This window comes from Rhinichthys klamathensis, unplaced genomic scaffold, assembly GCF_029890125.1.
Source record: "Rhinichthys klamathensis goyatoka isolate OS25496 unplaced genomic scaffold, OSU_Roscu_1.1 h1tg000006l_1, whole genome shotgun sequence".
Classification (NCBI taxonomy): Eukaryota; Metazoa; Chordata; class Actinopteri; order Cypriniformes; family Leuciscidae; genus Rhinichthys; species Rhinichthys klamathensis.
The window spans coordinates 1560435-1685205 of record NW_026606559.1 but is presented as its reverse complement, the minus strand read 5'-3'; the positions used below and the strand labels follow the sequence as shown (position 1 = coordinate 1685205).

The 124771-nt window shown below is 40.2% G+C and overlaps 8 protein-coding genes, 1 long non-coding RNA gene and 2 pseudogenes across 9 annotated transcripts; 1 reads left to right on the top strand and 10 right to left on the bottom strand.

Moving 5' to 3' along the window:
- Positions 1 to 25285: 25285 nt before the first annotated feature.
- Positions 25286 to 27427, bottom strand: LOC130090985 (serine/threonine-protein kinase pim-3-like). Its single transcript, XM_056258641.1, has 7 exons — positions 27403 to 27427; positions 26852 to 26956; positions 26416 to 26520; positions 26226 to 26308; positions 26061 to 26111; positions 25613 to 25985; positions 25286 to 25485 (listed from the first exon to the last, which is right to left on the bottom strand). The coding sequence occupies exons 1-7, from the start codon at positions 27425 to 27427 to the stop codon at positions 25301 to 25303; spliced, it is 927 nt and encodes a 308-aa protein (XP_056114616.1). The 3' UTR covers positions 25286 to 25300.
- A 3663-nt stretch (positions 27428 to 31090) lies between these two features.
- On the bottom strand, positions 31091 to 33217 carry LOC130090975 (serine/threonine-protein kinase pim-3-like). Its single transcript, XM_056258627.1, has 7 exons — positions 33193 to 33217; positions 32642 to 32746; positions 32206 to 32310; positions 32016 to 32098; positions 31851 to 31901; positions 31403 to 31775; positions 31091 to 31275 (listed from the first exon to the last, which is right to left on the bottom strand). Exons 1-7 carry the CDS (start codon positions 33215 to 33217, stop codon positions 31091 to 31093), a joined length of 927 nt encoding a protein of 308 aa, XP_056114602.1.
- A 3362-nt stretch (positions 33218 to 36579) lies between these two features.
- On the bottom strand, positions 36580 to 38994 carry LOC130090968 (serine/threonine-protein kinase pim-3-like). The gene is made up of 8 exons (XM_056258617.1): positions 38970 to 38994; positions 38419 to 38694; positions 37793 to 37875; positions 37628 to 37678; positions 37180 to 37552; positions 36879 to 37052; positions 36699 to 36794; positions 36580 to 36600 (listed from the first exon to the last, which is right to left on the bottom strand). The coding sequence occupies exons 1-7, from the start codon at positions 38992 to 38994 to the stop codon at positions 36703 to 36705; spliced, it is 1074 nt and encodes a 357-aa protein (XP_056114592.1). The 3' UTR covers positions 36580 to 36600; positions 36699 to 36702.
- A 6245-nt stretch (positions 38995 to 45239) lies between these two features.
- Positions 45240 to 47212, bottom strand: LOC130090959 (serine/threonine-protein kinase pim-3-like). Its single transcript, XM_056258606.1, has 8 exons — positions 47188 to 47212; positions 46643 to 46912; positions 46453 to 46535; positions 46288 to 46338; positions 45840 to 46212; positions 45539 to 45712; positions 45359 to 45454; positions 45240 to 45260 (listed from the first exon to the last, which is right to left on the bottom strand). Exons 1-7 carry the CDS (start codon positions 47210 to 47212, stop codon positions 45363 to 45365), a joined length of 1068 nt encoding a protein of 355 aa, XP_056114581.1. The 3' UTR covers positions 45240 to 45260; positions 45359 to 45362.
- A 3273-nt stretch (positions 47213 to 50485) lies between these two features.
- On the bottom strand, positions 50486 to 51872 carry LOC130090826 (serine/threonine-protein kinase pim-3-like; annotated as a pseudogene).
- A 4773-nt stretch (positions 51873 to 56645) lies between these two features.
- LOC130090950 (serine/threonine-protein kinase pim-3-like) lies at positions 56646 to 58787 on the bottom strand. The gene is made up of 7 exons (XM_056258599.1): positions 58763 to 58787; positions 58212 to 58316; positions 57776 to 57880; positions 57586 to 57668; positions 57421 to 57471; positions 56973 to 57345; positions 56646 to 56845 (listed from the first exon to the last, which is right to left on the bottom strand). The coding sequence occupies exons 1-7, from the start codon at positions 58785 to 58787 to the stop codon at positions 56661 to 56663; spliced, it is 927 nt and encodes a 308-aa protein (XP_056114574.1). The 3' UTR covers positions 56646 to 56660.
- A 3459-nt stretch (positions 58788 to 62246) lies between these two features.
- Positions 62247 to 66206, bottom strand: LOC130090941 (serine/threonine-protein kinase pim-3-like). Its single transcript, XM_056258588.1, has 8 exons — positions 66191 to 66206; positions 65430 to 65471; positions 63798 to 63902; positions 63362 to 63466; positions 63172 to 63254; positions 63007 to 63057; positions 62559 to 62931; positions 62247 to 62431 (listed from the first exon to the last, which is right to left on the bottom strand). Exons 1-8 carry the CDS (start codon positions 66204 to 66206, stop codon positions 62247 to 62249), a joined length of 960 nt encoding a protein of 319 aa, XP_056114563.1.
- Positions 66207 to 81980: 15774 nt separating this feature from the next.
- LOC130090823 (uncharacterized) lies at positions 81981 to 82802 on the bottom strand. The gene is made up of 3 exons (XR_008807735.1): positions 82692 to 82802; positions 82231 to 82331; positions 81981 to 82044 (listed from the first exon to the last, which is right to left on the bottom strand). It is a non-coding gene; the product is annotated as an uncharacterized LOC130090823 (long non-coding RNA).
- A 247-nt stretch (positions 82803 to 83049) lies between these two features.
- Positions 83050 to 84109, bottom strand: LOC130090812 (uncharacterized). Its single transcript, XM_056258419.1, has 3 exons — positions 83723 to 84109; positions 83352 to 83603; positions 83050 to 83229 (listed from the first exon to the last, which is right to left on the bottom strand). Exons 1-3 carry the CDS (start codon positions 84048 to 84050, stop codon positions 83138 to 83140), a joined length of 672 nt encoding a protein of 223 aa, XP_056114394.1. The 5' UTR covers positions 84051 to 84109; the 3' UTR covers positions 83050 to 83137.
- Positions 84110 to 88889: 4780 nt separating this feature from the next.
- Positions 88890 to 96189, bottom strand: LOC130090933 (HEPACAM family member 2-like; annotated as a pseudogene).
- A 1022-nt stretch (positions 96190 to 97211) lies between these two features.
- Positions 97212 to 112224, top strand: ptpn23a (protein tyrosine phosphatase, non-receptor type 23, a). The gene is made up of 24 exons (XM_056257314.1): positions 97212 to 97449; positions 99002 to 99076; positions 99242 to 99369; positions 99448 to 99524; positions 99669 to 99718; positions 102487 to 102618; positions 102736 to 102816; positions 102958 to 103089; positions 103183 to 103230; positions 103701 to 103816; positions 103913 to 103992; positions 104423 to 104537; positions 104791 to 104856; positions 104930 to 105075; positions 105232 to 105537; positions 105621 to 105775; positions 105880 to 106031; positions 106140 to 106319; positions 106460 to 109085; positions 109176 to 109360; positions 109463 to 109567; positions 110522 to 110660; positions 110753 to 110866; positions 110960 to 112224. Exons 1-24 carry the CDS (start codon positions 97366 to 97368, stop codon positions 111551 to 111553), a joined length of 5886 nt encoding a protein of 1961 aa, XP_056113289.1. The 5' UTR covers positions 97212 to 97365; the 3' UTR covers positions 111554 to 112224.
- Positions 112225 to 124771: the final 12547 nt, after the last annotated feature.

Genomic DNA, 124771 nt, shown 5'->3' with positions numbered 1-124771 from the left:
TATTCAACTATTCATTTTCTTCTGTGTGGGCCTCTGACATGAGTTCACGAGAGCGCCACGATGCATGACCGATGACGCTCACGATCATTTGATGGGAAAGTGTGAAAGGTAAGCCATTCATGTTTTTTTTTATGTTTTCTCGTTGGTTTCTCACGATTCGGACATCCAGGAAATACACACTTTAGAAGCATTTTAAACACTACATCGAGACGCTTCTGCGTCATCTTCTCAGTTCTCGCGCATGCATCGTGGCGCTCTCGTGAACTCACGTCAGAGGTTCACACGGAAGAATATTAATAGTTGAATAAAGTCGTTACTTTTTGTGCGCAAAAAAAAAATATATATATATATATATATTTTCGCCGATTGATAAACTTACGGTTGAGCCACTGTAGTCACTTGGACTATTTTAACAATGTCTTTACTAACTTTTCTGGGCCGGCAGATGCAATTGCCTAAGCCTATGAAGGAGTGAGAAAACTCTCAGATTTTATCAAAAATATCTTTATTTGTGTTCCGAAGATGAACGAAAGTCTTACAGGGTTGGAACAACATGAGGGCGAGTAATTACTGACATATAAATTACCTTTGGGGTTGATTTGACCCCATTCAGTGTTTAACTCCTCTAAATACATGATTAACACTTTTTTTTTTGCTTTATATTTAATGACTTTTCCTAATTTAATGGGGACAACTGGGTAAACATAAAATTAACATGATGATATGTTTTCAATGTCTTGTACACATTTTGTACCATCTGTGTTCTTTGGGGTCAATTTGACCCCAGGCTCATTTTGCTGTATACAACATATAATGCAGAACTTAAAAATGTGGAACGATAAAAGACATGCAGAAAAGGAATTTCTAAAATGTAAAAATCCATTGATTAGACGACAACTTAAAGATAAATATACACAAACTCAGATTATTTTTGATAAGAGGATACGGTTCTATAAAAGGCAATTTAGAAGAGGAAAAGCATTACAGTTGGATCGATTAAAAAATAATAACCCACAACAATTTTGGAAAGAAATTGGGTCCTAAGAAATTGAAAAAAATTCCAATGGAAATTATATTAGAGAATGGTGAAACAGAAAACGAAAAAGAAATAGTGATCAGAAATGGGGCAAAGATTTTTCAGATTTATTTTCGGGAAATTATATTTCGCCAGGTTTTGATGATGCACATTTAAATAACATTTGTGTTAAGAAATGTAAGTCTGAGATGATTATGGATACACCAGATTATTGTCCAACTATATTTTTGAATCATGAAATTACTATGGAAGAGGTTAAAAGGGCCATTGATAATGCAAAATTGAAGAAAGCATCCGGTATAGAGGGGATCCCAAATGAAGCTTTAAAAACTCCACAGCTATTAGAGATCCTATTTCATCTTTTTAAGACATGCTTTGACCATGGTATAATCCCGTCAACATGGCGTAAGTCTATTATTAAACCCGTTCCAAAGTCATCAAGAAATGATCCCAGAATACCCCTTAATTATAGGGGCATTAGTCTTCTTAGTACAGCCTATAAATTGTATTCCAATATACTGAATTATAGGCTTACACAGTACTTAGAAATGGGTCAGTATCTTGTTGATGAGCAGGATTCAGAAGGAAACGAGCATGCATCGATTCTGTATCGCCTATTATTAGAGCTAGAATTGCTGAAAGTAAATCCACCTTTGCATGTTTTATTGACTTTCAAAAAGCCTTTGACTGGATTAATAGAGAGCTGCTTGCTTTTAAACTAATTGAAGCAGGAGTGGATGGAAAATTCTATAAAACAATACAAGTAATGTATAGTGATACGTTTGCTAGTGTTGAGATTAATGATTTATTTATTGATTGGTTTGATACACCTTTTGGAGTAAAACAAGGTGATGCACTCTCTCCAACCCTTTTTGCTTTATTTGTGAATGATTTAGCTTTACAAATTAAGGATGCTAATTTAAGAGTATTATTTGATGGTACTATTGGGAATTCTATTATATGCAGATGATATAGTCTTATTGGCTGAGTCTGAGTCTGAATTACAGAAAATGTTAAATGTGGTTAATATGTGGCGTTTCAGGTGGCGATTAGCTATAAATCAAAGCAAAACACATGTAATGCATTTTAGAAAGAAAGGCACTGAAAGAAGTACACATATATTCAGCTATGGCTTAGTCAATTTGGACTATGTTAGTTCATATATATATCTGGGGGGTTTTCTTGATGATTTTTTGACCTATGAGGTTGGTATTAAGTCACTCGTTGATTCTGGCGGGAGAGCTTTAGGATCAGTTATCAATAAACTGAAAGTATGTAAGGATCTTGGATATTCTACATTTACTCGGCTTTGTGATGCATGTGTTTCTCCTATACTGAACTATGCTGCAGGGGTGTGGGGCTTGAAAGAATCCAAAACTGTAGATACCATACAGAATAGACTAGAGCCATACAATGTTTTTTGGGGGTTCATAAATTTGCTCCAATCCTAGCAATTCAGGGAGATATGGGCTGGGTACCAGGAGCTGTACAGAGAAAATGTGAAATGATACGATTGTGGAACCGTCTAATCCGAATGGCAGAGGATAGAGTAAATAAGAGAGTATTTAGGTGGAGTAAAGCTCACAGATCCCCAAAGGAGATCTATTCTATTTTTGAGGAGGTGGATATGTTGTATAGGAACAATCAACGCATTCTCATCCCAAGGCGTCATCTTATTCACACTTTTGACCATGCTTCAAAATCCGACGCACATGGCACCCTTTAGCGTCAGGTAGATGACGCTCATCCTCGGGCGTCATCTAACGCCTTTAGCGTCAGTGAGATGACGCTTCCGTTTTTAGCGTCAGTCACATGACGCTTCCGTTATGGGTAGGTTTAGGTCTGGGGAAGGGTTATCGTCTCATATTGACGCTAAAGGGTGCCATGTGCGTCGGATGTTGAAGCATGGTCAAAAGCGTCAGTTAGATGACGCCTTGGGATGAGAACGGGCTGGAACAATTTAAGCTGTAATGTCAATTCGCTTAAACACAAGTTGTTATTGAAATTTGAAGAACAATGGTTTGAAAATGTTATATTAAAGCCAAAATTAAGAACATATATGCATATCAAACAGAACTTTAGCTCAGAATTATGTTACATCTCGTTTATCTAGAAGCCAGAGATCCTTGGCTGCACAGCTGAGATGTAGGATTTTGCCTCTGGCCATTGAGGTTGGTCGATTCAAAAATATTCCAGAGGAAAACAGATTAGGTGTGCTGTGACCTTGGTTAAGTGGAAAGTGAATCTCATTTCCTTTTGTATTGTACACATTATGATGACCTAAGAGAATCTTTGTTTCTGGAAGGTACATGACAAATTTCTGAAATATTTTGGTATGCTGATGATCAAATTATTATGCTTGTTTAACTATGATGTATTCAAGTTCGCAAACTTTGTTTCTAAGACCTGGAAAAGAAGGCAAGCTAGTTTGTTTAATTAGATTTAATTTTGTTCTGTGTAGGATTATGGGTTTATATGGGTGGTTATTTGAATAAATGAGAATACATGTGTGTATGATTACTAGGGTTGGGTACCGAAACTCGGTGCCAATAGGGAACCGGTTCCGACGTAAACGGTAGTAACCAGACCGAATAAGAACGAAAATTTCGGTGCCTGATTTCGGTGCCTAACTTCATTATGCACACACGCACACACACACACACACACAAGGTCTCTCGCTCTCTCCCTCTCCGCCGTGCGTGTGCTACACAGTTTGGAGCACAGTTTCCTCTTCCTCGCATGCGCGCTCTTTCTCGCAAGGTTTGGCTGCATTTCACGTGTAAAATTACGTGTCAGAACGCCCTCTGGGTGTGCCGATAGTCTGAATCCCATATAGAATCAAGCCAATTCATTGGCTGATGGCGCGGGCGCCGCATCGACGCACTTACGTCGTCATATGTTGGCGCGCGCGCGCCATCTGCTCCTCTGATTTCTCTGCCGAAAAAGGAAGCTGGTCGGCAGCGCGAGGAGCTTGGCGGCGTCCCGTTCCCTTTTGAGAGATATGTTACACCAGTAACCAGAGATGTTCTCTTTCATAGGTTTACTCAACGCTGCGTAGCTAAGAAGCAGTGGATTTGTAGGCTGCCGTATCACGTGCCGTTTGAACTGACGCGCTACAGCGATCTGTCACATTTCAAAGAGCCAAAACGTTATTTATTGTGTGAATCTCGTAAAAATATTGACAGAATCTGACAGCTGTGGATTTGTTCCATATCAAAAGTAACCTTCTCTGTCTTGTCTGTCGGTGTCAGTGTCCTCTTTGTCCGCGATTTTTCTGTGTGAAAAGGGTCATTTGCGTGAGTCTCACGGTCAATGCGTGAGAGTTGGCAGCTCTGCCTGCTAGTAATCTCTATTAATCTCCAGTATTATTACATTGTTTGATACAATATTGTTTCATTTGATATTATGTAAATATTAATTTTTATTTTATATTGGTTTTATTATTACCATATGCTACTTGTAATTATATGGTTTAAAGATTTAAGTTAATATTGTGTCCAGTTTGGCTCTGTAAATTAAAGGGTATTATTTTTTGATAAAGTGTGTGCGGTTTCATTTTCTTAAGTACCGATTTAAGAACCGTTTAAGCACCGGAACCGTTTAAAAAATACCGAGTAGGTACTGGTATCGGATAAAACCCAAACGATACCCAACCCTAATGATTACATACATGCATGTATCGGAATACAGATGCACTATTACTATTATTATTTCGTTTCTAATGCTTGTCTTTATTTGGGAGCAATGTATTCGATGTACTCTGGACATGTCTATCTTGTATATTATTTTTCTTATTTCTGTATACTAATGTTGGTGTCTTGTAAGCCCATGCGGGCTGGGCGTAATCATACGCATGACACAATAATAAAGCTTTATTCATTCATTCATATAAGAAATAAAAAATTTTTTGTTGTTCACACATTGGTGATTTGACACAAATCACACATTTGTTTTGAATGATATTGAGGTCATTTTAACTTGAGATTTTATGATCTTCAAAAAACTTCCCTCTGCTTTAGGGCTCTAACCTAACATTACCATATAGGCCTACCTGAAGTATTGCGAGAACCACTGATAGTTCACACGATATAGTGGAGGGGGAATCATAATTCTCACAATAAATGTGATATTTCCAGTGCCAATTATATATTTCCATGGAAGGGAAAACATAATTCTTGCAAGAACTTAGATATTTTGTGCCGTGGGGGAGGGGAAAACATAATATAGGGGAGGAGCAAATATATGAAAGCTTCCACAGAAGCCTTATAAACCATTTCTCTTTGTGCTCTGTGAGCTCTCTCTCTCAATTGAAAATGACCTCTAAGCAAAGGTTTTCTGTCAATTAGATTTTGTCATAGTTCTTTGACAGTAACAGTGACAGAGGAGAATGTGTCTGAGATAGACGATAATGTCAAGGCTTATTATGAGGCAAGATTATGAGGCATCCTCCTCAGATGAGCATGAGACTCCTAGTGTTGACCCTCATGTTGTCTATCAGCAGATAAATTACCTTCCAATTTACCTTCCAAATGGAACGTTATTATGGTCCCGCTTCCCACTTGAATGACGGTACAGCTGTGGCCAAATTTGAAAATTTTGCTTCTTCAGTTATGATGTTGATTCACATTTTTCTAGATTATTGTGCAGAGTGATCAGAGGCATTTTACATATTTGCAAATAAAACTTTATCACAAAACCATTTGGTTTTTGTTCCTGGCACCAAATGACCAGCTAACATAATTTTACTAATCATATCATCAGCACATGATTGCTATAAAAGTCAAGTAACATTTATTTATATAGCGCTTTTTAAAAATACAGATTGTTTCAAAGCAGATTTACAGAGATAACAGGAAATGCAACAAAGTTTGTTTCCAGAAGAAAATAGCTTCACAGTTCAGCTTAAGTAAGTTCAGTGATGTTTATTTTTTTTGTAAAAAAGTTATTAATTTAGTTCTGGAGAAACCCGTGATGTCATCATCCAGCTCAGTTCAGTTCTCATATAATGGTGTCAATGCAGGCAGATCAATATTATTGTTGAAAATTTAATTAAATGTTAAATTTAATGTCCCCAAGCAAGCCAATAGCGACAAAGGCGACAGTGAAAAGGAACCAAAACTCTATCAATGACGAAAAAAACCTTGGGAGAAACCAGGCTCGGTCGCTCAGTTCTCCTCTGGCCAACGAACGAACGAACAGTGTATGATTATGATTCAGGCAGCATAAAAGGAAGGAAGAAGTGCTTCCAATCATTGTGTTCTTGTGTTAGCAATGGTTACCTCCAAAGAAATATGTGCAGCCATCATCTTTGCATCAAAATGCCCTCACATGTAAGGAAATAGCTGCAAAGAATTTTGCACCTGAAATAACCATTTACCAGATCATCAAGAGCTTCAAGAATAGAGGTCCGGCTGCAGTGAAGAAGGCTTTAGGATGTCCCAGAGTGTCCAGCAAGTGCCAGGACCTTCTCCTCCTGAGGAATCAGCTACAGAATTGTGTCACCACCAGTGCAGAACTGCTCAATAATGGCAGCAGGGGGTGTGATGCATTCTGCACACACAGCGAGGCCAAGACTTTTGAACAACGACCTGGTGTCAATAAGGGCAGCAAAGAAGCCACTTCTCTCCAATAAAAACATCAAATATGGACTGAAATTCTGCAGGAAGTACAAGGATTGGACAGCAGAAGACTGGTGCAAAGTTACAGTATCTGATGAAGCATCCTTCTGACTGTTTGGAACATCTGGAAAATCGATTGTCCAGAGAAGAGAAGGTGAACGCTACCATGAGTCCTGTGTCGTGCCAACAGTGAGGCATCCTGAGACTATCAATGGGTGTCAGATTGACCCCAAACCTATCCTTGATAACAGAAATTGTATATAAAGCTATTAAAACACCAAAAATATGTATAATTTTTACATTTTATGTAAATCTGTGAGATTGTATAGTGATTTGCTAATTTCTCCATAGTCGTGCAATAGGTATTCTGGATGTATAAGGGGCGGGGGTGGGGTTGGTGGTGTTTTATCTAAAGGGCTATTTAAGTATAGTCAAAGAAACATAACGTACCTGACTTAAGCCTTTGAAAAAAAAATCATATTCTGGGGGTTTAAATTGCTGGGTGTCACGGATGTGGTGCGGGCAGATGAAGAAGCAGCAGTCAACGGATCCAATTCAAATAAACTTTACTTTCAACAAAACTCAAACAGGTACAGGCTGGCAAAGGGTACACACAAGATAAATCTACGTGACACAAAACAAGAACCGACGAAGACAGACTGAAAATCGACCCCAGTGGGTAAAAAATGTTGGTAGATTTGAGGGTAACATGAGGGTTTCATTTTTGAGTGAACTAACCCTTTAAGTGTTTGATTTGTCTGTCACCACAATAAACAAACAAACAAACAAACAAGCTGATACCAGTGATGATGAGATATAAAACAAATATAAAAAAGGAAAATAACAAATATAAAACCGCAAACGTAAACCAAAATTACACAAGTATCGTCAGCAAAACTTGAAATGGCTCAGCAATTTATGTCATAGTAAGTACTGTAATCAATCAAATATTATATATAAATAATATCACGGTCACTTGATGGTAGCCTGGATGCCAGCTGAACTTAGCCCCGCCAAGTATGCCCGAAACCAAAGCTGTTCGGACCAATCAAATTGTCAGGGCGGGCTTTATACGATGATGGACAGATGATCAACAGTAACGTAATCATCCACGTCACCAAAGAGCGCTTGGGTTGAATTCGTTTACAACAAAGAATGGCTGCCGCTGGAGAATTTAGATGTGTAGATTCAGCCATCGCGTCTGTTATAGAAGATGTAGACAGCGCAATCATTTTAAAAGAGGAACAGAGAACAGGCCTGGCCCACCCAATCAGAAGCTTGGCCCACCCTGGCCCCACACCACATAACAGCCAATCACAAAATTGGTGCGATATTCAATAGGCTCTATGCACAGCTGCACTACTTCCTGAACTTCAGGCAGCTCCTTTGTTTCCTGTCTGCCATTATTGGACAAACTGTGCACACCTGAACTAATCAGTTTGTTCAATAATGGCAGACAGGAAACAAAGGAGCTGCCTGAAGTTCAGGAAATAGTGCAGCTGTGCATAGAGCCTATTCAGCCCGAGATACGTTATTTTCTATTTTCTACCCAACCCCCTCCTTTTTTCCCTCTGAGACAGACTTGGCTCATTCACTTCGCAACCTTTGAGGTAAACGGACGTGCTGAATTCTGAAGCAATATAACGACAGTAACAGCCAATGAACTTTATTAGAAGAACTATTAACATTAGTGAACTTGATTACCACACTCTAGTAGCCTAATAAAACACAACATGCACAGATTTATTGTTCCGAAAGGACAAAAGAAAACCACTTTAGGTCTCCAGGACACAGCTACCACCTCATTCATTTGCGGCAATGAGGTCGAAGAAATGGAGTCGAGTTCATCAGCAGCTTCTGTTGGTGTCAAAAGCACAAATACACCCACTCAAAGATTCAGCAATTCTGTCCCAAATGATTTATTAAAAAAAATAATAATAATTTTGATTTATTTATTAAAAAATTGCCAGATTGGCCATCTGGCGATTCTGGCACATGCCAGAAGGGCCGGTGTGATTTTCTATTGTTTTGGGCCTTGTATGGTGTGTCTCAGTGGGAAAAATGTTCAGATTCTGGGGACGTTTTTTTAACGTCATCAATTAGTTGGGCCGGTGAAAACCACAAATGCCACGGCCGAATTTTGGTCCCAGTCCGGCCCTGGGAGAGAGAGATGCTTTTCAGGCCGCTTGGTATCAGTCACGGCCGTGGCTTGAATATTCTGTAGATCGCGATGCATGCTTTTGTTTTCCGTGTCGAGTGTTCGGTGTTGCTTTCTCTGAAAATGACAAGTTCGTTTCGACAGGTTTTCGAAACTGGAAAGCAGCATTAGAACGTGACCGCGGTCTTCAAAAACATGCGTGCAGTCAAAGTCATTTACAAGCCTCGACCTCATGGACAGAGTTTTGCCGCCGACAAGTGTCGGGGGAGACCGTAGCATGTTTGCTCGGCCCCCAACAGATAGGAAAGAATCGCTATTACATAAAAAGCATGGCAGGTGTTGTGAAGTTTTTAGCAGTCAATGAGCTTCCACTACGCGGGGATTGTGAAACATGTGACAGTGAAGAAGATTGCATAGCTGCGGGGCTTTTTGCCAAGTTGTTTAAATACACGTTGGAAAAAGATAAATAGCTACCTCGCTGACATTACATCAAGTATCCCACAAAATGCAAAGTACACTTCCAAAACCACCCAGAATGAAGTGATTGAAATTTTGGCATCCATGGTTCTGAAAATTTTTTTAAAAAAAAATATAACACTGCTGATTTAGCTGCATTCTGTTTAAAAAGTGATGGCACAAGGGATCGGTGCAACACGGAAAATTTGTCCGTTATAATTCGTTTTGTGTGCAATGATGTGCCAGAGGAACATCTCATTGGCTTGTTAGAACTCCAGCAGCTTGATGCAGATTACATCACTACTGAAATATTACAACACATGTCTGAAACAGGATACAGTGCTGATAATATAATGAGCCAGTGTTATGATGCAGCATCAGTGATGAGTGGGGTGCGAGGTGGTGTTCAGGCTTTATTACAACAAAGGTTGGGCAGGCATATCCCCTACATCCACTGCTATAATCACCAGCTTCACCTCACTGTCATACATGCGATTCAAAGTGAACCTTGTGCCAAAAGATTCTTTGACTTGTCAGGCTCCCTGCACTCTTTTTTCAGGCATCATTTTGTCTCTCAGAGATACAGTTGCCCGTATCTCAAGAGACTGTTGGAAATCCGCTGGACAAGTCATTATGAAGTCACAAAATGTGTTGTGGATAATGAGGAAGTAATTCTTAACATTCTTTTTAAGGTTTCCAATGATGACAATGCATCAGTTGACCTTGCAAAAGAAGCCCCTGGGCTTCTCTCTCAGCTGAAGCGACGCCATTTTTTAAAATTGGCAAATTTCTGATACATCTTCTTGCCATTTTAAAACCAGCGAATAGCATCCTACAGTCTCACCATGTTGATTTGTGCAGTGCAGCTGAAGTTGTGCAGGGATGTCTTGGTAAAATATAAAAAATTAAAAAATTTCAGAGAAAATGACAATGAATTTCAGCAGTACTGCGCTGACATGTCTACAGTTGAGCCCTCACCAAAATGTCTAAGGACTGTGAATCCCTCCTATGGTGACTCTGTCATTTTTTCACCTTTAGGGCAAGAAGGGTCAGGTTCTGAATGTGCCACTGCAGCTCTAAGACGACAGATGTTGAACATAGTAGATACAGCTGTATCAGAGACGGAAAACAGGTTTTCCACGAAGAATTTGCAGCTGATGCAAGCCCTCTCAGGTTTAATCCCAAAATCTAACAAATTTCTTGACATCCAGTTGCTTGAGCCTCTCTGTAGTCTTGCAGGGGTTGCAAAAAAAATGAACTCCAGAATGAAATTCTTGTTGCCAGACCAATGCTGCCCAAAAAACTTCCATCTGATACTGAATGTTCTGCTGTTTGCAAACTCTTGCAGGATTACAAAGATGCATTTGCAGGTCTTCATAAATTGTATGTATCTGCAATGGTAATGGGTGTCTCTACTGCTTCATGTGAGAGCTCATTCTCTAGCAAGAATGGCAAGAATTTTGACACCATTCCGCCGAACAATGCTTCATGAGAGGAATTTTTTTTTGTGCTTTTAGCTCATGAAAAAGCAATAACACATGAGCTGGACATGGATGAGTTTGTAACAGAATTCTCTAAAATGAGTAGAAAGCTAATGCTGTAAATATTATAGTTATATGAGTAGATCTTTTTCAAGACCTGCCCAGTTTTCCTCAAAAACTGATACAAGTCTTGTATCAGTGATACAGTTACTAAACTGATACAAGATCTGTTGTGTGGTTAAAAAAAAATAATAATAAAAAATATTCTAAATATAGGCCTACATAAGATTGTAAAAATAAAAATGTAAATAATAACAATGGCCAAAAATCTGTAATGTTATACTATATTAACAGACGTGAGGATAAATCTTAAGAAAAACTGAATTTCAGATAAAATTAACATTTTTAGTTTGTCACAAGTTTGTTTTAGTTGATGTAAATAGTTATTTTAAAATACCTGCCCTTTTTTTTTATCAAATCTAGTTATTTAATTGATACAAGATCTATTAAGGGGTCAAAACAATATTACTGATGCAAAAAGAGAGAATGTAAAAATAAACATGTTAAACATGTTTATATAAAGTTACTAAATAGTTAAAAATAAAAATGAAGAACATGTTAACATTTCTAGTTAGTAACAAGTTTGTTTTAGTTGATGTAAATAGTTATTTTAAAATACCTGCCCTTTTTTATCAAATCTATAGTTACTTAATTGATAGAAGATCTATTAAGGGGTAAAAAAATATTACAAATGCAAAAAGAGAGACTGTAAAAATAAACATGTTTATCTATATATATAAAGTTACTAAATAGTTCCAAAATATATACAAAAAATATTTAAAATGAAGAACATGTTAACATTTTTAGTTAGTAACAAGTTTGTTTTAGTTGATGTAAATAGTTATTTTAAAAGATCTGCTCTTTATCAAATCTATAGTTACGTAATTGATACAAGATCTGTTAAGAGGTCAATATTACAAATGCAAAAAGAGAGAATGTAAAAATAAACATGTCTTTATTGTATAAGCTAACAAGCGCTGTGGAGATAGGAAGGTACGACAATGACGGAAGAAACTAAACATGATATGGAAGAAGAGGATTTAGAAATTCTGCGGCTCGAATCCGATGTTGGTGGCTATCTTTACGAGCCGCAATATAGTGAAGAGCAGCTGAGGCTGATGGAGGAACAGGAGGCGGACGAGGAGCCCGGACTGGCTCGAGCTGGGCGGACTGCTGGTGCCTGTGCTCTCGCTGTGCGCTACGGACACAGATAGAGTCCGTCTGCTGCAGAGAATTTCAACGATGGCAATTTCTCCTGGACGAAATCTCTGAATCAGACGAGCACACGGACGTTTGTGTTGTGATGTGAACCATCCTAGTTTCGCACCACAGATGTTCTGACTGAACGTCTCGGTTACGGATGTAACCCTCGTTCCCTGAGTAGGGAACGGAGACGTTCCGTCGGATGACGACGAATGGGGTTTCGCTTAGAAAGCCAATCGACTTCGAGTACTACAAAACGAGCCAATGGCAAAGAAATGCCATGGGTCTGCGGAATTTGCATAGCGTAACTCCGCCTCACCTCGTGGGTATTTAAGGAGAACGCTGGCAGCAAATAGGCATGTTTTCTTCGCTGAGGAGCCCAGACTGAGCTCAGGCGATCCCCGCGGTACAGCGGAAGTGGCAGGCAGACGGAACGTCTCCGTTCCCTACTCAGGGAACGAGGGTTACATCCGTAACCGAGACGTTCCCTTTCGTTGTCACTCCGAGTTCCGTCGGATGACGACGAATGGGGATACCAGTCTAATCACGCCACTTCTCAGCTGTCTTCCAGTGCCCTGCGTAAATCTGAGATCCCTGTCGTGAGACTAGCACGGACGAAGGACTCCTATTTAACACAGGAATACCAAGGTACACTGGGGAGCATATCCCAGATCTTTTAGGGAAGTATGCAATTACTGCCAACCCAGAGGGGGGGACTTAAAAATACACATATGACCCGAGGGATGCATATGGGGAATCACTGGGGTGTCCAGCCGCAGGTGGAATATTTCAACCCCAGGGGTGGCAAGGTGGCTTGCCGAGGGAAAGACACATGCTCAAAGAGGCTTACAGTGGAAATACACATGTGGGGGTAGCTCAGAGGAGGTACCATGCACACGGAAGGCACCTAGCCGACGCGCAGGCAATAGACACTGGCGCCAGCGTCAGCAGTGTTGGAGGAGCTCAGGGCTTTCGGGGAAGCTCACCTGAGGAGAATATCGCACGTATCCAGTCCGTGGAGTGGCATGGCGAGCAAGCGAAGACACCTAACGGACCCATGTTAGCTTGAAAAAGACAGTACACGGGAGGAGACTGGCTCCACTCGGAGATTGTAAAATCTGGCGAATGTGTTAGGTGTCGCCCAGCCTGCAGCTCTGCAGATGTCTGTTAGCGAGGCGCCATGCGCTAAAGCCCAAGAGGACGCGACACTCCGGGTGGAGTGGGCGGTCACACCAAGGGGGCACGGTCGACCTTGCTGCTGGTATGCCAAAGCAATGGCGTCCACTATCCAGTGAGACAACCTTTGCTTGGAGAGAGCCTTTCCCTTCAGCTTCCCACCATAACAGACAAAGAGCTGGTCTGAGGTCCTAAAACAAACCGTTCTGTCTACATAGATGCGAAGAGCACGTACTGGACAGAGCAGTGCCAAGGCTGGGTCTGCCTCCTCCGGGGGCAGCGCTTGCAGGTTCACCACCTGGTCCCGGAAGGGAGTGGTAGGAACCTTGGGCACATATCCATGCCGGGGTCTCAGGATCACGTGAGAGCCACCCGGCCCGAATTCCAAGCACGCTTCGTCAACGGAGAATGCGTGCAGGTCCCCTACCCTCTTGATGGAGGCCAATGCAGTCAGAAGCGCTGTCTTCATTGACAGGAAGTTAAGCTCGACTGACTGCAAAGGCTCAAAGGGAGCGCTGCGCAGGGCAGTTAAGACCACTGCGAGGTCCCAAGAGGGTACGAGAGGAGGGCGAGGAGGATTCAGTCTCCTCGCCCCCCTCAGGAACCTGATGATCAGGTCATGCTTCCCCACCGACTTACCTTCTATCGGGTCATGATGTGCGGCAATAGCGGCGACATAGACCTTGAGGGTGGAGGGAGACAGCCTTCGCTCCAACCCTTCTTGAAGAAAGGAAAGCAGAACACTGATCGAACATCTCCGGGGGTCTTCTCGGTGAGAAGAGCACCAGTTGACGAAGAGGTTCCACTTCAACGCATAGACGTGTCTCGTGGACGACGCTCTAGCGGAAGTGATGGTAGCCACCACCGCTGGTGGTAGGGTACTCAAACCTACCTCGTCCCGTCCAGGAGCCACACGTGGAGGTTCCAAAGATCGGGACGAGGGTGCCACAGGGTGCCCCGTCCCTGAGAAAGGAGGTCCTTCCTCAGAGGAATCGGCCAAGGAGGTGCTGTCGCGAGGAGTATGAGTTCGGAGAACCAGGTCCGGGTGGGCCAGTACGGCGCGACCAGAGTGACCTGCTCCTCGTCCTCCCTGACCTTGCGCAGGAATTGCGCAAGAAGGCTCACTGGGGGGAACGCATATTTGCGGCCCTGCGGCCAGCTGTGCGCCAGTGCATCCGTGCCGAGCGTGCCCTCGGTCAGGGAATAATACAGGGCGCAATGGGTCGAGTCGTGAGAGGCAAACAGATCTATCTGTGCGTCCCCGAACTGGTCCCAAATCAGCTGAACCGACTGGGGATGGAGTCGCCAATCTCCCGGGAGGGGCTGAAGCCGTGAGAGCTCGTCGGCTGCACAGTTCAGGGCTCCGGGGATATAAATGGCACGAAGCGACCTCAGATGCTTCTGACTCCATAAGAGGAGGTGGCGGGCGAGTTGCGACATACGGCGGGAGCGCAGACCACCTTGACGGTTGATGTACGCTACGGTCGTGGTATTGTCTGAACGGACTAGTACATGCTGGCCCCTGAGCACGGCTCGGAAGCGGCGAAAGGCGAGCTGTACAGCCAGCAACTCGAGGCAATTGACGTGCCATAGGCGGTGGGGTCCTGTCCAGGAGCCCGCGGCAGCACGTCCATTGCACATGGCACCCCAGCCCGTGGTAGAGGCATCTGTCGTTACGACAATATGCCGGGAAGCTCGTTCCAGGGGCACTCCGGCCCGTAGAAAACTGAGGTTCGACCACGGGGTGAAGGTCTGACGGCAGGTCGGAGTAACTGGTACTCAGAGAGTGCCGTGTTGCCATGCCCACCTCGGGACTCAGTCGCGAAGCCAAAGCTGAAGCGGTCTCATATGAAGTAATCCGAGCGGCGTTGCTACGGCTGCGGATGCCATATGCCCCAGGAGCCTCTGAAAAAGTTTCAGTGAAACCGCACTCTTGCCCTCGAACTGTCTCAGGCAAGTCAGCAGTGACAAGGGCTGCCTCGACGACCTTCGTGAAGACGCGAGGAGACAGGGCTAGCCCGAATGGGAGAACTGCGTACTGATATGCCTGCCCCTCGAAAGCAAACCGCAGGAACGGTCTGTGTCGAGGGAGGATGGAGACATGAAAGTAGGCGTCCTTCAGGTCGATCGCTGCAAACCAATCCTGGTGCCCCACACATTCGAAAACGCGTTTGGCGGTGAGCATCTTGAACGGCAGCCTGTGAAGGGAGCGGTTCAGAACGCGCAGGTCCAGGATTGGCCGTAACCCACCGGTTTTCTTCGGGACAATGAAATACGGGCTGTAGAACCCGGTCTTCATTTCGGCTGGAGGGACAGTCTCGATCGCACCCTTCGCCAGCAGGGTGGCAACCTCTGCTCTCATGATGGGGGCATTGCCACCGACCATAGTGGAGCGGACTCCCCTGAAGCGGGGAGGAGACCGCGCGAACTGAATCGCGTAGCCGAGCCTGATCGTTCGTGCGACCCAGCGAGACAGGTTGGGAAGCTCTAGCCAGGCTCCCAAGGACTGAACCAGCGGGGTCATGCGAACCACAGACTTCCCGTCGGTGGGGCAGTGAGGCGGTATGGCTGACCCAGACGTGGACGGCATAGCGGCCCGGTGTGGGGGTACAGCCATGGACAGAGGAGACCAGGGAAGGACGAACGTTCCACGGGGGTCTGCTCTGCCAGGGGTCTGGCGACAGAGGAGGATGAGAGCGGCACGGTCCGGGGACGCCGCGCACTGTCATCCGGCTCTGGGACAGAGGAGGACGAGGGGTGCACGGCCCGGGGGCGGCGCACCGTGTCGTCCGAGAACTCTGTGTGCTCAGGAATGAATGTGTCACTTCTTTCTTTAACCACATTAGGGTGCTGCCCACCCGAGGGTGAGCAGCGGGGAGTGGAGAACAAAAGATTCTCCCCCGGCCCTCCACCGGGGGAAGGAGTGGTCCTGCCACCATCTCCTGAGAAGTGCACATCATTCCTGAGCAGCCCGTCTCAGGAGCGCCGCTTGGCCCGGCGTTTAGCGGGGGGCGGGGCTGGAGAGGGCTGGGGCGCCTTCTTACGGCTTCCTCCGCGACCGGGCCCAGGTGAAGGCTGCTGCTTGGGCCGGGCGGGAGGGGCGGGAGCCGTAGGAGGGCGCCCTCGGCGGCGAACAGACTGAGTATTCTGCCCGGTCGGCTGGGTGGAGGCAGCAGCGGGCCGTCGGGGCAGAATATGCTTAATAGCCTCAGTCTGTTTCTGAGCAGTCGAGAACTGTTGGGCAAAATCCTCGACTGCACCGCCGAAAAGGCCGTCTTGTGATATGGGGGTGTCGAGCAGCCGGGACCGCTCGGCATCCTTCATATCAGCAAGGTTCAGCCAGAGATGTCTCTCCTGGACCACAGCTGTGGACATCACCAAACCCAGGGAGCGTGCGGTCACCTTCGTCGCTCGGAGAGCAAGGTCGGTGGCGGCGCGCAGCTCATTGAAGAGCCCTGGGTCTGTCCTGCCCTCGTGCATGTCCCTGAGCATCTGGGCCTGGTAGACCTGCAGAATGGCCATGGCATGCAAAGAGGTGCCTGCCTGTCCCGCAGCTCTGTAGGACTTCGCCACTAGCGTAGACGAGTACCTACAGGCTTTGGATGGGTGCTTAGGCTCACCACGAGAAGAAGCGCTCTGAGGACACAGTTGCATCGCAACAGAGCGTTCAACCGGGGGGAGCCCAGTGTACCCACGGGCAGCGGCCTCATCGAGGGGAGGAAAGGCGGATGAAATCATCGAGCGGTCACGGGAAGATATGGGAGTCTTCCAGGACTTCGAGATTTCATCATGCACGTCCGGGAAGAAAGGTATCGGGGCCTGACGGGGACGGGGATCCGCACCCCGACCCAAATACCAATCATCCAGCCGCGAGCGCTCGGGGCAGGGCGGAGGGGTCCACTCTAACCCGATGCTCGCGGCGGCTCGAGACAGCATGGCCGTCATCTCTGGATCAGACTCTGGCACAACTGTATTCACACCCGAAGGTGGCAGCTGTGATGAGTCTTCACTTCCAGAAGACTCAGACCCACCTTGTGATGCCGCGATAGACATCGCGTCCTCCTCTGGAGCGCCAAAGGAAACCCGCGGGGCACCCGAAGATGATCCCGCCGGAATCCCCTGAGCACTCACGGGTTGCAACACTGGAGAGGGTGCGGCTGGGCACGGACTGATAGTCGGCGCTTTGTTCCAAACCGTCACCCTCAGATCACCCTGGCCACCAGCCGAAGTACTAGCTCTATTTCTAGAGTCAGTAGATCGGGGTGTGGATGAGGGGGCTCTCACTCTTGCGAGATCACTGAGTCTTGATCGTAATGTTGCGATGGTCATGTTCCCGCAGAGAGAACATGAGTCATCCACGAGCGCTGCTCTAGCGTGATCAATGCCCAAACACACTATGCAACGCTCGTGCCCATCAGAGTCGGCAACGAGTCTACCGCAACCAGAAGTGCACGGGCGAGGCATCTTTAAAAAGACGTGCCGCATGCAAGCTCTTTTGTGAGAGGAAAAGAAACTCTGACTGTGTTGAAGCGCCCGGGGAGAAACACACTCGCTGTCAAACCACAGACAGATAAGCAGGAAGTGCGCGCTCGCCGGAGATCGCCGTCACACCAACACCAGAGAATCTCGCTCGTCTTGAAGAACTGACAGTACAGGAATGGCTTGTGGAACGAAGGATCACCTTGGCTCCGAAGCGAAAACATGCCTATTTGCTGCCAGCGTTCTCCTTAAATACCCACGAGGTGAGGCGGAGTTACGCTATGCAAATTCCGCAGACCCATGGCATTTCTTTGCCATTGGCTCGTTTTGTAGTACTCGAAGTCGATTGGCTTTCTAAGCGAAACCCCATTCGTCGTCATCCGACGGAACTCGGAGTGACAACGAAAGGGAACATCCAGGTATCATGCAATAATTCACCATATAGTAAGAAATACAAACGAGGAGTAATTCACTAATGAGTTTGAGTAATTTCTCTGATGTTTGCGCTGTTCTGGATTAGTGGGAGTGGCTTGCGGAGCTGTGCAATGTGGTGCATTGTGGGAGTTGTTGTCTTACATACAAATGCGCCCTAAAGTTATTTTCTGTCTTTTCTCGGTCAAGAGGGCACCAAATTCAAAAAATTATTTTTCATTTCGACTACATATATGACCCACTTTCAATAAAGATTAATGTTGAAATGGGTGAAGTGCTCCTTTAAATTCGGCCCTGCCCCATGTAGGCTAGTTTTGCTCAAACTCTGATCAAACTTACCTACCTGTAACTGAAGACCATGCGCTCTCACAGAATTACACATGCTGAGAATTGATTGAGAATTGAGAACTGATGCCATGGGCCAAATTTGAACAAAACTAACATATATTTATAATATATATATATATATATAAATGTCAGAATAAAAGGGCATTTATCTAGTCAGAGGCCAAAAGGGCATGTGCTTGAGCACCACTTGGGGTCTAAGGCCCCATCCACACTACTGCGTTTTAGTTTAGAAACGGATAATTAAAACGAATACGATCTCCGTCCACACCAGCGTTTTAGCTGCGTATTAGAATTGATCTCCGTCCACATTAAAACGACTGAAAACGCGGATCACGTGACCTTTCACCAACACTGGGCATGCGCGCGCCGGTGTAAACACAACTTCATTGATAAAATTATCCCACCATGCTCTGGGTTAACGCCAAACCGACGCTCCATGTACGGTCAACACCGCCGCTGCACACGGGAATTGTCACAGATCGCTCGAATAATAGCTTGACTCCGGCGCATGTAGGCAGTTATAGCGTTGTAAAATGCAGAATTTACTTGTACAACAGCTGCTAGCAAAGATTTACGCCATGACTGATGACACCCAATCATAGAGCCGAGCGTGAGCCTCTACTACGTCATCGTTTCTAAAGTCCTCCGTTTTGACCCGTCTACACTAAAACGCCCTCCGGAGATTCAAAACGAAAAACGGGTCGGCAGCGTTTCTAAACTTCTCCGTTTTGGGTCTCCGTTTTTGCCGTTTTAGTGTGGACGGGAGGTCCAAACGTAGCAAAAGGTCTCCGTTTTTAAACGAAAACGCAGTAGTGTGGACGGGGCCTAACTGTGCAAGTGCCTGATCCACAGCCCAGGGGCGTCACTAGGATTTTCATTTTAGGGGGGCTGAGCCCCCAATATGATTTTTTTTTTAAATAGAAAAAAATGTAACACTTTAGTTTAGGATCTAAAAATCACTATTAACCATTTTCATTACGATGCAAAGGCACCGAGAAAATTTTGATTTCTCTGATCTACATATGTGCATTTTAAGATGTTCTGAAGGCCAAAAAACTTGGATAGTGGGCAGCTGATTATTTTTCTCTCCTCATCAGCATCACACTCTTTTTCTCTTTGTTTTTATCTTGCCCTGTCTCTTCCCCTCCTAAAGCTGAGCTTTGACTGATATAGGCTTTTCATTTTTGTCTGTCAGTGAAGAAAGTAAACATAGGGTCAACTGATAGGTTGATTTTGCCTATGAATCATTTTCTCAGACGCGTTTATTTACTGAAAGCTACTAAAGGCAATTAAGTTTATTAAATACATTCACAATATGTAGGCTACAGATTTATTATTGATCTTATGCCTAATACAGGGCCGTGGACAGGGCTTTATAATCACAGAGGTCCTAAATTTGAGGTTGGTAGGGGGTTCAAATTTTTTATTTCTCTGATATGTGCATTTCAAGACGTTTGAAGACCAAAAAAAAGGATAAGAAATAGCTTTAAAACCTTGTCAGTGGGCAGATTATTTGTCAATACCTGCTCTCTTCTCATCTCCATCACTACTTTTTTTCTCAGTCTCTTCATCCCTTTCTCTTCCCCTCCTAAAGCTGAGCTTTTTTAATTTACTAAAGGCTACAATTTGTATTATATTCTCAATATGTACACATTCATTATTAATCTTGTGCCTAACATGATGAAAATGGCTTTGTTAATGTTTCTTGTAAACTAATTATTACATTACATGAGTCACGTTACATAGGCCTATTTTCAGTTCAAAATGGCGAAATTAGACAAAACTATATTAGTTTGCCTGATTATTTTTTGTCATTCGTTTAACATTTATGACCTAAAAAAAGTAAAATATGAAATGTTAAGTTTAGCTACTTACATCTTATCTCGCACTTGACCGTACCAAGGGGGTAATCCATCGACCGTAAGTTGAAGCCGGTCGGGTGCCGCCATCTTGTAGCAGAACTTCACTTGCGTTAGCATTTCCATTGACTCCCATTCATTTTGGCGTCACTTTGACAGCGAATAACTTTACATCTGAGGCGTTTAAAGACTCCATTTGTCCATTATTTATTTCTAAAGAAACACGACAATGTATAAAGGGCTCCATTACCTTCTATGTTACACTATCATGGCCCCGTAGAAACAGATATTGTAAAAATAGGCTAACGATTGCGTCATAACCACTCGACTCTCTGTCGCGCTGTACAGAAATTACCGTACAGACAGGAGGAGAAGCTCGCAGGCAATCGGGGGGACGTCCCGTCAAGGGAGAAGCCCATAGATAATGAGTCCATAAAAGCAACGGAATACTTACTCCTGCTCACTCACGCCAAAGAACTCTTTGCTCAAGTTCCCCGTCTCTGCAAGATTAACGTTGGCAATTTTCACGCACAGCTACTAGAAGATTAACGTCTGTCAGACAGGTTGCTCACGTCATGAAGCTTAGTTTGAGTCGGTTTGAGTCTGCGCGTCAGGAACGGAAGTGCTCAAAAATCGCTAAAAATGGGCTTCAACTGTCTCAACTGAGTTCCAATGAGATGACTCTGTCCACTTCTTATAGTGTCTATGGACCGTACGCGTCGAGTCGCACTGTTAAAATTCGCGCTCAACAGCGTCTGTGAACATAAAGCCTACCTACTTTGATTTGATTGGTCATCTCAAATATTCTGACATTGACGAGCATGTGACAGACCAATGAGGCTCAGATGAACACACACACATGAACACACACACCCTGTCCTCTGTTTCTGACGTGCTCTCTGCTCGGCGCCGCTGCGGATTGAAGACGAAGAACGCGCTGAATCCGATTATAACAAGACTGAAGCGAACACGAATTTGTGTAGCCTACATTAATCTCACATTTTTAGGGGGGCTAGGCAGAAGTTTAGGGGGGCTGAAGCCCCCCCTAAAAAGGGCCTAGCGACGCCCCTGCCACAGCCATTCAATTAGTTAAAGCTGCAGTCCGGCATTTTTCCTCTTTGTCGCCATCTCTGTTCGAAATCTGCAATTGCAGTCATTCGCGGAATTATCAACTTTACGTGAGTTGTAGTTCAACACCCTCGACACGGCACAGCGCGGATGAACACAGTGTTTGAGGAGAGTGTGCAGCTGTCAGTCACCGCGCCGATGTGGATATTGTCATTCAGAATCACAGATTATTCTTTTTGGAAGTATGACCAACATAAGAATTTTCACCGGGAAATGTCATCTGAACTAGTAAGAAACATTCACTTTTGTTCTGGTTCTGACATTGCAGTAAATCGCGCTGATTAAATCTAACAATTGCTGATAAGTTTTCATTTCACGCAAAACCGTGCAAAGTAGCTATACTATGTTCTCTAATTGTTAATGTTAACAACGTCAGCAAGCATTGCGTGACTACATCATGTAATGTCCTTCCGATATTATCCTTGTTTTCGCATGGGTCTGGTTGCAGTCTCTTTTTTTCTGTAGCCACTCCGAAGTCCGAACGAAGTCTTTTGCATTTTACAGCGGGTGAGTCTCTAGTTGTCACTGATGATGATCGTCGTTTGAACCTTTCTGGATCCGCCATCAAATTGATAAGTTTAATTATATCAAGTGCTGTGAGAAAAGGCTATAAATCTCTACCTCCAACATCCTCACACGCAATATAGCTTATACTAGCCGAGACTCCTTCTTTATGTGTACAGATGTGACGTAATGACGCAAAGACATGCTCGAATCTCCCGCGGAAATCCACCAGTACCACTAAAATTAAAAACATTATTACAAGCTTACCGTTTTGCATCGAGCTAAGGCAAGCAGATAGTTTTGAACACTGGCTGGTTATGTATTTTATCAAATATGTATTTTGGATAATTTTTAACCCAAAAAAAGCTACGGACAGCAGCTTTAAACAGTTTTCAAGCGTAAGAAAAGGCTGTGATTTCCAATAGCAGAAGAGATGCTGGACTTGTAGTACTTATTTTTCATAATACTATAACACTTTTAAAATAAACTTGCTTAAAAGATGTTTAATTAATCCAAATTTTGTCTGGGCTTTATTTACTTATTTTTTTGTTTTATTTTTTACCCCATATCATATCTTTAATGAAATTGGAGCTGGCCAGCATTTTATTGTAAAATATAATCATATTCCTAATAAACTGCCGCTCACATTATCTAATTTTCATCAGCAGGCTCTTCTTGCCTGGAAGTTAGGTTACATCCTCAATTTTTCACCACACAGAACTCTTTTCTGGAATAACTATTAAATTTGATTTGTTTCCTTCAGTTATAATCAGAGGAATAAATGTTATCCTTTCAGTATTTGATGATTCTTCTAATGTTTTTTTCTAATGTCCATTGCCACAGGCTCCATTCAGCTTGATAAGAGTCACTTATATAACCGGAGTCATATTAAAGAGTTTGCTTTGTTATTAAATGGATTTAGTATTTATGATAATAAATGTAATAATGAACATATTCAACATATTATAAATAAATAAAAAATGTAAAAGAATAACACATTGTCCGTAAAGGTAAATCCTATTTGAATGACTGGAGAATAGCAGTTGTTGTCCCATTAATACTTTATTCCCAACAAGACCAAACAAGTTCAATTTAATATATTGCACAAAATACACCCTGTCAATTTGACCAAATATGTTGATGTTCCTAGTCGTGATGAAACATTAATACATTTTTTCTTCTTCTTGTGAATTCATTCAGGGGATTTGTGTAACTTTAGTTAAACCCCCTTTTTTTGCCTAGTCTTTTATTTTAGTATTATTATTTTATTATTTATTAGATCTTATTTGCTATTATACTAATACCTCCAACAAGGCTAAGAAATATATATTCTCTCTTTTTTTATCCATAAACAAAAGTTTTTGTGGGCTCACTTCCTACTCTATTACTTTTTTTGATTAAGGTAGACTCTCTTCTCAAATCTTTTTCTTTTTCCTTCTGCTATGTAACATGTTTCCAAGTGTAACAGTTTCTTGAAACAATATGATACTTTCTATAGGCCTAATGATTGTTTTGATTAAGTTAGTTTGCTTTCTTGTTTTTGTTTAATAATTAGTATTTATCATTTACTCATCACGTGTAATTTGTTTTATTTTCTTTTTTTCCAATAATTTGTTTATTTTGTTCACGTTTACCCTTTTTGTGTATGTAGGTTTTTATATTTCATTATGTTTTTCTTCAGTTTGTTACATTTGAAAGTTTCTGTTGATTATCTTTAATGTTCTCCTGAACGTGTTTGTACATTTTCATCTGTTTATAATAAATAAATATAAATGTGGTTGCACTGGGGGAGCACGCATAATATGTTATGACCAAAATAATGAATAATAGAAGCTTGATTTATTTCTGGAAAAATCCTTTAGGCTTCTGTCTATCAATATCCCTGTACACCAAACAAAGTAGACACTTGGGTATGTTAGGCTATGTTTTCATCTTTACTTTTCTTTTTTGAACATGACAATGTGTTTTAAACTTCACAGACTTCACTGAATGAGCGCTGGTGTGCGCATGCGTGTCAAACCAATGGAGCGCAACAGAATGACAGAGCAATAATTCTGACTAAAAATATACATTTTATTGCCTTTTATTGGCTGTTAGGAATAAAATACTACATTGTATTTTTATGAAAACAGTAAAAGAGATTGTTGTAATGGTAATATAAAAATAAGAATAATATAATTACTATTTCCAGATAAGTAAATGTGTGATTTTGTTTTTCTGGGTTATGTTGGGCAAGTTTAAGAATGTAATGTTTATATTTTTGCATTTAATGTTTAGCATTGCCTATATAGTCACATTCACTATATTTGTTTAAAATTGTTTTAATTTACACATTGTTTTGAGGACAACATTGTGTAGGATGAAATAACTTGTATATATATAAATATAATATTTTTAAATTCGATTAATAAGACATAATCGACAGATTCATTGATTATCAAAATAATCATTGGTTGCAGCCCTAGTTACGACTCACTGATCATGGGTCTCTTGGTTTGCATGATGGGTTTAATTTAACTTAAGCTCTGGGTTTAATTTCTTCTGATTTTTTTTTTTTTTTTTCTATTCTATTTCTGATACTTGTTCCTTTTCCCTGTTGTAATAAATAAAACTCATTATGCTGATTTACACTCTGCAGTGCAATGACTTTCACGTTTCGACCTCTACTTCAAAGTACAAAATGTTAGTTATTGTTCTGAGCATAAAAAATGTCTTTAGTTTATAGATTAATTCTATTTGTCTATCTCCATCTACTGGACTTTTTGGATTTTTATTTTACTTGTCCTAATTTAAAAAATAAAACAAACACACATTATGCTAGTTTACACCTTGCCGCAGACTGTTATGCTTTTTTACACTCTGTCCCAATTTTTTCACACTTTGCTTTTTCTTATTGGGGTACAAACTACATGCTTTGCTATTTTCGACTAGCTGATCTCTGGCCCGGGCTCCGGTTTCTGCTGCCGCTGTGTGTTCAGCTCCTCCAGCATCCACACAGAACGGAGCAGAGGATGTAAACTGTAGTTCACGGTCCACTTCTCATTCTGTAGGTGATCAGGAAGATCTCTGCAGTTCCTGTGTCTCTCCAGCTCACCCTATACAAATGATCATAACTGTTTATCTACACTAATCCTAACAATACAATCCAAGCCATGTCTGCTGTGATTCAGATAAGTGTAATGTCACTGGCCACCTGTTCAGTGCAACCAAGGATGGCGCTCAATGTCGTCTAAACTGGGACGATCTCCTGCCGCGTCACTGAGACACCAGCTAATCAACTGACGGCACTCTGTTACACACAACACAGTCTTCAGGAACACAAAAGAACAAACTTATCCTGGGTTTCTACTTCTGAATGTTTGCTATCTCTTGCCTATAGACAGTTCTCTAGGGAAGAGCAGTCGGCTTTTGAAGGAGACCCTCCGTGCGGCTCTGAAGGGAAAGCACAGGATGTTGTAGAGCGTCACCCCCACTGACCAAACAGTAGCCGGTCCTGCATGATAGGAGTGCTGATCAAACCACTCAGGAGGAGCGTATTCACGACTACCTGAGAGACCCAAGAAGACCAGAAACATACACTGAAAAGGTTCCAGTCCAAACAAATTCTCTTTGTTTGATCTTCAAAAGTTCAGTAAACATCCACAGAACGTTTCCTGCTGTAACGCAAAACTAACCTGCATAGTATGTGTAGGCCGAGTCCTTTAGCAGGTCTCCACAACCAAAGTCCAGCAGCTTGATGTCATGGGACGCTGTGGCAATCAGCAGGTTCTCTGGCTTGACGTCCCGGTGCAGGACTCCGCGGCTCTCGCAGTGTTTCAGAGCGGTGATCAGCTGAACCAGCACTTTCTTGGCCAAGCTCTCATCCACACAGCCGTTCTCCTCGCAGAAACTCTGCAGATCTTGGCAGGGAACTGGCCGTTCCAGGATCATGCTGTAGCGACTGCGACGGTCAAACCACTCCACAAGCTGCAGGATGTTGGGGCAGGCAGGAGCTGAATTGACCCGGGTCATCAATGCCACCTCCAGCGGCAGCAGACCCTGACCTTCCTGCAGGGACAAAGGCTCCGTTATATCCAGGGCTGAACGAAACGGATGAAACAACAGATTCACACTGGAACTTACAACTTTCAGCCTCTCTTGGGTCCTGTCTTTAGAGACGTACTTGATGGCAACCTGTAGACGGATAAACCACAGTAAATCACACCTGCCTAATTGTGACAGATGACATTTACTGATATCAACATTTCTAAAGGCTGTCTGAACAAAGGAGGGAAGAAAATGTCTTACTGGCAGTCTGTCAGACCTGCGGATCCCAGCATACACAGAGCCGAATCCGCCTCGTCCCAGCAATGGGCCCTTCGCATATGCTTCTGTAACACATATGATCACAAGAAATGTCCTTAAGAGAACACATGTATCTAATGAAAAATCATTTAATAATTGAGCCATAACTTTTAAATGAAAAGCTTATTCTGACCTTTGCGAGAACGTTTAGCAGGTCTTTTAAACGAAGTGGATGGACGTCCATCATCTTGGCTCCTCTGGCTGCCGCTTTGCCTCTTCCTCTTCCTGTCAGCCTTACCTGTGGAAACAGAAAACACAGAAGACAGAGGTGCTAAATATCCAGGAAGCTCCCGGCTCAATGTCTGCGTCGGGTCTGGCAGCGGATCCTGATCGCCATCATCAGAACCGAGTCTCTCCTGACCAGCCGTCTGAGTGGAAGCGGCTCTGCTGGATCTGGAGCGGCCTGAGGATGGAATATTTCAGACATCAAAAAATGTTTTTTTATCAGTAATTAATGTCACCAGTCACATCAAATTATTACTTTATTATTTTCAACTTTTTATTTTCAATGACAAATCATTTAATTATTAACAGAGACGTAACTTTTTTTAATAAAAGCTTATTCTGACCTCTGCGAGAGCGTTTAGCAGGTCTTTTAAATGAAGTGGACGGACGTCCATCATCTTGGCTCCTCTGGCTGCCGCTTTGCCTCTTCCTCTTCCTGTCAGCCTTACCTGTGGAAACAGAAACAGAAAACACAGAAGACAGAGGTGCTAAATATCCAGGAAGCTCCTGGCTCAGTGTCTGCGTCTGGTCTGGCAGCGGATCCTGATCGCCATCATCAGAACCGAGTCTCTCCTGACCAGCCGTCTGAGTGGAAGCGGCTCTGCTGGATCTGGAGCGGCCTGAGGATGGAATATTTCAGACATCACATGGTAATGTTTTAATAATAATCAATATTTAATGCCAGTGGTCAATTAATAATTGTTACTAGTTCACGTTACTCAAATAGAAAAGTTTATTTCATATGCAAGGCATCGAATACATGTGATCACTTAGCTGGGAACATTTAGGGATCAAATTAGTTATCTCGCACAAGTTTCTTCACATTAAGTTAGTCAATCATTGCACCGGGTACAACATCATACCAAAACATACCAATAAAAAATTAAAGACTCACCTCCTCTTTCACCAATGTGAGCCATCGATATCCTCCTCCAACCTGCAATAAAAACAATACAAAAAAGAGAATACAAATCTCCCCAGAAATACTCCTCCTCCAAAGAAAAAAAGAAAAAAAGAAAAAGAAAGTATAAAATTAAATAAAAAATGAAATAAAACTCGAAACTCCTTCTAAAATCAGAAAAGAACAATCAAATAAAAGTTTTGAATATTTTAAAATAAGATATGAACTCTTTCAAAAGTAAAACTCTGTGATGAAAATATTCTCCGATCTCTTTCTAAAGTCTCCTCTCAGCAATCCTCCGAACAGCTTCAAAATACTCTGTAAAAGTCTCTTAATTCGCCTCGTCCGTCAACCATCAGATGGCGATCAGTGAAATTGTTGATATATGCAGTCAGAATTCAAAAAACGCGTCGCTATAGCAACTAAAATCGAATCGCTCATTGGCACAACACGCACGTGAAGTCGCGTGCGTGAGTACAGCAGAGCACGTGAGCGCACATCGAGCTTAATCTTTGACGTTTTCTTTAATACTTGTGAGATTTATTCAAATTCTGAACATATATGATTATTATTATTATTATTATTATTACAATCCGTGGAATTATTCGTGTAAAATCTTCGTCAAGCTAATTGCAAAAGCGTCCACTTCCCAAAGCTAATTTTCACTCACAGTCTAATGGAACCCAGTCATTGCTTCTGTCCAAAATGCGAGCAAAAAAGCTAAAGGGAGGATAAATTGGACGAGTGGCCACCCACTTATACACCTCATACGGATACTTGTTATAAAGATGTCTCTCTCAACAGGGAAAAAGTGGATATTTTTCATGAAGTTGGTTTGACGTTCGATATTCGCGTATTTAGGGACCGTCTCTAAAGTTACATGCGACATTGGTATAAACGTCTCTAACTTTTGCATTTGAAGACAATGACTTACAGTCATAAAACCAACTGTAAATTGTTCATCTAGGTCTCAGGTATGATGCACATCTTTTATATTTTTTATATTTATGACAATAAACTGTTAAATCACGTGTAAATATTGCTATGTATTTCACTACTGTATGGGGTCATACACAAAATATGACATCATTTAAAGCTCAATAGCATTTGAAGACAATGACTTACAGTAATAAACCAACTGTAAAGTGTTCATAGGTGTCAAATATGATGCACACCTTTTAGATTTTTGATATATATGACAATAAACTGTTAAATCATGTGTAAATATTGCTATGTATTTCACTGCTGTATGGGGTCATACACAAAATATGACATACTTTAAAGCTCAATAAAAAAAAATATGATACAAAATATCTTAATATATCAAACATGTTTATTTGTTTTTCTTCTTTTTTTTTCTGTCGGCTGCCAACCAAATAAATGCCTTTGACTCATTTTTGGTAATTGTAGGGAACTGTACAAATACCAATTACCAATCCACAATTATTTGCATATGCAGCACTCCCAGTCAACCTTTTGAACTCTCTTGAACTCCTTTTCGTGACATAGAAAGGCATGCCACATGGAACCACCTCTTGCAGCGGTGACATTCGATCTGTTAAAAGATAATAATAACCTTATCAAATTGCTCAGTAATCAATTAGTTTATCACTCAATTCCAATTCAATTTTCCAATGTTTTGTGACCTAATCTAAAGTGAGAACAATTTACTCATAATTACCAATTAAAATTTCTTTACTACGAGCTGATTAAACAATAACAATTGTGTGTGTACAAACACTCCACAGCTGTGCCAGTCTCGTTGTTTGGAATGGTTCATTTGTCCTCCATTCCATTTTATGTCCACCCAGTCATTTTTACTGAGACAGATTCTTCTCATCTTGAAGTACTCTCTAGGCAGTGTAAATAAAGAAAATCATTAAGATTCTAAATGTAAACAATGTTTGTGTTTGTTACTACTTTGTTGAGTCTAAATGTAGAGAAAGGTGACAAATCAGTTGCTGGTCTTCTACAGTGAGGGGTTTGTTTGATTGTTTCCCGCCTTGTAGGGTATTTTCCCGATCACATCCCCACTATTCTACCCTATATTGTCTTGTCAATTCTCTATGATCCCTACCCCAATAAAACAAAAATAGGCCATAAACCGAACAAAACAAAAATACAAATAAACAATAAAAACACATTCTTGTGGTTTATACTACTTTAAGTTTAATTGATTTAACCATATTTACCAAATTTTATTACAAAATCCAAACAATAAATGTTGTGAATCTTTTTTATTAAAGAGACTCGTTATCAATTTAAATGAATGTGCTGCATTGTGCTCTCTCTGTTTCCTTTACAGGCCATATAATTTGTTTATTAGTAAGGCAACAATATGCACTTTGCTTTAGTGCATTAAACACAAAATATGAGGGAAAAAGTGTTAAGCGAGTCAAAATGATTGACAGGATAACATTAAGCATTAAAACATTATGGCCTACTAAATTCCTATATATTTATATGGTAATTATTGTCTTTCTTATCTCACTTTACACTTAATGATTGTGAGATGCTTGCTATATACATTCAAAGTTAATAGGTACATTTGTTGTAAGTAAAAAATAATAATAACGTGTTTATAAAAACCTTATGAGAAGGCTAGTATACTTACACAATGTCAAAGACTCAAAAGCCTGTCATTTTATTCTTACAAACATAATTGAGGATCCAGAGATTTACAATATCTATTTCAAGTCTTTGGAACACTAACAGGAGGGATAGAAAATATGTATATTTTTAAATAATGTATAAAATATTTACATTTTCAAGATGATACCGAAGAGCACTGACAAACATTTTGGTCCAAAATCTCATTATGTGATATTTCATATTTAGTTTAATAAAGATCTTGTGATAGACGAGGGCACATCATGCAGTTTTTCTCAGTCGCTTTGGTACATTTCTCGAATCATCCTCGAAATTTGCAAAACAGTAAGTGCAATTCTCAAAACAATTCGTACAAATAGCAAAATACCATGGATTACCTGCAAAAGCCAGTCTCTTGCTCAAAATCCTTAGTTCATCTCTCAAAGGTAAATATCTGTGTCAATGAACATGTCAGCGCCATCAGAGTGACAAGTCCTTGTGTCATTGTGTACGGATAAGACTTGCTTAGTCATGTTGTCAATATAACAGTGTACTCTGGAGGGATGTTCTGATGTAAACTATGGATAAAGTTTTGATGACAATTATTGTAAATTGTAGGTTACACCTTAGTGTATGATTGCAAGAGACTGGACAAGATTCACATTTTGTGAAACCCGGGCTCCGGTTTCAGCTGCCGCTGTGTGTTCAGCTCCTCCCGCATCCACACAGAACGGAGCAGAGGATGTAAACTGTAGTTCATGGTCCACTTCTCTTTCTGTAGGTGATCAGGAAGATCTCTGCAGTCCCTGTGTCTCTCCAGCTCACCCTATACAAATGATCATAACTGTTTATCTACACTAATCCTAACAATACAATCCAAGCCATGTCTGCTGTGATTCAGATAAGTGTAATGTCACTGGCCACCTGTTCAGTGCAACCAAGGATGGCGCTCAATGTCGTCTAAACTGGGACGATCTCCTGCCGCGTCACTGAGACACCAGCTAATCAACTGACGGCACTCTGTTACACACAACACAGTCTTCAGGAACACAAAAGAACAAACTTATCCTGGGTTTCTACTTCTGAATGTTTGCTATCTCTTGCCTATAGACAGTTCTCTAGGGAAGAGCAGTCGGCTTTTGAAGGAGACCCTCCGTGCGGCTCTGAAGGGAAAGCACAGGATGTTGTAGAGCGTCACCCCCACTGACCAAACAGTAGCCGGTCCTGCATGATAGGAGTGCTGATCAAACCACTCAGGAGGAGCGTATTCACGACTACCTGAGAGACCCAAGAAGACCAGAAACATACACTGAAAAGGTTCCAGTCCAAACAAATTCTCTTTGTTTGATCTTCAAAAGTTCAGTAAACATCCTCAGAACGTTTCCTGCTGTAACGCAAAACTAACCTGCATAGTATGTGTAGGCCGAGTCCTTTAGCAGGTCTCCACAACCAAAGTCCAGCAGCTTGATGTCATGGGACGCTGTGGCAATCAGCAGGTTCTCTGGCTTGACGTCCCGGTGCAGGACTCCGCGGCTCTCGCAGTGTTTCAGAGCGGTGATCAGCTGAACCAGCACTTTCTTGGCCAAGCTCTCATCCACACAGCCGTTCTCCTCGCAGAAACTCTGCAGATCTTGGCAGGGAACTGGCCGTTCCAGGATCATGCTGTAGCGACTGCGACGGTCAAACCACTCCACAAGCTGCAGGACGTTGGGGCAGGCAGGAGCTGAATTGACCCGGGTCATCAATGCCACCTCCAGCGGCAGCAGACCCTGACCTTCCTGCAGGGACAAAGGCTCCGTTATATCCAGGGCTGAACGAAACGGATGAAACAACAGATTCACACTGGAACTTACAACTTTCAGCCTCTCTTGGGTCCTGTCTTTAGAGACGTACTTGATGGCAACCTGTAGACGAATAAACCACAGTAAATCACACCTGCCTAATTGTGACAGATGACATTTACTGATATCAACATTTCTAAAGGCTGTCTGAACAAAGGAGGGAAGAAAATGTCTTACTGGCAGTCTGTCAGACCTGCGGATCCCAGCATACACAGAGCCGAATCCGCCTCGTCCCAGCAATGGGCCCTTCGCATATGCTTCTGTAACACATATGATCACAAGAAATGTCCTTAAGAGAACACATGTATCTAATGAAAAATCATTTAATAATTGAGCCATAACTTTTAAATGAAAAGCTTATTCTGACCTTTGCGAGAACGTTTAGCAGGTCTTTTAAACGAAGTGGATGGACGTCCATCATCTTGGCTCCTCTGGCTGCCGCTTTGCCTCTTCCTCTTCCTGTCAGCCTTACCTGTGGAAACAGAAAACACAGAAGACAGAGGTGCTAAATATCCAGGAAGCTCCCGGCTCAATGTCTGCGTCGGGTCTGGCAGCGGATCCTGATCGCCATCATCAGAACCGAGTCTCTCCTGACCAGCCGTCTGAGTGGAAGCGGCTCTGCTGGATCTGGAGCGGCCTGAGGATGGAATATTTCAGACATCAAAAAATGTTTTTTTATCAGTAATTAATGTCACCAGTCACATCAAATTATTACTTTATTATTTTCAACTTTTTATTTTCAATGACAAATCATTTAATTATTAACAGAGACGTAACTTTTTTTAATAAAAGCTTATTCTGACCTCTGCGAGAGCGTTTAGCAGGTCTTTTAAATGAAGTGGACGGACGTCCATCATCTTGGCTCCTCTGGCTGCCGCTTTGCCTCTTCCTCTTCCTGTCAGCCTTACCTGTGGAAACAGAAACAGAAAACACAGAAGACAGAGGTGCTAAATATCCAGGAAGCTCCTGGCTCAGTGTCTGCGTCGGGTCTGGCAGCGGATCCTGATCGCCATCATCAGAACCGAGTCTCTCCTGACCAGCCGTCTGAGTGGAAGCGGCTCTGCTGGATCTGGAGCGGCCTGAGGATGGAATATTTCAGACATCACATGGTAATGTTTTAATAATAATCAATATTTAATGCCAGTGGTCAATTAATAATTGTTACTAGTTCACGTTACTCAAATAGAAAAGTTTATTTCATATGCAAGGCATCGAATACATGTGATCACTTAGCTGGGAACATTTAGGGATCAAATTAGTTATCTCGCACAAGTTTCTTCACATTAAGTTAGTCAATCATTGTACCGGGTACAACATCATACCAAAACATACCAATAAAAAATTAAAGACTCACCTCCTCTTTCACCAATGTGAGCCATCGATATCCTCCTCCAACCTGCAATAAAAACAATACAAAAAAGAGAATACAAATCTCCCCAGAAATACTCCTCCTCCAAATAAAAAAATAAAAAAAGAAAGTATAAAATTAAATAAAAAATGAAATAAAACTCGAAACTCCTTCTAAAATCAGAAAAGAACAATCAAATAAAAGTTTTGAATATTTTAAAATAAGATATGAACTCTTTCAAAAGTAAAACTCTGTGATGAAAATATTCTCCGATCTCTTTCTAAAGTCTCCTCTCAGCAATCCTCCGAACAGCTTCAAAATACTCTGTAAAAGTCTCTTAATTCGCCTCGTCCGTCAACCATCAGATGGCGATCAGTGAAATTGTTGATATATGCAGTCAGAATTCAAAAAACGCGTCGCTATAGCAACTAAAATCGAATCGCTCATTGGCACAACACGCACGTGAAGTCGCGTGCGTGAGTACAGCAGAGCACGTGAGCGCACATCGAGCTTAATCTTTGACGTTTTCTTTAATACTTGTGAGATTTATTCAAATTCTGAACATATATTATTATTATTATTATTATTACAATCCGTGGAATTATTCGTGTAAAATCTTCGTCAAGCTAATTGCAAAAGCGTCCACTTCCCAAAGCTAATTTTCACTCACAGTCTAATGGAACCCAGTCATTGCTTCTGTCCAAAATGCGAGCAAAAAAGCTAAAGGGAGGATAAATTGGACGAGTGGCCACCCACTTATACACCTCATACGGATACTTGTTATAAAGATGTCTCTCTCAACAGGGAAAAAGTGGATATTTTTCATGAAGTTGGTTTGACGTTCGATATTCGCGTATTTAGTCGCGTCTCTAAAGTTACATGCGACATTGGTATAAACGTCTCTAACTTTTGCATTTGAAGACAATGACTTACAGTCATAAAACCAACTGTAAATTGTTCATCTAGGTCTCAGGTATGATGCACATCTTTTATATTTTTTATATTTATGACAATAAACTGTTAAATCACGTGTAAATATTGCTATGTATTTCACTACTGTATGGGGTCATACACAAAATATGACATCATTTAAAGCTCAATAGCATTTGAAGACAATGACTTACAGTAATAAACCAACTGTAAAGTGTTCATAGGTGTCAAATATGATGCACACCTTTTAGATTTTTGATATATATGACAATAAACTGTTAAATCATGTGTAAATATTGCTATGTATTTCACTGCTGTATGGGGTCATACACAAAATATGACATACTTTAAAGCTCAATAAAAAAAAATATGATACAAAATATCTTAATATATCAAACATGTTTATTTGTTTTTCTTCTTTTTTTTTCTGTCGGCTGCCAACCAAATAAATGCCTTTGACTCATTTTTGGTAATTGTAGGGAACTGTACAAATACCAATTACCAATCCACAATTATTTGCATATGCAGCACTCCCAGTCAACCTTTTGAACTCTCTTGAACTCCTTTTCGTGACATAGAAAGGCATGCCACATGGAACCACCTCTTGCAGCAGTGACATTCGATCTGTTAAAAGATAATAATAACCTTATCAAATTGCTCAGTAATCAATTAGTTTATCACTCAATTCCAATTCAATTTTCCAATGTTTTGTGACCTAATCTAAAGTGAGAACAATTTACTCATAATTACCAATTAAAATGTATTTACTACGAGCTGATTAAACAATAACAATTGTGTGTGTACAAACACTCCACAGCTGTGCCAGTCTCGTTGTTTGGAATGGTTCATTTGTCCTCCATTCCATTTTATGTCCACCCAGTCATTTTTACTGAGACAGATTCTTCTCATCTTGAAGTACTCTCTAGGCAGTGTAAATAAAGAAAATCATTAAGATTCTAAATGTAAACAATATTTGTGTTTGTTACTACTTTGTTGAGTCTAAATGTAGAGAAAGGTGACAAATCAGTTGCTGGTCTTCTACAGTGAGGGGTTTGTTTGATTGTTTCCCGCCTTGTAGGGTATTTTCCCGATCACATCCCCACTATTCTACCCTATATTGTCTTGTCAATTCTCCATGATCCCTACCCCAATAAAACAAAAATAGGCCATAAACCGAACAAAACAAAAATACAAATAAACAATAAAAACACATTATTGTGGTTTATACTACTTTAAGTTTAATTGATTTAACCATATTTACCAAATTTTATTACAAAATACAAACAATAAATGTTGTGAATCTTTTTTATTAAAGAGACTCGTTATCAATTTAAATGAATGTGCTGCATTGTGCTCTCTCTGTTTCCTTTACAGGCCATATAATTTGTTTATTAGTAAGGCAACAATATGCACTTTGCTTTAGTGCATTAAACACAAAATATGAGGGAAAAAGTGTTAAGCGAGTCAAAATGATTGACAGGATAACATTAAGCATTAAAACATTATGGCCTACTAAATTCCTATATATTTATATGGTAATTATTGTCTTTCTTATCTCACTTTACACTTAATGATTGTGAGATGCTTGCTATATACATTCAAAGTTAATAGGTACATTTGTTGTAAGTAAAAAATAATAATAACGTGTTTATAAAAACCTTATGAGAAGGCTAGTATACTTACACAATGTCAAAGACTCAAAAGCCTGTCATTTTATTCTTACAAACATAATTGAGGATCCAGAGATTTACAATATCTATTTCAAGTCTTTGGAACACTAACAGGAGGGATAGAAAATATGTATATTTTTAAATAATGTATAAAATATTTACATTTTCAAGATGATACCGAAGAGCACTGACAAACATTTTGGTCCAAAATCTCATTATGTGATATTTCATATTTAGTTTAATAAAGATCTTGTGATAGACGAGGGCACATCATGCAGTTTTTCTTAGTCGCTTTGGTACATTTCTCTAATCATCCTCGAAATTTGCAAAACAGTAAGTGCAATTCTCAAAACAATTCGTACAAATAGCAAAATACCATGGATTACCTGCAAAAGCCAGTCTCTTGCTCAAAATCCTTAGTTCATCTCTCAAAGGTAAATATCTGTGTCAATGAACATGTCAGCGCCATCAGAGTGACAAGTCCTTGTGTCATTGTGTACGGATAAGACTTGCTTAGTCATGTTGTCAATATAACAGTGTACTCTGGACGGATGTTCTGATGTAAACTATGGATAAAGTTTTGATGACAATTATTGTAAATTGTAGGTTACACCTTAGTGTATGATTGCAAGAGACTGGACAAGATTCACATTTTGTGAAACCCGGGCTCCGGTTTCAGCTGCCGCTGTGTGTTCAGCTCCTCCCGCATCCACACAGAACGGAGCAGAGGATGTAAACTGTAGTTCATGGTCCACTTCTCTTTCTGTAGGTGATCAGGAAGATCTCTGCAGTCCCTGTGTCTCTCCAGCTCACCCTATACAAATGATCATAACTGTTTATCTACACTAATCCTAACAATACAATCCAAGCCATGTCTGCTGTGATTCAGATAAGTGTAATGTCACTGGCCACCTGTTCAGTGCAACCAAGGATGGCGCTCAATGTCGTCTAAACTGGGACGATCTCCTGCCGCGTCACTGAGACACCAGCTAATCAACTGACGGCACTCTGTTACACACAACACAGTCTTCAGGAACACAAAAGAACAAACTTATCCTGGGTTTCTACTTCTGAATGTTTGCTATCTCTTGCCTATAGACAGTTCTCTAGGGAAGAGCAGTCGGCTTTTGAAGGAGACCCTCCGTGCGGCTCTGAAGGGAAAGCACAGGATGTTGTAGAGCGTCACCCCCACTGACCAAACAGTAGCCGGTCCTGCATGATAGGAGTGCTGATCAAACCACTCAGGAGGAGCGTATTCACGACTACCTGAGAGACCCAAGAAGACCAGAAACATACACTGAAAAGGTTCCAGTCCAAACAAATTCTCTTTGTTTGATCTTCAAAAGTTCAGTAAACATCCACAGAACGTTTCCTGCTGTAACGCAAAACTAACCTGCATAGTATGTGTAGGCCGAGTCCTTTAGCAGGTCTCCACAACCAAAGTCCAGCAGCTTGATGTCATGGGACGCTGTGGCAATCAGCAGGTTCTCTGGCTTGACGTCCCGGTGCAGGACTCCGCGGCTCTCGCAGTGTTTCAGAGCGGTGATCAGCTGAACCAGCACTTTCTTGGCCAAGCTCTCATCCACACAGCCGTTCTCCTCGCAGAAACTCTGCAGATCTTGGCAGGGAACTGGCCGTTCCAGGATCATGCTGTAGCGACTGCGACGGTCAAACCACTCCACAAGCTGCAGGACGTTGGGGCAGGCAGGAGCTGAATTGACCCGGGTCATCAATGCCACCTCCAGCGGCAGCAGACCCTGACCTTCCTGCAGGGACAAAGGCTCCGTTATATCCAGGGCTGAACGAAACGGATGAAACAACAGATTCACACTGGAACTTACAACTTTCAGCCTCTCTTGGGTCCTGTCTTTAGAGACGTACTTGATGGCAACCTGTAGACGGATAAACCACAGTAAATCACACCTGCCTAATTGTGACAGATGACATTTACTGATATCAACATTTCTAAAGGCTGTCTGAACAAAGGAGGGAAGAAAATGTCTTACTGGCAGTCTGTCAGACCTGCGGATCCCAGCATACACAGAGCCGAATCCGCCTCGTCCCAGCAATGGGCCCTTCGCATATGCTTCTGTAACACATATGATCACAAGAAATGTCCTTAAGAGAACACATGTATCTAATGAAAAATCATTTAATAATTGAGCCATAACTTTTAAATGAAAAGCTTATTCTGACCTTTGCGAGAACGTTTAGCAGGTCTTTTAAACGAAGTGGACGGACGTCCATCATCTTGGCTCCTCTGGCTGCCGCTTTGCCTCTTCCTCTTCCTGTCAGCCTTACCTGTGGAAACAGAAAACACAGAAGACAGAGGTGCTAAATATCCAGGAAGCTCCCGGCTCAATGTCTGCGTCGGGTCTGGCAGCGGATCCTGATCGCCATCATCAGAACCGAGTCTCTCCTGACCAGCCGTCTGAGTGGAAGCGGCTCTGCTGGATCTGGAGCGGCCTGAGGATGGAATATTTCAGACATCAAAAAATGTTTTTTTATCAGTAATTAATGTCACCAGTCACATCAAATTATTACTTTATTATTTTCAACTTTTTATTTTCAATGACAAATCATTTAATTATTAACAGAGACGTAACTTTTTTTAATAAAAGCTTATTCTGACCTCTGCGAGAGCGTTTAGCAGGTCTTTTAAATGAAGTGGACGGACGTCCATCATCTTGGCTCCTCTGGCTGCCGCTTTGCCTCTTCCTCTTCCTGTCAGCCTTACCTGTGGAAACAGAAACAGAAAACACAGAAGACAGAGGTGCTAAATATCCAGGAAGCTCCTGGCTCAGTGTCTGCGTCGGGTCTGGCAGCGGATCCTGATCGCCATCATCAGAACCGAGTCTCTCCTGACCAGCCGTCTGAGTGGAAGCGGCTCTGCTGGATCTGGAGCGGCCTGAGGATGGAATATTTCAGACATCACATGGTAATGTTTTAATAATAATCAATATTTAATGCCAGTGGTCAATTAATAATTGTTACTAGTTAACGTTACTCAAATAGAAAAGTTTATTTCATATGCAAGGCATCGAATACATGTGATCACTTAGCTGGGAACATTTAGGGATCAAATTAGTTATCTCGCACAAGTTTCTTCACATTAAGTTAGTCAATCATTGTACCGGGTACAACATCATACCAAAACATACCAATAAAAAATTAAAGACTCACCTCCTCTTTCACCAATGTGAGCCATCGATATCCTCCTCCAACCTGCAATAAAAACAATACAAAAAAGAGAATACAAATCTCCCCAGAAATACTCCTCCTCCAAATAAAAAAATAAAAAGAAAGTATAAAATTAAATAAAAAATGAAATAAAACTCGAAACTCCTTCTAAAATCAGAAAAGAACAATCAAATAAAAGTTTTGAATATTTTAAAATAAGATATGAACTCTTTCAAAAGTAAAACTGTGTGATGAAAATATTCTCCGATCTCTTTCTAAAGTCTCCTCTCAGCAATCCTCCGAACAGCTTCAAAATACTCTGTAAAAGTCTCTTAATTCGCCTCGTCCGTCAACCATCAGATGGCGATCAGTGAAATTGTTGATATATGCAGTCAGAATTCAAAAAACGCGTCGCTATAGCAACTAAAATCGAATCGCTCATTGGCACAACACGCACGTGAAGTCGCGTGCGTGAGTACAGCAGAGCACGTGAGCGCACATCGAGCTTAATCTTTGACGTTTTCTTTAATACTTGTGAGATTTATTCAAATTCTGAACATATATGATTATTATTATTATTATTATTATTACAATCCGTGGAATTATTCGTGTAAAATCTTCGTCAAGCTAATTGCAAAAGCGTCCACTTCCCAAAGCTAATTTTCACTCACAGTCTTGGAACCCAGTCATTGCTTCTGTCCAAAATGCGAGCAAAAAAGCTAAAGGGAGGATAAATTGGACGAGTGGCCACCCACTTATACACCTCATACGGATACTTGTTGTAAAGATGTCTCTCTCAACAGGGAAAAAGTGGATATTTTTCATGAAGTTGGTTTGACGTTCGATATTCGCGTATTTAGGGACCGTCTCTAAAGTTACATGCGACATTGGTATATGGGTGATTCTTCAATTACGGGAACTTTTATGTCCCCAGGTTATACATTCATGTTAAAAATACTATTTTATAAAATAAATAGTTTAGTTATTTCAAATAATATTTATTGCACCACCAAAAAATGTTATACACTAAAATCAGTATGATTTCCATTTTTAAAAATGCTTTCATCACTAATATTTGGCTACTTAGGCCTTGTCCCCAACCCAGACTTTAAAACTTATCTGCTCTGAAAATGTGATCAAATGTTATCAGTTAATTAAAAAATCACAATATATGTTTAAACAGTAACTTAAAAAGGCACTTGATGCATAATTTGGGTTCATATCTGTGCAATTTGTGAATATTTTTAACAATTTAGTATTGTCCACAACAATACTGTCATTACCGCGACAGTCTATGATTACAACAAGGATATTTTTGAGGGTAAGACTTGTTTATGCCATAACCATGGAAATGAAGACTAGCAGGGGAGCACATGTCAGCCACGAAAGAACAGTGAAATTTGATGTCTGAAAAAGTAAGTAATTTAATCATGAATTCCTTCTGATCATGGAGTAGACTTATTCAGCGTCATTACCATAAATGCTGTAGCAGCAATATTTTGATAAATATATATATATATTCACAATGATTTATGTGTATTTAAAGGTCTTTTTGTACTAGCTGTTGAGTAATGTTAGCAAAACCATGACCTAGCATCTTTTTTCCTGAAAAAAATAAAAAATGTCATTACCGCAACACGTCATTACCAACACACAACTTGTTGTGATGGTAATGACAAGTGATGGTGGTAATGACATGTTCTGTGTCACTATCTATATCATATTATGTGTTTATAAATTAAGTTAAAGAAGCATAATAGTGTGATTTTACAATGAAACTTAAGTGAGATGCCTTACTTCCTAAAACTATTTTTTGTCTTATTTTTTAACCAGAATGGCTCCCAAGAAATCAACTGAAAGGTCTAGAGATTATAGAAAAAAATTGAAGGAAGATCCTGTAAAATATCAGCAGTACATTGACAGAGAAAAGGAAAGATACAAAAGAAGAAAAGAAACAGGAAAGCTAATCTCACAACTTTCAAAACGGGAGCAAAGGCAGAAACTAGAGATGGGCCGATTAAAATTTTCTAGGCCGATTCCGATTTTTCAGAGTTTGACCTGCCGATACCAATTTTTAGCCGATTACGATTTCATTTTTTCTAATCACTTTACAGCACACACAAATATTTATTTTCTCTCTTTTCTTTAGTATAACATTTTACATTTTGCATAGAATATTTTTGAACAGTAATCACTATAAAATAGGACTATATAAATTACTCCTCTAAAAATGTGCAGTGAATCTAAAGTGCAGTGTTATGGAAGAACCATTTCCTTCTTTTCACATCCAATATCCAACAAAAAAAGTGTTAATTTCAAAAAGAAAATTCATTTTCTTTTCTGACAAATACTCCAGTTCTTGTTAAAACACACCAGACGTGCAAATTCTGTGCATTTTGGGCACTTTTGTGTGAAATCATATTTATTTTGTCCATCAAAAGTGTGTTTTCACTTTAATTGAGCGTGAGCAGTGCAGCAAAAATAGACTCTGCACCGAAACCCGTGCTTCACCGCTGCTCACGCGCGGCTCCCGCTCCCGGTGTGAATGCACTCATTGATTAACATGCACGCTTGAAATAATACGCGCTGCTCACGTTTGCGGTGTGAAACGGCCGTAATTCACGAGGTTTCCAATATGTGCGTTCCGTGTGCACGTGTGATGCTGATGTTGCTCGATATTAATCATGCGGCGCCCGAGTGTATTTGACCGGCATAAAATGTCATCGCCGATCATGGCCAATCGAAAATCGGCCAATTCCAGTCACCAGCCGATCAATCGGTGCATCTCTAACAGAAACGCAAACAATGGAGAGTTAACCAAAACAATCAAAGAGCCAATGACAAAATTCGACAGGAAGTACAACACTATGTAGCTTCAAACACCCCCCAACATCTCCAGTGCAACAGGGTCAGAACAGTGAAAATGAAAATCATGAAACTCCTTGCAGAAGAGGTCGTAAGAAAGTTAAAGGACAAGTTCGGTATTTTACACAAGCCCCGTTTCAAGATCATTTCTGATGAAATAGAACAAGATTACAATTTGGACACATGCTGCTGTCCCGAGAATTTTCGGTTTCTGTGGTTGCACAACCCTGTCAATCTCCTTACATCTGTCCATTTCTTTCAACAACACTCACCAGAAGTCATTATTTAAGCCTTTAAATTTGATTTATGTATCAGTACACTTTTCATTTGTCATTACCAAAACACTATGTCATTACCAGAACAGTATGTCATTACCACCACGTTGCTTAATTTACAGCAAACATACCTTTAAATCTGTTTTATGTTCAATCTTGAGGTGCTACATGAAAAGCCTAATGAAATACTCATCCACCTATTCAAAGAAAAAACATCTAAAATTAATTTTACAGAAATTAAACAAAAGTGTGCTTTGATGAATACAGGAAAACACATTTTGATGGTAAGAACAAGAAAATATATGGAATTCGCAGAATGGAAACATTTTGTTTTTTATATGTATTGTTGAAGGTTAACAATGTTTGCAAGATGAATGAGTTTAAATGATCTCCTTGATACATTCTTTGCATTATGAGACTTTTTGATGTTGTGATGGGAATGACGTTTTTCAGTGCCAGTTGGCAAATAGATATAAAATACTCAAATTATATTTAAGCTCAGTCGTGGCCATTATTATATCTTTACATCAAAGCATGTAAACATTGCCTTGACATAATTCCAACAAAATTCAACCAGATTTCATTCATCAAAATGTAAGATGGCAAAATAGCCCCCAATTGAAGAATCACCCATAAACGTCTCTAACTTTTGCATTTGAAGACAATGACTTACAGTCATAAAACCAACTGTAAATTGTTCATCTAGGTCTCAGGTATGATGCACATCTTTTATATTTTTTATATTTATGACAATAAACTGTTAAATCACGTGTAAATATTGCTATGTATTTCACTACTGTATGGGGTCATACACAAAATATGACATCATTTAAAGCTCAATAGCATTTGAAGACAATGACTTACAGTAATAAACCAACTGTAAAGTGTTCATAGGTGTCAAATATGATGCACACCTTTTAGATTTTTGATATATATGACAATAAACTGTTAAATCATGTGTAAATATTGCTATGTATTTCACTGCTGTATGGGGTCATACACAAAATATGACATACTTTAAAGCTCAATAAAAAAAAATATGATACAAAATATCTTAATATATCAAACATGTTTATTTGTTTTTCTTCTTTTTTTTTCTGTCGGCTGCCAACCAAATAAATGCCTTTGACTCATTTTTGGTAATTGTAGGGAACTGTAAAAATACCAATTACCAATCCACAATTATTTGCATATGCAGCACTCCCAGTCAACCTTTTGAACTCTCTTGAACTCCTTTTCGTGACATAGAAAGGCATGCCACATGGAACCACCTCTTGCAGCGGTGACATTCGATCTGTTAAAAGATAATAATAACCTTATCAAATTGCTCAGTAATCAATTAGTTTATCACTCAATTCCAATTCAATTTTCCAATGTTTTGTGACCTAATCTAAAGTGAGAACAATTTACTCATAATTACCAATTAAAATTTCTTTACTACGAGCTGATTAAACAATAACAATTGTGTGTGTACAAACACTCCACAGCTGTGCCAGTCTCGTTGTTTGGAATGGTTCATTTGTCCTCCATTCCATTTTATGTCCACCCAGTCATTTTTACTGAGACAGATTCTTCTCATCTTGAAGTACTCTCTAGGCAGTGTAAATAAAGAAAATCATTAAGATTCTAAATGTAAACAATATTTGTGTTTGTTACTACTTTGTTGAGTCTAAATGTAGAGAAAGGTGACAAATCAGTTGCTGGTCTTCTACAGTGAGGGGTTTGTTTGATTGTTTCCCGCCTTGTAGGGTATTTTCCCGATCACATCCCCACTATTCTACCCTATATTGTCTTGTCAATTCTCCATGATCCCTACCCCAATAAAACAAAAATAGGCCATAAACCGAACAAAACAAAAATACAAATAAACAATAAAAACACATTCTTGTGGTTTATACTACTTTAAGTTTAATTGATTTAACCATATTTACCAAATTTTATTACAAAATCCAAACAATAAATGTTGTGAATCTTTTTTATTAAAGAGACTCGTTATCAATTTAAATGAATGTGCTGCATTGTGCTCTCTCTGTTTCCTTTACAGGCCATATAATTTGTTTATTAGTAAGGCAACAATATGCACTTTGCTTTAGTGCATTAAACACAAAATATGAGGGAAAAAGTGTTAAGCGAGTCAAAATGATTGACAGGATAACATTAAGCATTAAAACATTATGGCCTACTAAATTCCTATATATTTATATGGTAATTATTGTCTTTCTTATCTCACTTTACACTTAATGATTGTGAGATGCTTGCTATATACATTCAAAGTTAATAGGTACATTTGTTGTAAGTAAAAAATAATAATAACGTGTTTATAAAAACCTTATGAGAAGGCTAGTATACTTACACAATGTCAAAGACTCAAAAGCCTGTCATTTTATTCTTACAAACATAATTGAGGATCCAGAGATTTACAATATCTATTTCAAGTCTTTGGAACACTAACAGGAGGGATAGAAAATATGTATATTTTTAAATAATGTATAAAATATTTACATTTTCAAGATGATACCGAAGAGCACTGACAAACATTTTGGTCCAAAATCTCATTATGTGATATTTCATATTTAGTTTAATAAAGATCTTGTGATAGACGAGGGCACATCATGCAGTTTTTCTTAGTCGCTTTGGTACATTTCTCTAATCATCCTCGAAATTTGCAAAACAGTAAGTGCAATTCTCAAAACAATTCGTACAAATAGCAAAATACCATGGATTACCTGCAAAAGCCAGTCTCTTGCTCAAAATCCTTAGTTCATCTCTCAAAGGTAAATATCTGTGTCAATGAACATGTCAGCGCCATCAGAGTGACAAGTCCTTGTGTCATTGTGTACGGATAAGACTTGCTTAGTCATGTTGTCAATATAACAGTGTACTCTGGAGGGATGTTCTGATGTAAACTATGGATAAAGTTTTGATGACAATTATTGTAAATTGTAGGTTACACCTTAGTGTATGATTGCAAGAGACTGGACAAGATTCACATTTTGTGAAACCCGGGCTCCGGTTTCAGCTGCCGCTGTGTGTTCAGCTCCTCCCGCATCCACACAGAACGGAGCAGAGGATGTAAACTGTAGTTCATGGTCCACTTCTCTTTCTGTAGGTGATCAGGAAGATCTCTGCAGTCCCTGTGTCTCTCCAGCTCACCCTATACAAATGATCATAACTGTTTATCTACACTAATCCTAACAATACAATCCAAGCCATGTCTGCTGTGATTCAGATAAGTGTAATGTCACTGGCCACCTGTTCAGTGCAACCAAGGATGGCGCTCAATGTCGTCTAAACTGGGACGATCTCCTGCCGCGTCACTGAGACACCAGCTAATCAACTGACGGCACTCTGTTACACACAACACAGTCTTCAGGAACACAAAAGAACAAACTTATCCTGGGTTTCTACTTCTGAATGTTTGCTATCTCTTGCCTATAGACAGTTCTCTAGGGAAGAGCAGTCGGCTTTTGAAGGAGACCCTCCGTGCGGCTCTGAAGGGAAAGCACAGGATGTTGTAGAGCGTCACCCCCACTGACCAAACAGTAGCCGGTCCTGCATGATAGGAGTGCTGATCAAACCACTCAGGAGGAGCGTATTCACGACTACCTGAGAGACCCAAGAAGACCAGAAACATACACTGAAAAGGTTCCAGTCCAAACAAATTCTCTTTGTTTGATCTTCAAAAGTTCAGTAAACATCCACAGAACGTTTCCTGCTGTAACGCAAAACTAACCTGCATAGTATGTGTAGGCCGAGTCCTTTAGCAGGTCTCCACAACCAAAGTCCAGCAGCTTGATGTCATGGGACGCTGTGGCAATCAGCAGGTTCTCTGGCTTGACGTCCCGGTGCAGGACTCCGCGGCTCTCGCAGTGTTTCAGAGCGGTGATCAGCTGAACCAGCACTTTCTTGGCCAAGCTCTCATCCACACAGCCGTTCTCCTCGCAGAAACTCTGCAGATCTTGGCAGGGAACTGGCCGTTCCAGGATCATGCTGTAGCGACTGCGACGGTCAAACCACTCCACAAGCTGCAGGACGTTGGGGCAGGCAGGAGCTGAATTGACCCGGGTCATCAATGCCACCTCCAGCGGCAGCAGACCCTGACCTTCCTGCAGGGACAAAGGCTCCGTTATATCCAGGGCTGAACGAAACGGATGAAACAACAGATTCACACTGGAACTTACAACTTTCAGCCTCTCTTGGGTCCTGTCTTTAGAGACGTACTTGATGGCAACCTGTAGACGAATAAACCACAGTAAATCACACCTGCCTAATTGTGACAGATGACATTTACTGATATCAACATTTCTAAAGGCTGTCTGAACAAAGGAGGGAAGAAAATGTCTTACTGGCAGTCTGTCAGACCTGCGGATCCCAGCATACACAGAGCCGAATCCGCCTCGTCCCAGCAATGGGCCCTTCGCATATGCTTCTGTAACACATATGATCACAAGAAATGTCCTTAAGAGAACACATGTATCTAATGAAAAATCATTTAATAATTGAGCCATAACTTTTAAATGAAAAGCTTATTCTGACCTTTGCGAGAACGTTTAGCAGGTCTTTTAAACGAAGTGGATGGACGTCCATCATCTTGGCTCCTCTGGCTGCCGCTTTGCCTCTTCCTCTTCCTGTCAGCCTTACCTGTGGAAACAGAAAACACAGAAGACAGAGGTGCTAAATATCCAGGAAGCTCCTGGCTCAGTGTCTGCGTCGGGTCTGGCAGCGGATCCTGATCGCCATCATCAGAACCGAGTCTCTCCTGACCAGCCGTCTGAGTGGAAGCGGCTCTGCTGGATCTGGAGCGGCCTGAGGATGGAATATTTCAGACATCACATGGTAATGTTTTAATAATAATCAATATTTAATGCCAGTGGTCAATTAATAATTGTTACTAGTTAACGTTACTCAAATAGAAAAGTTTATTTCATATGCAAGGCATCGAATACATGTGATCACTTAGCTGGGAACATTTAGGGATCAAATTAGTTATCTCGCACAAGTTTCTTCACATTAAGTTAGTCAATCATTGTACCGGGTACAACATCATACCAAAACATACCAATAAAAAATTAAAGACTCACCTCCTCTTTCACCAATGTGAGCCATCGATATCCTCCTCCAACCTGCAATAAAAACAATACAAAAAAGAGAATACAAATCTCCCCAGAAATACTCCTCCTCCAAATAAAAAAAGAAAAAAAGAAAAAGAAAGTATAAAATTAAATAAAAAATGAAATAAAACTCGAAACTCCTTCTAAAATCAGAAAAGAACAATCAAATAAAAGTTTTGAATATTTTAAAATAAGATATGAACTCTTTCAAAAGTAAAACTCTGTGATGAAAATATTCTCCGATCTCTTTCTAAAGTCTCCTCTCAGCAATCCTCCGAACAGCTTCAAAATACTCTGTAAAAGTCTCTTAATTCGCCTCGTCCGTCAACCATCAGATGGCGATCAGTGAAATTGTTGATACATGCAGTCAGAATTCAAAAAACGCGTCGCTATAGCAACTAAAATCGAATCGCTCATTGGCACAACACGCACGTGAAGTCGCGTGCGTGAGTACAGCAGAGCACGTGAGCGCACATCGAGCTTAATCTTTGACGTTTTCTTTAATACTTGTGAGATTTATTCAAATTCTGAACATATATGATTATTATTATTATTATTACAATCCGTGGAATTATTCGTGTAAAATCTTCGTCAAGCTAATTGCAAAAGCGTCCACTTCCCAAAGCTAATTTTCACTCACAGTCTAATGGAACCCAGTCATTGCTTCTGTCCAAAATGCGAGCAAAAAAGCTAAAGGGAGGATAAATTGGACGAGTGGCCACCCACTTGTACACCTCATACGGATACTTGTTATAAAGATGTCTCTCTCAACAGGGAAAAAGTGGATATTTTTCATGAAGTTGGTTTGACGTTCGATATTCGCGTATTTAGGGACCGTCTCTAAAGTTACATGCGACATTGGTATAAACGTCTCTAACTTTTGCATTTGAAGACAATGACTTACAGTCATAAAACCAACTGTAAATTGTTCATCTAGGTCTCAGGTATGATGCACATCTTTTATATTTTTTATATTTATGACAATAAACTGTTAAATCACGTGTAAATATTGCTATGTATTTCACTACTGTATGGGGTCATACACAAAATATGACATCATTTAAAGCTCAATAGCATTTGAAGACAATGACTTACAGTAATAAACCAACTGTAAAGTGTTCATAGGTGTCAAATATGATGCACACCTTTTAGATTTTTGATATATATGACAATAAACTGTTAAATCATGTGTAAATATTGCTATGTATTTCACTGCTGTATGGGGTCATACACAAAATATGACATACTTTAAAGCTCAATAAAAAAAAATATGATACAAAATATCTTAATATATCAAACATGTTTATTTGTTTTTCTTCTTTTTTTTTCTGTCGGCTGCCAACCAAATAAATGCCTTTGACTCATTTTTGGTAATTGTAGGGAACTGTACAAATACCAATTACCAATCCACAATTATTTGCATATGCAGCACTCCCAGTCAACCTTTTGAACTCTCTTGAACTCCTTTTCGTGACATAGAAAGGCATGCCACATGGAACCACCTCTTGCAGCAGTGACATTCGATCTGTTAAAAGATAATAATAACCTTATCAAATTGCTCAGTAATCAATTAGTTTATCACTCAATTCCAATTCAATTTTCCAATGTTTTGTGACCTAATCTAAAGTGAGAACAATTTACTCATAATTACCAATTAAAATTTCTTTACTACGAGCTGATTAAACAATAACAATTGTGTGTGTACAAACACTCCACAGCTGTGCCAGTCTCGTTGTTTGGAATGGTTCATTTGTCCTCCATTCCATTTTATGTCCACCCAGTCATTTTTACTGAGACAGATTCTTCTCATCTTGAAGTACTCTCTAGGCAGTGTAAATAAAGAAAATCATTAAGATTCTAAATGTAAACAATATTTGTGTTTGTTACTACTTTGTTGAGTCTAAATGTAGAGAAAGGTGACAAATCAGTTGCTGGTCTTCTACAGTGAGGGGTTTGTTTGATTGTTTCCCGCCTTGTAGGGTATTTTCCCGATCACATCCCCACTATTCTACCCTATATTGTCTTGTCAATTCTCCATGATCCCTACCCCAATAAAACAAAAATAGGCCATAAACCGAACAAAACAAAAATACAAATAAACAATAAAAACACATTCTTGTGGTTTATACTACTTTAAGTTTAATTGATTTAACCATATTTACCAAATTTTATTACAAAATCCAAACAATAAATGTTGTGAATCTTTTTTATTAAAGAGACTCGTTATCAATTTAAATGAATGTGCTGCATTGTGCTCTCTCTGTTTCCTTTACAGGCCATATAATTTGTTTATTAGTAAGGCAACAATATGCACTTTGCTTTAGTGCATTAAACACAAAATATGAGGGAAAAAGTGTTAAGCGAGTCAAAATGATTGACAGGATAACATTAAGCATTAAAACATTATGGCCTACTAAATTCCTATATATTTATATGGTAATTATTGTCTTTCTTATCTCACTTTACACTTAATGATTGTGAGATGCTTGCTATATACATTCAAAGTTAATAGGTACATTTGTTGTAAGTAAAAAATAATAATAACGTGTTTATAAAAACCTTATGAGAAGGCTAGTATACTTACACAATGTCAAAGACTCAAAAGCCTGTCATTTTATTCTTACAAACATAATTGAGGATCCAGAGATTTACAATATCTATTTCAAGTCTTTGGAACACTAACAGGAGGGATAGAAAATATGTATATTTTTAAATAATGTATAAAATATTTACATTTTCAAGATGATACCGAAGAGCACTGACAAACATTTTGGTCCAAAATCTCATTATGTGATATTTCATATTTAGTTTAATAAAGATCTTGTGATAGACGAGGGCACATCATGCAGTTTTTCTTAGTCGCTTTGGTACATTTCTCGAATCATCCTCGAAATTTGCAAAACAGTAAGTGCAATTCTCAAAACAATTCGTACAAATAGCAAAATACCATGGATTACCTGCAAAAGCCAGTCTCTTGCTCAAAATCCTTAGTTCATCTCTCAAAGGTAAATATCTGTGTCAATGAACATGTCAGCGCCATCAGAGTGACAAGTCCTTGTGTCATTGTGTACGGATAAGACTTGCTTAGTCATGTTGTCAATATAACAGTGTACTCTGGAGGGATGTTCTGATGTAAACTATGGATAAAGTTTTGATGACAATTATTGTAAATTGTAGGTTACACCTTAGTGTATGATTGCAAGAGACTGGACAAGATTCACATTTTGTGAAACCCGGGCTCCGGTTTCTGCTGCCGCTGTGTGTTCAGCTCCTCCCGCATCCACACAGAACGGAGCAGAGGATGTAAACTGTAGTTCATGGTCCACTTCTCTTTCTGTAGGTGATCAGGAAGATCTCTGCAGTTCCTGTGTCTCTCCAGCTCACCCTATACAAATGATCATAACTGTTTATCTACACTAATCCTAATAATACAATCCAAGCCATGTCTGCTGTGATTCAGATAAGTGTAATGTCACTGGCCACCTGTTCAGTGCAACCAAGGATGGCGCTCAATGTCGTCTAAACTGGGACGATCTCCTGCCGCGTCACTGAGACACCAGCTAATCAACTGACGGCACTCTGTTACACACAACACAGTCTTCAGGAACACAAAAGAACAAACTTATCCTGGGTTTCTACTTCTGAATGTTTGCTATCTCTTGCCTATAGACAGTTCTCTAGGGAAGAGCAGTCGGCTTTTGAAGGAGACCCTCCGTGCGGCTCTGAAGGAAAGCACAGGATGTTGTAGAGCGTCACCCCCACTGACCAAACAGTAGCCGGTCCTGCATGATAGGAGTGCTGATCAAACCACTCAGGAGGAGCGTATTCACGACTACCTGAGAGACCCAAGAAGACCAGAAACATACACTGAAAAGGTTCCAGTCCAAACAAATTCTCTTTGTTTGATCTTCAAAAGTTCAGTAAACATCCACAGAACGTTTCCTGCTGTAACGCAAAACTAACCTGCATAGTATGTGTAGGCCGAGTCCTTTAGCAGGTCTCCACAACCAAAGTCCAGCAGCTTGATGTCATGGGACGCTGTGGCAATCAGCAGGTTCTCTGGCTTGACGTCCCGGTGCAGGACTCCGCGGCTCTCGCAGTGTTTCAGAGCGGTGATCAGCTGAACCAGCACTTTCTTGGCCAAGCTCTCATCCACACAGCCGTTCTCCTCGCAGAAACTCTGCAGATCTTGGCAGGGAACTGGCCGTTCCAGGATCATGCTGTAGCGACTGCGACGGTCAAACCACTCCACAAGCTGCAGGACGTTGGGGCAGGCAGGAGCTGAATTGACCCGGGTCATCAATGCCACCTCCAGCGGCAGCAGACCCTGACCTTCCTGCAGGGACAAAGGCTCCGTTATATCCAGGGCTGAACGAAACGGATGAAACAACAGATTCACACTGGAACTTACAACTTTCAGCCTCTCTTGGGTCCTGTCTTTAGAGACGTACTTGATGGCAACCTGTAGACGAATAAACCACAGTAAATCACACCTGCCTAATTGTGACAGATGACATTTACTGATATCAACATTTCTAAAGGCTGTCTGAACAAAGGAGGGAAGAAAATGTCTTACTGGCAGTCTGTCAGACCTGCGGATCCCAGCATACACAGAGCCGAATCCGCCTCGTCCCAGCAATGGGCCCTTCGCATATGCTTCTGTAACACATTTGATCACAAGAAATGTCCTTAAGAGAACACATGTATCTAATGAAAAATCATTTAATAATTGAGCCATAACTTTTAAATGAAAAGCTTATTCTGACCTTTGCGAGAACGTTTAGCAGGTCTTTTAAACGAAGTGGACGGACGTCCATCATCTTGGCTCCTCTGGCTGCCGCTTTGCCTCTTCCTCTTCCTGTCAGCCTTACCTGTGGAAACAGAAAACACAGAAGACAGAGGTGCTAAATATCCAGGAAGCTCCCGGCTCAATGTCTGCGTCGGGTCTGGCAGCGGATCCTGATCGCCATCATCAGAACCGAGTCTCTCCTGACCAGCCGTCTGAGTGGAAGCGGCTCTGCTGGATCTGGAGCGGCCTGAGGATGGAATATTTCAGACATCAAAAAATGTTTTTTTATCAGTAATTAATGTCACCAGTCACATCAAATTATTACTTTATTATTTTCAACTTTTTATTTTCAATGACAAATCATTTAATTATTAACAGAGACGTAACTTTTTTTAATAAAAGCTTATTCTGACCTCTGCGAGAGCGTTTAGCAGGTCTTTTAAATGAAGTGGACGGACGTCCATCATCTTGGCTCCTCTGGCTGCCGCTTTGCCTCTTCCTCTTCCTGTCAGCCTTACCTGTGGAAACAGAAACAGAAAACACAGAAGACAGAGGTGCTAAATATCCAGGAAGCTCCTGGCTCAGTGTCTGCGTCGGGTCTGGCAGCGGATCCTGATCGCCATCATCAGAACCGAGTCTCTCCTGACCAGCCGTCTGAGTGGAAGCGGCTCTGCTGGATCTGGAGCGGCCTGAGGATGGAATATTTCAGACATCACATGGTAATGTTTTAATAATAATCAATATTTAATGCCAGTGGTCAATTAATAATTGTTACTAGTTAACGTTACTCAAATAGAAAAGTTTATTTCATATGCAAGGCATCGAATACATGTGATCACTTAGCTGGGAACATTTAGGGATCAAATTAGTTATCTCGCACAAGTTTCTTCACATTAAGTTAGTCAATCATTGTACCGGGTACAACATCATACCAAAACATACCAATAAAAAATTAAAGACTCACCTCCTCTTTCACCAATGTGAGCCATCGATATCCTCCTCCAACCTGCAATAAAAACAATACAAAAAAGAGAATACAAATCTCCCCAGAAATACTCCTCCTCCAAATAAAAAAAGAAAAAGAAAGTATAAAATTAAATAAAAAATGAAATAAAACTCGAAACTCCTTCTAAAATCAGAAAAGAACAATCAAATAAAAGTTTTGAATATTTTAAAATAAGATATGAACTCTTTCAAAAGTAAAACTCTGTGATGAAAATATTCTCCGATCTCTTTCTAAAGTCTCCTCTCAGCAATCCTCCGAACAGCTTCAAAATACTCTGTAAAAGTCTCTTAATTCGCCTCGTCCGTCAACCATCAGATGGCGATCAGTGAAATTGTTGATATATGCAGTCAGAATTCAAAAAACGCGTCGCTATAGCAACTAAAATCGAATCGCTCATTGGCACAACACGCACACGTGAAGTCGCGTGCGTGAGTACAGCAGAGCACGTGAGCGCACATCGAGCTTAATCTTTGACGTTTTCTTTAATACTTGTGAGATTTATTCAAATTCTGAACATATATTATTATTATTATTATTATTATTATTATTACAATCCGTGGAATTATTCGTGTAAAATCTTCGTCAAGCTAATTGCAAAAGCGTCCACTTCCCAAAGCTAATTTTCACTCACAGTCTATGGAACCCAGTCATTGCTTCTGTCCAAAATGCGAGCAAAAAAGCTAAAGGGAGGATAAATTGGACGAGTGGCCACCCACTTATACACCTCATACGGATACTTGTTATAAAGATGTCTCTCTCAACAGGGAAAAAGTGGATATTTTTCATGAAGTTGGTTTGACGTTCGATATTCGCGTATTTAGGGACCGTCTCTAAAGTTACATGCGACATTGGTATAAACGTCTCTAACTTTTGCATTTGAAGACAATGACTTACAGTCATAAAACCAACTGTAAATTGTTCATCTAGGTCTCAGGTATGATGCACATCTTTTATATTTTTTATATTTATGACAATAAACTGTTAAATCACGTGTAAATATTGCTATGTATTTCACTACTGTATGGGGTCATACACAAAATATGACATCATTTAAAGCTCAATAGCATTTGAAGACAATGACTTACAGTAATAAACCAACTGTAAAGTGTTCATAGGTGTCAAATATGATGCACACCTTTTAGATTTTTGATATATATGACAATAAACTGTTAAATCATGTGTAAATATTGCTATGTATTTCACTGCTGTATGGGGTCATACACAAAATATGACATACTTTAAAGCTCAATAAAAAAAAAATGATACAAAATATCTTAATATATCAAACATGTTTATTTGTTTTTCTTCTTTTTTTTTCTGTCGGCTGCCAACCAAATAAATGCCTTTGACTCATTTTTGGTAATTGTAGGGAACTGTACAAATACCAATTACCAATCCACAATTATTTGCATATGCAGCACTCCCAGTCAACCTTTTGAACTCTCTTGAACTCCTTTTCGTGACATAGAAAGGCATGCCACATGGAACCACCTCTTGCAGCAGTGACATTCGATCTGTTAAAAGATAATAATAACCTTATCAAATTGCTCAGTAATCAATTAGTTTATCACTCAATTCCAATTCAATTTTCCAATGTTTTGTGACCTAATCTAAAGTGAGAACAATTTACTCATAATTACCAATTAAAATTTCTTTACTACGAGCTGATTAAACAATAACAATTGTGTGTGTACAAACACTCCACAGCTGTGCCAGTCTCGTTGTTTGGAATGGTTCATTTGTCCTCCATTCCATTTTATGTCCACCCAGTCATTTTTACTGAGACAGATTCTTCTCATCTTGAAGTACTCTCTAGGCAGTGTAAATAAAGAAAATCATTAAGATTCTAAATGTAAACAATATTTGTGTTTGTTACTACTTTGTTGAGTCTAAATGTAGAGAAAGGTGACAAATCAGTTGCTGGTCTTCTACAGTGAGGGGTTTGTTTGATTGTTTCCCGCCTTGTAGGGTATTTTCCCGATCACATCCCCACTATTCTACCCTATATTGTCTTGTCAATTCTCTATGATCCCTACCCCAATAAAACAAAAATAGGCCATAAACCGAACAAAACAAAAATACAAATAAACAATAAAAACACATTCTTGTGGTTTATACTACTTTAAGTTTAATTCTTTTAACCATATTTACCAAATTTTATTACAAAATCCAAACAATAAATGTTGTGAATCTTTTTTATTAAAGAGACTCGTTATCAATTTAAATGAATGTGCTGCATTGTGCTCTCTCTGTTTCCTTTACAGGCCATATAATTTGTTTATTAGTAAGGCAACAATATGCATTATGCTTTAGTGCATTAAACACAAAATATGAGGGAAAAAGTGTTAAGCGAGTCAAAATGATTGACAGGATAACATTAAGCATTAAAACATTATGGCCTACTAAATTCCTATATATTTATATGGTAATTATTGTCTTTCTTATCTCACTTTACACTTAATGATTGTGAGATGCTTGCTATATACATTCAAAGTTAATAGGTACATTTGTTGTAAGTAAAAAATAATAATAACGTGTTTATAAAAACCTTATGAGAAGGCTAGTATACTTACACAATGTCAAAGACTCAAAAGCCTGTCATTTTATTCTTACAAACATAATTGAGGATCCAGAGATTTACAATATCTATTTCAAGTCTTTGGAACACTAACAGGAGGGATAGAAAATATATATATTTTTAAATAATGTAGAAAATATTTACATTTTCAAGATGATACCGAAGAGCACTGACAAACATTTTGGTCCAAAATCTCATTATGTGATATTTCATATTTAGTTTACTAAAGATCTTGTGATAGACGAGGGCACATCATGCAGTTTTTCTCAGTCGCTTTGGTACATTTCTCGAATCATCCTCGAAATTTGCAAAACAGTAAGTGCAATTCTCAAAACAATTCGTACAAATAGCAAAATACCATGGATTACCTGCAAAAGCCAGTCTCTTGCTCAAAATCCTTAGTTCATCTCTCAAAGGTAAATATCTGTGTCAATGAACATGTCAGCGCCATCAGAGTGACAAGTCCTTGTGTCATTGTGTACGGATAAGACAGTCAAATTGCTTAGTCATGTTGTCAATATAACAGTGTACTCTGGAGGGATGTTCTGATGTAAACTATGGATAAAGTTTTGATGACAATTATTGTAAATTGTAGGTTACACCTTAGTGTATGATTGCAAGAGACTGGACAAGATTCACATTTTGTGAAACCCGGGCTCCGGTTTCTGCTGCCGCTGTGTGTTCAGCTCCTCCAGCATCCACACAGAACGGAGCAGAGGATGTAAACTGTAGTTCATGGTCCACTTCTCTTTCTGTAGGTGATCAGGAAGATCTCTGCAGTTCCTGTGTCTCTCCAGCTCACCCTATACAAATGATCATAACTGTTTATCTACACTAATCCTAACAATACAATCCAAGCCATGTCTGCTGTGATTCAGATAAGTGTAATGTCACTGGCCACCTGTTCAGTGCAACCAAGGATGGCGCTCAATGTCGTCTAAACTGGGACGATCTCCTGCCGCGTCACTGAGACACCAGCTAATCAAATGACGGCACTCTGTTACACACAACACAGTCTTCAGGAACACAAAAGAACAAACTTATCCTGGGTTTCTACTTCTGAATGTTTGCTATCTCTTGCCTATAGACAGTTCTCTAGGGAAGAGCAGTCGGCTTTTGAAGGAGACCCTCCGTGCGGCTCTGAAGGGAAAGCACAGGATGTTGTAGAGCGTCACCCCCACTGACCAAACAGTAGCCGGTCCTGCATGATAGGAGTGCTGATCAAACCACTCAGGAGGAGCGTATTCACGACTACCTGAGAGACCCAAGAAGACCAGAAACATACACTGAAAAGGTTCCAGTCCAAACAAATTCTCTTTGTTTGATCTTCAAAAGTTCAGTAAACATCCACAGAACGTTTCCTGCTGTAACGCAAAACTAACCTGCATAGTATGTGTAGGCCGAGTCCTTTAGCAGGTCTCCACAACCAAAGTCCAGCAGCTTGATGTCATGGGACGCTGTGGCAATCAGCAGGTTCTCTGGCTTGACGTCCCGGTGCAGGACTCCGCGGCTCTCGCAGTGTTTCAGAGCGGTGATCAGCTGAACCAGCACTTTCTTGGCCAAGCTCTCATCCACACAGCCGTTCTCCTCGCAGAAACTCTGCAGATCTTGGCAGGGAACTGGCCGTTCCAGGATCATGCTGTAGCGACTGCGACGGTCAAACCACTCCACAAGCTGCAGGACGTTGGGGCAGGCAGGAGCTGAATTGACCCGGGTCATCAATGCCACCTCCAGCGGCAGCAGACCCTGACCTTCCTGCAGGGACAAAGGCTCCGTTATATCCAGGGCTGAACGAAACGGATGAAACAACAGATTCACACTGGAACTTACAACTTTCAGCCTCTCTTGGGTCCTGTCTTTAGAGACGTACTTGATGGCAACCTGTAGACGGATAAACCACAGTAAATCACACCTGCCTAATTGTGACAGATGACATTTACTGATATCAACATTTCTAAAGGCTGTCTGAACAAAGGAGGGAAGAAAATGTCTTACTGGCAGTCTGTCAGACCTGCGGATCCCAGCATACACAGAGCCGAATCCGCCTCGTCCCAGCAATGGGCCCTTCGCATATGCTTCTGTAACACATATGATCACAAGAAATGTCCTTAAGAGAACACATGTATCTAATGAAAAATCATTTAATAATTGAGCCATAACTTTTAAATGAAAAGCTTATTCTGACCTTTGCGAGAACGTTTAGCAGGTCTTTTAAACGAAGTGGATGGACGTCCATCATCTTGGCTCCTCTGGCTGCCGCTTTGCCTCTTCCTCTTCCTGTCAGCCTTACCTGTGGAAACAGAAAACACAGAAGACAGAGGTGCTAAATATCCAGGAAGCTCCCGGCTCAATGTCTGCGTCGGGTCTGGCAGCGGATCCTGATCGCCATCATCAGAACCGAGTCTCTCCTGACCAGCCGTCTGAGTGGAAGCGGCTCTGCTGGATCTGGAGCGGCCTGAGGATGGAATATTTCAGACATCAAAAAATGTTTTTTTATCAGTAATTAATGTCACCAGTCACATCAAATTATTACTTTATTATTTTCAACTTTTTATTTTCAATGACAAATCATTTAATTATTAACAGAGACGTAACTTTTTTTAATAAAAGCTTATTCTGACCTCTGCGAGAGCGTTTAGCAGGTCTTTTAAATGAAGTGGACGGACGTCCATCATCTTGGCTCCTCTGGCTGCCGCTTTGCCTCTTCCTCTTCCTGTCAGCCTTACCTGTGGAAACAGAAACAGAAAACACAGAAGACAGAGGTGCTAAATATCCAGGAAGCTCCTGGCTCAGTGTCTGCGTCGGGTCTGGCAGCGGATCCTGATCGCCATCATCAGAACCGAGTCTCTCCTGACCAGCCGTCTGAGTGGAAGCGGCTCTGCTGGATCTGGAGCGGCCTGAGGATGGAATATTTCAGACATCACATGGTAATGTTTTAATAATAATCAATATTTAATGCCAGTGGTCAATTAATAATTGTTACTAGTTCACGTTACTCAAATAGAAAAGTTTATTTCATATGCAAGGCATCGAATACATGTGATCACTTAGCTGGGAACATTTAGGGATCAAATTAGTTATCTCGCACAAGTTTCTTCACATTAAGTTAGTCAATCATTGTACCGGGTACAACATCATACCAAAACATACCAATAAAAAATTAAAGACTCACCTCCTCTTTCACCAATGTGAGCCATCGATATCCTCCTCCAACCTGCAATAAAAACAATACAAAAAAGAGAATACAAATCTCCCCAGAAATACTCCTCCTCCAAATAAAAAAATAAAAAAATAAAAAGAAAGTATAAAATTAAATAAAAAATGAAATAAAACTCGAAACTCCTTCTAAAATCAGAAAAGAACAATCAAATAAAAGTTTTGAATATTTTAAAATAAGATATGAACTCTTTCAAAAGTAAAACTGTGTGATGAAAATATTCTCCGATCTCTTTCTAAAGTCTCCTCTCAGCAATCCTCCGAACAGCTTCAAAATACTCTGTAAAAGTCTCTTAATTCGCCTCGTCCGTCAACCATCAGATGGCGATCAGTGAAATTGTTGATATATGCAGTCAGAATTCAAAAAACGCGTCGCTATAGCAACTAAAATCGAATCGCTCATTGGCACAACACGCACGTGAAGTCGCGTGCGTGAGTACAGCAGAGCACGTGAGCGCACATCGAGCTTAATCTTTGACGTTTTCTTTAATACTTGTGAGATTTATTCAAATTCTGAACATATATTATTATTATTATTATTATTACAATCCGTGGAATTATTCGTGTAAAATCTTCGTCAAGCTAATTGCAAAAGCGTCCACTTCCCAAAGCTAATTTTCACTCACAGTCTATGGAACCCAGTCATTGCTTCTGTCCAAAATGCGAGCAAAAAAGCTAAAGGGAGGATAAATTGGACGAGTGGCCACCCACTTGTACACCTCATACGGATACTTGTTGTAAAGATGTCTCTCTCAACAGGGAAAAAGTGGATATTTTTCATGAAGTTGGTTTGACGTTCATATTCGCGTATTTAGGGACCGTCTCTAAAGTTACATGCGACATTGGTATAAACGTCTCTAACTTTTGCATTTGAAGACAATGACTTACAGTCATAAAACCAACTGTAAATTGTTCATCTAGGTCTCAGGTATGATGCACATCTTTTATATTTTTTATATTTATGACAATAAACTGTTAAATCACGTGTAAATATTGCTATGTATTTCACTACTGTATGGGGTCATACACAAAATATGACATCATTTAAAGCTCAATAGCATTTGAAGACAATGACTTACAGTAATAAACCAACTGTAAAGTGTTCATAGGTGTCAAATATGATGCACACCTTTTAGATTTTTGATATATATGACAATAAACTGTTAAATCATGTGTAAATATTGCTATGTATTTCACTACTGTATGGGGTCATACACAAAATATGACATACTTTAAAGCTCAATAAAAAAAAATATGATACAAAATATCTTAATATATCAAACATGTTTATTTTTTTTTCTTCTTTTTTTTTTTCTGTCGGCTGCCAACCAAATAAACGCCTTTGACTCATTTTTGGTAATTGTAGGGAACTGTACAAATACCAATTACCAATCCACAATTATTTGCATGTGCAGCACTCCCAGTCAACCTTTTGAACTCTCTTGAACTCCTTTTCGTGACATAGAAAGGCATGCCACATGGAACCACCTCTTGCAGCAGTGACATTCGATCTGTTAAAAGATAATAATAACCTTATCAAATTGCTCAGTAATCAATTAGTTTATCACTCAATTCCAATTCGATTTTCCAATGTTTTGTGACCTAATCTAAAGTGAGAACAATTTACTCATAATTACCAATTAAAATTTCTTTACTACGAGCTGATTAAACAATAACAATTGTGTGTGTACAAACACTCCACAGCTGTGCCAGTCTCGTTGTTTGGAATGGTTCATTTGTCCTCCATTCCATTTTATGTCCACCCAGTCATTTTTACTGAGACAGATTCTTCTCATCTTGAAGTACTCTCTAGGCAGTGTAAATAAAGAAAATCATTAAGATTCTAAATGTAAACAATATTTGTGTTTGTTACTACTTTGTTGAGTCTAAATGTAGAGAAAGGTGACAAATCAGTTGCTGGTCTTCTACAGTGAGGGGTTTGTTTGATTGTTTCCCGCCTTGTAGGGTATTTTCCCGATCACATCCCCACTATTCTACCCTATATTGTCTTGTCAATTCTCTATGATCCCTACCCCAATAAAACAAAAATAGGCCATAAACCGAACAAAACAAAAATACAAATAAACAATAAAAACACATTCTTGTGGTTTATACTACTTTAAGTTTAATTGTTTTAACCATATTTACCGAATTTTATTACAAAATCCAAACAATAAATGTTGTGAATCTTTTTTATTAAAGAGACTCGTTATCAATTTAAATGAATGTGCTGCATTGTGCTCTCTCTGTTTCCTTTACAGGCCATATAATTTGTTTATTAGTAAGGCAACAATATGCATTATGCTTTAGTGCATTAAACACAAAATATGAGGGAAAAAGTGTTAAGCGAGTCAAAATGATTGACAGGATAACATTAAGCATTAAAACATTATGGCCTACTAAATTCCTATATATTTATATGGTAATTATTGTCTTTCTTATCTCACTTTACACTTAATGATTGTGAGATGCTTGCTATATACATTCAAAGTTAATAGGTACATTTGTTGTAAGTAAAAAATAATAATAACGTGTTTATAAAAACCTTATGAGAAGGCTAGTATACTTACACAATGTCAAAGACTCAAAAGCCTGTCATTTTATTCTTACAAACATAATTGAGGATCTTTGGTACATTTCTCGAATCATCCTCGAAATTTGCAAAACAGTAAGTGCAATTCTCAAAACAATTCGTACAAATAGCAAAATACCATGGATTACCTGCAAAAGCCAGTCTCTTGCTCAAAATCCTTAGTTCATCTCTCAAAGGTAAATATCTGTGTCAATGAACATGTCAGTGCCATCAGAGTGACAAGTCCTTGTGTCATTGTGTACGGATAAGACAGTCAAATTGCTTAGTCATGTTGTCAATATAACAGTGTACTCTGGAGGGATGTTCTGATGTAAACTATGGATAAAGTTTTGATGACAATTATTGTAAATTGTAGGTTACACCTTAGTGTATGAGGGAGTTTGGTTGCAACTTGCAAGAGACTGGACAAGATTCACATTTTGTGAAACCCGGGCTCCGGTTTCAGCTGCCGCTGTGTGTTCAGCTCCTCCCGCATCCACACAGAACGGAGCAGAGGATGTAAACTGTAGTTCACGGTCCACTTCTCTTTCTGTAGGTGATCAGGAAGATCTCTGCAGTTCCTGTGTCTCTCCAGCTCACCCTATACAAATGATCATAACTGTTTATCTACACTAATCCTAACAATACAATCCAAGCCATGTCTGCTGTGATTCAGATAAGTGTAATGTCACTGGCCACCTGTTCAGTGCAACCAAGGATGGCGCTCAATGTCGTCTAAACTGGGACGATCTCCTGCCGCGTCACTGAGACACCAGCTAATCAAATGACGGCACTCTGTTACACACAACACAGTCTTCAGGAACACAAAAGAACAAACTTATCCTGGGTTTCTGCTTCTGAATGTTTGCTATCTCTTGCCTATAGACAGTTCTCTAGGGAAGAGCAGTCGGCTTTTGAAGGAGACCCTCCGTGCGGCTCTGAAGGGAAAGCACAGGATGTTGTAGAGCGTCACCCCCACTGACCAAACAGTAGCCGGTCCTGCATGATAGGAGTGCTGATCAAACCACTCAGGAGGAGCGTATTCACGACTACCTGAGAGACCCAAGAAGACCAGAAACATACACTGAAAAGGTTCCAGTCCAAACAAATTCTCTTTGTTTGATCTTCAAAAGTTCAGTAAACATCCACAGAACGTTTCCTGCTGTAACGCAAAACTAACCTGCATAGTATGTGTAGGCCGAGTCCTTTAGCAGGTCTCCACAACCAAAGTCCAGCAGCTTGATGTCATGGGACGCTGTGGCAATCAGCAGGTTCTCTGGCTTGACGTCCCGGTGCAGGACTCCGCGGCTCTCGCAGTGTTTCAGAGCGGTGATCAGCTGAACCAGCACTTTCTTGGCCAAGCTCTCATCCACACAGCCGTTCTCCTCGCAGAAACTCTGCAGATCTTGGCAGGGAACTGGCCGTTCCAGGATCATGCTGTAGCGACTGCGACGGTCAAACCACTCCACAAGCTGCAGGACGTTGGGGCAGGCAGGAGCTGAATTGACCCGGGTCATCAATGCCACCTCCAGCGGCAGCAGACCCTGACCTTCCTGCAGGGACAAAGGCTCCGTTATATCCAGGGCTGAACGAAACGGATGAAACAACAGATTCACACTGGAACTTACAACTTTCAGCCTCTCTTGGGTCCTGTCTTTAGAGACGTACTTGATGGCAACCTGTAGACGGATAAACCACAGTAAATCACACCTGCCTAATTGTGACAGATGACATTTACTGATATCAACATTTCTAAAGGTTGTCTGAACAAAGGAGGGAAGAAAATGTCTTACTGGCAGTCTGTCAGACCTGCGGATCCCAGCATACACAGAGCCGAATCCGCCTCGTCCCAGCAATGGGCCCTTCGCATATGCTTCTGTAACACATATGATCACAAGAAATGTCCTTAAGAGAACACATGTATCTAATGAAAAATCATTTAATAATTGAGCCATAACTTTTAAATGAAAAGCTTATTCTGACCTTTGCGAGAGCGTTTAGCAGGTCTTTTAAACGAAGTGGATGGACGTCCATCATCTTGGCTCCTCTGGCAGCCGCTTTGCCTCTTCCTCTTCCTGTCAGCCTTACCTGTGGAAACAGAAAACACAGAAGACAGAGGTGCTAAATATCCAGGAAGCTCCTGGCTCAGTGTCTGCGTTGGGTCTGGCAGCGGATCCTGATCGCCATCATCAGAACCGAGTCTCTCCTGACCAGCCGTCTGAGTGGAAGCGGCTCTGCTGGATCTGGAGCGGCCTGAGGATGGAATATTTCAGACATCAAAAAATGTTTTTTTATCAGTAATTAATGTCACCAGTCACATCAAATTATTACTTTATTATTTTCAACTTTCTATTTTCAATGACAAATCATTTAATTATTAACAGAGACGTAACTTTTTTTAATAAAAGCTTATTCTGACCTCTGCGAGAGCGTTTAGCAGGTCTTTTAAATGAAGTGGACGGACGTCCATCATCTTGGCTCCTCTGGCTGCCGCTTTGCCTCTTCCTCTTCCTGTCAGCCTTACCTGTGGAAACAGAAACGGAAAACACAGAAGACAGAGGTGCTAAATATCCAGGAAGCTCCTGGCTCAGTGTCTGCGTTGGGTCTGGCAGCGGATCCTGATCGCCATCATCAGAACCGAGTCTCTCCTGACCAGCCGTCTGAGTGGAAGCGGCTCTGCTGGATCTGGAGCGGCCTGAGCAGGGATGGAAATTAGCACCCGCCACCAGCCAAATGCGGGTGATTTTGTGTTGTGGCGGGTAAACTCGCTTCACCTACCGGCCACCGTGGCGGGTAAATAAAAATAGCATACTGTTTCACCCGGACGGCGGACACTTTTAGAGGAGGCACACCTTCAAACAAAAATGTGGCGTTACATCGCAGGCGTAGAGGTCTGCAGAGAAAACATCATGGTGCGTTCACACCAGACGAGAATAGAGCGTCTGGCGTGAGTGATTTCATTGTTAAGTCAATGCAAAGACGCGTTACGCGCGTAAAAATTCCTGCGGCGCGAATGAGGTGTAGAGCGCGCCGTGGTAGATGCGAATACGCCTCATTCGCGCAGCAAGTTCGAGCGTCTGACGCGTTCCGCGCGCATGATTTTATTGAGTGCTTTTGTGCATTCACGCGTTTGACGCGAATTCGTGTCTGCCGCCCGAGTTGAAAAATCTGAACTTTGGCGTCAATTCGCGCCGCGTTAACCAATCAGGAGCCTAGCTGCTGTCACGTGGTGAAGTATCTGGATGCTTCAATAAATTATTTTGTAATGCCTGATGTGGTTCTAATGCACAACAAAGCAAATATGTTATCACATAAAACTTGATTTCAATATATGAGACATATTCATTTTGTATTGAATGCTATTTATTCCATTTCATATCTAGATTATATTAAATATTATTCTAATGTAAAGGCAACCAACATACTATAGCTCATAAATCCGTGTCTGGAGAGTGTTGTGTGAGAGAAAAAAAAAATCACAGGACAGGTTAATTACTTTTGGAGGCTGGCTCAATTTATCATCAAAACAAAAATAAATGACAGATTAGGTGGGTGAGGCCGAGGGTGAGAGAAAGGGAAAATGTCAGTATTTCATTGAGACTTGAGATTAAATAAACTGCTTAAGTATTCTTGTAGTATTCATTTTCACATGCAGTTACACATTGTCGGTTAAAAACAAGAAAGTGGCTGGTAAAAACATTGAGTGGCTGGTAGATTTTGAAATCCACCAGCCACAGTGGCCGGTGGACAAAAAAGTTAATTTCCATCCCTGGGCCTGAGGATGGAATATTTCAGACATCACAATGGTAATGTTTTAATAATAATCAATATTTAATGCCAGTGGTCAATTAATAATTGTTACTTGTTAACGTTACTCAAATAGAAAAGTCTATTTCATATGCAAGGCATCGAATACATGTGATCACTTAGCTGGGAACATTTAGGGATCAAATTAGTTATCTCGCACAAGTTTCTTCACATTAAGTTAGTCAATCATTGTACCGGGTACAACATCATACCAAAACATACCAATAAAAAATTAAAGACTCACCTCCTCTTTCACCAATGTGAGCCATCGATATCCTCCTCCAACCTGCAATAAAAACAATACAAAAAAGAGAATACAAATCTCCCCAGAAATACTCCTCCTCCAAAGAAAAAAAGAAAAAAAAAGAAAAAGAAAGTATAAAATTAAATAAAAAATGAAATAAAACTCGAAACTCCTTCTAAAATCAGAAAAGAACAATCAAATAAAAGTTTTGAATATTTTAAAATAAGATATGAACTCTTTCAAAAGTAAAACTCTGTGATGAAAATATTCTCCGATTTCTTTATAAAGTCTCTTCTCAGCAATCCTCCGAACAGCTTCAAAATACTCTGTAAAAGTCTCTTAATTCGCCTCGTCCGTCAACCATCAGATGGCGATCAGTGAAATTGTTGATATATGCAGTCAGAATTCAAAAAACGCGTCGCTATAGCAACTAAAAATCGAATCGCTCATTGGCACAACACGCACACGTGAAGTCGCGTGCGTGAGTACAGCAGAGCACGTGAGCGCACATCGAGCTTAATCTTTGACGTTTTCTTTAATACTTGTGAGATTTATTCAAATTCTGAACATATATTATTATTATTATTATTATTATTATTATTATTATTATTACAATCCGTGGAATTATTCGTGTAAAATCTTCGTCAAGCTAATTGCAAAAGCGTCCACTTCCCAAAGCTAATTTTCACTTACAGTCTATGCAGAGCCGATCCTGGCATCCCTGGGGCCCTAAGCAAAAATCTGTTAAGGGGCCCTCCTACCTGACCCATGAGCCATGTAAACCATTTGCCATTGCCACACAGTCACACCTGACACCCCAGTTCTCCCACTACAATCCTCCCTCGTTTAGTTAGTACTAATGAAAATGTAATTCCTGATATCAGAAATAGACATATTTTATATTAATATCAATAATTCACATTTTAAATAGTACAAATTTAATTATTGATATCAAAAATGCATCCTGTGAATTAATAAAAGCTAAAATGGCTTGCCATTGCATGTCACTGTGTTTTAAATGATAAAAGCAATAATTGATACTTAATGGTTATTATTTACTGATTGATGTGCATCCATATTGACCAGTATGTCCAGCCAATCAACATTTTAAATGCAATAGTCAATATCAATAGATTGCTTTCCATCTTGCTTTATTGCAGGGTTGTAACTATTCTGATTTGGAGACTTGATAATCATTGTCTTGTTTTAAAGTGAGCGCCTAATGAAGAGTGCCATAACGCCCATATTGTACTGGTAACTGGTCCCCATAGATTTTTTTTTTTTTCTGGAAAGTGCGCGTTTCATTTCGTGCACGCGCATATGAACTCATGTTAACGCGCGACGCGGTTATCTTTTCCGAGCTGCAGTTTATAAACAAAAACCGTTGCCCTTTGTATTATCAAACGTAATATCATGAAAGTGCGTATCTATAGCCTACCACGAATTTAATTTATCGTGCTATTTATACGCCAAAAATGTTTTTTTTGCGTGCATATGCTACGCACTGTAAATCTCTTGTCTTGGGTAGGATTAGGGGTGTGGAGTGCGTGCATATTACACGCCAAAAAGTGCGTATCATATGCACGCAAAAACTATTTTTGGCGTATAAATGGCACGAGAAATTAAATTCGTGGTATAAATACGCGCTTTCATGAGATCGGGCTGGAGACAGACAGATAGAGAGAGATGCACATCAACTTAACTTTACTGTTCTGTTCTGTGCTGACATCAAACTTGGAGAGGAGAGAACACAAGTTTACCTGATCGCTGTTCCCGCAATTCACTCACATGGTGTTTTTCTCTCAGTTTCTCTTTTCGTGACCAGAAGGATAGTTCCGCTTAATTATCTCATCGATGTTGTAAACTTTGATTGACGCGCTTTGACGCGAGGGGGAGGCGGGGCCTTGAGTAATTTGCGGGGCCCTACGCAGCTTGCGTAGTGTGCGTATAGGGAGGATCGGCTCTGAGTCTATGGAACCCAGTCATTGCTTCTGTCCAAAATGCGAGCAAAAAAGCTAAAGGGAGGATAAATTGGACGAGTGGCCACCCACTTATACACCTCATACGGATACTTGTTGTAAAGATGTCTCTCTCAACAGGGAAAAAGTGGATATTTTTCATGAAGTTGGTTTGACGTTCGATATTCGCGTATTTAGGGACCGTCTCTAAAGTTACATGCGACATTGGTATTAACGTCTCTAACTTTTGCATTTGAAGACAATGACTTACAGTCATAAAACCAACTGTAAATTGTTCATCTAGGTCTCAGGTATGATGCACATCTTTTATATTTTTTATATTTATGACAATAAACTGTTAAATCACGTGTAAATATTGCTATGTATTTCACTACTGTATGGGGTCATACACAAAATATGACATCATTTAAAGCTCAATAGCATTTGAAGACAATGACTTACAGTAATAAACCAACTGTAAAGTGTTCATAGGTGTCAAATATGATGCACACCTTTTAGATTTTTGATATATATGACAATAAAATGCCAAAAACAGGACAAAAAATTTCCTGTTTTTGTCTAATGTTAGGTTAGTATATAAGATCATTCATGACTTAGCACCACAATCTCTCAAGCAATATGTAACAATAAGCAGACCAGGCTCAAGGTTAACGAGAGCTTCATCTAGAGGGGACTGTTGTGTTAAGTTTCGGTCTACGACTTTTGGACAAAACTGCTTTTCAGTAAAGGCAGCAGGCATGTGGAATTCTTTACCACTGAGTGTTAGAGAATGCAGTACATTAAATATTTTTAAAGGTAGTGTGAAAATATGGTTGAAGGACAATCAGGTTTGTAGTCATTGAGTTATGAGACATTGAATGTGGTCAGTATGTTTTTACTGTGTGAATGGTACAGTTCTTGTAGTAGCAGTTTGTTTCTTTTTGTAATTGTATTTTTTATGTTGGTTATTATGGTTTTATTGTAATATTTTGCACGCTTTTGGCACCTGCCCAGGGACTGCAGATGGGAATTAGCTTTTAGCTAAATCTGGTACAGTACATCTATTGTACATTGTCCCTGTTAAATAAAAAAAAAATAAACTGTTAAATCATGTGTAAATATTGCTATGTATTTCACTGCTGTATGGGGTCATACACAAAATATGACATACTTTAAAGCTCAATAAAAAAAAATATGATACAAAATATCTTAATATATCAAACATGTTTATTTTTTTTTCTTCTTTTTTTTTTTCTGTCGGCTGCCAACCAAATAAACGCCTTTGACTCATTTTTGGTAATTGTAGGTAACTGGAAGAAAAATACCAATTACCAATCCACAATTATTTGCATTGGCAGCAATCCCAGTGAACCTTTTGAACTCTCTTGAACTCCTTTTCGTGACATAGAAAGGCATGCCACATGGAACCACCTCTTGCAGCAGTGACATTCGATCTGTTTAAAGATAATAATAACCTTATCAAATTGATCAGTAATCAATTAGTTTATCACTCAATTCCAATTCAATTTTCCAATGTTCTGTGACCTAATCTAAAGTGAGAACAATTTACTCCTAATTACCAATTAAAATTTCTTTACTACGAGCTGATTAAACAATAACAATTGTGTTAGTGTACAAACACTCCACAGCTGTGCCAGTCTCGTTGTTTGGAATGGTTCATTTGTCCTCCATTCCATTTTATGTCCACCCAGTCATTTTTACTGAGACAGATTCTTCTCATCTTGAAGTACTCTCTAGGCAGTGTAAATAAAGAAAATCATTAAGATTCTAAATGTAAACAATATTTGTGTTTGTTACTACTTTGTAGAGTCTAAATGTAGAGAAAGGTGACAAATCAGTTGCTGGTCTTCTACAGTGAGGGGTTTGTTTGATAGAGGGGTTTCACGACGCGTCATCAATCCGGAAGTCGGCCATTTTGGAGGCACAGAATGTAAATAATGCCACTGAACTGAATGGACTCGCAAATTTGGGTGATTATTGCTGCTAAAAAATGGTCGAGTTTTGGTCTGTACCAATCAGTCACATCGGGAAAAAACATGTTGAGTGCTATAGACTGTCAAAAGTTAAAGAGAAGAGTGCAAAAACTGATGAAAGAAGGCGTGTGTGGTTGAGAGAGGTACAGCATCAGCTACTGGCGCGCTGGACTACTGGAGGCTGGTATGTAGCCTACTGCTTTTTCCCCACGCTCGTCTGCGCCGGTTTCAGAAATAATAACGTTACTTTTCTGCTCGTCCGGCAATTTGCAACAACACAGCATTGTTTCGGCAGTGACTTTCAGCATGTTTCCTATAAATGACGTTTGCATTTTAAGACATACCACGCGAAATCCGATCGTTCAGACTGAGGCTGATGTCCTGATATGTGATTTGAATAGGATTTCAAACCACATATGGATGTAACTTGAAACGGATTTCATGTGCTTTTTTGGACTGACAATCTGAACGTATCCTATGTCGGGATAATAAATAGATGGAAGAATTGCAGTAATGTTACGTGCTAGAGAAGCTAACTCGTTCGGATCTTTACCACATATTAACTTTAGTTTGTCAAAATGTTGCGCTCTCTCCTGCTTCCCAAGTCCTTCTCTATATGATTTCGCACCTACCACGTGTTTTTTCCGTGGTTTATTAGTGTAACAATGTGTTCAGTAGTACATAAACAGTGCAATCCATGCTGTTGTTTACATCCGAGTGCCTCCATAATGGCCGCGCATCCGGGTTACCGCCCAGAACTTGACGTTGGTGAAACCCCTCTATTGTTTCCCGCCTTGTAGGGTATTTTCCCGATCACATCCCCACTATTCTACCCTATATTGTCTTGTCAATTCTCCATGATCCCTACCCCAATAAAACAAAAATAGGCCAAAAACCGAACAAAACAAAAATACAAATAAACAATAAAAATACATTCTTGTGGTTTATACTACTTTAAGTTTAATTGTTTTAACCATATTTACTACATTTTATTACAAAATCCAAACAATACATGTTGTGAATCTTTTTTATTAAAGAGACTCGTCATCAATTTAAATGAATGTGCTGCATTGTGCTCTCTCTGTTTCCTTTACAGGCCATATCATTTGTTTATTAGTAAGGCAACAATATGCATTTTGCTTTAGTGCATTAAACACAAAATATGAGGAAAAAAGTGTTAAGCGAGTCAAAATTATTGACAGGATAACACTAAGCATTAAAACATTATGGCCTACTAAATTCCTATATATTTATATGGTAATTATAATAAATAATAATAATTCATTACATTTATATAGCGCTTTTCTAGGCATTCAAAGCGCTTCACATAGAAGGGGGAATCTCCTCAACCACCACCAATGTGCAGCATCCACTTGGATGATGCGATGGCAGCCATAGTGCGCCAGTACGCTCACCACACACCAGCTTACTGGTGGAGAGGAGACAGATTATTTATAATATAATAGATAATTATAGACAGATAATTATTGTCTTTCTTATCTCACTTTACACTTAATGATTGTGAGATGCTTGCTATATACATTTAAAGTTAATAGGTACATTTATTGTAAGTAAAAAAATAATAATAAAGTGTTTATAAAAACCTTATGAGAAGGCTAGTATACTTAAGCCCCTTTCACACAGCGCTTTGAACCCGGCAAACTGCCGGCAAATTGCCAAAGTGCCTTCTGTGTGAACGCAAACACGACCCGGGATTGATGCCGGGATCGATGCCGGGTTGGGGACCTAGTAGTCTCGCGTAGCCAGACCTTCAGACTGACGGCTGAAGGTCTGGAACTCATAGCAGCTTTCTTTGGCCAAGGCCCGCCCATAAGGCCGTTTGACCGACATGTCAAACAACCAATTACAGTTCGTTTCGTTCAGCGTCACGTGGAAATGTCCCCACAACAACAGACCGGCGTGCAACAAGTCAGTCAGCATAGAAAATCAAAGGAGGAGAAGAAAACCGAACACAATACTGAATCGGCCAGCTGCGATGTCAGCGTCTGTTGTTTCATGTTTGCCCGCAAACGCGGCTGATATCCCCTTCACAGTTAGGTATTTCACTTGATCTTCCATAATAGATCATAGCTGTCAACATTGAACATTGAATATAAGGGAGATTTCCCGGAATCCATCCCCAAAATAAGGGAATTTTTTTTACACGATTCTTACCCACCACAAACTTTAAAAATAAAGCACTAATCATTAAAAGTCTAAAGAGTTTATTACTACAAATGAGTGAGAGAGAAAGAGACAGTGTGTGTGTGTATTAGAGAAAGTGTGTCATTTTTTAAACATTTTTTATCAGAGAATGTTTAAATACTAATATCAGATTACGAGGGAAACGGTACGTGGTGCTTCGGGGGCTGCTGGAGATGATTAGGGAGAGGTCTGTGCTCCTTTACCGATCAAAGCGCGCGCTGACACGGAGTATAATGGTGTGTTCACACCGAACGCGAATTTAATTATTTGGGCGAGTAGATTACATACAAAGTCAATGCAAAGACGCGAATAGACGCATCATTCGCGCCGGGCGTTGCGAATGACGCGAATTGGGCGACGCGTTTGCCGCGAATGTCTTCCGCGCAAGTTGAAAAATTTGAACTCGAGCGAATGTTCAAGCGTCTAACTAAACGCGATAGACGCGTATTTGACGCTCTATTCGCGTTCGGTGTGAACACACCATAATTGTTTATACTTGACGCGTCCGCACGAGCGCGGCAAAGATTACGCGTTGGGTGCGCAAGACCGGCAAGACCCCATTTCGCTTGGCTGTGTGCACAGCTTTTTTTGTAACAGCGCGCGCGGCGCCGCATCCGAGGATGAACGACTTCAAGCCGAATCTGCCCGAGCATGTACGTCTCACACAATCAGAGCATAAAAATACGGGATATTTTACGGGAAAATAATAAAACGGGAAGACAGCGGGAAAAGAGCTAAAATACGTGAGAAACCCGGAAAAACGGGAGGGTTGACAGTAATAGATAGGAGGGGACACACAACTAGTAAAGTTGGATCTGCTGGGAATCCTTATAAATGCTGACAAAGGGTCGGCCAGGCTTGGAAAATAATACTCTTCCCAAATCCCGTCGGCAAACAGGCTAAAATATCTATTTTTGTCTCCACTAAGTGCCTCAAACAAAACTCCTGGACATCTCTTAAAGAGTCTATGCCGTGAACCTCGCATACTTTTGAGAATCCTACGTTTAGCTGATCTTGATAAATGCTCATTGTCACTCATGTAAACACAACAGTTTTTCTTCCGCAATCACACGTCTGCGCTTTGTTTCCCGGCGGACCGAAAACAAACGCGACACTCGCACCCCCCGGAAATCCGATCAAATTCAACCAATCAGATGACGACTTCGACATTCCTGAAGTGTTTCCAGTTAAGTGTACCATATGCATCAGACGTTTAGCCAACGTTCCGTGGGCGTGACGTCTGAGGCTGAGACTAGGGACCTAGTAACATTGCCGTGTTCAGACCCGGAACGCGCGCTGTGTGAACAAAAGCCGTAACCAATGCCGTGTCGTAATGATGACGCTGAAGTGAAGTGAAAGCAGGCTAGTGAAACGGTACGTAATGCGCTAGTTTATGATCGAATCAGAGAAAAAAATGCACAAGCATGGTTTCTCCAGAGAGAAATCGCAGCTCAATACACGTTGCTGAGACATTGCATGTCACATCGATGTCACGTGTCTTTCCGGAACATACACGGGTTGTGTGTGAACGCGCTCTCTGATTCCGGCAAATCACTGGCAGTGTGAATGAAGCAAAATCAAACGAACCCGGGTCAAATCCCGGGTCGCTTTATCCGTGTATTTTCCGGAATCTCTGTGTGAAAGGGGCTTTACAAACATAATTGAGGATCCAGAGATTTACAATATCTATTTCAAGTCTCTGGAACACTAACAGGAGGGATAGAAAATATATATATTTTTAAATAATGTATAAAATATTTAAATTTTCAAGATGATACCGAAGAGCACTGACAAAAATTTTGGTCCAAAATCTCATATATGTGATATTTCATAATTAGTTTACTAAAGATCTTGTGATAGACGAGGGCACATCATGCAGTTTTTCTCAGTCGCTTTGGTACATTTCTGGAATCATATTTGAAATTTGCAAAACAGTAAGTGCAATTCTCAAAACAATTCGTACAAATAGCATATTACCATGGATTACCTGCAAAAGCCAGTCTCTTGCTCAAAATCCTTAGTTCATCTCTCAAAGGTAAATATCTGTGTCAATGAACATGTCAGTGCCATCAGAGTGACAAGTCCTTGTGTCATTGTGTACGGATAAGACTTGCTTAGTCATGTTGTCAATATAACAGTGTACTCTGGAGGGATGTTCTGATGTAAACTATGGATAAAGTTTTGATGACAATTATTGTAAATTGTAGGTTACACCTTAGTGTATGATTGCAAGAGACTGGACAAGATTCACATTTTGTGAAACCCGGGCTCCGGTTTCTGCTGCCGCTGTGTGTTCAGCTCCTCCCGCATCCACACAGAACGGAGCAGAGGATGTAAACTGTAGTTCATGGTCCACTTCTCTTTCTGTAGGTGATCAGGAAGATCTCTGCAGTTCCTGTCTCTCTCCAGCTCACCCTATACAAATGATCATAACTGTTTATCTACACTTATCCTAACAATACAATCCAAGCCATGTCTGCTGTGATTCAGATAAGTGTAATGTCACTGGCCACCTGTTCAGTGCAACCAAGGATGGCGCTCAATGTCGTCTAAACTGGGACGATCTCCTGCCGCGTCACTGAGACACCAGCTAATCAGCTGACGGCACTCTGTTACACACAACACAGTCTTCAGGAACACAAAAGAACAAACTTATCCTGGGTTTCTACTTCTGAATGTTTGCTATCTCTTGCCTATAGACAGTTCTCTAGGGAAGAGCAGTCGGCTTTTGAAGGAGACCCTCCGTGCGGCTCTGAAGGGAAAGCACAGGATGTTGTAGAGCGTCACCCCCACTGACCAAACAGTAGCCGGTCCTGCATGATAGCAGTGCTGATCAAACCACTCAGGAGGAGCGTATTCAGAGCCAGAAGAGCAAAAACAGCAGAAAGAGAATGTACATGAAAATCAGATCAGAAGTACTGGTGAGAATGAACTCAAAATGAACAGAAGTTCTAATGACAATGGACACAGAATTAACAAAAACACATTTATTTCAAATCCTGGAGGAAGAAAGATTAGTACAACGCTTACCCGGATAATAAAGGAATCAAAATGACATTACACACAATTTCATGAAATTGGACCACACCAGAATCTAACCCAAAATCTTAATGTCAAGGACTTGTCGCTGATTGCCACGGGGAACTCGGAAGACACACAGTCAATCAGCTGTCAAGGGTCAGAAGTTCAGGGGAGAATGATGACAAGAATGAGCAAAATACATTTCTAACCCAAGGGGAAGAAAGATTAAAGGTGCAGTATGTAATATTGACAGCTAGTGGTTGAAATGGGTATTGCAGTCCAAATTCTAAATAATGGAGTGAGTTGTTTCCCCCGCCCCCTCCTCCTCAGACTCGGCGATCATACGGGTTTCCAGTTTGAGGACTTGCAAAAGGAGCGAGCGCAATTGACAATGAAAGCCGAGGAGACTTACACATTGTAAGTTGATGAGTTAATTTATCCGCGTTTTAATATGCTCCATTTCATAGAGATTTTTAGATGGATGCCGAGGCTTTTTTAGGTCTGGTAGAATCTGGGATCTCTGACACAGAGATGGCTGCATGGCTGCAATAGACTGTGTTTTCCGCCAACTGTCAAACTGGGATGTGTCAAAATACTATTGGGTAAACTGGCAGTGTGCAGTATCGCATAGACCAAAACAACAACAGACTTTTTTTGACACGGAACACACATTTTAAAGTAGAATAACTGGATGTAGCATTGTTTTTCAGAGAAACGAGTACATGAACTTAGCATGTTTCCTAAATATCTGCAGACATATAATGGTATTTTTATGCTTTAGTACAGTCAAAAAGTTAAATACAGCACCTTTAATTCAATGCTTATTTGAATAAAAAAGGAACTGAAGTAACACTATAATACACACACTTTTAGAAAGTTACACCATGCAGGGCACCATTAGCAGAACTTGCATGCAGCCACAACAAAACTGTTCACACAAAACTTCTAGGGATTTGGTTGTTGAGTGTTTAACTAAATAAATAAATAAAAATCAGTGTGTCAGTGTCAACATCAAATCGTCATGCAATGCAATAAAATAGCTTCTCTTCCCTGCAAACGATGCCATGGAGAATGTGAATATTTAATTTAAAGGCAAAAACAAACCATAAGTTGCAGGTCTTGGTATTAATTTCAGTATCAGTAGCAGAGGGCGATCCTCTTAAGATGGAGGCGCCGCCCCAGCATGCAACGCGGAGTGACGTATAGCTTCACATTCTCTCTATATATATTAAAGGATCAGCTGGCCGATTCAAGATGGCGGCGAGACCAGATGCGTTTTGAATAGACCTGTAACGACTGTTGAAGATTGCTGCTCAAATTAACATTTAGTACTTAATTTTGCTGCTAAAAGTTTTTTTCATTGATTGCTCGACTGCAGTGTTATTGCATTTCATAGTTTTTTTCTGCCGGTTTTCGGAAAAATAGCGTCTTATTACTCAAGCTAGTCATTGCTAACTCTGCAGCTAGTATAACAGCGCAATGGAAGTGGCGACAATTAAGGAAAAACGGACTGCTCGAGAAATACACTCTTATGCATGCCAGGCCAGTGTTTCTGAGGAGTGTGTCTCATCTCCTAACACGCCTACAAAACCTCAAATAAAAAAGGCAAGAGGCAACGAAGAACAGCCATCGCTTCTGGAACTTCAGGATACCATCATCTCTGCGGTCATAGACAAGATAAACGAACGGGCGGATCAGACAGACAAGGCGGTACACTACAATACAGTCCAGATAGATGGTTTGAAAAAGTCCTTGGACTTTTGTCATAAAGAAGTGGCAGATCTGAAAAAGCAGAATAGCATCTTAAAAGCTTCATGTGAGACACTCCAGAGAAAAGTCAGTGAAATGGAAACTAAAGTAAATGAGAGTGATCGGTACAGCCGACGACAGAACCTACGTTTGCATGGGATCCCAGAGAGAGAGGATGACAACTTGAAGTCTTGTGTGCAAGAGGTTTGCCGTGCGGTGCTGTCGGCTAGTGAAGTTGGAGCAGTGATGGAGGCAATCGACGTTGTCCACAGAATTGGAAGACGCAAAGATGGCAATTCCAATCAGCAACCAAGACCAGTGATCATCCGGTTTGTGTCGAGAACAGCGAGAGACTTAATCTGGAGGGCATCTAAGAAGAGTGAGTTCCTGAGCAGCAAGAAGCTTCGTTTCAAAGAAGACCTGACCGCTGAAGACAGAGCCATTCGCGGCCGGCTCTGGCCAACTGTAGAAGCGGCAAGAAAGAGAGGAGAGAAGGCTTATTTCGTGGGGATCAGAGCATTTGTGAATGGAAACGAAATTAAAGACACCTGAAAAGGAAAGATCCTGTATGCTCTGTTGAAGTGCAACCATATCTTAAGGTAACCCCCCATGTGTAATAAGGGACATTGAGGCAGCTAATGATTACATTAGAGCAGTTATCTCTGCAGTTTTTTGCAAAGAAGTTCATACAGTTAACGTTATTTGTTCTGAGTTTTTATGTCTGTATCTGTTTTTTCTGTAAATGCCAGAGGTGCTAGAGACCAATTGAAAAGGAAATTTTTATTTTTATTTTTTCAAAACAAAGGTGCTGATTTTTATTTTATACAGGAGACTCATGCTACTAATTCGGATATTTCTTTTTGGAAGAGTCAATGGGGGAAAAATATATGGTTTTCATTTGGGAGTAACCGGTCAGCAGGGGTCGCTATTTTACAGGGAAACTTCAAAGGGCACATTATTAAGCATTTAGCAGATTCAAATGGGAGATGGGTAATACTGGTTGGTGATGTAGATCATTCCCAATTCATTATTATAAACATATATGCGTGTAACAACAAAAAAGACAACAAGTTATTATTTACAACAATAGAAAATAAAATTAACCAGCTGATTACAACTTTTCCTACTGCCAAGATTATATGGGGAGGTGATTTTAATACAGTTATGGATGGAAATCTGGATAGATGGCCTCCAAGAAACAGTTCTTCAGATGAGTTGGAGAATGTATGTCAAAGGATGAGTCTTGTCGATATCTGGAGACACAAAAATCCCAACAAAAGCATATATACTTGGAGTAATAAAGATAAGTCACAGCAGTCCCGTATAGATTTCTGGTTGATCTCTTCGGAGATCGATGACAAGATGGTTTCAGTTCATATAGAACCTACTGTTCTCACAGATCACCAAGCCATTTATATAAAGATAGATTTAATAATACTTAGTTACAGACCAAACAGAGATTATTGGAAATTAAACCAAATGCTATTACAAAATAAACAATTTAAGGATGATGCCGCCGTAATAATTGGAAAATATTGGAGAAAAGCTAATCTTGATGACAACTTTGGAAGCTGCTGGGAGCTAATGAAATTTGAAGTTCGTAAGTTAGCTATAATACTAGGGAAGAAAATAGCCAAAGATAAGAGAGAGGAAGAATCCAGAGTTATCACTAGATTAATAAAGCTATCAGAGAAAATTAATTTAACTGGATGTGAATTTACAGAACTAACTTCTTTACAACTTAAATTGGACAAGATGTACGAAGACAAAGCTAAAGGGGCTTTTGTCAGATCTAGGAGGAAATGGCTTGAAAAAGGGGGAAAATGCACTAAATATTTCTTTAATCTAGAAAAAAGAAACTTTGAAGTATCATCCCTAAGTAAATTGAAAATCAATGATGTTGTCTGTGATGATAAGATGCAGATTTCAAAATACGTTGCTGATTTTTATCAAGGATTGTACTCTACTGATGTCGAAAATGCAAAAAACATGCATCTCTTCCTAAAAAGTAAACAAAATTATATTGATGTCATTGACGATGGCTTTAAATTAGTTTGTGACAGAGAGATTTGTTTATCAGAAGTGCAAAAATGTATTGCCTCTCTAAAAGAAAATAAATCGCCAGGGAATGATGGGCTGATAAGTGAATTCTACAAGGTTTTTGACCAATTGTTAGCTCCTTTTTTAGTTAAAGTTTATATAGAAGCCATTAAGAAAAGGGAACTCCCACCAACTATGCGACAAGGACTTATTAAACTGATTCCCAAACCAAATAAAGATAAATTAAATATTGAAAATTGGAGACCGATTAGTTTATTGAATAATGATGCTAAAATATTTGCACTAATTTTTGCTAAAAGATTAAAATCAGGGTTAGATGATATAATTGATGAAGAACAATCAGGCTTTATGCCAGGCCGGAATATAGGTAATAATATACGTTTGATTTTGGATATGATTGATTACAATGAATATATAGTAGATGATAGTTTTGTACTATTTGTCGATTTTTATAAAGCATTTGACACAGTTAGTCATCAATTTATGTTAAAAACAATCAAATGCTTTGGTTTTGGAGAACAGTTTTTAAAGGCTATTCAAACTCTATACAGAGGATGTAATAGCTCAGTTAAACTTGCGCATGGCACAACTCCTAGATTTGAGGTCGGTCGTGGAATACGACAAGGATGTCCCCTTAGCCCTTTTCTTTTTCTCCTTGTTACACAAATTATGGCCAGACATATTAAAAATGCCCAGTTCCAAGGTATATTGACATTAGGTACAGAATTTAAAATTTCACAGTTAGCGGATGACACGGCATTATTTCTCCGTAATAAGCACGAGGTTATCATAGCAATTGATTCTATCACAAAATTCTCAGAAGTCTCGGGTTTAAGAATGAATCTAAATAAATCCGCCTTGTTATCACTAAAGGAATGTGACTTATCAGAAATAAGTGGGATTCCTGTTAAAAATACAATAACATACTTGGGGGTTATCATTGATAAAAATGAAAAAAGGCGTTGCAATCTCAATTTTGACCCCATAGTAGAGAAAATAAGGAAAAGATTTAATATATGGTTGATGAGGGATTTGTCACTGAACGGCAGAGTTGTATTGTCTAAGGCAGAAGGGATATCACATGCCGTCTATCTATCTTTATCCATGGGAATGCCAGCTAGTGTATATAAAAAACTTGATAAGATCTTATTTAATTTCATTTGGAGGAATAGATCCCATTATTTACGTAAATATATTTTATGTAATTTAAGGAAAGATGGTGGTCTTGAAGTATTGACCTTTGAAACCTTAAGTAATTCCTTTTTGGTGAGATGGTTAAGTAATTTAATTAAGGAAGCAGAGACCATTTGGAACACCTTTCCCAAATACATTTTTGATTCACTTTGAGGTTTAAACTTCTTGTTGAAATGTGACTTTAAAATTGAGAAGTTACCTGTGAAGTTGGCCAACTTTCACAAGCATGCCCTGTTAGTTAGCCTGGAAAATGGTCTACAAACACAATTTTTCTCCCACGAAATGTTATATTTGGAACAACAGGAATATTCAATATAAAAATAAATCTATACCAAAGATGGGTTGATAACAACATTCTATTAGTTGAACAACTCATGAACACAGAAGGTCAGTTACTAACATTTTGAGTTTCTTTCAAAAGCAAAATTTCCTGTCTCCCCTAGGGAATATGCCATCGTTTTTGATGCTGTGCCAAGAAATATCATTCAGTTTTTAAAATATAACTCAACTGTTGTAAGTGGCAGTTATTTGACTACACAAGAAATTTTCCTTGGCGACATTGACATCACTACCAAAAAATGTCCAAACAAATACATTAGGAATCTAATGCACACTAAAACACTTCCTGCAGCACGATCCTTTTGGGCTTCTCAGTTTGAAGAAATCAAATGGGAAAGAATGTGGTTAATTGGGGACAAGTTCCTCTTAAATAATAAAATAAAGGAGGTGTCTTATAAAATTGTACATAGAATATACCCAGCAAAGAAAACTTTAGAGAGATTTAAAATTGATATTGAATATTCCTGTACCTTTTGTGGTAATTAATAATATGATGAAACAATTTGTCATCTGTTTTATGATTGTACAGTAAGATATTTTGGAGAGATGTTGAAAACTATATAAGACGTAAAACTGGACAAACTTTAACATTGAGGGGAAAATATGTGTTTATTTACTTTGAAGATGGTGGAACAGATAAGGATTTTTCTTTTTTTGTCCAATTGTTTTTAGTTTTAGGAAAATTCCATATTCATAAGAAGAAATGGGCAGAGTCCAAACCAAATTTTGAACACCTTTTAGCAGAGCTAAAACAATATCACACCACTGTAAGAGGTCTTAAAAATAGAAAGGCTATTAAGACCGATCTTGTACTCTCTAAATATGTTTAATTTGCATCCTTTTATATAATTTGGTCTTGTTTTATATATTTTTATTTTATGGTTATTGTTTGTCTTGTATGTCTGTTTTAGTAGTGTATTTTGTGTATCAACCCTGGCATAAACAGATGTTGTTGTATTATATTGTTAATACTAAAAAAAAAAAAATTAAAGGATCATTATGGTAAAGTATTCCCCCCAGTATCAGTAATTAAATTAATATAAACATGTGATTAGTCGACTAATGGCTTAAATTAACAACTAGAGTCAACTAGAAAAATCTTTAGTCGGGGGCAGCCCTATGAAAATGTGTACTCGGAGGAAGACCGCGAGAGCTTAGGGTTCCATCTCCTGTGTGTTAAGTCGCTGTCATGGGAACAGTGCAGAGGAGTGTTTCTCCTTTAGATGGCGCTGATGTGCAATGTTGACTGTCGAAATGATGTTGCCGTGCTAGTCAGGTTGTGGATATCAGTTGAACTTGTTCAGTAAATTGGTCCATTATGACATCAAATTTCAGGATCATGTAGGCTTATGAAGTTAACATAATCATTTAATTAAAGACAAATTAAAATATCACAAAATGTTTATTATGCATATTTGGTCTACAACAATGCATGGTTGCACATTAATTCAATTCACCACCATTAAAAAAAAGCATTTAAATTCAAACCTGTATGTCCTACAGTGTCAAATGCTATGTAAATAAATGTAAAAAATATGTACAAAACAGGTTTATAAAAATTAAGTGTGGACCTGTTGAATGTTTATTATCACTATTCATTTATATATTTACATTTTCCTTCAGAATGTTTCTTAATTTAATGGATCTATACATTTGTTCAAAGTTTTTTAAACCAGAACAATTTAATTAAATTTAAACAAAAATTCAAACCTCCCTCCCTCACTCACTCATGTTTTATGGGGACTTTCCATTGGCATAATTAATTTTATACTGTATATTCGATCCCCTAATCCTAAACAGCCCTCACAGAAAACATTCTGCATTATTTTACATTTTCAAAAACACATAATTTAGTGTGATTTATAAGCTGTTTTCCTCATGGTGATCAAAAAATGTAACAGATACGGTATTGCTTTCCTTGTGGGGACATTTGGTCCTCACAAGTCACAGCGTATGACAGGACCACACACACACATACATGCAGAGAGAGAGAGAGAGAGATATCTGTATATTCACTATCTAGATATCTAAGGTTAACCATTCACTACGGTGCTGTAGATGGCTGAATCATTCTCCTGCCCTGTGTTGGCAGACCTAGAAATAAAGATAATCGTTTCAGTAAAATTGTTACAAACTCATATTCACTTATACAGTTAATATTACTTCAAGAAAGACAGTCAAATATGATTAAACATGTTGCATTATCTTCATAACTAATGGTCAGATTACAAAATGTAAGTACAGCACGAATAAATATCGATGTGTCTCTTGAATGCTCACATTTGAAGCCGTTCTTTAGGTTGAATGTGGACAGATGCATATAGCACTTCATCTTCTGCTTCCTCTAGGTTTGTAGAGACTGTGGGTGTTTCTGTTTTAGCCTTACAGAAGATGGCACAGAACATGTCAACAACGGTCATCTTTTGTTAATGCCCTGCTGAAGAGACCAGCTTAGTTCAGCATAACCAGAATGGTTTTTCTGATGAAACTGGTTGACCAAAGGAGGCTTGCTGATTAAGCAAACACAACATGTTGGCGTCATTTCAACAGGGCATACATCTTGTACAATTATGATTTACTGTATAATTTAACACAATCCTAAACACGATAACACTTGTTTTTGTTCTTCTTATGCATGGCATATTTACTCCCTACAGGAGATACATGTACAAAATACATACACAATGTTTAGGTTTTACAAATATCTTTACAGTTGTTTGGTGAGTGCTGTATTGAGAAACCTGGTTTTCTTCTCCTTCCTCCTTTGGTTTGCCGCGAGTTTCTGCTTTCCTTTAAAAAGTAAATGTATAGCAGACATGCATTATAAATTGCATAATTTAGCTGATACAGGATCTTGGATGATTTCAGAAAAGGGTTTGATTCTGAGAAAATATTTTACAATAATTATTTATTTTAACAAATAAATAAACAAAATAAACAAACAAATTCGTGAACTGAATAATTTGTTTTGGCTGTATGCGCAGTCTTTGTGTCGCAAGCCTCACTCACTCGCCCTCGCCAACATAAAACTCTCGGGCAGAAACACATAATGCACTTTATGCACATAATGCTCATTATTATTCTTATGTGTTTTCTGAATTGTGGAAGGTCAGTTAATGTTTCATTCAGACTGACTGAAAGAGTTATAATACATTGGTGTGTGCAAGAACAAACAAAACAAAAAGTCCTACCTTCTTATAAGCATCACAGCTGCAATAACGAAACCAAGTGAGAGTAAAGACACTACAATAATCAGAACTGTTGGGGACACAGCAACATCTATTGAGGACAAAGGGATAGATCATTTGCTTTAAAGTATACACAAACCTGTCATTTTCCAAAGATGAATATGATCGTGTAGATATGAAAGTATGTGTAATATGTTTACCAGTTCAACCAACCTTCAATGTAAATTCTAAATTCTTCAGATACAGTTGTTTTAAAGTTCCTCAACGAACAAGAGTAATTCCCAGAGTCTTCAGTAGTTACACTGCTGAAGGTGAGGATGGGTTCTGAATGTGTCATCGGTTCCTCATTCTTAAACCACTGAACTTCATCTAAATTAGAGCAGTCGAGTGTGCATGTCAGACTCAAAGAGTCTCCTACTATTATGCTTCCATTGTCTCTCGATCTGGTCATTAACACCCTTAAATCTGTCAGAAAACAAGAGAAAAAGCCCATAATGAAATTGAGGGATTCTTTTAGAAAACAAAACAGCAACTACAAAAGCATCAAGTATTTTTTCCCCCCAGAATAAACCTTTTATATTTACCGTGTGCTGAAATTTCCACTCCAGGATCACCTGTCCATTTTCCGCCTGGCGAATTGGTTATAAATCTGAATTTATACTCTCCAGAATATGTTTGAGTAATATTACTGATCAAAAGAGAACAATTTGAAGTTTTATCTCCAATGTATTGAAAGTTGCTTTGATTATTGTTGGCACCACTGTCATAAACATATGGCATATTTTTACAGACATCATGGTTTGATCTCTTTGAACACCACAGCACTCGCGCTACTTGCCCAGGTGGATATGTAAATGAACAGGCAATAGTGACATTGGATCCCCTCACAGCACAGATCGGAGGAGGATACATCACTTTCCACTCATTATTACTGAGAACACCTGGAGCACAAAACACTTCATTTAATTAGAGAATTTGTTACAATGGATAGTTAAAATTGAGGCAATCTATTATAGATATTATCTATTGTGAAATTTGTAAGAAATAATTTACATAATGAATCAATAATATGCTATGGTAAGATTCAAAGGTCTGAGACCACATTGAAAATTTAGTTTTTTTCATTTAATCCTGGAAATAAACAAAGGAAAAAAAGAGTAAAATACAGAAAAGTTACAGCATAAATAAGAAATATTTAAGATTTTGCACTATTTGTGTCACTAAAAACAAAACAATGTGATCTCCATTGTATGTATACAATAAATATTCAGTTTATGCAATATAATAGGCCTATCAATTTTATCAGATAATTAGAGTAGGAATGAACAAGAGACAACATTTACAAAAGACATAAGAAAATGTTTTCTTACCAGGCAAGAAAAGTAGACCTAAAAAAATTTGTAGCATTTCAATTCTCTGTTTCTGTTATTTGGCTTAAAGAAGATGTTTTCATATCACTGACGAAAGACTGAATGAAAGAAGAAGTTGCACAGACAAACACTGCATTTGCGTTTCCTTCTTAATATCCTTAATACTGATGGTCCCACTTAACCAAAAAAAAAAAAAAAGGCAAGCGAGAAAATGATTCTCTGAAAGAGGAAAGGGAAATATAAACCTTAAACATTTAAACATATAAACCTTTCTTTCACTCAAGTATTGTATGCTTTGGTTTTAGATTTTGTATAGTAAATGCACTGTAAACCCTAATAAGTTGATAACTTGATTGATAAGGCCAGCTGCATAAAATAAAATGTTCCAGTGTATATATTGTTGCATTTACTTATATTATAAACAAGCAATAAAACATTAAAACAAGTTACTGCTTCACATCAACAGCTTTATTAAGATTTGATCTCTTACATTTAATAGCTGAACTTACATAAAATATAGTAATTTAACACCATAGATCAGTAAATTGATGCATTAAGAGATCAAATTATGGAATCATGTAGGCTTAGATAAAATAATAATGCAAGACAAATCAAAATATGTATCATGCACATTGGTCTACAACAATGCAATTGCACATTCATTAAATTCCCTACAATTAGTTTTTAAAGTATTAAAAAAACAAAGCATTAAAAACAATACCACACAAAACTGTATGACCATGTGTCAAATGCTAAAATAAATATTAAAAATATATACAAAACAGGTGTAGAACTGCAAGCTACAGTATGTTCTTGAGAAGCATATATACGGTGGCCGAGAGAGCTCAACGCGCTGCAACTGAAGCAAACACATGCAAATAGAAAAAAAAGTGTGCAAATAGAAAAAAAAAGTGTGCAAATAGAAAACAAAATCTTCATCAGTTTCACAACACACGTGTGCTCGAAATACAGAAACGTGCTGCAAAAGTTCACAACACAACCAAATACAGAAACGCGCTGCAAATAACACAGACCAAAAGGAAATGTTTCCAGGGGAACCAAACAAGTGACGAACCCGGCTGGGACGTGCTTATTGCTCGTGAGCTTCTCTATGCCATACTCCCTTCGAAGGGTAGACGCCAGAGCCCTTGAAGTGGGCCTTTGGAGTGAGCAGGGCACTCGTGTGCCATTATGTAGCCGTTTGGAACGCACTTGATGAAGGGAGCAACGAAAGACAACGTAATTTCCTCATTATTTTCACCTGGGATGTTCCCATGACAACGCAGCACGATGCGATCAGCTGAAGAGCTCTTCTAAGTTACAACAGAAATATAATGCTGTTAACATAGCGGTTGCAAATAAATGTTTATTTTTACTTTACAAAAAGCTTTTAAAATATGCGTCATATGGGACCCTACATTATAGCATTTCTTATGAAACTTTTCTTTATGAAAATTTAAACATGACATGAAACAATTTGTACAGTGTAACTGATGTATAGATAAATATCTTTCCTTCATGTTCTTCTTCTCTATCTTTTTTATTTATTTATTTTAGTTTTCAGCTCATTGTTCTTTTCTCATTTGTATTCTAAAGACATTGAACATAATTGCTAATACATTTTGTACATTGTATACAAGTTGTATATCATAAAAATGTAATCTCTGTATGTTTTGAAAAAATAAATAAATAAATATAGTAGAATTTTAAGCTGTAGTGTAAGTCTATGAGTGTAAGCACCAGCACGTCCCAGCCGGGTTCGTTACTCTTTTGGTTCCCCTAGAAACATTTCCGTTGTGGTCTGTGTTATTTGCAACGCGTTTCGGTATTTGGTGGTGTTGTGAGTATTTGGAGCTCACGTGTGTTGTGAAACTGATGAAGATGTTTTCTTAATTTGCGGTTGTTTTTTTATTTGCATGTGTTTTTTTCTATTTGCATGTGTGTTCTTCATGTTGCAGCGCGTTGAGCTCTCTCAGCCACCGTACCCTTATTTATAGCTACTACTGAAATTCATTATATTTACATTTTTCCCCCAGAATGTATCTTAATTTGAATTAATTCATTAATCCAAAAATGTTGTTTTTTTCAGTAGGTTTACTTATACTGCAGGTCTGATGTTTTTCAGATTTTTATCACAATGTAATGCAAATTGACCTGTTTAAAATGTTCAGTGATCTTGGATGTTTAATTTGATTGGATCGTTGGATTCTGTGGTTTGCTATTGCTGTGATCTCGAGTGACAGGTTGTCCCGCCCTTACTTGTTCACAATTTCTAAAACTATAGCTCCATTTCTTGAAACTCTACTTTGTGCAAAATCACAACACACACAACACGCAAAACATCTCTCGCAAAAGCAAACACTTAATTCAAAACTATTTTAACTCTTCCAAAAATGGTGTTTTTGCATAGTAACTCTACACACAAACATCAAATGATTGGCCACATAGACACCAAACTACACACGGATGTGAAAAATGTAAAACACTACTATCTTGTGTCTTTTGCCTGTTCAGTGTGCCGTGGAGTTACAGGAGTGTGTCACACGTATGTACACAAATACACTATATACAGTACGGATGAATTTTACAGTTATGGAACTGAACCAATACTGAACTGACTTGAGCTATAATGACACTACAGGCTTGTTAGAATGGCTTTGCAGCAGAATTTGAATTTGTTACTAATGTGAAGCTGCTGCAATCAATCTATATTGTAATACATTAAAGTTGATTTCTAAGTGATCAATTTATGCATAAATGTTTTCACACATGAGCAGTGAGTGTAGGTCATCAGTAAATCAATGTGGCATTTACAGTTTTCAAATTGCTTACACAACTTCTGAAACTATAGCTCCCCATTTCTTGAAACTCTACACACAAAACCACAACACACACACATGCAAAACTCAGACATCTCTTGCAAAAGCAAACACTTCATTCAAAACTATTTTAACTCTTCCAGAATTTGCGTAGTATCTCTACACACAATCAAATGATTAGCCACATACAGATGTGAAAAATGTAGGCCTACTTGTGTCTTTTGCTTGTTCAGTGTGCAGTGAAGTGTTCTGGAGTTTGTCACACGTATATGTATCTGCAGAAATATTCGTTTCTCTAAATACCATGTGTAAATGTGGCCTGTGACACATACAAGCCAAGTCAAAAAGTCAACTTCTTTCTAAAGCGCTGTGTGTGTGTGTGTGTGTGTGTTGTGTGTGTGTGTGTGTGTGTGTGTGTGTGTGTGTGTGTGTGTGTGTGTGTGTGTGTGTGTGTGTGTGTGTGTGTGTGTGTGTGTGTGTGTGTGTGTGTGTGTGTGTGTGTGTGTGTGTGTGTGCGTGTGTGTGTGCGTGTGTAAGTTTGTGTGTGTGTGTGTGAGTGTATATATATACAGTCATAAATATATATACATACATACATACATACATTCATACATACATATGTAAATATGTATATACATATTAATTTATAGAAATTCAAGTGGGTAAAAATGTTTTCTTTCTTTTTCAAAACACTGAGTTTTGGTTTCTAAGTGATCAATTTATGTATAAGAGTTTGTTGGGTGTAGGCCATCAGTAAATTATTGTGGCATTTAAATGGCAGTGTTTCCCAAAAGAAACCCAAGGGCTGTTAGTTTGGAATGATGTGTCTAATGTCAATTTTGCAAAAAGTTTGTTTTTCAATTGCAAACTGAGTTTAAAGCGTATATTGTGCTTGTAGTTTTGCAGACTTGGTCTGAAAATTCGGTACATGAGTGAAAGGTTTCACTGAGTGAGCCTCAAGTTCCACTTTTAGTGTTTAAGCAAATTGAAAAAAACTGTAATAGTGCAGACAGTCTGCCTGAAAAAAAAGCAGATTTGCCTGCAGTCTGAGGCCCTGTTTACACCTAAGAAGCGTTTTCGTCAATCCGATCACAAGTGGACGACGCTTAATGCAGGTGTAAACGGGATCTGAACCGTTGAGCTTGTACACTTTCCGGAGGTGGTCAAAAATACATTTGATCGGATTGCTTTTGTTGTATTGACGCTCATGTGCGAATGCATTCGAACAGCCACAAAAGGCCGCATACTCTCCGCTATACTGACCTAATGAGTAAACATTATAGGAAGCGTGCTCAGACGGGATTTAAACTTTGTTAGCTGAAGACCCAAGTTTGGTTTGAAGACAAAAAATGTACCAAGCACAAGTTTTTTCACCACTCCTGAACAACAACAGACTATGGTGCCTAAAACCCAGGTTTGGCGCAAACTAAACTGAAACATACCTGGCTATCCACCTAAACTTACTTCATGGTATAGGCCCCAGGTGTAAACAGGAATCTCTCTCCACTACTTGTGATCCAATCGACCAAAACGCATCTTAATACCAGGTGTAAACAGGGATCACTCACTCACTCACTTACACACATCTGTATCTTTACTGCTGAAAGTATAACATCACGGTGCTGTAGATGGCTGAATCATTCTCCTGCTCTGTGTTGGCAGACCTAGAAATAAAGATAATCGTTTCAGTGAAATACTCACGAACATATATTTACTCACTATCAATATTATGAAAGACAGTCAAATATGATTAAACATGTTGCATCGTCTTCATAACTAATGGTCAGATTACAAAATGTAAGTACAGCACGGAATTTTAGTGATGTGTCTCTTGAATGCTCACATTTGAAGGAGTTCTTTGGGTTGAATGTTGACAGATTCATATTGCACTTCCTGCAGCACATCCTTGGCTTCCTCTAGGTATGTGGAGACTATGTGTGCCTCGGTTTCAGCCTACAGCAAGAAAATGGCACAGAACATGTCTTTAACTGTCATCTTTTGTTGCATTTACAGCCCCCCCCCCCCATCCCCCCACAGATTTTTCAAACACTACTATATTTTGAATCTAAAATATGAAATGCAATCAAAACAATTAGATGTGGCACTATTACAGTAAATGTAGCACCAGGCACCAGGTGTTAGTCTTTCAGTTTACAGTTTTTTACGCTAGGACACATTTCTTAATACTTTCAAAACTCATCACACAGTAATCACAACAGCAGTTTATGTGAGCTAATATGCAGTAAGTTTGCAGCAGTGAGCTGCTTTGGCACAAAATGTATTCACTGACTCACAACATTTTAAATTACAGTTTTTTTCAGTCGCTAACAAGCATTTGTCCAACCAGTTGTCACATTTTCAACACTTTAAACACAATTAGCGCAGCAACGGTCTTTTCTGGCCATACCATTCACACATTTCATGTCGTTTTCACACAATATGCAGTCAGTGAACACATTTCTACAATGCTTACATTTTCTTAACAGACAAGCTATACCTCCCAACAAAATTATGGATTGTTTTTGTAGTATTTACAAATGTTAACACACACCATCCCACAATAGCAAAAACAATATTCCAAACCTTAGATACAGTATAAAAACCTCTGCTTCTGCAATGATATCAGTTCAAAAACAATATATCTCAGCTGATAATAAACAAACAATTGAATAATTGACCCACAGCTTATTTATGTTGGGTAAATTGGGCCAACCACAGCTGTTTCCAGTCTGGCATAGACTCAGTGGCAAGGGTTATTTTTTTCTACATTGACACTTATACAGTAAAAGGAGGACTTTGAGGAGTGATGTTTTTGGAAACAGAAAAAGACAAACACTGTAATGTCTGGACGAGGAAGAGTAAGAGCCAGGGGCCCAGGGAGAAGAGCAGGCCCAGTGAGAGATGCAGTGAGAGATGCAGGAGCAGAGAGAGATGCAGGAGCACTGAGAGATGCAGTGAGAGATGCAGGAGCAGTAAGAGATGCAGTGAGAGATGCAGGAGCAGTGAGAGATGCAGTGAGAGATGCAGGAGCAGTGAGAGATGCAGGAGCAGTGAGAGATGCAGTAAGAGGTGCAGTGAGAGATGCAGTGAGAGATGCAGTGAGAGATGCAGTGAGAGGTGCAGTGAGAGATGCAGTGAGAGATGCAGTGAGAGATGCAGGAGCAGTGAGAGATGCAGTGAGAGCTGCAGTGAGAGATGCAGGAGCAGTAAGAGATGCAGTGAGAGATACAGTGAGAGATGCAGGAGCAGTGAGAGATGCAGTGAGAGGTGCAGGAGCAGTAAGAGATGCAGTGAGAGATGCAGTGAGAGATGCAGGAGCAGTTAGAGATGCAGTGAGAGATGCAGGAGCAGTGAGAGATGCAGTGAGAGATGCAGGAGCAGTGAGAGATGCAGTGAGAGATGCAGGAGCAGTAAGAGATGCAGTGAGAGATGCAGTGAGAGATGCAGTGAGAGATGCAGGAGCAGTGAGAGATGCAGTGAGAGATGCAGTGAGAGGTGCAGTGAGAGATGCAGTGAGAGGTGCAGTGAGAGATGCAATGAGAGATGCAGTGAGAGATGCAGTGAGAGGTGCAGTGAGAGATGCAGTGAGAGATACAGTGAGAGGTGCAGTGAGAGATGCAGTGAGATATGCAGTGAGAGGTGCAGTGAGAGATGCAGTGAGAGATGCAGTGAGAGGTGCAGTGAGAGATGCAGTGAGAGATGCAGTGAGAGGTGCAGTGAGAGATGCAGTGAGAGATGCAGTGAGAGGTGCAGTGAGAGATGCAGTGAGAGGTGCAGTGAGAGATGCAGTGAGAGGTGCAGTGAGAGATGCAGTGAGAGGAGCAGTGAGAGATGCAGTGAGAGGTGCAGTGAGAGATGCAGGAGCAGTGAGAGATGCAGTGAGAGGTGCAGTGAGAGGTGCAGTGAGAGATGCAGGAGCAGTGAGAGATGCAGTGAGAGGTGCAGTGAGAGATGCAGGAGCAGTGAGAGATGCAGTGAGAGATGCAGTGAGAGGTGCAGTGAGAGATGCAGTGAGAGATGCAGTGAGAGATGCAGTGAGAGGTGCAGTGAGAGATGCAGTGAGAGGTGCAGTGAGAGGTGCAGTGAGAGGAGCAGTGAGAGATGCAGTGAGAGATGCAGTGAGAGATGCACTGAGAGGAGCAGTGAGAGATGCAGTGAGAGGTGCAGTGAGAGATGCAGGAGCAGTGAGAGATGCAGTGAGAGGTGCAGTGTGAGGTGCAGTGAGAGATGCAATGAGAGATGCAGTGAGAGGTGCAGTGAGAGATGCAGGAGAAGTGAGAGATGCAGTGAGAGATGCCGTGAGAGATGCAGTGAGAGGTGCAGTGAGAGATGCAGGAGAAGTGAGAGATGCAGTGAGAGATGCAATGAGAGATGCCGTGAGAGGTGCAGTGAGAGATGCAGGAGAAGTGAGAGATGCAGTGAGAGATGCCGTGAGAGGTGCAGTGAGAGGTGCAGTGAGAGGTGCAGTGAGAGATGCAGGAGAAGTGAGAGATGCAGTGAGAGATGCAATGAGAGATGCTGTGAGAGATGCAGGAGCAGTGAGAGATGCATTGAGAGATGCAGGAGCAGTGAGAGATGCAGGAGCAGTGAGAGATGCAGTGAGAGGTGCAGTGAGAGATGCAGTGAGAGATGCAGGAGCAGTGAGAGATGCAGTGAGAGGTGCAGTGAGAGATGCAGTGAGAGATGCAGGAGCAGTGAGAGATGCAGTGAGAGGTGCAGTGAGAGATGCAGGAGCAGTGAGAGATGCAGTGAGAGGTGCAGTGAGAGATGCAGTGAGAGATGCAGGAGCAGTGAGAGATGCAGTGAGAGGTGCAGTGAGAGATGCAGTGAGAGATGCAGGAGCAGTGAGAGATGCAGTGAGAGATGCAGGAGCAGTGAGAGATGCAGTGAGAGGTGCAGTGAGAGATGCAGTGAGAGATGCAGGAGCAGTGAGAGATGCAGTGAGAGATGCAGGAGCAGTGAGAGATGCAGTGAGAGGTGCAGTGAGAGATGCAGTGAGAGATGCAGGAGCAGTGAGAGATGCAGTGAGAGGTGCAGTGAGAGATGCAGTGAGAGATGCAGGAGCAGTGAGAGATGCAGTGAGAGATGCAGGAGCAGTGAGAGATGCAGTGAGAGGTGCAGTGAGAGATGCAGTGAGAGATGCAGGAGCAGTGAGAGATGCAGTGGGAGATGCAGGTTCAGTAAGAGATGCAGTGAGAGGTGAAAAAAAACTGATTTGCTTTTTACTGGAATGCTTTTGAATGTGAACATTACGTGGGCATACAGTTCCCAACCAAGAAATTTAGTGTAAAAACAGTGGATTGCATGTTTTGCATGCAAATACCTGTAAAACTGAAACATCAAAGTCTATGCAGTTTTTGTAATGTCAACAACAGCCAGTATTTTGAAACCTGGTGTACTTTGATTGACTGCATGTAGGCCTACCTTGTGAAGTGAAAACAAGTGTTATTCTTTGACAGAATAATTTCATTTTGAGTCAGATGTTCAGTGTTTTGGTAAAGTTAGTGTGTGCAGAGAAAGATGTGTTCTATTTTGAAATGAAGGGTTAGTAACAAAATGTGTTTTTGAGAAGAATATTATCCATTTGGCCAATTGTGTTTTGTAGGTGTGAGTCTGTGTTAAGAGTTTATCTGAATTATGGGTAAGCGCTTGTTAGCGATTGAAAAAAAAACTGTAAAGGTATTTTCTGACTTACTCACTACCAAAACTCTATGTACCTATAGGCCACTTTACACATGTTTATATACTCTTTTCAAAACTGTTAAACTTAAGTTAAAAACCTAACATAATATACAAAAAAAAATTGAATAAGACAGCAATTTGCAACAGAACAGTTTTTTTTTCTCTTCACACATTCAGCGAAACAGAAGTCTGCGGACCAAACCGTGCTTTCACATGAAATGCATTAAATGAGAACATTTTCCAAATTCCATGAACACTTTCGTCATTCATACTTCACCATCTGCAAAAAACTATATTAGCACATTTTTCAAATGCTAACACTCTGCTTTCAAAACTGATAACACATTCAAATCAGAATAATGGTAAACTCTGTGCATTTCTGCAGTGATATGGAAATATAAAATCTTATCTATATTTACAATAATAATAAACAACTGTTTGCAATTTCAGCTGAAAGCTGACCCAGGTATGCTGTTTTTAGTCTATTTTTGTCCCAAAACACCCTGGACAGATTGCCGGTCCATCACAGGGATGACACACACGCACACATTCATTTTCAAACTCACACCTACGAGAAAACTTACAGTCTCCAATTCACCTGTCCTCTATGTCTTTGGATTGAGAGGGAAACTGCAGTACCAGAGTAAACCAACATCAACATGGAGAGAACATCCACACAGAAAGGACACCTGGCACAGGACTCCAATACTGCACATACGTCATTATACTAGACATCTTGTTGATGTTTTTTGTTTTTGAAATTATTATGCTTCAGGAATTCGTTTTTTTCTTTCAACGTTTTCAATGTTTTTCGCAAGTAAATTGCTGCATTTCTCATTCATTCTTGTTACATATGCTGTAATGCGACCAGTAAAATGAAAAGATGTTATTCTTATCCTATAATGAATTTTCTAAATATGTGAAAAATCATTCAAACTTCAAAGATAAAAGTTCATTTATGATAATTAATTTATGATTTATAATTTATCTAATGCTCCCTGTTGTTGTTTTTAGGCCAGTTGTTCTGAGTGAGTGATGAGTGATTGTATGCTTTCTGAATGAGAAGCTTATTTTGAGATATATTAAGTGTTTTGTTGGTCTGAGTAAGTTTTGGAGGTAAGATTAACTGTTTGGCCAAGATTTATGTTGGTATGACTGTATGAAGAGTTTTTAAAAAGTGGCTTCAGTATTGACAGATGCCTGTCAGCAAATGAAGAAAAGAAAAAATCTTTTTTTTTTTTTTTTACAAATATCTTTACAGTTGTTTGGTGAGTGCAATATTTAGAAACCTGGTTTTCTTCTTCTTCCTCCTGTTGTTTGCCGCAAGTTTCCCCTTTCCTTTAAAAGTAAATGTAGCAGACATGCATTATAAATTGCTGATAAGATCTTGGATGATTTCAGAAAATATTTTAAAATACTTATTTATTTTAACAAATAAATAAACAAAATAAACAAACAAATGTGTGAACTGAATAATGTCTTTGTGTCGCAAGCCTCACTCACTCGCCCTCGCCAACATAAAACTCTCGGGCAGAAACCCAAAATGCACTTTCTGTCACGGTGTTTGGTGGTGTTCCCTTGTTTATCACTAGAGGTCCTCGTTCTCACGGTGTCCTTCACATTTGACTTCAATTCCCAGCATTCTGTCTGTCACTGTCACTCATCAGTTCATTGCACTCAGCTGTTCCCCGTAATCATTATTCCCAGCTGTTCTGTGTTAGTCTTGTTAGATATGTGTATATATTCCCTGTCTGTGTTAGTATGTGTACAAAGTCGTTGTTTTATGTCCTCACACTTCTGTGTCTTACCCTTGCCTGAGCCTTGTTTGTGTTTTATGTTTTGGACTGCCTTTGTGGATTTTGAACCCTGCCTAGAGTACTTTGATTTTGGATTACACTTTAAATAAAAGACTGCTGCATTTAGATCTTCTGTCCCCTGTGTGTGTTCGTGACACTTTCAAAGTCATTTTTATTCTTATGTGTTTTCTGAATTGTGGAAGGTCAGTTAATGTTTCATTCAGACTGACTGAAAGAGTTATAATACATTGGTGTGTGCAAGAACAAACAAAACAAAAAGTCTATACCTTCTTATAAGCATCACAGCTGCAATAACGAAACCAAGTGAGAGTAAAGACACTACAATAATCAGAACTGTTGGGGACACAGCAACATCTATTGAGGACAAAGGGATAGATCATTTGCTTTAAAGTATACACAAACCTGTCATTTTCCAAAGATGAATATGATCGTGTAGATATGAAAGTATGTGTAATATGTTTACCAGTTCAACCAACCTTCAATGTAAATTCTAAATTCTTCAGATACAGTTGTTTTAAAGTTCCTCAACGAACAAGAGTAATTCCCAGAGTCTTCAGTAGTTACACTGCTGAAGGTGAGGATGGGGTCTGAATGTGTCATCGGTTCCTCATTCTTAAACCACTGAACTTCATCTAAATTAGAGCAGTCGAGTGTGCATGTCAGACTCAAAGAGTCTCCTACTATTATGCTTCCATTGTCTCTCGATCTGGTCATTAACACCCTTAAATCTGTCAGAAAACAAGAGAAAAAGCCCATAATGAAATTGAGGGATTCTTTTAGAAAACAAAACAGCAACAACAAAAGCATCAAGTATTTTTTTCCCCCAGAATAAACCTTTTATATTTACCGTGTGCTGAAATTTCCACTCCAGGATCACCTGTCCAATTTCCGCCTGGCGAATTGGTTATAAATCTGAATTTATACTCTCCAGAATATGTTTGAGTAATATTACTGATCAAAAGAGAACAATTTGAAGTTTTATCTCCAATGTATTGAAAGTTGCTTTGATTATTATTGGCACCACTGTCATAAACATATGGCATATTTTTTACAGACATCATGGTTTGATCTCTTTGAACACCACAGCACTCGCTCTACTTGCGCCGGTGGATATGTAAATGAACAGGCAATAGTGACATTGGATCCCCTCACAGCACAGATCGGAGGAGGATACATCACATTCCACTCATTATTACTGAGAACACCTGGAGCACAAAACACTTCATTTAATTAGAGAATTTGTTACAATGGATAGTTAAAATATATCTTAAACAAACTATTATATATATTGTTTTTTAAGAAATAATTTACAAAATGAATCAATAATATAGATACAGTGGGATCCAAAGGTCTGATACCACATTGAATATTTAGGATTTTCTTTAATAATTTTTTTTTTAGGAAGTTTTAGAATTAAAAAAAGTCAAGTTAAAACAAGTTATGGCATAAATAAATAAGAAATATTTAAGATTCTGCACTATTTATATGTCACTAATCAAACAAGCAAATGTGAACTCCATCTATAACAGATATCACAGTAAGAAATTCTGAACATTTTTCTGTTCAGCCTTTCAGTATAGAATTAGAAGAACACAAAAGACACATTTTTAGTGGCCTCAGAGATTTGGATCCCTATCTCTATTATTGCCTATTGATTCAGTATTCAGTATTCAGTAAATTTAAATTGATTTTAAAATGTCACAATCGATAAAAAATATCTAAAATAGATTGTCTCAAGGTATAAATATTATAAATATATAAATGAATATATAAATGAATAACTATTCAGTTTATTGCAATCTGAAATCAATTAAATCAGTTAGCCTAATTAGGAATAAACAACTGACAAAATGTGGTAAAGACAAGAAAATGTTTTCTTACCAGGCAGGAAAAGTAGGCCTACAATAATTTGTAGCATTTCAATTCACTGTTTCTGTTATTTGGCTTAAAGAAGATGTTTGTTGGTCTCTTTATGAAAAAAGACTGAATGAAAGAAGAAGTTGCACAGAAAAACACTGCCATTTCCTTATTATACACCTACTGATGGTCCCATATAAGGACCAAAAAAGGCAAGTAAAAGAATGAAAATTATCTCAGAGGTCTCTAAAGTTTCTAACAGAAAAACAATTTAACTTTAAATCTTTATCTATTTTCTCAAGGTTTGTAAAATTTTGTAAATGTAAGGTGTGGCTAGATATTGTGACTTTTAATTCAAATTTCAACACAGTATACTTTAAAGCGGGGTTTTTTTGTGTGTGTGTGTGTTTTTTTTACACCTCTGTAGACCCATAGACAGTGTAGATCCAGTAGGCCTACATGACATGAAAACACAGAACCACATTTCCCAGAGTCAGAATTCAGATCTCATGACGTCACTTCCCGATGCTGCAATCGCTTCCTGTATGGATGTAAATGGGGACATGACACAGTCGTTTAGAGCTGTAAAATTCAAAATAATACTTTCGCAGGATTTTTTCCAAGTACTTGAACGCTATAATACTATTCTACTTTAGTCGGCTCAGCGAAATCAGCGGCTGCGATGGAAGCCGTGCCGCGAATGCCGATGATTTGGCTGGATCTAAAGGAGGCAGGAGAGTTTCAGTTCAGCCCGACTGTCAAACAGGTGAGGGACCAAACAGGCCTGTTCAAATCACACACTCCTGTCATTGCTCTTATAGATCGAAAATAAACAAAACAGTACGTTTTAGGCATGTAATCTGCCACAAAATTAAAGTTTTAACCCTGTGCCCTGTTTTTCAGCTATTACTTGAGCTATTCTGTGTTTTCTTAAAGAAACAGTTCAACCAAAAATCTAATTGACCAAAATAAGCCTGTCATTTTTTACTTAGATTTATTTATTTATTATTATTTACTCAGATGTAATTCCAAATCGTGTGTCTTTATGTCTTTTGCGAACACAAAATTATGTTAACTTTTTATAGAATCTTCATATCGATATTTTCTATACAGTGAAAGTGGATGGGGACTGGTGCTGTCCAACACTTTAATGACAAGAGAGCGTCATAGAAATGGTCAACTCTTGGGCTTTATTCCGAATCTTCTGGAGCCATATTATAGCTTTCTGTGTGAAACGTACAGAGGCATTAAAATATTTCTTGACAAATGTGGTCACCATTCACTTTTATTTGTATAAAAAAATAAAGAACAGACATTATACTACAAATGACTAATTTTATGTTCCACTGAAAAAGAAAGTCATATGGGTTTTGAAAAGTTAGTGTTGAGTTAGTAAATAATAATAAAAAATAAATAAATTCAAGCAAAATAGTGCTGATGAACTATGAACTAATCCTCAAGGAACAATCCTCTGATTAGGATGCGTCCTCTAATCCTCTACGCATCCTAATCGGCCATTTTAACAAATCAAATATCAGAACCTATTTGTTTATTTGGTCACTCACTAACCTAAACACTGCCGTGTTTTCTTATGAGTTGGAATGGCATGTTTGGCAATGGAATGACAATGAGTTGTGTTTGCATGTTTTCTGTGTTTAATCATTTATTATTATTACTGCAGAGAGTCCGTCCTTGAGGATACTTTAGAATAAATATTTTCTGTGTTATACTGTATTTAATGTTTATATTAATGTATTAAACTTCACAAAAAAAACATGCTTCCTTGTCCTCCAGCTCCTCCCAGCAGTCAGGATCAGGAATCTGTATTAGCTTGTGTTATGCTAGTTATCATATCCATTCCTAACAAACTAGGCCAAAGGATGAATTACAGGTTCGGGTTGTTAATGGTGGTTGTTTATGCATGGTAATTATTGATAGTGTTGCATGCAAACACAATTATAGAACTATGATATTTTAGTGAAGCAGCGGAACTGCTGTTCCAGAATTTTTTGTAGGCTCCATCATAAAGCCTGATTATTTTTTGTCAGTGTCTCTTTACTGTAAAATAATTTTAACTGTTTATTTGTTTATTTGTATTGTATTTAATGGTCTTGTTAGTGGCCAAAAAGATCAGAATACTTATTTGCTTGTTTCTAAAAAGATTTTGCACTATTCAAATGAACAATTGTAAACTCCATTTATTAGATCTAGCCAAAGAGATTTTTTGCTTTCTTTCGTTTACCAGTGCAATCTTTTACCATTACCAATCTTTATCTGCTGAGCTGTAACTCTGCTAACTTATTTTTCCCTTTTCTCAGTTCATACTGAAGAACTATGGGGAAAATCCTGACAATTATAATGAGCAGTTGAAGAAACTGGAGCAACTCAGACAGGTGAGTCTTACAGTGCATTCAATGTATACTTTTAATCATTATGTGTCTTCCCTGAAAATCTCTCTTGGCTTTGCTAGCACCATGCTCAACCAGTTGAGCAACAGGTAGATGGGAAGTCTATGGTCATTCCTTTTCTACATTCTCTGCATTGTCTTGTCTTTTTAGAGTGCTGTGAATGTCACACGTGACTTTGAGGGCTGCAGTACCTTAAGGAAGTACTTCGGGCAGCTGCATTATATTCAGAGTCGTGTGCCTCTGGGATTTGGGCAGGAAGCTGCTGTCCCTATCTCCTGGTGAGGGCTCCAAACCAGCCATCTTACTTGTGTGCTTGCCTTTCGGCTTCCCCTTACACTTTTTTGTTTAATACATAGGACAGAGATATTTTCTGGAAAGACAGTGACCCATGATGACATCTGCTACGAGCAGGCCTGCATCCTTTATAATTTGGGTGAGTAGTACTAGACTGATACGTATTATTCCTCTAGTCAATGACTGCATTGTCTGCGATAAATAACGAGTGTGTTGTTGAGAAGAGGGTATTGTTCAAGATCAGGCCTGTTTCCTGATTCAAGTCATGTTTCCCATGCTTTAGGAGCACTCCATTCAATGTTGGGAGCCATGGACAACAGGGTGTCTGAAGAGGTGAGCTGAACTACTGAAGGAATCATTTAAATGCCATGCGATTTTAATGCAGTGTGCATATAGGAATTGCTGGTTCAACTCTGAAATATTCACACCGTCAGGCTGAGAGATTATTTATTCTATTTCAGCACTTCTTCATAAATAACAAACATGTTTAGAGAAAATTCAAACTTTGGTGTGTTGTTAAAATTGCGATGTAACGGAAGTAGCGACGGATATTTACTTCCGAATTGTGACGTGCATCCGAATGAGACCGATTATTGAAAAAGAAAAAAAGTGTAGTATGGGTGATTGTTTCTATTCACCGATTGTTGATTGGATAGAGGCAGATTGGAATGCGAGCTTGCAGTTGATTGCTAGAAAGGGGTCGGGTTTAAGCAGACTAAATGGGTGTGTTCGACTTCATGCTTCGCAGACCGTTCAGCGTCTGACTTGAAGCAGTGATGGCGGTTAAAATTTTTGTCCGACTCCAGACAGCGTTGACGCCTGATTCTTCAGAGTGACTGGACAAGCTCTGATGACGACACAGCTGTTCCACGATTGGCCAGATTCACTGATGACAACATTGACGTGTGTTCCGTGTTTATTCTGACACCTTCAGTTTCGCTAATGCTCACAAATCCATGTTTTTATAACAGTAAAAGCTCTTTTCATGCTACCGTAATGTTTTATCAAAATAAAACTGATAAAAAATATATATACCCACTTTATTATTGGTATTTAAATAGTATAGGCTAATGTTGAACTTTATTCTTGTACAGATGGTGCTGTATTAAGCAGTACATGAACAAGATTTCTGTTGCTTCATGAAAACGTCTGAAATGTCTGTGTATTTGACAAATATTGCATCTAATCCACTTTGTCTGTGATAAAGTATGCAAACACCGCTCGAGCGTCACTACGGGAAGCAGAAAGTGTCTGACTTGACGGCTCCATTTTCAATTTGGCCCTTGACTGCAAGCAGCAACTCTCACCGATCGGTCTGTTCAGTTCAGGGCAGGGGCGGACTGGCCATCTGTGTGATCTGGAGTATCACAGAACGGCCGGTACTCCAGGACGGCCGGCGGGCCGGCCCACCACCCGCCACACACGCAGTCATCACCTGTTTTTTTCCCCCACTAATCTGTTTCACACTCCAGTACTGTAGGTGGCAGCAATGCACCTTTAAGTTGGATGCCAGCGCGGAGCATTATCAGCTCGGCCCAAAAAAAGTGCGATCGCGGCCGAAGCAGCTGTGCGGACTGATCTCGATCATGCGAACATTATTACACAGAGTTGCGCGATCCACTGAGAAGCATTTCAATTCAGTGCAGAATTCTCTATCTCTATTATAAACCCACAGATGGCTGTGATTTAAGCTAGTTAAAAGCCAGATTAAACAGCGCTGATATTCTCAACATCTTGACGCAAAAAAACAGGTGAAACATTGTTCCAAGAACAAACCAGTTAGAAGACATTTCACTCCACAACTTATGAATTAACTGTAACTTAGTAAAACAAACTTTTTTGGCAGAAATGTGCCTGTATTCATGTTAAAAATGCTGTTATATTAATAGTCATGTAGGCCTATAAATGTAGGCTATTAAATGTAATGCAGTAATGTTTTTGTTTAGAAGTTATGGCAGTTTATTTATTTATTTTGCATTAAATATTTATACTAAATGTTTATGCTACAATAGGTTTTTAGAGAATAATATATATATATATATATTACAAAAATTTCTTCACCAATTGTTGAACCAGAATATCAAGATATTTTATTATTTCGCATATGATGGTGAAAAATAAAAAAGTCAAAGTTAAAAGTAAAGGTAAGGTAAAAAAACACCACCATGTTATATGTATAATAAATATTTTTTAGTATAGCCCTTCTAGATTATTTTATCCCTTGAGGTAGCCCTCACACACAAAAAGGTTGGAGACCCCTGGTATATAGTAACTAAATGTTTTATAATTACACGTTTGTGTAATTAGGGTTTCTGTAGCCAGTGACATTTCATTATTTGTATTTTATTTTCAATGCAGATGTAATGGCATTGTACATTTTTTTGTTTTTATTTGAAGACTGAGGCTTCATTAATAAACAAAACCCCAATTGTCATCATTGTTTTTGAGATATTACTTGCTGTGAATACCTTGTCTGATATAGGTTACAGTATTGTGGCATAGTATCAGGACATCCTAGTGGCTAGGGGCGAATGGCTGGATGATGGGCCTATTTGGGAGAAAGTCCAGGGCTGTTTTTTAGCCCCAGTCCGTCCCTGGTTCAGGGACAAATAAACTCTGCGCAGTGCGGCATGAAGTCGAATACATCTAAAGTTTTAGAAGTTTGGCATGTCATATGACACGAAAGTTGAAAAAGAAAATTGTTCAAAATGAAACCTATGCATGGATGAAATGTTCACAATAAGATCAGTAAGATGCATTTAGAAAATAGTGTGAATTTCCATTTCATGCGGACTTTAAGACATTATCAATAGTAAAATTATAATAGTGGTACATTAGCTACTTTGCGGCCATTTTAGTTTTTTACCTGACACACAGAAAGTGCTTTAGAGTTTTGTGAGCAATATAAATCTGACAGTCATCGAACAGATTGTGGACGGTCTGTGGATGTGCTGTGCGAGCTTGTGACTAAGTAGGAAAAGCCTGAGATTTCATCTAAAATTTTTTTTTTACTGGTCTGGAACTCACAATTAATTACGGCAATTTGCAGTAAAAGTATTTTTTTCTAGGGTCCTAACTCTCACTCTTCCCCTCACTGTTAGGGAATGAAAGTATCTTGCACACACTTTCAGTGCTCAGCTGGAGCGTTCACCTACCTGCGTGATCACTTCAGTCACAACTTCAGCGTGGACATGAGTCACCAGATCCTTAATCTCAACATCAACCTCATGCTGGTATGATCATGTGTTAGTTTTACTCAACTGCTTTCATATATAAGTATATATGTTATATACATCTTTTTCATTTGCCATTTTGTAGATTAGGACTAAAGTGCCAATTGCTCTTTTCAGGGTCAGGCCCAAGAGTGCCTGTTGGAAAAATCTATGTTGGACAACCGGAAGAGCTTCCTTGTTGCACGGATAAGTGCCCAGGTACTTTTTTTTTTTTTTTTTTTACCATTTAGTTCCTTAAAATTAAGCTACGTCCATGGCAAAGATTTTTTTTACACAGTTTGTTACTAGCTGCAGTATGAATCTAACATCTGATTGGACATGAAATATTTTTGTCTTCAGGTGGTGGACTATTACAAAGAGGCTTGCAGAGCTCTGGAGAACTCAGAAACGGTTTCAATGTTAGGAAAGATACAGAAAGACTGGAAGAAATTAGTGCAAATGAAGATTTACTACTTTGCTGCAGTTGCTCATGTGAGTCTTCTATTCAAAGCAGGATGGTCTCATGTTTATTTATTTTTTACATGTTTCTAAGCAAGTCGCCCTAAATCCTCTGTCTCTCAACAGTTGCACATGGGGAAACAGGCTGAAGAGCAGCAGAAGTATGGAGAGAGGGTACAACCTGCCTTTTTTTCTGTCTTCAATTTCAGTTAGTGGCCATCTGTGCTATTTTGCCATGGAGAACTAGTTTCAATCTCATCCTAGTCTATTGTCATATATAGATGTTTTTTTATTTATTTAAGAAGAACAGTGTAACTAATGTTTCTGGTTGTTTGCTTCCATTTCTAGATGAAACCATAGACCAGGGATGGGCAAACTCTGTCCTGGAGGGCCACTGTCCTGCAGAGTTTAGCTCCAACCCTAATAAAACTCACTTAGCCTTCTAGTAAACCTAAAGACATTGATTAGCTGGTTCAGGTGTGTTTGTTTAGGGTTGGAGCTAAACTCTGCAGGGCAGGATCGAAGTTGCCCATCCCTGATATAGAAACTAATCAGAGGAAGAGCATGGTTTTGAAATGAACCTAGAAAGAACCAGCTGGTTTGTAAATCTTTTTACGCTAACACTTTATTTAATTTTTCAACAGGTTGCTTACCTTCAAAGCTCACTAGACAAACTCAGCGAAGCAATTAAGATGGCTAAGGGTCAGCCAGACAGTGTACAGGAAGCCCTTAGATTTACCATGGATGTCATTGGGGGAAAGTAAGCATATATTATTATTATTAACAGCTTACCAAAAACATCATTCATTCTTTATAAAAGTCACAGGAAACACATTTGTGTCACTTTTCATTTTAGATTTAATTCTGCCAAAAAAGACAATGACTTCATTTACCATGAATCTGTGCCATCTCTGGAGACATTGACCTCAGTGAAAGGTATTTTGGCGAAAATGTGTTGTTGTACTCTTTGGTGATGTCATTCATTAGTTATATGGCATGACTAGAATAAGTGCTTATTTCCATGAAAAAAAATATCAGTACAGGTGCGGTCACATGTACTGTTGCTCTGTGGAATTTCAAAAGCAAAATCCAGTTATTCCAATAGAAATCAGTGTGATCAGGAGTTTCATGTGAGGGCAAAAGAGTTCCCTATGCACGTGTCGCTCATTTTCAAGTTGGTCATATGAATTCACCGCATTGACCAACAGAAAGCTGCTTGTTTTGAAAGTGACTTCTGTGTGAGCTGTGCTTCAAACATCTCCCCTCTATTGAAAATAGACAATGCTCGCAGAATTTAGCTGCAATTTCGCTAATGTGACCGGAAAATGCTGTCCTAAGTATTAACACTCTCCTGCCTTCATTACAGGTGCCCCATTGGTGAAAGCTTTGCCTGTAAACCCAACAGATCCTAGTGTCACTGGCCCAGACATTTTTGCAAAGCTGGTGCCAATGGCTGCCCACGAGGCCTCCTCTCTTTACAGGTTTGGCTCAAGTCCTAACTATTCTTTCACAACATATACATATATATATATATATATATATATATATATATATATATATATATATATATATAAACTTAAAAAAAAAGACTAATGTTTTACATCTTGAAGGGTTTTATTTTAAAGTATATCTTACGTCATTCTACAGTTCCTCATTCTGATAATTTTTTATTCCCCTGTGCTATATTTGATGGGGGAAAAAAAAACCTCTTCCTTTTTTCTGTCAAATTTACAGTGAAGAGAAGGCCAAGCTGCTACGGGATGTTATGGCAAAAATAGATGGCAAGAGTGAGACATTAGAGTGAGTGCAAACAGCCTTTATACTGTATATGAAACACATAGACAGTATGTATCTAAATGTTATATTTCTATAGGCAATTCATGGACTCTCTGGGTCTGGACCCAGAGTCAGTGGACAATTTGGAGATGTATAATACCCTCCCCTCTGTGCTGATGGAAAAATGTGCTGCGTTGAGTGTGAGACCAGACACTGTAAAAAACCTCATCCAATCAATGCAGGGTTAGTGATGTCTTTATGGAGTATTTTATTTTGCACCGGTATTTAAAGCTAATTAATTTCAAACAAGTTGTGCCTCTCAGTTCAAGCTATTAAGCAGCTCTTAAAAATATAAAATTAAGCATCAGCAAAAAGTCTAAATTCTTCCTCCATTCTCAGTCCTCTCAGGTGTGTTCACTGATGTGGAAGCCTCTCTGCGCGAGATTCGAGATGTGTTAGATGAGGATGAGGCAGAGGAGAGAAGACTAGAAGAAGCTGCTGGGAAGCAGGCTATACCAGATCGGCCCTCAACCCTGGCCGAGCTGCGGAGGGACTTGGAAAAGTATTTGGAAGCTCACGAGAAAGCCAGCTTCACCAACACAGAACTTCATCGGGCCATGAATCTGCACATCAGCAATCTGAGACTCCTCGGTGGACCACTAGACACTCTTAGAGAGGCATTGCCGAGACCTCAACTTAGTGAGGGTGGGTGTTTTGTTAAGACATAATTAAAAAAAAACATCATGTTATGTATGTTTATGAGAATTAAACATTTTTGAGATTTTCAGATGAGATGGCAGGTATCCAGACTATGAAGAGAATTCTGAGTAAAGTGCAAGAAATGCGGGACCAACGAAGCTCATTGGAGAAGCAGATTAGAGACCTCATTCAGCAGGACGACATCACTACTGCTCTGGTCACAACTGAACGTGCTGACATGAAGGTATGGGCTTTACATGACTGTGGCAATTCTTTTTAAAGGGTTTTTATTAGAAATCTGTCACTGCATTGTAGTTTTATCTTTGCTCACTTACTTTTCCCTCATAGAAACTGTTTGAGGAGCAGCTTAAGAAGTATGAGCAGGTGAAAGTATACATTGATCAGAACCTGGCAGCTCAAGAGAATATCCTGAAGGCACTGACAGAGGCTAATGTACAGTATGCCACTGTGCGCAAGGGCCTGACAGAAACCGAACACAAGTATGACTTAGGGGATAACATTTAAATGTGACAAACATGCAAAAACTTTATCAAGTATAGCATCATCAGAATATCTAAGTATATAAACGGTGTCTATTTACTTTTTAGATGGAACAGCACTGTACAGATGCTTGTGGCCTCTTATGAGGCCTATGAAGACCTAATGAAGAAATCTCAGGAGGGCAAAGAATTCTATGAGGATCTGGAAACAAAGTCCTCTCGCTTATTAGAGAGAGCCAAGACTGTCTGCAAGGCCCGAAAGGAGGAGAGACAAACCATTATGGAAAGGTAACTAGGAGTTTGATCACCAATCTATTAACATATATAATTCTTTGCACAGAAAAAAAACTGTTTGTCAAACATTTTTAATAGAAAGTTTGATGTATTACCTCCAATCAATTAATTTGATTCTGCTTAATGTGTGACAGAGAGCTAAAGAAAAAGGCTCCCCAAAGACCCACTGCCCCAAAGCCTCCCCAGAAGAAAGGCCAAAATGTAGATCCTGCCAACTCCGAAGACCCTGAACTGGCAGAGCTGAGTGCTGCTATCCTAGCCCTTGGTGGAGATCTCCCAGAAGAGTTACGCAGCCTTCCTCCTGAACTCGCGATTCCACCATCTGGTCATCCTGCAACACTTTCCGGGGCTGCTGCTAGCTCTATTCTGCGCTGGCCTGGAGCTAGCTCAGCATTACTCTTTGCACAACCCCGATTTCCACCAAATTTACCGCCTCCTGAAGTTCTTGCTCAAATCTCCCATTTTCCACCTCAGAGTTTCACACAGCAACAGTTCCCACAGATGCCCAACCCTCGGGTCCTTCCACCACCACCTGTGTCTGGGTACTGCCCTCCATCTTCTCAGAACCAACCTAGCCCACAAATTACTCCAGTCCGACCTTCCACCACTACAGTTGATAGTGTACAGACACCTATTCCTAGTTACAATCCTGCATCTGCCCAGGCAGTTATGCCTCCTCCTGGCCATCACCAACCGGTGTCATCAGTGTATGCAGCTCCACCTCAGATGGCACCCCATGTCCAGTACATGCAACAACCTGGTGTTCCCATGGGTCATACTCCACAAGCAATGCCAGCCCGTCATCCACAGCCTCAAACTCGGCCCCAGCAGGTATTTGCTCAACAAGGTGGTCAAAGCCAACCACAGCCATTTTACCCATCTGTACCAACTCAACAAATTCCAAGACCTTCGACTAGGCCACAGCACACTCAGCCTCAATTCCCACAGTACATAGCCCAAATAAGACAACCAGGACCACCAAACTTTCAGCAACCTCAAATCCAAGGACAGTTTGGAGCTCCAGCCACCCATGTGCAGCCTCATCAGGGTTACTCTCCTGTCTCGTTTGTTCCGAATTCACAACCTCCTCAAGGTAACACTGTCACCCCAGGCCAAATGTCACATCCAGGCATACCTCCACAGATGCAACAATCCCCCCAACCAATGCCTCCTATGTCAATGCCACACTTAGCTCATGTTAATCAGCAAATGCCTCCGTCCTCCCAACCAATACCCTCTATGCCAATGCCACACTTAGCACATGTCAATCAACAGATTCCCCCTGCTTCCCAGACACCTTCCATCATCAATCAGTTGCCCCATGCTCCTCACCCTCAGATACACCCATCCTCTCATCATTTAGGCCCTGCACCCCATATGCAGATACCTCCTTCCCAGCAACCACAAATGCTTGCGCCATCCACTCACATGTCTCCTCCATCTCACCCACAAATGCCTGCAGTCTCCCAACCGTTATCTCACTGCCCCCAGTCCCAGATAATCCCTACTCATCAATCCAACCAACAGCCAGCATACCCAGTAGTCCCTCTGAGGGCTACTGTTCCTGTTCAACCTCAGGTACCCCATAGCCCACACTCATCACATGTACAAATGCACCCCAGCACTCCTTTACAACATCAAAACCACCCTCATCCTCAAATCCTTCCCCAGTCCTGTCCTCCAGCACTCACCCACAATATCTACAAACCTCAGTCAACCATTCCTTCTAGCTCTGCACCTTTGAGTTTTCCAGGAGGTATCCCTATGGTTCCCAACCAGACCGTGGCCTCTCTGCAACCTCAATCCCAGCCACCTACTTCACAGCCTTTAGCCCCACAACAGCTACCTCCAGGAGGCCCAGTATCTTATTCTGTTCCACAAGGTGGAAACGTTCCTCCTGGACCAATGCAGCATCCTGTAGCTGCTGCTCCCCCAGGGCCTCAAAGCATGATACCTTCATCCTCAGGGGCACCAGGGGCACCACAGCCTCATGTGCTACCTTCTCCTGCCCCATCACCTTCTCCCTCTCCTGGTCCTCCATCCCTTGGTATGGTCACCCAGCGACCATCTCCTGCTCTTACCCCAGTTGGAGGAGCAGCATTGCCGCCGCAGTCCTCAGTTCAGGCTCCAACTCCCACTGGTCCCATAGCTCCACCTGACTCCACTTTGTTTCAGCGACAGAACTCTAGAACTGATGACTTGCTTTCCTCAAGCCCTGAGAGCCAGCATGGAGGCACCAAGGACACCGCCAATGTCTTACTACCCACCAAAGCTGACCCTCAGGAGGAACATTACAGAAAGAAAGCAGAGGGTGTGAGACTCATTCAGGGAGACCCTTACCAAGCACCAGAGAGGGTCTCAAAACTCAGTGCACAGCTAGAACGGTTTCGATCAAGAGTTCAATCCTTAGAGCGCCCAACAGGGAAGAGAGGTCTGTCAGAACTTGATATTCAATGGAAAGAACTGCAGGAGCAACAGGAGAAGGATACTCGCCAGCTCTCTATTGCCATTGCTCGTTGCTATACCATGAAGAACCGCCATCAAGATGTGATGCCTTATGACTGCAATCGTGTTGTCTTGAGCTCTGGTAAAGATGATTACGTCAATGCCAGTTTCATTGAGGACCTATCTGCATATTGCCCCCGGCTCATTGCAACACAGGCTCCCCTCACTGGCACCGCAGCGGACTTCTGGCTCATGGTTTATGAGCAGAAGGTTTCTGTCATCGTCATGCTAGTGTCTGAGCAAGAACTGGAGAAGGTAAATATGCTTTAGCAAGGGTCCTCCTGATGATATCTAGAATATTAGTTGCTGTTATTTTTAAAGTTTTGCAATGTGTTTTATTCCCAGCAAAAGGTGTTGCGTTACTTTCCATCAGAGAGAGGCCAACAACTTGCTCAGGGTCCAATCACCCTTACCATGACCACCCAGAAGAGCACTCCAACTCATATAGAGCGCATGATAGGACTACAGTATCGGGACCAGAGTCTCAGACGCACTGTTGCACACCTCCAGTTTACTTCGTGGCCTGAACTGTGAGGACTCATTCTCCATACATATTTAGAGTCAATCTATTAACATTGCTGCCTCTTGAAACACTTGTCACTCATGTTTTTTGGTTTATTTTTTCTGGAAAGGGGCCTTCCAGAGAGTAAAAGCAACCTCATCGGTTTCATTCAAGAAGTCCATGGACATTACCTGCTTCAGCGCCCGCTACACACTCCAGTTGTGGTGCATTGCAGGTACTATATTTCAACATTCCTCATAGAGATTATTAACCCTTTCACGCGTACGATCACACCGGTGTGATCAGTCTTGGCTGGTCCCTGGAGCGTACGATCACACCGGTGTGATTAGAACGGTCAGTGCATCACGTGATCAACTGCTAAATTCAAATGTGCTTTCGCGCGTTGGCTGGCGCTGAGCCAGAGACGGACGCACTCAGTGCTGTCATATATCACAACTATTGAGTGTTTTCAACCACATACTGTTTATTTTAGGTTTCAGACATTTAAATACACGTAAGTACTAGCAAAACAATGATTTTGAGTTTGTAAAATACACACTGATGTCTATGGAAGCGGTAATAATAATCCTTTCCATTATAATAAGACGACACGTTTTATTCATATCAGATACACATTGTGTAAGTAGCTTTACATTTGAGCATATTCTTCTCCCAGTTCACCGGCCACTTACTTTCATGTATTTCTTGAGAAGTGGAGGAATTGACGTGTTGTAACTTGTAAATCCAACAGATCCGATTCTCTGAACTGTAAAACAAACTAAAATGGCGCCGCCCATTGTGCATACAGCTCAACTAACGCGATTGTTATAAAGATGTTTAAACAACAAAACCCATCCACTTGCACATATTTGACAATCGGAATATCAGTGTTTCATGCTATAGCTAATACATTTGTGAATATTTTTAATAAAAAAGGAAAAATGACCTAAAAGCAGATCATCGTTCATTCAGCGCTGTGTTGTTGGTTGCGCTGTGTCACGTGACAAGCAATGACGCGTCACCATGGAAACATTAAAGTGACAAGTTCTAAATAACGGTCGCCTTGAAAAACTCACGCTGGGGGGTCAGTTAGAATAGTTTAAACTTACGTGTGAAAGGGTTAATGACATTGTACATATAAACAAAGCTAAGCATAAGTAGGAAAGTTTAAGAATTTTGTTTCTTGTAGCTCTGGTGTTGGCCGTACAGGCGCCTTCTGTCTGCTTTATGCAGCACTGCAAGAAATTGAAGCTGGCAATGGTATACCTGACTTGATCCAACTGGTGAGGAAGATGAGGCAGCAGAGGAAGAACATGCTTCAAGAAAAGGTAATTGCTCACTTACTGTGAGATTTGACATTTTGCAATTCAGCGTTCAATCGATAGAATATAATGGTACTTTTGTTAAATCGTTTCCACAGCTTCACCTCAAATTTTGCTATGAGGCTGTTCTTAAACATACAGAGCAGGTTCTGCAACGCCATGGCATCATAATGTCCCCTTGCACTAGGACCCCAAACAACATTGCATTGAAGGTAACCTCTTATTTACTTGTAACCTCTTATTTACTTATCTGTTTAAAAAACGAACACCTGTGTGATTGTTTATCTAATGTTGTGTCTTTCTAGTCATACCCACGACAGGAATCTCAAGACATTGTCCTGGGAGGAGACATGCCTATTAGCTCCATACAGGCCACTGTAGCCAAACTAAGCATTCGACCTCCCAGTATTGACCATGAACAAGAGCCCAGCCAAGACCAGATTCCCTTTGCCTCTGAAGCGGCAAGCATAGGGGAACCAGATCCTACAGATATGCCACTTCAGCCTTCTCAGGACCCTCTTTATTATGAAGCGATGCCTGATTCCATCAGTCCCCCCCTCTCTTGCACTTCTTCTCCAGGCAAGACGCAGTCACCATCACCTCCTAGCGGCCACGGGAATGGGTTCACTGGGTCCACTCCTGTCTCCCCGGTCTCAAATCATCACCCTTCCACTGAAGCTGCGCCTCATGCTCCCTCGCCACCCACCACCTCATCTTTAGACCTGCTGGCTTCTCTCACACCTGAAGCCTTCACGCTGGACAGTGCCCATCGAGGAAAACAGAGGATTAACAAACAAAGCTTCCTTCACCCACAAGAAGGCAAAGGCCTCCAGGGACCTCCAGAGGGCGACGATCCACTCAGTAGTTTGGATCCTCTCTGGACACTCAACAAAAGCTGAAGCAAACAACAGAACTCTCTTTTATCTTCTCCACCACAGGCAGTCCTCTTATGAACCGTTTCTGACCCCATGTAACACCTTGTCCTTGTTCATGCCTCTTGAACCTCATCACTGTCTGTTTGCTTGTGTCCTAAGTCTTTTTAGTTGGCAGTTTTCCAGCACTGATCCTGCTGTTTCAGGTTACATTCCATAAATCCAGTCTTGTCTCCTAGCATGCACTCCTAATGCCATGGTGTTTGTGATTGCCTGTAAGGTGCCTGAGTTTTGGTTCTTCTGCAGTGGGCATCTGCCTCTACATCAAAAATGGAAACACTGAGAATGGAAACAGTGTGATAGAAACTGACATCCAAGCTACAATTGTCATTATCAAAAAAACATATTAACAGTCTCATTGAGCGACTATCTGCTCGCCCTTTGTACACATGCTGCTTGCGCTGTGGGTCGTATATTATTAGTTACTGCACCTGTCTTTGAGCTAGAGTGATCTGCAACTTATATGTAGGGACAAATCGAAGATGGTGATGAAAATACTACTTGATATGACTTGATGTACTCGTTATATTTAAAACACTTACATTTCTGAATCGCCTCAGAAATCATAGCATTTTTATGAGTTGATTCTAACTTGTGATTCTTTGAACTGTGTAAATAAATCTTAACAAATGTCAGTACCTTTTTGTGTCTTTTGATTATTGCTTTTTTTTAAAAGTGAAAAGGGGTCAAGGTTTTGTTAGCATGGTCTAATTTAGCCTCGTGAGACCATCCTGATCTCGCGAGCTTTCAAGGTTTCACTCGCAGATCAGTCTGGATACTTTCCGTTAAAGAAAATTTGGGAGCAGTTCACCAAACGAACGTCCAATCTGCGTTGGCTTTGAGGCTGGTTGAGGTGTGACGCAACGAGAAGCGCGACATTTTAGTCTAAAGAACATGTCGGCTTCAGCGGATGAAACTAGCATCAGCGTGGCTATCGAGCAAGTTTTATCGGAATTACAGAGTATTTCTTCACTGAAAGAAGAGCAAAACACTGCTCTGGAGGCTTTTCTCAGAGGAAAAGATACGCTCTGTTAGTACGTCATATGCTTCGTTGATCTGATTGGTTGATTTGGCCCGTCTATCACCAACATAGGCCAATCAGCTAACCAGTATTTTCGCCCCTTACCAAAACTACTTCAACGGAAGGTTTCCAGATGGATATGCGGAGCAAATCCATCTGGCGGAGTCAGGTTAGGTCTAATTTGCATCTGGTGGTAGATACCGTGACGAGCATCTTTCTCCATTGAAGGCTATTCAAAAATGTTTTAACATTTAAAATCTTAATTATTTCAGTTTTACCAAGAAGTCCTTTTTGCAAGGCACTTACAAGCATTACATTTACATATTTTTCTCTGTCTGCTGCACCATGTGCCCCTTCAGAGTCTTGAACAAACTGGATTTGAATTCAAGTTAAAATAAAAATTTTATTTAGGCAGAAATCACATACATTTGTTTTTCTTACTCATGTTGTAATTCATATGACTTCTTTATTTCAATGACAATGCATTAGGGGTGTAACGTTCACAAAATTCACAGTTCGGTTCGGTACGTTTTCGATACAGCAAAAAGAAAGAAATGCCAGAGAAATTTTAATTATATTTTTATTAAAACTAACATCATAAAGTATGGTATTTTTTTACTTTGAGCAATCATGGAGCTATACTTGACTTTTCTTAGGAGCAAAACAAAACAGCTCCTTGGACAAGATGAAATGTAATATTGTAGTAAACGTTTATTTTAGTTCAGATTAACATTTGAGGGCAGCAATTGTATTCATAATGTCAAAATAAAGCCGACGTAATGTTACTTGAAAGCATTATAGCCTACTATTCCAGCCAAACTTCCATGGTTACAGTTACCGGTAGTAGTGTTACTACAGTAAATCCATGGTGAATGTTGCTGATCTGTGGACACTGAATAGTTCATGGGTGGCAGTGGCACAATGTTTCTTCCTGGTTTCCACGTCAGCGCTGTTTGATCCGTTAATAACGGAGAAATGTGAATGTTCTCACTAGATCTCGCAGCGATGTTATCAGTGTTTTGTACTCGAGACTCGGACTCGGTCTCGAGACCATATTTTAATGGTCTCGGTCTTGTCATGGACTCGTGTGCATTTTGACTCGGAATTGACTCGTACTCGACCATATTAGGACTCGGACTTATTCCCGTGTCCACTCGAGTCCCATTCAAAATATGTCATGATTATTACTGTATGTTAATATTTCTTTAAATTGTTGTTTGATTGAAACGTCCAATGATTGCTGACTTTCTAGACCAGCGGTTCCCAAACTTTTTTTCCTGCGCACCCCCTTCTATGTCCCAACCGGGTTGGCGCACCCCCAATCCCCACTTCAAAAAAAAAATGCAACAAAGCTTTTGTTTTATCGCCCTATAAAGACTCATGTTTAATCATGCGCTAATAACCAGAACACGCATGACAATAACAACATCAACAAAGTTTCAATATAATGCAACAAAGCTACGCACAAGCTTCCACTTTTAACCCTTTCACGCGTAAGTTTAAAATATTTTAACTGACCCCCCAGCGTGAGTTTTTCAAGGCGACCGTTATTTAGAACTTGTCACTTTAATGTTTCCATGGTGACGCGTCATTCCTTGTCACGTGACACAGCGCAACCACAACACAGCGGTGAATGAATGATCTGCTTTTATGTCATTTTTCCTTTTTTATCAAAAATATTCACAAATGTATTAGCTATAGCATGAAACACTGATATTCCGATCGTCAAATATGTGCAAGTAGATGTGTGTTTATTGTTCAAACACCTTCATAACGATCGTTAGTTTGTGCCACAGTTCAGAGAATCGGATCTGTTGGATTTACAACACGTGACGTCAATTCCTCCACTTCTCACGAAATACATGAAAGTAAGAGGCCGGTGAACTGGGAGAAGAATAGGGTAAAATGTGAAGCTACGTATACAATGTGTATTTGATATGAATAAAACGTGTCGTCTTATTATAATGAAAAGGATTAATATTGCCGCTTCTATAGAAATCAGCTAAATCAAAATCATTGTTTTGCTAGTACTTATGTGTATTTAAATGTCTGAAACCTAAAATAAACATTATGTGGTTGAAAACACTCAATGGTTGTGATATATGACAGCAAACGCGCGAAAGCACATTTGTCACGTTAGCGGCTGCAGTGCAGAGCAGTGCATAGAAGACAGCAGCTGTTTCCAACGTTTCTATCAAAAACTAATAAATTATAGCTTTTTTAATTTAAAATAAAAGCGATTACAAAGGAAATGTTTACTGTTCATGGTTTTTATTTTATTGAAAAATCCCACTTACAAAACAGACCGCCATTACATTTTTCCTCTCGCGCACCCCCTGGTGGCAGCTCGCGTACCCCTGGGGGTGCGCGCACCACACTTTGGGAATCCCTGTTCTAGACTTTCTCCGCTTACCCCGCTGGACCTCTAGGTTGAAAAATCGTCAATGCAAGTGAATGAGAGAAAATAATTATTTTCTAATCCCGTTTGAATTTTGCAATGAATGTGAACATAATGTTGTCTGTGAATTTTTTATATAATTTTTCGTGTAAAGAATGCTACAATTTAGCCGGTAGAATTGTCATACGGTTAGACTTTGTGTGAGAGCACTTTGTGGACTACAACTCTTCGCTGCTTTCGACGCGTTTGATATACGTCACCACCACTAGCACACGGATCCCGCTAAACATGCCTGTATATTTGGTGCACTCATAGACAGTAAAAGAAATGGACACAGCGACCCCATAGACTTCAACCAAAGCCCGTCTACGGAAAGCCTGGCCACTCCCTATAAAGTCCTATTGTACCGAATTTTGGTTGTAGTTCCACCAGAGTTCCACTGGGGGCGATCGTCCGAGTGCAAAATGAATGGGAGTCAATGGGGCTAGACGGCTAAATTTGTCTCTTTTACCCGATTGTCATTGAGAAATCTCAGATTTGAATGTAGGTTCTGCAAGTTCAACATGGGTTGTAGGTCGAAAGTTGAATGAACGAGTGCTTATGTCCTTTCGATTTCTTACAGGTTGAGTTGTTGTTGCCCATAACACGCTAGCATTTTGCTAATGGACGCTGATTGGTCAGTGAAGGACTGATTACGACCAGACACCGCTTGATGGCATCGTGGCATATACGATATGGTACAACTACAATGCAGTGCAAATAGTAAATATAAGATACAGTGAGTAATAGTAAATAGTTTAGTCAATAAAATAAACAAACAGTATACAGCAAATAAAATAGTAATGAAAAGGCTATATAAAAATATAGGCCTAGGCTATATAAAATAAAATGACACAACCCTGTCTATTTTTGTTAAATTTCAGTTTTATTGATCAGTAAGAGACATAGACATTATAACATTATAAGTAGCCTAAAAGGTATAATAAGTTATACAAGACAATAAATAAAGTAAACCATTCAGACACAGCAGGATACAACGTTAAAATAGCCAAAATATAAAGTTATGAAACTTCATTTTGCCCTCAGCCAAAACGATTTGCCAGGGAACAAATGATATGATTAATGATACCAAAGATCGCCCGTTAGATATACACAAGACGAATTATATCTCATGTTTAACCACTACTAGAGAGAGACATCAGAGCCGGCGGCGAACGTCACAAGCACTAGCCGAGGAAAGGCTGTTCCCGGCGGGGTGCAGAGCGCTGAGACCCGGTGAAAGACTGGTCCTCACAACTCCGAAAACGTCAGATCAAACTTTTAAATAGGCGCTATCTTTATAAATAAACCACAGATTTGAGCTTTTACACTGTCGACTGAAAAACTATTAAAACTACATTTCGTGACACAATAACAGTAGTATTTTTAAATTTCGCGGCTTCTCTCGTCTGTCTATGCGCGAAAGCACCAGTGAATGAAGGATTGCCGTAAAGCAGGTCTCTGGTCGTACGATGTGTATGACGTCATTGACATTTTAAAAGACTTTTTAAAGCAAATAAGTGACTCTAAAAAATCTAACACCCAGTAATGTGTAATTTTGTTGCATCTTCTTTCGAATACAACATTCAAATTACTAGACAAAAAAATTATATCCTGAGAAAAGTGGATTTTTAGGGGTATTGCTCCATTGACCTCCATTCATTCTGCACTCCGCCTGTGAGCGCCCTCATATGGACCTAGAGTGGAACTGCAACCAGTTCAGAACCCGGAAGTTTAATGTGAGTGGGCTCAGACTAAATACTTGGGGTGTTTCTCAAAACCAAGAATGCAAAGAACGGACTTGTGTTCTTGGGGAGAACGCTCTTGCTAGTTGTTCTTGGAAGAATGAACTCACAAGGTGACGAGCACACAGAACGCTGCTGACAGTTTGAGACGATGTGTTCTTGCTGGTATTGCGCAATAATTCCCCCGCACAGACACCGTCTGCAGTACCCAAACATAACGAGAATTATTGACGATAACAGCCAGGCTGCAATGGTCTCTTGACTGTGGGGAAAAACGAGTCTGTGAGCAAACTGGCCGGTTGGCTCGATAGCTAACGTTACACCCGCAGGCGCTTATGGAGATTCTCACTTCCGAAAACGTTTGAGCACATTTTCGATTAGCCATACATTTTCGTAAAATGCCAATATTTGAAATCTACACAGTTGATTTCTCGCATCAAATGTTCTCAGAAGTGAATTTAGTGATGAAATAGTGTACGTAATTGTAGAAAAACGAAATACTGTATTGACCTGCCTCTCCTTCCTCGAATGCCGAATTGAATGCTGGGATATTTCTGCCGTCAAGTTCACACAAGTTACCAGCCGATGCATCCTCGGTAAAATGGGCGTGTCAAGAACACATCCGGGATTTTTAACTGTTCTTGCCAAAATGCAAACGTGTGTATTGGGACAGTACTTGGGCCACAAAAGATGACGTTTCACAAGAACACAAGGACACAAGTACAGACAAGAACACAGATTGAGAAAGGCCCTTGGGGTTTCGAGTCTGACGACAACAGGGGGGCGTGGTTTGTTCGCAAGGTCATGGAGCATGCGCAGTTTACTTTGTTTGCTCCGGGAATACCGCGAAACGACGGAGTAACTTTACTGACATAACATTAATATTAATTTAACTGCCAATGACGGAATGACTTTACTACTTTAATGCTAAACGGTTTGTTTAAATATTCACTTTTTGATCAAATGTCTCATCAAATGTTTACTGGTGTTTTAGTCGTTTCTGCCGTTTTAGTAGATTCTGCCGTTTTAACTATTTTGAATAATTGTAGACTGAAACGTTATTACATATTGACAATTGGGAATAATGTTTTATACTATGCTAGGTGTTTCGTTCGAGATGCTTGTCTCGTATATTATTGTTAATATAGTCCTTATAATAGAATTATTGAAGACTCACTTAAAGCAGGGACGGATTAAGGCGATGATGTGCCCTGGGCACGGATGTCTCAAAGGCCCCCTTCACCAATTTTTTGGACAACAGTGGGCAGGCAAGCAAGGCATTTTAAGGGGACCCCCGAGGGCTGGTCATTTAAACAATCAGAAATGTTAATAATAACAGACGCAGCAACATCTCTGCATCCCCCAGTGTGGGGCCTCTCGCTCGTTACGCTCATTATGCTTTTACCTTTTTCAAACTGGTGCAGCGCTTACTCGCGGTATGTAGAAAATGCATGATTTCTGTTTCACAATCGGGCTTTATGAAAGGTAGACATATAGCAAATAACATTCGGCTTGTTCCCTTTCAAGGCGGTCACTTCGACATTACGTCATACTGACGTATATGGGAACTCCTCCCTTCTCCATTTTCACTGAAATCTTATAGGATAAAGCCAGCTGGAGACAGCTGGCCAATTGACGCAAAACATGCAAATGCTGACCGGTCCGCGGGCAGTATAAAATAGCATGGGCGCGACAATTACGTCAGAATCTCTTTCTTCACGCTAGAAGTCTTATCTGAAGTCATCGTGGAAGTTGCAATAGAGGTTACTCACCATGTTTCCTCCCCGCATCCGATGGCTGCTACATGCCAGATATGTGCGGTATTGACTCGCTCTACCCAAACAAGGATCTACCGAGGCCGCACTCACGGACGACTGGCATACGTGCTGGTCTACCAGTGCGCGCCCTCATAAACTCCGGGCATCAGCAGGGATGAGGCCCACTGCCGCCAGCGGCGGCTGGTGGGCCCTCTAACGCCCAAAGAAGAGTTGACAGTCGTTCTCCCCTGTGGCCCAGTGGCGGAACCTGAAGCCTTCGCGCGAGAGACCCGTGTTCGATCCCGGCTCTCGCAGCAGATACATTTTTAACCTGCCCGTCGCCTCTCCGGTCCTTTTCGCGGGCTCGCTAGACGGACTCGACGCGATAAGCTTCGTCGGAAGGATACTTTTATTATTTTACTTAGCCCGGTATCTAACAGCCAGGCTACTGCAAGAAAGATTCCGTCTTCACGACGTCCTATGGTAAGTCATCCAGAGAGACGAGGCAAGGCGATGGCTCTGTGTCTAAAGGCGCGAAAGTGGTTGTTTCCCCCTGTGGCTCAGTGGCGAACCCCAAAGCCGTCGCACGGGAGACCCGTGTTCGATCCCAGCTCTCACAGCAGATAAAATCTAGTCGCGCCGCGGCCAGACATTAAACCGAAACTTTTGATCTCTATACGTCCAGCCTTCCTCGATGTCTCTCTTCGTCGGCACCTCGTCCCGCCTAATTCGGCTACAGCCGCCAAAACGGTTCGAACCCGTAACGAACCGGATCTTCACCGTTGGCAGAGGGCGGGACCGGGAATGTGGCGACACAGGCCACGGAGAGCGCCGCGTCAGGACGCCCCGCTCTGGTAATGGAGGTGCACAGCTTACAGCTTATGTCCTCAGGCTGCCCTGTATCCTTCAGTGCAACTGGCCATTCTGATTTAACCACGTATCCACAGTTGTTGTCGCTACGCCACTGACGCTGTGTTTATGTTCAGACTACACACTGATATGTGCTATGATTTGTGCCGTCATATATTGCCCTGTTTCTTTCAGTGCGAATGGCTATTCTGATTACCACGTATCCACAGTTGTTGTCGCTATGCCACTGACGCTGTGTTTATGTACACACTGCACACTGATATGTGCTATGGTTTAACTGTTATATCCTTATATATTGCCCTGTATCCCTCAGTGCAACTGGCTATTCTGATTTAACCACATAATCACAGTTGTTGTCGCTACGCCACTGACGCTGTGTTTATGTACACACTGCACACTGATTTGTGCTATGATTTAACTGTTATGCCCTTATATTGCCCTGTATCCCTCAGTGCAACTGGCTATTCTATTAACCACGTAATCACAGTTGTTGTCGCTACGCCACTGACGCTGTGTTTATGTACACACTGCACACTGATATGTGCTATGGTTTAACTGTTATATCCTTATATATTGCCCTGTATCCCTCAGTGCAATTGGCTATTCTATTAACCACGTAATCACAGTTGTTGTCGCTACGCCACTGACGCTGTGTTTATGTACACACTGCACACTGATATGTGCTATGATTTAACTGTTATGCCCTTATATTTTGCCCTGTATCCCTCAGTGCAACTGGCCATTCTGATTTAACCACGTAATCACAGTTGTTGTCGCTACGCCACTGACGCTGTGTTTGTTCACACTGCACACTGATATGTGCTAAGATTTGCGCCGTTATATGCTGCCCTGTTTCTTCAGTGCAAATGGCTATTCTGATTACCACGTATTCACAGTTGTTGTGCGATGAAATGACGCTGTGTTTACGTGCACTCTACACACTGATATGTGTTCATGATTCATGCCGCTATAAATTGCCCTGTATCCTTCAGTGCAACTGGCTATTCTGATTCACAGTTGTGCGATGCCACTGACGCTGTGTTTATGTACACTGATATGTGTGTGTTATGCTTATGCCACGATATTGCCCTGTACCCTTCAGTGCAACTGGCTATTCTGATTACTACGTATTCACAGTTGTTGCGTTGCAACGGACGCTGTGTTAAGTACACACTACGCACTGTTATGTGTATGATTTACGCCATTATATATTGCCCTGTTCCTTATCCTTCAGTGCAAATGGCTATTCCGATTACTACGTATTCACAGTCTTGCGATGCAACTGACGCTGTGTTACGTACACACCGTACACTGCGTTATGAATTTTGCCGTTGTTGCCCTGTATCCTTCAGTGCAAATGGCTATTCTGATTGCTACGTATTCACAGTTGTTGTGCGATGCAACTGACGCTGTGTTACGTACACACTACACAGCGTTATGTGTGGGGATTTATGCCATTATATTTGCCCTGTAATTTTCAGTGCAAATGGCTATTCTGATTACTATGCAGTACGTATTCACAGTTGTTGTGCGATGCAACTGACGCTGTGTTTATGTACACACTACACACTATGTGTTATGAATTTTGCCTTTGTATTTTGCCCTGTATCCTTCAGTGCAAATAACTATTCTGATTACTACGTATTCACAGTGTGGTGCGATGCAACTGACACTGTGTTACGTACATACAACTCACTGTTATGTGTATGATTTATGCCATTATATATTGCCCTGTTTCTTTCAGTGCAAATGGCTATTCTGATCACTACGCAGTGCATATTCACAGTTGTCTTGTATGCAACTGACGCCGTGTCTATGTACACTCTACACACTGTATGTGTTATGCTTATGCCGTTGTACATTGCCCTGTATCCTTCAGTGCAAATGGCTATTCTGATTACGTACACAGTTGTTGTGCGGTGCAACTGACGCTGTGTACACGCTACGCACTGATGTGCTATGTTTACGCCGCCAAATATTGCCCTGTATCATCAGTGCAACCGGCTATTCTGACTTACTATGTATTCACAGTCGATGTCGCGATGCCTCTGACGCTGTGTTTTTGTACACACTAATGTGACTATGCTATCGCGTTGCTCTGTATCCTTCAGTGCACCTAGCTATCCTATCTAACTGTGCATAGTCACAGTGTGTCGCTACGGCGACTTGCGCTGCATCTGTGTCCACACTGAAGCGATTATGCAGTTATGTTGCTAACGTAACTGACCATTATGTGAACTGTGCATATTCATGCAGTCTCGGTCGCTTCATCGACTTGCACCGCATTATACACTCAGATGTTTGATATGTGCACACTGATGGGTAATGCTGTTATGTTGCCCTCTATCCTTCAGTGCAACATCCAGCTATCATTGCTTTCTAACTGCATATTCAGTTCTGTCGCTATGGCGACTACACGGCACGTACAAGGACGTGTTTTTGCTATTTTGTTGCCCTGTTTCCTTCAGTGCAAAACTAGCTATCCTATCCAACCGTGCATATTCACAGTTCTGGATGTATGTACGTAAACGGATGTGTTATGCTAGTAATGCTGCCCTGTTTCCTTCAGTGCTGCTAGCCATCCTAATCTAACTATGCATCTTAAGTTTCTGTAAAATGCTGTACGTGCATGTGCTACGCTGTTATATTGCCCCGTTCCTATCAGGGCAACTGGTTATTCTGTGCAAACTCATATATTCACAGTTGTAGCTACAGTTATGACTGTTTGTTTGCTTACTGAGGTGCTATGCTATTATGGGGCTATTTTCTAACTGCGTATATTCACAGTTGTCGTCGCTGCGGCCACTGGCACTGTGTTTATGTACATTCAGTTATGTGTTGATTTGCACTTCTGTACATTGGCTATAGAACATCGGCTATGTTCTACAAGGTGGCACCCCAGCCCCAAGCTGTGGAACCTTCTTGTGTGTCCGCTGCTGGGTCCTTAGTTGAGCAAGACACTTCACACTGACAAGTGCTGAGAAACGGAGCTCTCCCTAAGATGGCCTTACCACCGGCTCTCGCCCCAGCGAAGCACTTGGAGACTTACGCTCATTCTAGTGAATGTTGTCGCATTGTCTCGGACCTGATGACTGCAGCGTCACTCCCAGTCCGATACCAAGCTACGTTCCGAAGTCGCTTACACCGTTCAGAGCACAGGTTGATCCCTGCCCGCCTTATCTGCTGAGTTTCAGCCTCGCATGATGCCGATGCTCAGAGTGATGTTGGCCCTGTAAGGGATTTGTGGATGTACGTGGATCACTTGGCAGCAGTCTACCAGCTGTTGTGTGCTTGGTGGATGGTACTAGGGACGTGCTGTTTTATACAGAGACTTCTCTCTGAATTCGATGCTTATATGGTTGCTTAATGCCTACGGGATTTAGGTATGCTGGCTGTCTTCTCAGAACACATTCGCCAGGGTTCCAAGTTTGATGCACCACCTTAGCGTCGTGGGTTCGGTGAGTTTTATCAATGTACTCATGAAACTGTTACCACCAGCTGTGCAGTAGTCTGTATTGCAGAGTTACCATTGCTGCTAACTCTGTGTTATGACTATAAGGTTACATAGCTGTTTCCACATTACGCAGTAGTTCCAACGTACTGTTAACTCTGTGTGTGGCTTAAGGTTATGCAGCTGTCACCGCTATGCCGTCGACACTGTGTTAGCTCTTGTGCTCGAGTGCTTATGGTATTCTGCTGCCCTGTCCAGTGCAGCCTTCGCCTCATTGCAGTGGATGCGCAACTTGGTAAGCCGGAGCAGACGTTGGTCTAGTTTCGCCTATCAGTTTTGAGTGCTCCTAGCGGCGCTGCTGGCTTAGAACTGTTGTTCCTGTGGGAGTGTAGCTTGACCCCGTTCAGGGCTTATCTTCACTGCGCTCACGGCGGGATTCTATACAGTTCCCATATACGTCAGTATGACGTAATGTCGAAGTGACCGCCTTGAAAGGGAACGTCTCCGGTTACTATCGTAACCTCGGTTCCCTGAGAGGCGGGAACGAGACATTACGTCAACCGCCGTGCTCGCCGTTTGATCAGCTGTGCTAGCGTTCAGTCTTGATTCTGACGTAATTGTCGCGCCCATGCTATTTTATACTGCCCGCGGACCGGTCAGCATTTGCATGTTTTGCGTCAATTGGCCAGCTGTCTCCAGCTGGCGTTATCCTATAAGATTTCAGTGAAAATGGAGAAGGGAGGAGTTCCCATATACGTCAGTATGACGTAATGTCTCGTTCCCGCCTCTCAGGGAACCGAGGTTACGATAGTAACCGGAGACGTTTTAGATATTTTAGATTATAATGAATTGATCAACGATAGTGCAATAATTTTATTTTTAGACTTTTATAAGGCCTTTGATACGGTCGAGCATGAGTTTATGTTTGAATCTTTACGCAAATTTGGTTTTGGATCTTCCTTTATTAGAATAGTTCAGACTCTTTATAAAAATATTAACAGCAATGTGTCTTTGGTGAATGGTGTTTCTCCCCGGTTTACGATTAGTAGGGGCATCAGACAAGGGTGTCCTTTTTCACCATTTTTGTTTTTATTAGTCACAGAGTTTCTTAATATTTTTATTACTCGCTGTGTAGATGTTCAGGGTATTGTTGTAGCTGAACATACTTTTCTAATTAGTCAACTGGCGGATGACACCTGTCTGTTTTTAAAAGATGAGAAACAGGTTCCTGTTATTTTGGAAGCTTTAAAAACTTTTTCTAATGCTTCTGGTCTCACTGTTAATCGAAATAAAAGCGAAATTATATCCATTCACAGTAGTGAAAAAGATCATATAGAAGGTATTGAGGTTAAAAGTTCTGTTAGATATTTAGGCATTTTAATAAGCAAATCTCCCAAAGATAGAATTTTAGATAATTTTTCTCAACGGACGAAAAAATTAAAGAATGTCTTCAATTGCTGGCAACAAAGAAATTTAACTATCTATGGTCGTGTCTTGATATCTAAAGCTGAAGGCATTTCTAGGATTGTTTACCCAGCTTTGTCCCTATTTGTCAACCCGAAAACTTGCTCATCTATCGACTCTATACTATTTAAATTCTTGTGGAAAAATAAAACTGAATATGTTAAAAGGAAGACTTTGATAAGAAATACTTTTGAGGGAGGTGTGAATGCTTTGGACTTCAGTACTCTCAATCAGGTTTTCAAGATCGGCTGGATTAAACGCTGCCTGAATGCTGATTCTAATTTGTTATGGTTTCACATACCTAAATTTATCTTTGAAAAATGTGGGGGGTTACATTTTTTATTGTCTTGCGATTTTAAATGCAACAAACTTCCATTCAAGCTTGCTAATTTTCATAAGCAAGCCTTGGAGGCCTGTAAGCTTGCCTTTTGCCACAATTT

Excerpts from the sequence above, each read along its gene's own strand:
- LOC130090950 (XM_056258599.1), bottom strand. The coding sequence starts at position 58,787 with ATGGCTCACATTGGTGAAAGAGGAG. Across the intron at positions 57,472-57,585 it reads GCAGGTCTGACAGACTGCCA|GTTGCCATCAAGTACGTCTC; the intron begins GTAAGACATTTT and ends ATCCGTCTACAG. Across the intron at positions 57,346-57,420 it reads CCCAAGAGAGGCTGAAAGTT|GAAGGTCAGGGTCTGCTGCC; the intron begins GTAAGTTCCAGT and ends TTGTCCCTGCAG.
- LOC130090968 (XM_056258617.1), bottom strand. The coding sequence starts at position 38,994 with ATGGCTCACATTGGTGAAAGAGGAG. Across the intron at positions 37,876-38,418 it reads TGCTAAACGCTCTCGCAGAG|AAGCATATGCGAAGGGCCCA; the intron begins GTCAGAATAAGC and ends TATGTGTTACAG. Across the intron at positions 36,795-36,878 it reads CCCTAGAGAACTGTCTATAG|AGTGCCGTCAGTTGATTAGC; the intron begins GCAAGAGATAGC and ends TGTGTGTAACAG.
- LOC130090941 (XM_056258588.1), bottom strand. Across the intron at positions 63,903-65,429 it reads TCACATTGGTGAAAGAGGAG|GTAAGGCTGACAGGAAGAGG; the intron begins GTGAGTCTTTAA and ends CTGTTTCCACAG. Across the intron at positions 62,932-63,006 it reads CCCAAGAGAGGCTGAAAGTT|GAAGGTCAGGGTCTGCTGCC; the intron begins GTAAGTTCCAGT and ends TTGTCCCTGCAG.
- LOC130090812 (XM_056258419.1), bottom strand. The coding sequence starts at position 84,050 with ATGTATCCTCCTCCGATCTGTGCTGTGAGGGGATCCAATGTCACTATT. Across the intron at positions 83,604-83,722 it reads AGTGGAAATTTCAGCACACG|ATTTAAGGGTGTTAATGACC; the intron begins GTAAATATAAAA and ends GTTTTCTGACAG. Across the intron at positions 83,230-83,351 it reads ATTTAGAATTTACATTGAAG|ATGTTGCTGTGTCCCCAACA; the intron begins GTTGGTTGAACT and ends TGTCCTCAATAG.
- LOC130090975 (XM_056258627.1), bottom strand. The coding sequence starts at position 33,217 with ATGGCTCACATTGGTGAAAGAGGAG. Across the intron at positions 32,311-32,641 it reads TGCTAAACGCTCTCGCAGAG|GTAAGGCTGACAGGAAGAGG; the intron begins GTCAGAATAAGC and ends CTGTTTCCACAG. Across the intron at positions 31,902-32,015 it reads GCAGGTCTGACAGACTGCCA|GTTGCCATCAAGTACGTCTC; the intron begins GTAAGACATTTT and ends ATTCGTCTACAG.
- LOC130090985 (XM_056258641.1), bottom strand. The coding sequence starts at position 27,427 with ATGGCTCACATTGGTGAAAGAGGAG. Across the intron at positions 26,309-26,415 it reads TGCTAAACGTTCTCGCAAAG|AAGCATATGCGAAGGGCCCA; the intron begins GTCAGAATAAGC and ends TATGTGTTACAG. Across the intron at positions 25,486-25,612 it reads GGCCTACACATACTATGCAG|GTAGTCGTGAATACGCTCCT; the intron begins GTTAGTTTTGCG and ends TGGGTCTCTCAG.
- LOC130090959 (XM_056258606.1), bottom strand. The coding sequence starts at position 47,212 with ATGGCTCACATTGGTGAAAGAGGAG. Across the intron at positions 46,536-46,642 it reads TGCTAAACGTTCTCGCAAAG|AAGCATATGCGAAGGGCCCA; the intron begins GTCAGAATAAGC and ends TATGTGTTACAG. Across the intron at positions 45,455-45,538 it reads CCCTAGAGAACTGTCTATAG|AGTGCCGTCAGTTGATTAGC; the intron begins GCAAGAGATAGC and ends TGTGTGTAACAG.
- ptpn23a (XM_056257314.1), top strand. The coding sequence starts at position 97,366 with ATGGAAGCCGTGCCGCGAATGCCGATGATTTGGCTGGATCTAAAGGAG. Across the intron at positions 99,525-99,668 it reads CTGCATCCTTTATAATTTGG|GAGCACTCCATTCAATGTTG; the intron begins GTGAGTAGTACT and ends CCCATGCTTTAG. Across the intron at positions 102,619-102,735 it reads TCAACATCAACCTCATGCTG|GGTCAGGCCCAAGAGTGCCT; the intron begins GTATGATCATGT and ends TGCTCTTTTCAG.